The 142,490-nt window shown below is 32.3% G+C and overlaps 16 protein-coding genes, 1 long non-coding RNA gene and 2 other non-coding genes across 43 annotated transcripts in view; 12 read left to right on the forward strand and 7 right to left on the reverse strand.

The window, feature by feature from the left end:
* Positions 1–8,821: 8,821 nt before the first annotated feature.
* On the reverse strand, positions 8,822–13,890 carry LOC547993 (aspartic proteinase). 3 transcript variants are annotated; one of them, XM_003555728.5, is made up of 14 exons: positions 13,678–13,890; positions 12,041–12,410; positions 11,907–11,967; positions 11,722–11,816; positions 11,510–11,622; positions 11,231–11,399; positions 11,103–11,142; positions 10,773–10,837; positions 10,581–10,694; positions 10,401–10,462; positions 9,858–10,011; positions 9,638–9,757; positions 9,239–9,327; positions 8,822–9,083 (listed from the first exon to the last, which is right to left on the reverse strand). In XM_003555728.5, exons 2-14 carry the CDS (start codon positions 12,395–12,397, stop codon positions 8,999–9,001), a joined length of 1,524 nt encoding a protein of 507 aa, XP_003555776.1. In that variant the 5' UTR covers positions 12,398–12,410; positions 13,678–13,890; the 3' UTR covers positions 8,822–8,998. The 3 variants fall into 3 exon arrangements, with proteins under 3 accessions (XP_003555776.1, XP_006605777.1, XP_040869110.1); XM_006605714.4 differs by lacking the exon at positions 13,678–13,890 and adding an exon at positions 13,527–13,624; XM_041013176.1 differs by lacking the exon at positions 13,678–13,890 and adding an exon at positions 13,387–13,404.
* Positions 13,891–15,140: 1,250 nt separating this feature from the next.
* LOC100779200 (pentatricopeptide repeat-containing protein At5g64320, mitochondrial) lies at positions 15,141–21,665 on the forward strand. Of its 5 annotated transcripts, none has more exons than XM_041013178.1 (4): positions 15,145–15,298; positions 16,322–16,372; positions 17,804–18,632; positions 18,768–21,665. In XM_041013178.1, exons 3-4 carry the CDS (start codon positions 18,518–18,520, stop codon positions 20,849–20,851), a joined length of 2,199 nt encoding a protein of 732 aa, XP_040869112.1. In that variant the 5' UTR covers positions 15,145–15,298; positions 16,322–16,372; positions 17,804–18,517; the 3' UTR covers positions 20,852–21,665. The 5 variants fall into 5 exon arrangements, with proteins under 5 accessions (XP_014628435.1, XP_040869112.1, XP_003555175.2 ...); XM_003555127.5 differs by having other exon boundaries at positions 18,582–18,632; positions 18,757–21,665; XM_014772948.3 differs by having other exon boundaries at positions 18,582–21,665.
* Positions 21,666–28,669: 7,004 nt separating this feature from the next.
* On the forward strand, positions 28,670–32,437 carry LOC100305789 (uncharacterized). 4 transcript variants are annotated; one of them, XM_014772209.3, is made up of 4 exons: positions 28,670–28,818; positions 30,360–30,499; positions 30,758–30,917; positions 32,151–32,411. In XM_014772209.3, the coding sequence occupies exons 3-4, from the start codon at positions 30,770–30,772 to the stop codon at positions 32,291–32,293; spliced, it is 291 nt and encodes a 96-aa protein (XP_014627695.1). In that variant the 5' UTR covers positions 28,670–28,818; positions 30,360–30,499; positions 30,758–30,769; the 3' UTR covers positions 32,294–32,411. The 4 variants fall into 4 exon arrangements, with proteins under 4 accessions (XP_014627695.1, XP_006605291.1, XP_006605290.1 ...); XM_006605228.4 differs by lacking the exon at positions 30,360–30,499 and having other exon boundaries at positions 30,712–30,917; XM_006605227.4 differs by lacking the exon at positions 30,360–30,499 and having other exon boundaries at positions 30,762–30,917.
* Positions 29,103–30,006, reverse strand: LOC102664366 (uncharacterized). Its single transcript, XR_420299.4, has 3 exons — positions 29,775–30,006; positions 29,232–29,385; positions 29,103–29,125 (listed from the first exon to the last, which is right to left on the reverse strand). It is a non-coding gene; the product is annotated as an uncharacterized lncRNA (long non-coding RNA).
* Positions 32,438–39,982: 7,545 nt separating the features above from the next.
* On the forward strand, positions 39,983–41,835 carry LOC100796732 (probable L-cysteine desulfhydrase, chloroplastic). Its single transcript, XM_003555729.5, has 2 exons — positions 39,983–40,929; positions 41,009–41,835. Exons 1-2 carry the CDS (start codon positions 40,240–40,242, stop codon positions 41,657–41,659), a joined length of 1,341 nt encoding a protein of 446 aa, XP_003555777.1. The 5' UTR covers positions 39,983–40,239; the 3' UTR covers positions 41,660–41,835.
* Positions 41,836–43,600: 1,765 nt separating this feature from the next.
* LOC100797259 (uncharacterized) lies at positions 43,601–47,386 on the forward strand. Of its 5 annotated transcripts, none has more exons than XM_006605717.4 (4): positions 43,601–43,963; positions 44,383–44,732; positions 44,824–46,770; positions 46,902–47,386. In XM_006605717.4, exons 2-3 carry the CDS (start codon positions 44,386–44,388, stop codon positions 46,751–46,753), a joined length of 2,277 nt encoding a protein of 758 aa, XP_006605780.1. In that variant the 5' UTR covers positions 43,601–43,963; positions 44,383–44,385; the 3' UTR covers positions 46,754–46,770; positions 46,902–47,386. The 5 variants fall into 5 exon arrangements, with proteins under 5 accessions (XP_006605780.1, XP_006605779.1, XP_040869113.1 ...); XM_006605716.4 differs by having other exon boundaries at positions 43,602–44,075; positions 46,897–47,386; XM_041013179.1 differs by having other exon boundaries at positions 43,603–44,075; positions 44,383–44,652; positions 46,897–47,386.
* An 849-nt stretch (positions 47,387–48,235) lies between these two features.
* On the forward strand, positions 48,236–48,823 carry LOC106797684 (uncharacterized). Its single transcript, XM_014772522.1, has 2 exons — positions 48,236–48,259; positions 48,380–48,823. The coding sequence occupies exons 1-2, from the start codon at positions 48,236–48,238 to the stop codon at positions 48,821–48,823; spliced, it is 468 nt and encodes a 155-aa protein (XP_014628008.1).
* A 2,005-nt stretch (positions 48,824–50,828) lies between these two features.
* Positions 50,829–51,719, forward strand: LOC102668360 (uncharacterized). Its single transcript, XM_006606799.1, has one exon. It carries the CDS (start codon positions 50,829–50,831, stop codon positions 51,717–51,719), a length of 891 nt encoding a protein of 296 aa, XP_006606862.1.
* Positions 51,720–53,239: 1,520 nt separating this feature from the next.
* Positions 53,240–53,983, forward strand: LOC102668615 (uncharacterized). The gene has a single exon (XM_006606800.1). It carries the CDS (start codon positions 53,240–53,242, stop codon positions 53,981–53,983), a length of 744 nt encoding a protein of 247 aa, XP_006606863.1.
* Positions 53,984–55,305: 1,322 nt separating this feature from the next.
* On the forward strand, positions 55,306–57,663 carry LOC102664958 (uncharacterized). The gene is made up of 2 exons (XM_006605719.4): positions 55,306–56,135; positions 56,221–57,663. The coding sequence occupies exon 1, from the start codon at positions 55,371–55,373 to the stop codon at positions 56,088–56,090; it is 720 nt and encodes a 239-aa protein (XP_006605782.1). The 5' UTR covers positions 55,306–55,370; the 3' UTR covers positions 56,091–56,135; positions 56,221–57,663.
* A 1,907-nt stretch (positions 57,664–59,570) lies between these two features.
* On the reverse strand, positions 59,571–66,893 carry LOC100780805 (pentatricopeptide repeat-containing protein At1g05600). 5 transcript variants are annotated; one of them, XR_001386758.3, is made up of 3 exons: positions 65,183–66,873; positions 60,254–60,431; positions 59,571–59,932 (listed from the first exon to the last, which is right to left on the reverse strand). XR_001386758.3 is itself a non-coding variant. In XM_006605720.3 (2 exons), the coding sequence occupies exons 1-2, from the start codon at positions 66,794–66,796 to the stop codon at positions 65,907–65,909; spliced, it is 750 nt and encodes a 249-aa protein (XP_006605783.1). In that variant the 5' UTR covers positions 66,797–66,893; the 3' UTR covers positions 65,005–65,906. The 5 variants fall into 5 exon arrangements, 1 of the variants encoding a protein (XP_006605783.1); XR_003266112.2 differs by lacking the exon at positions 59,571–59,932 and having other exon boundaries at positions 60,027–60,431; positions 65,183–66,872; XR_001386759.3 differs by lacking the exons at positions 59,571–59,932; positions 60,254–60,431 and having other exon boundaries at positions 64,938–66,648; positions 66,757–66,843.
* Positions 66,894–78,723: 11,830 nt separating this feature from the next.
* LOC100798343 (putative nuclear envelope-associated protein) lies at positions 78,724–83,565 on the forward strand. Of its 2 annotated transcripts, none has more exons than NM_001362160.1 (6): positions 78,724–78,987; positions 79,570–79,853; positions 80,068–80,175; positions 82,006–82,467; positions 82,570–82,671; positions 83,166–83,565. In NM_001362160.1, exons 2-6 carry the CDS (start codon positions 79,662–79,664, stop codon positions 83,337–83,339), a joined length of 1,038 nt encoding a protein of 345 aa, NP_001349089.1. In that variant the 5' UTR covers positions 78,724–78,987; positions 79,570–79,661; the 3' UTR covers positions 83,340–83,565. The 2 variants fall into 2 exon arrangements, with proteins under 2 accessions (NP_001349089.1, XP_006605785.1); XM_006605722.4 differs by having other exon boundaries at positions 78,750–78,987; positions 79,590–79,853; positions 83,166–83,551.
* A 3,012-nt stretch (positions 83,566–86,577) lies between these two features.
* LOC100781884 (protein transport protein sec31) lies at positions 86,578–90,111 on the reverse strand. The gene is made up of 4 exons (XM_003555128.4): positions 89,512–90,111; positions 87,805–89,190; positions 87,306–87,492; positions 86,578–87,209 (listed from the first exon to the last, which is right to left on the reverse strand). Exons 1-4 carry the CDS (start codon positions 89,573–89,575, stop codon positions 87,020–87,022), a joined length of 1,827 nt encoding a protein of 608 aa, XP_003555176.1. The 5' UTR covers positions 89,576–90,111; the 3' UTR covers positions 86,578–87,019.
* An 8,922-nt stretch (positions 90,112–99,033) lies between these two features.
* Positions 99,034–103,825, forward strand: LOC100305384 (receptor protein kinase). 4 transcript variants are annotated; one of them, XM_014772207.3, is made up of 8 exons: positions 99,034–99,088; positions 99,836–100,552; positions 100,667–100,771; positions 100,978–101,100; positions 101,193–101,363; positions 101,482–101,611; positions 102,886–103,098; positions 103,428–103,814. In XM_014772207.3, exons 2-8 carry the CDS (start codon positions 99,888–99,890, stop codon positions 103,539–103,541), a joined length of 1,521 nt encoding a protein of 506 aa, XP_014627693.1. In that variant the 5' UTR covers positions 99,034–99,088; positions 99,836–99,887; the 3' UTR covers positions 103,542–103,814. The 4 variants fall into 4 exon arrangements, with proteins under 4 accessions (XP_014627693.1, NP_001238381.2, NP_001388285.1 ...); NM_001251452.2 differs by having other exon boundaries at positions 99,040–99,567; positions 103,428–103,825; NM_001401356.1 differs by having other exon boundaries at positions 99,042–99,145; positions 99,869–100,552; positions 103,428–103,825.
* A 2,449-nt stretch (positions 103,826–106,274) lies between these two features.
* Positions 106,275–106,897, reverse strand: LOC100306546 (uncharacterized). The gene has a single exon (NM_001249614.2). The coding sequence runs from the start codon at positions 106,813–106,815 to the stop codon at positions 106,423–106,425; it is 393 nt and encodes a 130-aa protein (NP_001236543.1). The 5' UTR covers positions 106,816–106,897; the 3' UTR covers positions 106,275–106,422.
* A 1,385-nt stretch (positions 106,898–108,282) lies between these two features.
* On the reverse strand, positions 108,283–108,356 carry TRNAI-UAU (transfer RNA isoleucine (anticodon UAU)). Its single transcript has one exon. It is a non-coding gene; the product is annotated as a tRNA-Ile (tRNA).
* A 3,402-nt stretch (positions 108,357–111,758) lies between these two features.
* On the forward strand, positions 111,759–115,978 carry LOC102665806 (protein transport protein Sec24-like At3g07100). Its single transcript, XM_014772589.3, has 3 exons — positions 111,759–111,963; positions 112,060–112,264; positions 115,442–115,978. Exons 2-3 carry the CDS (start codon positions 112,082–112,084, stop codon positions 115,670–115,672), a joined length of 414 nt encoding a protein of 137 aa, XP_014628075.1. The 5' UTR covers positions 111,759–111,963; positions 112,060–112,081; the 3' UTR covers positions 115,673–115,978.
* A 5,138-nt stretch (positions 115,979–121,116) lies between these two features.
* MIR10447 (microRNA MIR10447) lies at positions 121,117–121,422 on the reverse strand. Its single transcript, NR_161750.1, has one exon. It is a non-coding gene; the product is annotated as a microRNA MIR10447 (primary transcript).
* Positions 121,423–138,374: 16,952 nt separating this feature from the next.
* Positions 138,375–142,490, forward strand: part of LOC100798867 (shaggy-related protein kinase alpha) — a 4,386-nt gene continuing 270 nt past the window's right edge. Inside the window, exons 1-13 of one of the 4 annotated variants that reach the window (XM_006605724.4) lie at positions 138,375–138,609; positions 139,199–139,371; positions 139,499–139,591; positions 140,291–140,350; positions 140,453–140,725; positions 140,801–140,875; positions 141,049–141,105; positions 141,229–141,369; positions 141,450–141,500; positions 141,702–141,797; positions 141,918–142,001; positions 142,214–142,316; positions 142,426–142,490. The exon at positions 142,426–142,490 is cut by the window's right edge and continues 270 nt beyond it. In XM_006605724.4, coding sequence (XP_006605787.1) covers positions 139,207–139,371; positions 139,499–139,591; positions 140,291–140,350; positions 140,453–140,725; positions 140,801–140,875; positions 141,049–141,105; positions 141,229–141,369; positions 141,450–141,500; positions 141,702–141,797; positions 141,918–142,001; positions 142,214–142,316; positions 142,426–142,490 — 1,263 coding nt within the window. In that variant the 5' untranslated portion in view covers positions 138,375–138,609; positions 139,199–139,206. Of the gene's footprint in view, positions 138,880–139,198; positions 139,372–139,498; positions 139,592–140,290; positions 140,351–140,452; positions 140,726–140,800; positions 140,876–141,048; positions 141,106–141,228; positions 141,370–141,449; positions 141,501–141,701; positions 141,798–141,917; positions 142,002–142,213; positions 142,317–142,425 lie in introns of all 4 variants that reach the window. The other 3 variants (XM_003555733.5, XM_006605726.4, XM_006605725.4) reach the window with 3 other exon arrangements.

Consider the following 142,490-nt stretch of genomic DNA (forward strand, 5'->3'; position numbering starts at 1 on the left):
AAGTCCTTAGTGGCTACAAACCAGTGGATGCCACTGAAAGGTTGATATTAATACATAATAATATATACTAAATTAACTACCATTACAAGTTTTTACTTGTGGAGTACTTAAACCCAAACCAAGCAGTAACTCGTTTTTAAATAAAGAAAAGAAATTGTTTTTTCTTCTATCACGGCTTGCAAGTTGTCAAGTTTGGGAATCTAGATAAATATCTGGTTTTAAAAATTTGTTAATGGCCATAGTTTGGCATACCAAATTTGCACTCTTAGACACAGACATATTATATTTATATTCTCTTTGAATTAGAACTGCTATTTTAAGTCACTGATTATGCTTCTTTGCTGTAATCACACTTAGGCTTTAAAAGCTATGCAGAACAGAAGAATAACGTGAGTTTTGTGTTTAATACTTAAATCACACGCTTTGCATAATTCTAGAACAACAATAACAAATACTCTCCATAAATGAGCTCAAGGCGGCAGTATTGTTAGTTTGCAAAATAGGTGTCACCAAAATTGAGTTGGATGGAATATATTTTAAGAATGTTAAATTATATATAAAGAGAAAATATATTATACTCTAATTGTTGTGTAAAATCATTTTAAATTATCATTCAATCATAAACTATATGATAGTTTATAGATTTTTATAATAACTATCAAGTCATCTGAACATGAAATTATTTTTATATAATTCTACGTTGTTAAAATGAGAAAAAATTAATCTTTGTACATAAAAGAAAGTTTTTGTGTCCAGTGACACATGTTTCTGATAGAAGCCAATAATGGAAGCAGGAAAGGGATGCAGGATTCGATGAAAGCAGTGAGTGTTACCAACTGAGACCTGAGACACTTTTGTATGATGGATACATCTTGTCATATTCTCTACTCTTTAACCTTCCACCATAGAAAAAAAATAATGAAATTCTATTTCATTTCTACAGAAGTATTCTGTGACTGTCCAAATATATGGAAAAGGAAAATGAATGAGAAACTTTGTAATTTACTCTCTGTGCAATGTTGTACAATTTATTAAATTCTTTGAGTTTAATTTCTAAAAACTATCAGTAATTATTGTAAAAGTAAATAAAATTACTATACATAAAAATAAAAAGTATCTATTCAAACTCTTCACTGGGGTTCGCGTTGACAAAGGAGCATTTGCAACAATAATTGTAGCGAAAGGTTATTTTGAATCGAAGATGAATATAATACCGACCAAAGTAAGGTGGTAAAGTACACTTAATTGTCTAAAAGTTACTTTTAATCCAAACATTTCAAGGCTTCAAGCCAACCAGCTAACAAAAGGAGACTAAGTTGTTGCGGATAAAGGTTGTTTTCAATGTTGTAATTTATTGTTTTCTTTTTGCAATTCACCTATCCGATACATATCCGTTATCAAGACTGTACGGATTTCTTATTTAACCTTCAAATATTCGCATCTTATAATAAACATGTTAAAGATCATCTATTTGTTTTTAAAGTTCCATAAAAGTATTGGCTTTTCCATAGAAATTGAGGTTTTTTTTAACCAAGTAATTAAACAGAAGTGTTTAATATATTGAAGTTAAAATTAAATTGTTAAAATAATATTAATATTTGAACTTTGATCAAAATAATTCTTGATCAAATTTTACTTATTTTACTTATTTGTTGATCGAATTTTAGATCAATTAGAATTTCTTTTGAACAAGAAATTTAAGACCAAAATTATTTTTTATTATTTTGCCAAATTGGAAAACATGGAAAAGTTAAACCTAGCACCAACCTGTAACTTAAACTAATCCCATTCAAAGTCTTATATTACTTTTTTATTGTTGTTTGAATTGAATTGGCTTGAAAGTTTTAAGAGAACTTCAATTTAGGTAGAATTTCGATTGGTATAAACTACAACTAGGAATCAAATCTAACCAAGTTATCTAATAATTATTTAGATCGGGTGAGGATGTATACTTACCTTTAATTTAAATAAAAAAAGTAAATAAAAATATTTGATAGAATCGTAATTTTAATTTGATTATATACATACATAGATAAATAATAGAAATTAAAAAAATAATTATTAATAATAGTAATATAAATATTTTATTTATACGAGAATATCTATTATAATAGATTATATCTATAAAGATATAGTCTATTATATACATTTATTGAATTATCCCAATGATGGATAAACTTTCATTTTCTCACTTTACACATCTCTCCACTTTAGAGAGGCAATGCTGCCCTCATTCAATCCTAAATGGATAAATCTCAATAATTAATTTCGAGAAAGCCCTCAAATTGAACCACAATAGTTACGTGTACTTCTATATTAGACTTTTAGCAATGCTAAATAGTGCAAAATATGTTGGTACGAATATTTGATGAATGAATGATGTGTTAATATTTGAGTGGTTTAAATATAAGTTGAAAAAAAAAACTCAAGATTTTCCAAAAACAATCATGAAGATTTATTAAGTTTTGGTTTTCGTTTTTGCACTAATTCGTACAATATCTAGCTTTATCCTTTCTGTATTAGTGTTTCAAAAATTTTGATCACTAAATTAATCCTTCGTAAAGATTCTTTTGGTTATCACTTTAATCATTTAAAGATTTTATAATTTCTTTTTTTGGCAAAGCAAGATTTTATCATTAAATTAACCATTAAAATAAATTAGTCTCTTAAAGTTTTTTTTCTATTTTGCTAACCACTTTAGTTTTCTATAAGAGCCAATGTGACACTTTATATCTTTAAAAGATTGTAACTCAAAAAAAAATCTTTAAATGATTAATTTAGTGACAATTTTTTCAAAGAACTAACGTAGTGATGTTTCAAATATTTAAAAGACATTCGGTGAGCAAGAGCATTAAAAAAACTGACATAATGAAATATGTAAGTTTAGAGGATTTTATTAAATTGAGGATTTTCTTATTATTTTATTCAATTATAAAAGTAGATATAAATTTAGGCAAACAAATCGCGTTGAATGTTTGCAATCCTTTTATTATTATTTGGCACGTGTCACACATCAACTAAAAGGAGTAATGAAGATGGGAGGGGGTAAAATTAGGGTTTAGACTTTAGATTGTTTTCTATAAAGGATATTTTGGTAATAAAAAAAGAAAGGGGGGTATATTTATTAATTAAGGTGGGTCTAAATATTAAAAGCCAATATCTTATACTCATAAACCAATTAATTCGTATGCTGGTCAATTGGTTGAGTTGGTTTTGGAAAACCAACTTTTCTTTCTTTTTGATTTCAAAAAAGTTATGGGTTGGCATTAGGTTGAGCAACAAGCAAGCCAACCAACCCAATCTTAATATAAATATAAAAGTAGAAATGAGAGTAAATGATTTAAATTTTTTTTCGTTCTTTTTAAAGGATAAATGAGTAATTTACTTAGTTACTTTTTACTCATATTTTTAAGGTTAAAAGTATAATATTAACTTTTTTCTCTTTTCAAGGATAACAAAGTAATTGTATAAGTCTTTTTTTTAACCAAAATTATTTACTGCAAATATTAGCTCACTTATTTATAGATGAATAATATTTTTATGTTATAATTATAATTATTTTTTGGTAAAATATAATATTTCATTTAATTAAATAGTTTTTTATTAAATAAAAACACATTATATATATACAATGTAAAATAATTTTCTCGTTTATTTTTATTAAATAATTAAACTAAATATATATCTAAAACATCATATATATATATATAGAACGTAAAATATAAAATATTTTTTTATTAAACATTATTTATTTATTATTTAACGTATAAAGAAATATTATATATATATATATAACATTATATTTTTATAATATATGTTTTCCATTTATAACTAAATAAATAGTTGTTGTATATTTTTTAAAAGTTATAATTTTTAACTATGTTAATGATATCGTAACTATGCTAATTACCTTTTTAATCGATTATTCATTTTTTGCATTAAAAAATGATTACCCATTTTAACGTTGAATTGAACTATGATAATTACTCATTTTAATTGATAATATATATATATATATATATATATATATATATATATATATATATATAACATTAAATTACTCCTTTAGGTTTATTATTGATTATATTTTAAACTATAATAATTACTAATTACCTGTTAATTGTTAATGTAGCATTTAATTTTAATATTCAAATTACGCTCCAAATCAAATCATGATTATCATATCATAGAATATAATTATGATTCAACTTAATTCTAATATATATATATATATATATAAAAGATAGTGATAATTTTAATTCTTAACGGATTATATCCAATAAAATGAATTTCCATATCTTAATAAATTAATTAATTTGCATAAAAAATATAACTTTAATATTATTACGACCATTTAGTAAAACAAAAAGGTTCATATGTGCATAATATAACTTTAAAATATTGGTTGCACATAAAATACAATCAATTTTCAGATTAAAATATAAGATTATTACATTTGAATATAACTATTTTTCATACAATAATTATTTGAATAAAAACATTATCAAAAAAAGTTATTTGAATTAAAATTAAAATCTCACAAAATAGGCTACGAGATTATAACAATATAACATAATTACATTTATATATATAACCTTTTTAAATATAATAATTGTTTGGATCAACTAAAAAAAATATAACATTATTTTAATTGTTTGTGTAATTAAGGTCTAATTAGTGGATTGTAGTTAATAAAATTTGTGATTTCAATATCTTTTACGATTTTCATAATCAATTTGTATTTAATGTATATAATTTAGAGAAATGAATATTTATTCTTCTATTTAAACTATCTCTAATTAATATTGAACGATCATTTCCTTCCCATATCCATATTTTATTTTATATAAGACTTGGTTAGCTTCATTTATCACTTCCTTCCCATTTATTTTCTTTTCTTTTCTGGTAATGGTAATTATTTTTATTATTATCTATTTTCTATTTGGGAAAATTTTATATTTAAACGTGGATGACATATAAGGTTTGATCATTTTATTTTTTATTTTTATTAGGATGGTTCTGAATGGAGTTTCTAGTAAATGATTCGGATCATTTGCTTCAATTTTAAACTCAAAGCAGGTATTTAATTTTTTTAGTATCAATGGAAATTTTCGTTAAGTAGTACTAATAATGATCAAGAATCAATTATGGAGTGACATAAAATCAACAAATTAAATGAACTAAAATAATTTATACCAATAAAATAACGTATTTAAGTTTTAATAAATATAATACCGTAGAGAAATTAAAAGTATTACCTATTATTATTAATAAGAATTTTTTTTCTTTGACTATAAATAAGAAAATGCATATTACTATTAAATTTTACTGTTTTTTTAATGTCTAGTACTGGATAAATTAGGATTAATAATTAAAATAAAATTAATGCATTGTTAAATTCTAAATTCTAAAAATAGTAATTGAATAGAAATTTGTATCCTCCAATAAATTTTTAGCTATCAATAGTTAAAAATTAATGAGACCTAAGGATAATATTTATGTCAAATTAATAATATTTTAATGAGTCATTATATTGAAATTTGAAATCAAATTTTAAGTTTCCATATTGTAGTTTTTTTTATAGAGTTTCCATATATTATAGCTGATAGCAATTATTTTTGAATAAAAAATTAATTAAATGACCCAATTTGACAGATCTAATAAAAGTTACATTTTTTTCATTTTAAAGTTGGTAGGAATAAATTTAAATTGATAAAAATTTAATGTGATTAGCTGATAAATCAAATCTGTTTCCTTTTTTTACAATTTAATATAAATTTATTTTTGTACTAGAAAAATTTGAAATTTATTGACAAATTGATGATAAGTCTACTTATGTTGTAAATGTTGAAACTTCCTAATGATTAAATTTAAAAAATTCCATCAAAATCAATAACATCAATAATTCTTACAAATTACATAAATGTAGAGGTTTTTAATGGATGATGCATGAGAAAAAGAATTTGTTTCATAAAACAAGCTTAGATTATATTTTTTCATTCTTGAACAATAATAACATTACATGTTATCTTTTATTTTGTATCCATTATTTTTTGTGTTCATTTATAATAATCTTTCACACCCTAAGTGTAAAACTATCTTTTGTACAATTTAATGAAGTTAATATTTCATGCACAAACTACAATGCAACTAGCAAAATTGGAGGTGTAGTTTGACCCTACCAAACTTAATGTCTCTCATATATAATAATTGAGATTTACAATTAACGATAACAACTATTCACATATATGAAAACTTTTAATATAGATTTTTGTCCAATCAAATTAAAATTCCTCATACATAATTAATATATATTTATTTAAATAACAAAAATGAAATTAAATCAACAAAATTAATATTATTTTCTCTATGCAAAATTTGTATCTACAATTATTTTTTAAGAAAATAATTATTTATTTTTATTCATCATCTTCTAACTTAAATAAATTATTTGATATAAAACATAACACATAAAAATGAATAATTCTTTAGACTTAAATATATTGTTGGCATTTAATAGATGCCCGTATTTTATTTTTCGTCCATAATAAATTTAAAATTTCGTTGTTGTCTATAAAATAATATCTAAATCATTTTATTTCATTATTTAAATTGTTATCTAAAAAAATTTAGGGATCAAACACAATATTTTAAATTTATTCAGAGACCAATAATTAAATTTAAATAATTAGGGATCAAAAATAAAATTCAGTCATTTATCATAGACAAACAAATATTTAACCTTTTTTTATAAAAGCAAGTAAACAAATTTCACTTAATATACAAGGATGAACAATTCACCTTAAATCACATTAATATTTAAGTTACTATGTTAAGATTTTAATTTTTTTTGTCATAATTTTAATTTAAATGTATTTTTTATGTTTGTTTCTTATTTTATGAACTTATAAACTATGAAAAAAGATTTATACTTAACTTACCATATTAGATATACAAAATATAACATATGATGATCAACATTTTTATAAATAAAAAAGTAAACAAGTCGGAGGATTTACTTTGAATTCATGGGATAAACATTTTTACTAAAAAAAATTCCAATCAAAATTAAAATTTCTTTTATATAATTAATATATATTTGATTGCATAGAAAAAGTTAAATTAAATCAACATAAACAGTATTATTTTCCCTACGCAAAATTAGTGTTTAAAATTAATTTTTAAGCAAATAATTATTCCATTTTCATTTATTATTTTCTCATTTAAATAAATTATTCATGATTTTCATCTACTGAAATTTTTTTAATTTTATTTGATAAATTGATATATATATATATATATATATATTCTAACATACTAAAATAAAAATTAAATAATATAAACTTTCTTGCTATAGATTTTTGTCCAATTAAAATAAAATTTATGTTTCATACTTAATATATATGTAATTACAATCATCATAATTATTATTTTTCCAAAAAAAATTAGAGTCTAAAATTAATTTTTAAATAAATAATTGTTCATTTATATATTATTTTCTCACTTAAACAAAGTATTCATGCTTTTATTATACTTAGACAAATTTTAATTTCATTTTAGGCATTGATACGTATAAAAATTATATATAAAATATAACACATAATTATGATTTTTTTATTAAAGCACATAATTATGAATTATATATAAAATATAACACATAATTAATTAAAGCAACTAGAATTTTCCACTTAATTCACAAGATGGATAATTTATCTAAAATCAAATTAATATTTAAATTATTATGGTAAAAATATATTTTTTTACTATAATAATTTTAATTTGAATATACTTTTTATGGTTATCTCTTTCCTAATTTAAATAATTTATTAAAATTTTTATTCTACAAACATGGAAAATATGAAAATATATAACAAATAATGATGAATATTTTTTTTATAGAAATATGAAGAGAAAAATATAACAAATCACATTCATTCAATATAAAATTCAAATAAAAGTTTTTAAACATCCTGTATATCCCGTGCAATGCGGTCAAAATCTAGTATCAATGTATGTCATATACTCATAGCCATAGGTTGACATCTATTAATAGGTTCAAGTCTTATTTTGGTCGTCACAAATTGAATTTAGTTTCAAATATTTTATTCGTAGAAATTTTGTTTTAAATGTTATACTAAATTGTATCAATATTTTTCATAATAATGACATTTGTTTTGCTTGTTGAAAGTGATTACATCCTGCTTAGTAATGGGATGGCTTTAAGTGTTTGTTTTTTCTTGACTATAGACATTTGCTCAAGAACTTGTACTCGACACTCAATTTGAGAACCAGCCCATAATCAAGTTGTTTGATAAATGTAAAAATATGATTGTCTGATTTGATTGATAGTCAAAGGTCCATAATATACATGAATTGGTAACGATACAATCGTGATACTAGATTAATAATCAGAAACAAATATTACCTAATAAATACAAATAACTATTTTATAAATACATACATATTCTATCAATAAAAAAATATTTGCAGAAAATTATTATTAATGTCTCAAAACCAGCCATGGTTAAATATTTTTCATAATCAGATGCTTTATGCTTCATGTTCAATGCATGACGAAGACGACGTACCTAAGTTTAATTTGGAAGAGTTGCCTTCGGGTTTATATGTATTTTTGGGCCAAAGTTAACAACTTACGTTATTGAAGATTGGAGAGGCAAAAGAAGAAAAAATCCGGGCAGCATTTTATAATCTTGGCCAGAGAATGAAAATAAAGCAGAAATTTTAGGTCATCCATTTCTATCCACAATGACATGGCATATAACATAAGGGTATAATATATAATCTACTGTTCTGAATGACATTTAATGAAAATGGTCCCTTCAAATGCAAGCACACAATACATCAAGGTGCATAGTTTCACAAGTACATTCACAGGATCTATAATGTAAACCTGTGCCATAGTAGTTACAGAAAGCTTATTTACAATACAATAACGAGCTTATTAAAACATGCCCTATATAATCTCCAACATGTCTTGTTAGGCAGCTTTGGCAAAACCAACTCGGAGATTGCCATAGTCAAAGACGGTGTGATATACCCTCATGAAAACATCCCCAAGAATCCTTCAGGCAGATAGTGACAGCAGAATCAGAAAAATAAATGGAGGCCAAAGCTTAGAACACGAGATATTAATTCATTTCAAGCATGGTTGTTCTGTACTATGCAAGTTTATGCATAATAAATAATATAAATTGATTAACGTTACAAGGGTACATACCAGAGAGGACCCCGTGGAGGAGGAATGTCAAAAGCAATAAACCCACTAAGGCAAACTTCTGCAATGCCTTCTCCAGTTTTCAGAATATACTGAAATCACAAAGCATATTCAGAACCAAAACAAAATTAAAAGCCTAAGAGTTAGCCTTGGGATATAGATAATAGGTAATATCATAATTCGTAGTTGTATATGCCCCCCTCCAACTCAACTATATATCTACATCTTTTGAAAAGTTATTGCTATTAGTTTTTCTTTGAACTAAATTCCATATTCCAACTCAAAAGCCAAGATATTCACTACTTCCTGACCCCAATGTTCTTTTGACGCTCACAGTAAATATATGGAGTATAATCATCCACCAAAACTTCATTTAATTTATTAAAATTTTCAAAACTTAACCTGCTCAGGAGTGAGGGTGAAAGGTTTGTCTCCAACAGTAAACGTGATGTTAGGCAATCCATAAATGCTATTACAGTCTACTACTGACTCTCCATTTGGACTCGGCAAGCTCTCGCACAGCTGCCAATGATCAAGTGAAAAAAAAAATCAGCACAATGTATACTGATATAAATGTAATCCACAACTTGGGTTTCTGGACAGGATGGTTCAGAAGCCCTACCTGATTTACATAGTTGAATACTATCTCCTTGGTCTTCTTTTGTTTTAGTTGATTCTGAATCCAAACCACGAGCATCTGACAGGAAGTGCACAAAGCAGTATCTTTAGTTGACAACTCTCTCTGTTCCTTTTCGGTCACCATCTCAATTCCATTGCTGCACAGCATTAGGATTCAAAGTAAATTTTGGAGTCTGTTTCAGCCAAAATCTGATAGCATTATAAGCAAGAATGGAACCTAAACTCTCCCAATGGCAAAAAAAGAAATTTATAAACCAGTAATTGTAAACTTGATTGGTAGGTAATGGAGGTTGGTTGGTAAAGGAGGTTCTTTGACAACTTTTTTGCAGAAAATCTCTGCATATTGTACACTTGATTATACTTAGAACTTGACTTTAAGCTCACAGCCAGAATTATTAAGCATTCATCCAACATCTTCAAATCATTACTCAATTGAAGTGTACTGAATCAAATATGATAAAAAGGGGATACAAAAATATTGAAATATAAAAATGCTAATTACGATTTTAAAAGAACAAATCCTAACCTCTCTGATTTAGTCCTTTTGAAACATAAGCCAACCTGTGAGCATACATCATCGGGTCGTACCTGCAAATCAAGATCAAACTCATTTAAGGGTGGGGGGGTGAAAACACATGAAGGGAAAGAGCAAAGACTGCAAATTGAGGTGAAGAGAAAACTTCAAGGTTGGGCAAAGAGAACTTACCCCAGATACCAAGAGATCCCATAACAATTCTCCATATTCAGAAACAACTTCCTTACATTCTACACTTAAAACTCCTTCAGCTCCAATAGCATGATTGATTTCAGTTACAACAGTCTGAAAATAAAAGCAGACATAAAAAGTATAAATGAAAAGTTATAAACAATAAATCTTCAGAAAGATGTAAGCACGCACAGTTGGACCAGCAAGCAAAGATGTTCCTGAATCCACAATAGCAGCACAGCCACCCTCACAAACACCTAAAATAACATTGATATATGCCACAATTAGATACATTTCACAATCAAAGATTATGGCTACAAAAAAAAATGCAAAGATACGCTGTGTGCACAGATCACATTTCTTTAAAATATACTGCAGTATGAGAGACAAAAATACACACCAAGTTTGATCCTTATACCATATTCTAAATCCTTTTAACCACTCAATCACTCACTTATTTCCAAATCACACCCCAAAAGACAACTGAAACTATCTTTTAGCATTGAAGAACAATGAAGTTACCCGTTGAGAGACCTCCAATGAAAAAATCTCCCATTTCAATCTGAAAAAGAAAATATTCATGAGATTTTCCACAATAAAATATACATTTCCAGAGAAATCCTGATCAAACTAAGTTTTGTTTTGCTAACCTGCCAGTAACCCTTTTTAGTAACTGGAACATAGATATGTTCTCCTTTGAAGTGTTTAGGATCAACACCTCCAAAAACTAGTTCACCACCATTTTTCACTTTTGGATCACCATTGAGCCAAAAAGAGAACACCTGTTCGCTTACAAGATTTTGCTTCACCATATTGTACCTGTAGTTTATAATGTAGCAGAAATAAAAGGACATAAAAGACTTATCATTTGTCCTTCTGACATGGGAATCAGATGTAAATGAATTAACAAAGGACAGGATGAAACATACCATACTGGCACAGCATTTTCAACTGAGATCTCCTGAAACCCAAGCCCAAGTAATCCATCAAATTTAGCTAACACAAAGGAAAGACTTCCTTCTCGGGTAGCCTCGATGAAATCCTACAGTTGAAAAGGATAATATAATGGTGAATTCTCTAAAGTATTGCTGCAAAACTGTACAGTCTAGATGTGGGGACTGATGTATAAAGAAGCACTCACCTGATTCTTGACAACAACATCACCAACTTTAACATGATCTTTACTGAAAAAACCAGATATTGATCCAGATCCATATCTTATTTTACATGATGTTCCTGATTGACAAGTAAAAAAGTAAATTCAAAAATATTAAAGGGCATCCGCATAGCATCTTATTTTACATGATTATGAGAAGCTGGTAGTACCATTTTTGGTATATGTTTTGGATTTCTTTGACTTGTACCAATGATGGGTATAGCAAGCAATCTGTAAGAGAACATTGGTCAACAGGACTCATTGGTAGGGAAGATTGAATACACAGGAGTTAAGTTGAACTCACAGAAAAATAGCACTTCGATGATGGAACCCAGAGGTTGGAACTACCAGTATCAAATATGACATTAAATTTCTGCGGGGGTGTGCCAATTCCAATCTCTCCATAATATTGTGCATCCAAATAATTCTTCAAAGGTACTATGCCCTCATCGGTTGGTTTGCCAATATACTGATCATTTGCACCCAACACAGGTCTGCCTAATCTTAGATTTTCTCTTACCATTCTAGCTGCTCTGATACTATCAAGATCTAGATCTCTCTTCTTCAAACCAATTCTCAAAAGTCCAAAGGAGAAAGAAGGAAGCAGTGAGCATGTTAAAGCCCACAAGCAAAAGACCAACCACAAATAGTTGTGCCCCATCGTCAAGGAGAATCTGCCATGCAGAGTAATATGATAGTAAGAAGAGTCGGATATAGTCCCAATTTTGCATACAAAGTAGAAACCATGAAACAGAATCATAGATATAGTCCAAAATGAACAGCTAACACACCAAATCCTTATAGCCTAATTCCCACAAGAACAGAATCACAGATAAATTAACATTTAATCAGATAAACCAAAAAGACTATTATAAAAAATACACTCACTGGATATCCAATTATTCTTGTCAAGGTGTTTAACAAACCAAAATATTATTAGCTTGTAGTAATTCTCTTGCCTCCTTGTTAATCTCTTCTAAGAGTAATTTTTTTTTAATAAGAACATTTAAAATTGGAGAAAAGCTCCGTTGGCAACCTTCAGATTTAGGCCATGTTTAGATAAACTTTTCCATAAGCACTTACGGAAGAAAAAACGAAATAATTTTTTCCCATAAGCAAAAACTAGCTTATGCATAAGCTTTTTTTTTTTTTTTGAGGGAAATGCATACCCTAATCTATAGAAACTCTTTCATATTAGCTTTTCAAGAAGTTTATTTTTAACTTATGCATAAGCTAATTTTAGTTTATTTTACTTTTCTTTCTTATTTTTGCTTATGAGAAAGTTTTTCCAGGCCCTTACTTAATCAACGTAAGATCTTCATTTACAAACTTCATAAAAGACGGTATTAATGAGATTAATAGTTAGAAGGCATCCCAAATCACTATAAGTGGAATCTTAAGTGAGCAACACTTGTCTCCTCATCTAACATTCTTATCTCTTTTTAATGTTTATTTTCAGTTGATTTATCTGTTTCTACACTCGTTTAACCCATAATTAATAAAATAATGAACAGCCAAAAAAAGAAACTTTTTTTTTTCATTTAGCAATATCATACAGATTCCCCAAATCCATATTATCCATATGTGGAATATTCGAATAGATGCATCAAAAGAAAAAGAAGAGCTAAAAGTGAGACGAAACATGTTTACACAGATAACTTGAAGACAGATCAAAACCAGTGGAAATCTGAGGATAAGATATCACAGGAGAGAAGTCAACTGGACTGAACTCAACATAATCATCATATCATAAACATAGAAAAAGAGGGAAAAAATAATCAAAATCAAACCTGTACTATAGCAAAACTAGGACAAATCAAATGTAGTGGAAAATTAGAAAAAATCAAGTGGGTTTAACTCACTATGATGATTATATGATTAAATTTTTCAACTTATTTTGTATCTTTTGGCATATGCTATTAAAGATAAGAAAAATCAAACCTTTAGCTGGTGCAGCTAGCAGCGTAGTACTAAAGTCCAAAGCAGAGTTGATGCAAGAACAAGTTACCCACCAAGATAGGAAGGTCGTCTTGGAGCAGCAGATTGGATTCTTCTGAGGCTCATTTGATTTATTAGACACTTTTATATATCTTTTTTTTTTAATAGAGACTTGGTTTGTACACAAATACGTGTACGTACGTAATTGCCATAAAGTATCTGTGATGACATCAACGAGGCCATGCTTTAATGCTTTATCGAATTATCTTATCTTAGTATTTTCTTATCTAAGACTAAGATGTTCTTTCTGTCACTGCAAAAAAAAAAAAAAAAAACACTCGCTTTTCTCGTGCTCGTGCAACATTCTTTAGTTTACCAAGGGCAAAAAAAAAACTAGTATTTAATCAAGGGCAAATATATTAAGTGTCCCGTGACTTGGACGGTTATTAAATTTATACTTTAAATTTTATAGGAATATTTTAATATTATTTTTAATATATTTATTATTTGATTTAAATTTAAATAAATATTTAAATATTTTTATATACATATATTTTAATATTATTATTGGAGTATTGTTTTGGGTAGAATCTATTTCAGTATGATGATGTTTTTTATATTTTTTTGACTTTCTTTTTAAAATTTGATATAATTCATTTTTTTTGTTCAAAAGTTTAATTTGGGTTAATAAAAATTGAGTAAAGTTATTTTAATCATCATCATTCATGGGTGGATTGTTTTAATCATTGGTATAATTTTTTTTAAAAAAAAAATATATATATATATATAAGATAAATTAGATTTTAGCAAAACTTGTGCTGAAACTAAAAATCTCATTTTGCTTTTTAAAAATGAGATAAAATATTTTTTTAATGTAATCTATAAAATACTTTAATACACACACTCACACACACACACATATATATATATATATTATAATGTATATTGATATATACTTTTATGAATTAAATTGTTGTAGAAAATAATTTAAAATATTAAATTTTTATAAAAATTAATTTCAAAATATTAAATTGTTGCTTAATTATTTTTTAAATATTAAATTGCCCCACAAATTTATATATTATTACTTGTCTCACAATTTAACTTAACTTTAAAAATTAGTTTTTTTAAAAGGGAAAACATTTTGATTTGGAATGTAATTAAAGGGTAGTATGCGTAAACTTACTCTCTTACTCAATTTCCACCTAAATGATTTTCATTAATTCTTATTATTAGTATTAGTATCAATAGCTTACCATTTCATATAGTCGAACAAGTTATATATAAATAAAAATTATTAAGTCAATTTTATTTGGGATAAAATTGACAGAAGATAATAAAATCTTTACAAAAATAAAAAGTTTTGTGAATATTTTTTATTTTACTTAAGAGTGACTAATAATAAAAGAAATGATTTTTTTTCTTCTTTTTTCTTAAGATGGACACGTTGAGTTTTTCTTTATACAATGTATTACAAATGTTTAAGATGGGTCACTTGACTCAGGCCCAGGCTCTCTTCAAGCCTCAAGGCACAAGGAAAGGAAGAATAGCAGAAAGGTGTTTCTTCTTTGCAAAGGCGGTGAGGCAGCAACGTTCTCTAGCTCCGGTCTCTTTGTATTTTGAGGTAATTCTTTTACCATTTTGAACTGAAGCTTCAATTCAGCTTCAACTTCTTCCCTTTCATACTTATAATGAGTTTCTTTCTGTTAAACCTCATGTTGCTGCAACCTGAGTGCCAATTCATTCGTTTAGCCCTTATCTAACATGCTCATTTAATTCTGTTTCTGCTTAAAAATCAAAATCTGGTTTTATCTTTAGTCTGATTATTTGATGAGCTTGCTTTTTGTGTGTTTGTTAAAATGACCCAAAGGGACAGGTTGACTCTGACACGACTATGCAGTTAGACTGGGTCGAGAGATAATATATTGGTCACTTCTGTTCCTTGTTAATGAATAATTGGTGTAGAAAACTAGGAATCTTAATGATACAGAGGCTTCTGTTCTGATCATGTTACTTTTGTTATTAGGAAGTCTTGGTTCTTTTCATTTTTCTGCTTTGCTTGGATAGAAGTGTCTATATTGATTAGATAAACTTCTTCATCAGCACTTATAGGAGAATAAAATAAGAAAAAATGAAATAAACTTCTTTTATAAGCTAAAATTAGCGGGGATGGTTATTGGTCCCATTCCATTTGCTATTGGGAAGGGGTTAATCTTTTTTTATTCCATGTCTTTCCCGTGGAATTATGATTCTGCAGAGTAATAATTGCAATTCCATTGTTTAATCATTTTTCACCTCCCCTTCAACGTAACAAAATTGTGGTTCTGTTATATGTATAAAGAAATTGCATTTTTATTGTATTCTTTTATTACCCCAAACATAATAATAGAATCATGATTTTGTTGATAGTTTTTTTTACGCCCACCTTAACACAATAGAATTATAACTCCATTGTAACATTCAAATCCAAAGAAAGAATCGTGATTTTGTTGTAGAGTTACCTACAATGGAATGACGAATCCGTTGAACCAGAAATAGGGGAAGAAACAGTGTGTCCATCCCATTATTATTTATTCTCATTCTATGATTGTTTCTTTCCCCTTTTTCCTTATCTCCTTTCTCTTATTCTCTCTTTTATTTATCACAGAATCGCGATTCGATTCTCACCACGATAGAAGCACAGCCTCAAACTAACCAAGTGAGTCATGCTAGCGTTTTTCACGGCAATATAACCAACACGTTTTTCTGTTTCACCGTTTTTTTTTTTTGAATGCTTATGATTTTGTGGCTGTGTTGCATGCGTTTTGTTGATTGCTGAATCATTTCTTTCTTTGGTGGCTCTCAGTGCGGTGAAATTATTGTTTCTTGATAAATCTTTTGGTATCAGTATTTTCTTAATCTTGTTTAGGTGAACCCTCTTTGTTGTTTGGTAGGTTCCTAGAAGGTTCTGTTCTGTGTCAGAACATGATGTGAGTGAGTGCAGGAGATTCAGTCGCCCAATCAATTAAATGCTTCAATTTTTTTTTTGCATCATTTATGTTTATATGAGAAGTTCAGTGCTTCCATGTTTATATAGCTAATATTCAGCTCCTGGCCGCTGAGTTCACTGTTCTTGTGTTGATTAATGATATCCTCCACTTAATAGTCTTGCTCTCTGCTGACTTGATTATTTTGCAATTTTATTTTTTTGTACTTCAAGGATTCTAGGAAGTCAAGTTGTTAGGTTTTTTGCTACTTCTTATTCTTTAAATTGTTAATATTCTTTACATTGTGCAAGGAGGTCTCGGTGTTCCACTGTTTTCTCTGCTGTGCTTGGTGTAGGTTTATCTTACATGTTAATTTGGATTTTGCAGTATATTAATTGATTCTGTTCCCTATTGCTTGTGGCTACTTTGTGAGTTTGTTCCATATTTTTTTTGTGAATAATGCTTTGAAAAGGAACCGATGTTTGTGAGTGATGCCTGCACTTGTGAACCTTGGTTAGGGCTTGTCAATTATTAAAATATCACTGAATATTTGCCTGAAGTAAAGCTCATCTCATTTGAAGTTTTTATTCTTTCTGAGTTTCTTCATTTTGGAAAACAATAGTATAGTTTTGCTCTTTACTTGCAAGTTAACAAGTTGTTTGCATTTGATTATTTGTTTTGTAAATGAATTCATCAGACCTTGGTTTCAAATCTGTTTTACTTGTTAGTTCATTTAAATTTAGTCATTCGTGGTGAGATTATCATGTTTCTGTTATGGAATTATAAAGAAACTCTCTCTATATATAATGTATTAGTTGTGTAAATTCATTAGTTAATCGTATTATCGTAATTATTGTCAGGCATCAACAACCCAGTGATTGGTTGATTTACTAGTGCATATCAATGCATTATATTCATATTTTATAATAAACCGATTGTTTCATCATAATGTTGTTACTTTTATAAGTATGTTCTGATCAATTCCTAATGTATCTTTCTTTGATAGGAATTTCATTATACTCGTTTTCTCATTTCATTCGTTTAGCCCTTATCTAACATGCTCGTTTAATTCTGTTTCTGCTTAAAAATCAAAATCTGGTTATATATCTAGTCTGATTATTTGATGAGCTTGCTTTTTGTGTGTTTGATAAAATGACCCAAAGGGACAGGTTGACTCTGAGACGACTATGCAGTTAGACTGGGTTGAGAGATAATATATTGGTCACTTCTGTTCCTTGTTAATGAATAATTGGTGTAGAAAACTAGGAATCTTAATGATACAGAGGCTTCTGTTCTGATCATGTTACTTTTGTTATTAGGAAGTCTTGGTTCTTTTCATTTTTCTGCTTTGCTTGGATAGAAGTGTCTATATTGATTAGATAAACTTCTTCATCAGCACTTATAGGAGAATAAAATAAGAAAAAATGAAATAAACTTCTTTTATAAGCTAAAATTAGCGGGGATGGTTATTGGTCCCATTCCATTTGCTATTGGGAAGGGGTTAATCTTTTTTTATTCCATGTCTTTCCCGTGGAATTATGATTCTGCAGAGTAATAATTGCAATTCCATTGTTTAATCATTTTTCACCTCCCCTTCAACATAACAAAATTGTGATTCTGTTGTATGTATAAAGAAATTGCATTTTTATTGTATTCTTTTATTACCCCAAACAAAATAATAGAATCATGATTTTGTTGATAGTTTTTTTTACGCCCACCTTAACACAATAGAATTATAACTCCATTATAACATTTAAATCCAAAGAAAGAATTGTGATTTTGTTGTAGAGTTACCTACAATGGAATGACGAATCCGTTGAACCAGAAATAGGGGAAAGAAACAGTGTGTCCATCCCATTATTATTTATTCTCATTCTATGATTGTTTCTTTCCCCTTTTTCCTTATCTCCTTTCTCTTATTCTCTCTTTTATTTTTCACAGAATCGCGTTTCGATTCTCACCACGAAAGAAGCGCAGCCTCAAACAAACCAAGTGAGAATTCTCCCTTCTATTTGTCTCTCTTCATTAATATCCTTTGACTTTGTTCCATGGCAATAAAGCTTCCATCTTCGGCACACCCTACTCGATTCCTCAGATGGGTTTATCTCTCTTCCAGCTGTATTGCAGATATTTCAGAAACCCCTGGAATTCTTAAGCCCAAGGATTCATCTGAATTCGACCAAAACCTCAACTTTTTGAAAAATAAGCTTGCCCCAGATAACTTAATCCGTGCTCTGGACCGTACAAGCGATTTGAACTCGGCAGTGAGGATATTCAAATGGGCTTCAAGGCAGAAGAGTTTTCACCACACTTCCAACACTTATTTCAGGATAATTTTGAAACTGGGTATGGCCGGGAAAGTTTTGGAAATGAGGGATTTTTGTGAATACATGGTTAAGGATAGGTGCCCGGGTGCTGAAGAAGCTCTTGTGGCATTGGTTCATACATTTGTGGGGCATCATAGGATTAAAGAAGCTATTGCAGTCTTAGTGAATATGAATTTGGGTGGTTATAGGCCCCCAATTGAAGTTTTTAATGTTTTATTGGGTGCTCTTGTGGGAAGAGAGAGTAGAGATTTTCAAAGTGCCTTGTTTGTTTATAAAGAGATGGTGAAGGCATGTGTGTTACCTACAGTTGACACTTTGAATTATTTGTTGGAGGTTTTGTTCGCCACCAATCGGAATGAGTTGGCTTTACATCAATTTAGAAGAATGAACAATAAAGGGTGCGATCCAAATAGTAAGACCTTTGAGATTCTTGTGAAGGGTCTCATTGAAAGTGGTCAAGTGGATGAAGCTGCTACTGTTTTAGAGCAAATGCTCAAACACAAATGTCAACCTGATTTGGGTTTTTATACTTGTATTATACCTCTCTTTTGCAGAGAAAATAAAGTAGAGGAGGCTGTGAAGTTGTTTAAAATGATGAAAGATTCCGATTTTGTACCCGATTCTTTCATTTATGAGGTTCTAGTACGGTGCTTTTGCAACAACTTGCAGTTGGATTCTGCTGTAAGCCTCATAAATGAGATGATAGAAATTGGTATGCCACCAAAACATAATGTTCTTGTAGATATGATGAATTGCTTTTGTGAATTAGGGAAAATTAATGAGGCAATAATGTTTTTAGAAGATACACAAGTTCATGAAACTGCTCCTTTCAATACATTGCTCGAAGGTTGCTGCAATGCTGGTGAGGTTCTGGCAGCAAATGTTCTGCTTGAGACAATGTCTGAGAGAAACATAGCTGATTGCCAATCTTGGAATATTCTCATTAGATGGCTTTGTGAGAATGAAGAGACCAACAAGGCATATATACTTCTTGGCAGAATGATAAAATCATTTGTTATTCTTGACCATGCAACATATTCTGCTCTTGTAGTTGGGAAGTGTAGATTGGGCAAGTATGAAGAAGCAATGGAACTATTTCATCAAATTTATGCCAGATGCTGGGTTTTAGATTTTGCCTCTTATTCTGAACTTGTTGGTGGCCTCAGTGACATCAAGCATTCTCAAGATGCCATTGAAGTGTTTCACTATATGTCAATGAAGAGATGCTCTCTTCATTCCTTGTCCTTCTACAAGTTGATAAAATGTGTATGTGACTCAGGACAGGTCAACCAAGCCATAAGACTATGGCAATTAGCTTATTTTTGTGGTATTTCATGCTGTATTGCGACACACACGACTATCATGCGTGAGCTGTCAAAATCAAGAAGGGCAGAAGATCTGTTAGCATTCCTGTCACAAATGTTGATGGTAGGAAGCAATCTTGATTTGGAAGCATATTGTATACTTTTTCAAAGCATGAGTAAACACAATAAAGTAAAGGAATGTGTTTTATTTTTCAATATGATGGTCCATGAAGGTCTAATACCTGATCCGGACAGACTATTTGATCAACTTTCATTCATAGCCAATCATTCTCAGTTATCTATGATTCCTAGTGCAATTGATAGAATTTCTGATGGTGACATTTTGAATCCAGCAATGTTTGGCTTACTGATAACTGCCTTGCTGAAAGAGGGTAAGGAACATGAGGCTCGTCGATTACTGGATTTGATGTTAGAAAAAGGTTGGCTTCCTGATGCAACCACTCATAATTTATTGATTGGATCTGATGTTAGAGAAAGGAGCCAAGCAATGTTGTTTGATAATTCTGCCTCACTGGATTCTGTAAGCTATATACTTGCAGAAGGCCTTGGAGATGCATGAAACTTCAGCATTCCATAAAAAGAATCTTAATTGCTTAATGTGCCAGCTCCATCACGAGTGCTGCTATCAAGGATTGTTTTTTCAGCACCTAGCCTTGCAGCAATAAAAACAATTGTCTCACTGACAATTCTTTCAAGAGATGCAGATGGGCAGATGTTAGCTTTGTCAGATTTATTTGCCACGCTCTACTTGGTAAGATGTGAAATGACTTGTGATTTGTATATGACTTCACTTAAAAGGATAGATTTACTCCTTTTTACAATGTATACATGACATGCTTTGTCTGTGAAGCTATTTTATTCTTGGTGCAATCATATGATCTCAGATGTGCAAGTTTTTGGCAAATTACCAGCTAGCGCTGACCAGTGTGGCAACTTGAGGATTTTAGATTCTTTTCAGTGACAGTTAATGTTTGCATGCGTGCACATCCACACTCACATTAAAAGCATGATCTTCTAATCTTGTTCCATTGATTTGCGGAAACTAACCTGTCTAATTTATATGTTGCAGATGACTTTTCATTACTCTACATCTATGTTAATTTGACAATGCTACCTATCAACTGATGTTTAAAAGAGTTATTTTTTGTGGTCAGAGCCACTATGGTTCATTGTCTTTTTACTTATTGAGTGTTCTGATGCCCCATGCTATATTTAGCTGAAGGGGATGTTCAGATTGCTGGAAAGCTACTAACTGCTGATTGCTGATTTAATCAAGCTGCCAACTGAATGAGGGGGGTGTTAATCAAATTCAAGGGAATATCTGTACTTGAAGAAAGACTATCTGTACTTAATATAAAATGATTTCATGACGAGCCATTTCTATATTCTGGGCAGGGTCATATTATTTTATTTAATTTTTTGTATACGATAGCAACAATGAGGTATGAATATGTGGAATATTCGAATAGATGCATCAAAAGAAAAAGAGCTAAAAGTGAGACGAAACATGTTTACACAGATAACTTGAAGACAGATCAAAACCAGTGGAAATCTGTGGATAAGATATCACAGGAGAGAAGTCAACTGGACTGAACTCAACATAATCATCATATCATAAACATAGAAAAAGAGGGAAAAAATAATCAAAATCAAACCTGTACTATAGCAAAACTAGGACAAATCAAATGTAGTGGAAAATTAGAAAAAATCAAGTGGGTTTAACTCACTATGATGATTATATGATTAAAGTTTTCAACTTATTTTGTATCTTTTGGCATATGCTATTAAAGATAAGAAAAATCAAACTTTAGCTGGTGCAGCTAGCAGCGTAGTACTAAAGTCCAAAGCAGAGTTGATGCAAGAACAAGTTACCCACCAAGATAGGAAGGTCGTCTTGGAGCAGCAGATTGGATTCTTCTGAGGCTCATTAATTTAATAGACACTTTTATATATCTATTTTTTTAATAGAGACTTGGTTTGTACACAAATACGTGTACGTACGTAATTGCCATAAAGTATCTGTGATGACATCAACGAGGCCTTGCTTTAATGCTTTATCGAATTATCTTACTATTTTCTTATCTAAGACTAAGATGTTCTTTCTGTCACTGCAAAAAAAATAAAAAATTAAATAAAAACTCGCTCGTGCACGTGCAATATTCTTTAGTTTACCGAAGGCAAAAAAAACTAAGTATTTAATCAAGGGCAAATATATTAAGTGTCCCGTGACTTGGACGTAGGGGTGGGAATAGGCTAGGCTGACCTACAGGGGTCTACGACCTGGCCTACATAAAGTCTGGTCTGGTCTGGCTTATTTAATTAAAAGACTAGGGTTAAGTTTTTTTAAAAGCCTATTAAATTAAATAGACAAGACTTATGCTTATTAAAAAAGTCTGATAGGTCGGCCTATATATATATACTTATATTATTTTTTGGATACAATTAATATTATTTTTAAAAAAACTAGCAAATTTCATTCCTATAATTAAATAAAATTTTAATTACAAGGTGTGAATCAGGTGTTCCTTTATATTTCTCATTTTTTTATTAGTTTTCCTATTTGTGTTAACAGTTTTTTTTCTTTTTTCTATTGCTATTAGGTTTCCTTTTTCTTTTATTACGTTCCTGATAAAAATCATATCTTATCATATCCCTATACAAAAATCATATCCTATCATATCCCTATACAAAAATCATATCTTTTTTCTATCAGGTTTTTTTTTTAACTTTCCTATTAAGTTCCTAACCAAACAAAAATTATATCTTATCATATCTTATTACGTTCCTATACAAAAATCATATCCTATCATATCCTATTAAGTTCCTATAGGTTTCCTTTTTTTTTAACTTTTCTATTACATTCCTAACCAAACAAAAATCATATTCTTTTCACTTCAAGCTTTTTAATAGAGGTAATGTTTAGCCTATTATAGAAGGTGTGTTATTTATTTATTTTTTGGTAACTAGGAGTATTAAAGATTTAATGTGAAGAAGACTTTTAAATAGGTTTTTAAATAAGCTACCAGACTAGACTAGGCTTTTAAAAAGGTCAGGCCGAACCAAAATAAAAGTCTTTGATAGGTTATAGGCCAGGCCCAGGCCTCAAATTAATCATAGGCTAGGCTCAAGCCTTTTAAAGTCTGGTCTGGCCTGGCCTATTCTCACCCCTACTTGGACGGTTATTAAATTTATATTTTATAATTTATAGGAATATTTTTTATATTATTTTTAATATATTTATTATTTGATTTAAATTTAAATAAATATTTTTATATTTTTATATACATATATTTTAATATTATTATTGGAGTATTATTTTGGGTAGAATCTATTTAAGTATGATGATGTTTTTTATATTTTTTTGACTTTCTTTTTAAAATTTGATATAATTCATTTTTTGTTCAAAAGTTTAATTTGGGTTAATAGAAATTGAGAAAAATTATTTTAATCATCATCATTCATGGGTGGATTGTTTTAATCATTGGTATAATTTTATATATATATATATATAAAAGATAAATTAGTTTTTAGCAAAACTTGTGCTGAAACTAAATAATGTCAATAAAATCTCATTTTGCTTTTTAAAAATGAGATAAAATACTTTTTAATGTAATCTATAATATACTTTAATATATATATATATATATATATATATATATATATATATATATATATATATATATATATGTATATTCATATATACTTATATCAATTAAATTGTTGTAGAAAATAATTTAAAATATTAAATTGCCCCACAAATTTATATATTATTACTTGTCTCACAATTTAACTTAATATTAATTTTTTTAAAAGGGAAAACATTTTGATTTGGAATGTAATTAAAGGGTAGTATGCGTAAACTTTCTCTCTTACTCAATTTCCAGCTAAATGATTTTCATTAATTCTTATTATTAGTATTAATATCAATAGCTTACCATTTCTTTAGAAAAAACTATCTTAAAATTATTTTAATATGCAAAATCTTCAAACAAATTGCTTTCACATCTTGATTCATTGACATCACCCAATGGGGAGAGCAATATCTAAGGAAAAGAACAATGAAGATAAATTAAAAAAAAAAACACTAATTCTTAGAAATTAAAAATGGTCCATAAGCAATACTCACCAAATGGGGAGGAAGAATATAAATCACTTGGTATGGAGGCAGGTTATTCGATACGTTTCTCTTTATTTGAGGAAGAGGAATAGCATAAAGTTACATTCTGATTATTCCAATATATAATACAGCAGAAGATTTAAATAAAAGGAAACTTTGTCGTTTTAAATAAAAAAGATTTCAATTAATTTCAATAAAAAAAATGTAAGACAAAGACATTCAATTAAAACTGATTTATAAAAAGTCAACAAATACTAATTGATTTAAATTTTAATTCAATTAAAATTGTTTTATGTAACAATCAATTAAAATTGAAGAATGAAAGGATAATTACTTTCTTAAGTGAAAATGAACGATTCTTTTATTTTATAAGGGTAATAGAATAGTGCTAAACAAATGTATTGCACCAGAATGACAAAATTTGATTGTCAATTATAAATGAATATTAATAAAATCTTAAATGCTCTAATTTACAAAGTACATCTTAATTATCATAATTATATATATTTGATTTAAAAATTAATAATAATATTTAATATTTTTGTGAAGGAAATGAATAAAAAGTTGTCACATCACATCATCCCATGAAATTATACATACATATATATATATAGTTATTGGCCTCTACCTAAGTGCAAAATTATCCATCTACTTTAAACTTTAAATTTCACCTTCTTTGTCCCTCTTGCAAATCTAAGCCCTTTTTCAATCCATCCCTTTTGAACTCTTCTTTGCGCCCAAACCTTCACCCCTTCTCCTTCCCAACCAACGCCCAAACCCTTCTCCTTCCCAATCCTAGGTGTTTTTATTTTTTTTCGTTATTTCTAGTTCAATAGATTTGTAATTTCATTGTAGGTAATCGTACAACGGAATCCCAACTCATGCCTAAACCCTTCTCCCTCTCCTTTCCAGTTTGATGTGTTTTCTTCTTGCTTCTTTTGATTCAACGGATTTGTGATTTCATTGTAGGTAACTCTACAACAAAATCACAATTCCGTTTTCTTTTTGTTTGGAAAAAAATAAGTAACAAAATTGTGATTCTGTTGGGATTTATGACACAACCAAATCATAATTTTGTTACCTATTTTCTTTGGGATTTAAATATCACAACGAAATCATGATTCTACTATGTTAAGGTGGGTGTAAAAAAAACTAACAAAATCATTATTTTGTTGTTATGTTTGGGGTAATAAAAAAAATACAATGAAATTGCGATTTCTTTATACATTATATATCGGAATCATAATTTTGTTGTGTTGAGGGGGAGGTGCAAAAATGATTAAAAAACAAAAATGCAATTATTACTCTACAGAATCATAATTCCTTGGGAATGACATTTTGGGAATAAAAAAAAAGATTAACCCCTTGGTATGGCCCAATAGCAAATGGAATGGGAGGAATAATCATCCCTGCTTGGGTCACCCTTTACAGTGTCAAGTATACCAAGGCATCCCCAAGCTTGACATAGCTCACAGAGAGAATGGGTATGGCCTTGCACCATAACACATATTACATATTTCACTTGCCATACTCGAGTCCATGTAGTGTCAGCTGATAGATTGGATGCAATGCCCTTTACCATTGACTGTTTACTAACCTACTATATCCCCTGGGGATTCACGTCTCGTGCAAAGCTTCAATACTATGAAGATACTTGTTTGTATCTCATACTGGAAACGCAACATCCTGTTTTGGAATTCCTGTTGACTCCGGAGGAGTATGATGAGCGAGACAATGTTTGTCAATACAATGTGCATCAAGTACATCTAGTAGAGGCTATAGAGGACCGAGGTGACCATTTGGACATGTCGCCCAAAGAGAATGAGGAGTACTAGAAACTTTTAAGGCAGTTGGAGCCAATGTCTAAAGAGGAAAGTGACAAACATTCCAAGGACGCGTCTTAGTTAATTTAGTATTCCTAGTGTAATAAGTGGTCTACTCTAGTCCTAGTTTTCTTTAATGTTTTTGATGTATTTTGAGAGATATTTTCTCCATGAACATGTATTTTATTATAGTAGGAATGTAAAATGTATTTTGTGTATTATCACACTATTATGGGTTGTATTCGTATATTTATCTTTGACACTACATGTTTTATTTTATTTATGTATGAAAATTGAGTTACTCTACATCTGCATTTATTTTAATTTCATAGAACTATTTAGCATTTTATGAATAACGTGTTTTATTTATGTGTGTGCTTGCGTGTGTGTAAAATAAATAAAATCAAAGTGTCTTCAAGCAATATTTTCGGTCTAAAATTTGAGGTGTTACTAGGAACACCTGTGATCTCTACTTTAGGACAAAAAAAATTAGTAAAAAAATTTATCTTTGTGAATTTAGTGTAATTTTTTAAACTATTTTTTTTAAAAAAAACTATTCATCCATGTGAAGTATTAATACCCATTTGTTAGATTATATTTAAGGAATTATTATGTTGGGACCAAATTTATTATGACTTAAAACTTAAAATTAAAACTAATTTAATGACCTCCAAAATAAAATAAAATTTGTTTTAATTAAAAATATCTTTAAGTAAAATATAATTGTTTGAAATTTTAAATTTGTTCCATGGGCGAAATTCAACATGAGATATATAAAATAGTATAAGATGTAGAAGCAAAATTAGTTAATAAATAAATAAAACAACAATGAGTTTGATTGGACTGCGAAAAAAAGAGATAAAATAACAAAGAATAAAAGAGTTGAGGTTGATTCTACTAAGTCACCTCCTCATTCAAACAAAGATCACTCATCTAGGTCAAAGCTCAATTATTATCAACAACTCACTAAAATACTAAAACCCTGATCCCTCGATGGGAAAAATCTAAGCCTCTTGACCAAACTACTAATCTCTTGACTAATCTTGCTAAGTGAGTTGCTTTAAGAACAAGAGTTAAAAGATGACAAATAAACCTTTTCTATCCTTAGACACAAAACCTTTTAGGTGTTTCTCTCCATATATAAGTTCAAAAGCATTTCCTAACGACAATTTAAATCACAACATCAAGTAAAGGGTGATCAAACCAAAGCAAACATTAATGCATAGAAGAAAACACTTAATAATAAATAATAAACATGGATTAATAATCAAAATGTAAGCATAAGGATAAGTTCAGTTACATCAACCCCAAAAATGGATAAATCTAACTACATAACCATAAGAAGAAAATAAGAAAATAGATGAAAAAGATGATGAAAAATGGTAAGGAAATCATGGAGAGCAAGGGAGAGAGCTTCCCAACCTTCACTTCAACCCTAAACAGCTCCCCCTAACCAAATAGAGTCAAACACACTACACTATTTAATGCTTGTAATTTACAACCTTGGAGCTTAAATAGGATCAAACACACTACATTGTTAATGACTTGCGCATTAAGGCTGGCTTTCTCGTTAAACACACATACAAAAATAACACTTGTCCAAGTGATTTTGCGTTGAGCTTAAGTTATATGCTAAGCCTATATGCAAAATAGAATTGTTGTAAGTGATTGTGCACTGAGTTTGGCGTTCGCGCTGAGTCCAAATACCATGAAAAAGAAATAATGTGTTTAGCATGAAGTGTGTATTGAGCCTGACATATCTGATCCCTACAGCCTCAAAATTTTCCTTTAAAATGGTATTGAATTGGGTCCAACACCATCTATCTTTTTAAACTAAAATTAGATGAAAAATCAAACATTTAGACCATTTTAAAGCTATACTAATTTATTCAAAAATTAATTATAAACAAGACCAAAAAAACTTATATATTAAAATATTAAGATAATTATCTACAAAATGATCATTAAAATAAAGTTTCTAAGACAATTATCAGCTAATTGAAAATTTTTCAACGGATAACAATGACATCATTCAATTCATTTTAATGATTCATATTCCATTAATTAATCCTAATATCATTAAGTGAGACATTTCTTCTATTTGTAAATAATTATAATTTTAATGATCCATGAGATTAAAAAATAATTCAAATTTATTGATTACATTTTAAATTGATTTAAAAAAATTATATTATATGATATTAAATTTATTTAATGTATTATTATGGTATTTTTTATTAATTACCATGATTTTTTATATAATTTACATGTATAATTAGAATTAGAATTTTAATGATGTTTTGATTGATTCAAAATTAGTACAAATTGGCCCTGATCGAAAAATTTCTTAAATTTGTGTTAAATATAAGTGATATTTATTTAAACGTACAGTCCCTAAATAAAATTCAATAAAATGTAATTAAATGATATTAAATAAAATCAACGTAAATTATACAAATGTCGTCCCCCTGTTATAATACTAACCCGGCCTGGGTCACTTGACTCCGGCACAAGGAAAGCTGCTTCTTCTTTGCAAAGGCGGCGAGGCACCAACGCTCTCTAGCTCCGGTCTCTTTGTATTTTGAGGTAATTCTTTTACCATTCTGAACTGAAGCTTCAATTCAGCTTCAGCTTCTTCCCTTTCATGCTTATAACGAGTTTCTTTCTGTTAAACCTCATGTTGCTGCAACCTGAGTGCAATTTATTCGTTTAGCCCTTATCTAACATGCTCCTTTAATTCTGTTTCTGCTTAAAAATCGAAATCTGGTTTTATCTTTAGTCTGATTATTTGATGAGCTTGCTTTTTGTGTGTTTGTTAAAATGACCCAAAGGGACCATTATATTAACTCATAAGATAAAATTAGGTTTTTGGACTAGGCCAGCTCTCGCACAGCTGCCAATGATCAAGTGAAAAAAAAATAAAAAAATAGCACACTTTATACTGATATAAATGTAACCCACAACTTGGGTTTCTGGACAGGATGGTTCAGAAGCCCTACCTGATTTACATAGTTGAATACTATCTCCTTGGTCTTCTTATGTTTTAGTTGATTCTGAATCCAAACCACTAGCATCTGACAGGAAGTGCACAAAGCAGTATCTTTAGTTGACAACTCTCTCTGTTCCTTTTCGGTCACCATCTCAATTCCATTGCTGCACGGCATTAGGATTCAAAGTAAATTTTGGAGTCTGTTTCAGCCAAAATCTGATAGCATTATAAGCAAGAATGGAACCTAAACTCTCCCAATGGCAAAAAAAGAAATTTATAAACCAGTAATTGTAAATTTGATTGGTAGGTAATGGAGGTTGGTTGGTAAAGGAGGTTCTTTGACAACTTTTTTGCAGAAAATCTCTGCATATTGTACACTTGATTATACTTAGAACTTGACTTTAAGCTCACAGCCAGAGTTACTAAGCATCCATCCAACATCTTCAAATCATTACTCAATTGAAGTGTACTGAATCAAATATGATAAAAAGGGGATACAAAAACATTGAAATATAAAAATGCTAATTATGATTTTAAAAGAACAAATCCTAACCTCTCTGATTTAGTCCTTTTGAAACATAAGCCAACCTGTGAGCATACATCATCAGGTTGTGCCTGCAAATCAAGATCAAACTCATTTAACTAGTGTATGCATAAAATTAGTGTATGCATAAGTTAATTTGTAGAAATTCTCTTATATTAGTTTCACCAAAACCTAATTTTAACTTATGAGTTAATTTTAGCTTATAAAAGAAGTTTATTTCATTTTTCCGTTCTATTTTCTTTTCCTTATAGGGCTTATGGAAAATATTATCAAAACAGGGCCTAAATCCTAGTTTTTATTATGAAACAATACCTCCACGGTCTGAAATGTGACTTCTCTGAATTTGACTTTTGAAAGAAATGAGATAAAGCTGTTTAATAGGGACCATTGTTGCATATATTGAGACAATTTTATGTTTTATAAATGCTAATGGGTAGTGTATGTAGCTACCCCACCCTGCTGCAATATGACCTTATAGCTTCTGCTGCTGCATTAGCTCTGTGATAATGAAGCTTGTCTTTGTCAATTTTGATTCTTAAAGTGCATAACATTTTATTAACCTGTCTTGCATATTGTGTGGCTATTTTTATACAGTTTATTACAGAATTAAAAACTAGCATAGGGAAAGTTCTACTAAAAAAATTCGAAGTAGTTTCCACAACATGCAATATAAGCAGCATCAGGAGATATTTTGTTCCTTGCATATACTTGATTCCATCCTACTAGCCAATTAGGTATCAACTTTATTCTGTTCTGCCCTTACAATGATTATTTCTTTTATTCTGTTTGATTTTCATTTTGCATCAACCATTTTTAAGTTTATAATTGCCATCTCTCAATTGCAATCTCAGGCACACTGATACAAAATGACTTTCTGATATGTTTTACTGTTATATTAAAGTTAGAGCCATTCTAGTGAACATCTTTCTTATGCACACTTGAACAGTATGTTGAGGCATTAGCTGTTAACTACCAAGGGATATTTGTGTCAGGTAGATAACACAATGTCGCTGAGGCGTTTCTTAGGCTATTCTGATGGTGAGGTCATGAGGTCTGATGCAAAACCTTGTTCCAGGCTAATGAGGCACACAGCTGCAATCTTTAGTGTTGGTGGAGCATTAGGATTTTGGGTCCTTTGCCGAATGCACTATGGTTTGTTCTACCTTTTGCCCTTGCTTCTCTCTTGTTCTATCTGAACTTTGTGACTGAATTGCTGACAACATTGCTTTCCTGTGCATGGCAATTAAAGTAAATCCAGCATTTCTGGAGCTTTTTATTGACAGTTTTAATGTTTTTCTGAATCTCTAAATCAACTAGTTGAGACCTGAGGAAAAAGGTTGTAAAATAAATATGTATATTCCTGATAGATTAACCTTCAAAACCCCAAGAGAAATTTATCATGTACCTCAGTACCTCACAGCCTCAAAGAAGAAGGTTGGTCTTCTATGCTCCACAATTGTGGTGCTGTGGGGTTGTAACTTACAAAGACTTTAACACTCAAGTCAGTAGTAGGTCAGAGTCAAGAGATGAGTAACAGAGAGATAACATACCTTGAAGCAGCTAAGTTTAGGGTTTAGATAACATCTTTATGTTTATCTTTAGTCACCAATGTGGACAATTCCTTGTTTGGCCATGCCCTAGTCAAAACATATAGATAGTTAGATACTAGAAGAAGCCAAATATATAAAAGAATGGAACTAAATAAAAAACAATTTTTTTTCTTAATTTTACTAAGAATGAAAAACAATGAAATGACTTCTTTTTTTATCCGGAAGATATATCCACATTGCATTAATCAAAATGTCAAATATCGAGTAATTTTTCATTTTTTGTTTTCTATAAAAAAAATATAGGACACTTAAGATCCTAATTAGAAAATGTACAGTAAATATCCTAAAAATAGGCGATCTAATCTGTGATATATATAGGAACTAAGTCAACTAAATCAAATATGTATCGTATCTCCTATGATATTTCTGTAATATGTGATATCTCAACACAACTGTGAGCCAACGTGACTATTGCAGCTTTCTAGTCTAGTCTTTAGTATTATAAAGTCTACTTAATTAGTTCACTTTAACTGAACTAAGTGAGTAGTCAGTACTCTTTTCTTGATATTAGCAGCTTTTTTTTTAGGTGAAAGTGTGAGCAGCTTTTTAAACTAGTCAAGCTTGTTCTTTTTGTTCATTCAGTTATTTCAGTGTAACAGAGTGGCCGGATTAATAAGGAGGGGAGCATGCTTCTTATTTAGAACCAAGCCTCCATACTTGTTTCTTGTGATGGAGTTTCTCTCTTGAAATGATTTTATGAGGTTTTAAACAGTGTAAAAAATTCTCTACTGTAATTCATCCTTATGTATTCTCTCAATCTTTGTTGGTTATGCAGGTCCTCGAATTACAAATCCTAGGAGTCTTCGTTGGGCAGCATGTGGAGCTGTAACTGCGAGCTCAGGCACGGCTTTGCTGGTTCGTTTGTTTAGTCCTGAATGTGAGCCCCAGAATATAGCTGCTTATGACAATAAAAACTAACTGGTGTTGTCACCCCCTTTCTTTTTCCCCTACTGATAACATCATAATATACTTGATGAGGTAGGTTGCAATTATCTCGCATGTGTAAGTTTTATGGTATGGATGACATTTTCTGGCACATCACTAAGGGAAAATTTGGCTAATTAATCCAACTATTCTTAGATGCTATAAAGGGTAAAAAATTATTTTCATTCTCTTATTTCTCCCCTGAAAATTTTCCTCCAACCATTTTTCATTCCAAATTAGTCGTTCAACTTATTTATTTCACATACCGATTATATCAAGGCTACTTTTGTTTAGAGCATCACTGATTAATTTCAACTGTTTCTTATATGGCAATAACGATGTTAACTTCATCTTAAATGGTAATTATCCTTTAACAACATGATCTGGTTCGATTGAGTAGAGAAGTCAACAATCTTTGAGCTTTGAGACAGCAATTTGTCTCTCAACATTGACGGATTAATAGTGATTGGGTGCGGTGAGATAGGAGGGAGACCAAAGGTCTAAAACTGAAAAACAAAAACAAAACAAAAAAAGGGAATAAGAAAAAAGAAGAAAGAACTTTTGTTATGTGTCAAATAATTAGGCAAAGATGAACGAACTCTTCGTTATGTGCCAAATAATTAGGTAGAAAACAAAATCAAAACAACTTTTTTTCACAGGAAATTCGATGGATTCGTATTCTATCATCGCACGTAGCTTTGTATGCAACTTTGAAGCCAAAGCCAAATAGTATAACACGTTATAACAAAAGTTCTTTTTTAAAAAACAAAAATCTGCCAATGTCGAAATATAATTTATATATTATTAAATAAAAATGAATATGACTAAGTGGAAAATGAAATCGACAAGTATAGAAGTTATCATGTAGAGTCCTAACTAATATGGTGTTGTTGGTTTCCATATCACCGTATAAAAGTATATAATTGTTCAACCTCGTTAAAAGAATATATATTGCCTTGTTTTTATTTCAGGAAAGTTTTAGTGTATATATTTTCCAAATATATCTGTTTTTTCTTCGTAAGCTTTTCTATTAATTCCATGATAGATAACATTCTTCCAAGAGGAGCAGATCCTTATGTAACGAGAAAAGGATTTAAGTGAATTTAGTTTTAATAAGGATTTTACTTTTTTATAATTCCTAGATTTTGACAGTGCTTTGCACAGGATTAAAAATAGTTTGAGATTTTTATTTAGATTTTGTATTGTATGTAATGTAATTTGTTATATTTTTATTTTATACTTCCATAAACATAATAATTGAGATATTAATGTGACATGACATTAGGTTAAATGCTCTTTTCTATTAATTAAGTGAAAAAATGTACTTTCTTTTATAAATAAAAAATTCTATGGTTATATTTTATACATAATTTTTATTTTAATATATTGACAATCTATGTATAAAAGAAAATTAAAATTTGTCCGAGTAGAAAAAATCATGAATAATTTATTTAAGTGAGAACATAATAAATAAATAATTATTTGCTTAAAAATCAACTCAGAGACATACCTATTTAGTGTAATTTTTTTTAATTATTTAAAAAAAAAACTATTCATCCATGTGAAGTATTAATACCTATTTGTTATATTATGTTAAAGGAATTATTATGTTGGGACCAAATTTATTATGACTTAAAACTTAAAATTAAAACTAATTTAAAGACCTCCAAAAGAAAATAAAATTTGTTTTAATTAAAAATATCTTTAAGTAAAATATAATTGTTTGAAATTTTAAATTTGTTCCATGGGCCAAATTCAACATGAGATATATAAAATAGTATAAGATGTAGAAGCAAAGTTAGAGTTAATAAATAAATAAAACAATAATAAATTTAATTGGATTGTGAAAATGTAAATAAAAATAGCATAAATAAATAAAAAATTGTTTTTGGCATTTTTACGAACACATAGAGTGCGATAAAAAGATGTAAAATAACAAAGAATAAAAGAGTTGAGGTTGATTCCACTAAGTCACCTCCTAATGCAAACAAAGGTTATTCATCTAGTTCAAAGCTCAATTATTATTAACAACTCACTAAAATACTAAAACCCTGATCACTCAATGGGAAAAATCTAAGCTTCTTGACCAAACTACTAATCCCTTGACTAATCTAATTAAGTGACTTGTTTTAAGAACAAGAGTTAAAAGACGACAAATAAGCCTTCTCTATCCCTAGACACAACACCCTTGAGGTGTTTCTCTCCATTTCTAAGTTCAAAAATATTTCCTAATGACAATTCAAATTACAACATCAAGTAAAGGGTGATCAAACCAAAACAAGCATTAATGCATAGAAGAAAACACTTAATAATGAATAATAAACATGGATTAATAATCAAAATATAAGCATAAGGATAAGTTCAGTTACATCAATCCCCAAAATGGATAAATCTAACTACATAACCACAAGAAGAAAATAAGAAAATAGATGAAAGAGATGATGAAAAATGGTAGGGAAGTCATGGAGAGCAAGGGAGAGAGCTTCCCATCCTTCCCTTGAACCCTAGACAGCTCCCGCTAACCAAATAGAGTCACACACACTACATTGTTAATGCTTGCAATTTACAACCTTAGAGCTTAAATAGGGTCAAACACATTACACTGTTAATGGCTTGCGCACTAAGGCTAGCTTTCGCCTTAAGCACACATACAAAAACAACACTTATCTAAGTGATCTTTGCACTGAGCTTGAGTTGCATGCTAAACCTATATGCAAAATAGAATTGCTATAAGTGATTGTGCAGCGTTTGTGCTGAGCCCAAATACCATGAAGGAGAAATAATGTATTTAGCATGAAGTGCGCATTGAGCCTGACATGTCTGACCCCTTTAGCCTTAAAATGTCCCTTTAAAAAGGCATTGAATTGGGTCCAACACCATCTATCTTTTTTCATTTATTTCTACACTAAAATAAATTAAAATTAAATGAAAAATCAAACATTTAAACTATTTTAAAGCTATATTAATTTATTGAAAAATTATTATAAACAAGATCAAATAAAATTAAATATATTGAAATATTAAAATAATTGTCTACAAAATGGTCATTAAAATAAAGTTTATAAGACAATTATTAGCTAATTGAAAATTTTTCAATGAGTAACAATGACATCATTCAATTCATTTTAATGATTCTTATTCCATTAATTGATCCTAATATCATTAAGTGAGACATTTCTTCAATTTGTAAATAATTACAATTTGAATGATCTATGAGATTAAAAAATTAATAATTAAAAAATAATTAGAATTGATTGATTACATTTTAAATTGATTTTTAAAAAATTATATTATATGATATTAAATTTATTTAATGTATTATTATGGTAATTTTTTATTAGTTATCATGATTTTTTTATAATTTACATGTATAATTAGAATTAGAATTTGAATGATGTTTTGGTTGATTCAAAATTAGTACAAATTGGCCCTGATCGAAAAATTTCTTAAATTTGTGTTAAATATAAGTGATATTCATTTAAACGTATAATCCCTAATTAAAATTCAATAAAATGTAATTAAATGATATTAAATAAACTGCAATAAGAATCGTTACTTATTATAGTCCCTAAATAAAATTCAATATCATTTCAGGAAATCAAAGTAAATTATACAAATGTCGTCTACTATTTACGAAAGGTTGAAGGTCCATAAAATAATTTATAGAAAAATAATCAGAAAATAAAATAAAATCCGTAAATTAAATTTTTTTATAGAAAAATAAAACAAAGGTATACTGTATTTAAATATAAAATAATTTTTCAGTTTTTCGTAAATTTTTTATTTTTACAATTAAGCGTTTTAAAATTTTATATAAAAGTGTTTTTAAATTACAAATTATTATCTACTTAATTACAAACTGGAAATGTAAAATGTAAAGTTCTAAAATTTATATATCATTTTATTTATTTATTTAATTTAATTTATATATCATGATTTGAATAAAAAATATAATATTTTTTAATCAAACAATATAATGTTTTTAAATATAAAATTATAATATAAAAATTAATTCTACAATTACACTTTTATCTTAAAAAGAGTGGGAAAGTAAAATTACTATTTTATCCTCAAAATTATGAATGGGAAAGTATTTTCTTATTAGGATGAAAACTGATGTAAAATTACTCTTTTAACCTTAAAAAAGCGAGAAAATCTAAATTATAAATCAACATGAGATAAAAAGAGGATTTGAATATTTTTATTTAAATTTATTTATTTAAATAAGCATAGACATTTACTAAAAACTTATGATAATTTTTACTTGATTTTTTTTATCATGATTAAATGTTTAAATTTATATATTTGGAAGCAAAACTTTATGAACACATCTAAAATTTTGTGTCAAGGGGTCTCAATAGGTTAGAAAATATAAGTGAATTATTATCAATTTTTTAACATTATCTTTTGATTCTTACAAATAAAAAATAACATCTAAATTTTTATCACATTTTTAGGATGTAATAGAATACTTTGTTGAGTCTCCAAAACTTATGATTATAAAAATGAATGATCACCCAAGTTAAAAAATATATAACCTTTTTATACTGTCAAATTAAAAAAAAAAGTATTTTGATATAAAAATAAATTTAAATACTATTATATAAAAGTTATATACATTAAAAATAAATACAAATATCTAAGAATCTTTTGACATAAAAAATTAATGATTATAAAAAAATCACTCAAATGAATTTACTTTAACATCAATACTCGTGAAACAAATAAATATAAATATAAATTAACACAACATAAATAAAGTATATAATAGTTTAAAAATAATTTTTTTATACTTTCAAATTTTTAAACATGAAGAACATTTTGATATAAAAGAAATTTAAATATCATTAATATGAAAGTTGAATACATCAAATTTAAATATAAATATTTAACAGTCCTTTAACATAAAAAAAATCCAATAATTATTAAAAAAAATCATTCCAATGAATTTGTTTTAGTATGATTACTTGTGTAACGAATGAATATAAATATAGATTAGTGTAATATAAATAGAATATATAATCATTTAAAATATATAATTTTTTATACTTTCAATTTTTAAAAAATAAGTGATGTTTTGATATAAAAATAAATTTAAACATCATTAATATAAAATTTTTATATATTAAATTAAATATAAATATTTAAGCATCTATTGACATAAAAAACCAATGATTATAAAAAAAGAAACACGCAAATTGATTTGTGCTAGTATGAATGCCCGTGCATCAAATTAATATAAATATGGATTAACACAAAATAAATAAAATATATAATAGTTTTAAAATATAGTTTTTTATATTTTTAAATTAAAAAAAATAAAAAATAATTTGATATAAAAGAAATTAAACATTATTAATATAAAGGCTGTATATAATTTTTTATTCACAACATTTTTCTTTTTTGAAGCTAATAAACAATATTCAACCTTTCCAAAGGAAAATATAAACCCAACTTGTATAGGAATACATAACACTAATTCTTTGGGGAGAAAAAAAAAATAGATCTAACAGATACAGATAAAGATAGTTACTTAATTTTAAAAATAATAAAGGTGGCTACTTCATTACCTAAGAATCTTCTTTCTCAATTTAAATATGCATTTACACAAACAAAATAAGTATACTTTTGTGAGATAAATATATGTAAATTCATGTAAGGAAAATTCATCAAGGAGAAAAAAACAATTATGAAATTTTCCACCTAAGAAATCCTCTTTTAACTCAAATATATTTTAATTGGCAAACATATTTTAATAATTTTTCCATCACTGAAAATAATCCAAACGCTCATAATAAATATTATATGCATTAACATTTAAGACACCATCCATTGATAACGTAATCTATTGTTTAATGTGACTATAACTTTAAAGATATTTTGATTGACTATGAGGCTCATAATAAATATTAATTAGCATAAATATTCTTTAATTGATTCAAACTCTTAATTAATATAATTGGCACGATTTTTTTAATAATGTGTAATTCAAAAAATATGTATAATTTTTATAAAATAAAAGTAGTATTTAATTATAAATTATTAATATAAAATAAAGATTGGTCTATTTTTTAATTAATTTTTGAAAGAAAAATAAAACAAAGGTTTGAAAATTTTAAATATAAAACAATTTCTGATTTTTGTAAGAAAAAAATTGCAGTTAAACATTCATTTTTTAAAATATAAAATTATTATATATTTAATCATAAAGCAGAAATTTAAAATACAAAATACAAATTTTACGTATCATGTTTATTTATTTCAATTTATATATGATGTTTTAAATAAAATATAATGCTTTTAATTATAATTATAATTATAACAACTATAATATAAAAAATATTTCTACAATTAAAATTTTATCCTTAAAAAAACGGAAAATTGAATTTAATTTATACTTTTACTTCTACTTTTATATATATAAAGATAAAAATTAGTGTACAAAATTTTATATTGTCAATTAATTAAAATATGACTTTTAAAATAATTATTACAAAATTTAACAATATTTTCATACATGTCAATTTATTGTAATTAAATTTTTTTATTAATATACATAATATAAAAATGAATCAAACCAACTATTTCAAATTTATGGGTTTATATAATATTGACTGGTGATATGTAAACCTGAAACATTGTATTACCCAAAAGAAAAAGTCGTCGTTAACAATTATATGAACATGAATATGATTCCTATTGTTCTGTGTTGTTTCCAAAGGGTTTGACCACATTTTTCAATAACAAGTGGAGGGTTTTGGTTAATTGTATATTTCCAAATGGTCATAAATTAACGAGTCGTGGATTTGAGCGATGTACTTATTCACACGAAACTTCAAAACCTAGTTGAGGCAAATAATCAAATAATAAGCTAAGAGAAAACAAAACCAACAAAACTAAGTTTAGTTTTTTTTTAAAAGTAATATTTCATGTTTGAGCCTTGTGATTGTGGATGAAAAAAAAAAGTTATCAAAGAAGAGTTCATGATCACTAAAGAAAAAAAGAATTATGCACACAGTTAATATATGATAAATTTATTAGTTTTTAAAATAATTTAAATAATAATATATGATTGGATTTATTTTATATTATTAGTGCATATAAATGTTAATCTCTTTGCTAAATATGACCTATTTGATTTTAAGAGAGATCAGTGGTTGAGAAACAACATGTTTATTATTAACCTATTTTTAAAGTAATTTTCTACTTTAACGGTGGTACTACATGTGAGGTCTAAACGCAACTTCAAAACACAAAGCATTGTGTTTTGTAATTCATTTGTTGCTCTCAGATGTGGATCCAGCAAATTATAGTTTTTGCGTCTTTTATTGTTTTTAACAAATTTGACTAAAGGTGGATTTGAAAGGCATGCCCAAACAAGCTATAATACTTCTAATTTATAAGATGATATAAAATAAAGTGGTATGATAATTAACCAAATCCTCACAATTTATAAAATGCCAAACCAACAACCCCCTTACATTAACAAAGCATTAGCCCATGTATTAGAGCACACAGAAACAATAATCATTAGTTGGAAGGAATATTGGCTGGGGAAATAAATAGTTAGAGAAATTAAAACACTTACATCAGCAGTAAATTAATAAAGCAAGCAAGGAAGGATTACCCAGGAGTCAAATCCTATGAATAGTTGTTAGTGGGGTGTGTGACAGAAACCATTGAATTTTGCAAGCATAAAAACGAAAAGATGGCAAATGGATTGCAATGATACCCTGCACCAACTCTACAAATATGAATAATAATAATAAGAAGAAGAAAACAGCAGCATCCATAAAAGGGGTACTTTATGCTGGTTGGTTCTTTCCCCGTTTTTATATTCCTAATTATTTCCCATGTCACTATGTTGTGCAATGAAAGATAATTAATATCACCACACTTTGTCCACATTCTCATTCTCCTCACTCCCATCATCTTTTCCAATGGCCTCCAACGGCGACGCCGTTCATCCCCACCCTTCCAAAAAGATCAAACTCTTCAGCAATTCCATTAACTCAACTAATTCCTCGTTTATCACCCATGCCGAGATCGAATCGGAATTCTCCCACCACCACCCCACGGTGGCGCGCCTCAACAACGGCGCCTTCGGGTGCTGCCCGGCTTCCGTGATCGCCGTGCAGCGCGAGTGGCAGATGAAGAACCTCCGGCAACCGGACCACTTCTACTTCAACGACCTCAAGAAGGGACTCCTTCACTCCCGCACCATCATCAAGAACCTCGTCAACGCCGAACACGTGGACGAGATCTCCCTCGTCGACAACGCCTCCACCGCCACCGCCATCGTCCTCCAGCAAGCCGCCTGGGCCTTCCAGGAAGCAAAATTCCAGAAAGGCGACGTGGTCCTCGTGCTCCACTACGCCTACGGCGCCGTCAAGAAAGCCATCGAGGCCTACGTGGTGCGCGCCGGAGGCACCGTTATCGAAGTCCCCCTCCCCTTCCCCGTCACCTCCAACGACGACGTAGTCAACGAATTCCGAAAAGCCCTTGAGAGGGGCAAGTCCCGAGGCAACAGAATTCGCTTAGCGGTTATCGACCACGTGACTTCCATGCCCAGCGTGGTCATCCCCGTTAAGGACTTGGTTAAAATCTGCAGAGAGGAGGGTGTGGAGCAGGTAATTTCTTCTTTTCAAATGATAATTGTTAATAATGATTAACAGAGAAAATCATCATCTTATAACTTGGATGAAGTAGGTATTCGTGGACGCGGCACACTCGATTGGGTGCACGCGCGTGGACATGCAGGAGATCGGAGCGGACTTCTACACCAGCAACTTGCACAAGTGGTTCTTCTGCCCTCCCTCCGTGGCGTTCCTCTACGCACGTGCCTCCTCTAAGGCACGTGACCTGCACCATCCCGTGGTGTCGCACGAGTACGGGAAGGGGTTGGCCGTGGAGAGCTCGTGGACCGGGAACAGGGACTACAGCGCGCAGCTGGTGGTTCCGGCGGTTATGGAGTTCGTGAAAAGGTTCGAGGGTGGGATTGAAGGGATCAGAAAGAGGAACCATGATTTGGTTGTTGAGATGGGGGAGATGCTGGTGGAGGCTTGGGGGACCCACCTTGGGAGTCCTTCGCATATGAGTGCTAGCATGGTGATGGTGGGTTTGCCTCCTTCTTTGGGTATTGGGAGTGACTCTGATGCTCAAAAGCTTAGGACCCGTTTGAGGGATGAATTTGATGTTGAAGTACCAATTTATTTTCGTGGTGGGGAAGATGGCTCTGTTACTGCGTATGCACGAATTTCTCGTCAGGTTTACAACAAGGTTGAGGACTATTATAAGTTCAGGAATGCGGTTAATCAACTTGTGCAAGATGGGTTTACTTGTGCTCTTCTTTCGGCTTGAAATTGGGGTAGCCTATGCTCTGCTCTTAGTTTTAATTAACTCCTCAATAACATATTCGTCCATTTTATATGTGGGATACTATTTGCAAATGTTGAGTTTGCACTTTGCTGATTGCGCTATTTTGCCCGGTCTGTTGAAAATTTCATTGTCTATATATCCAAGTATTTGAGTGGACATTTGTTGTTTAACATTTTCACTACTCGTTTCTGCAATATTGCACCATCAGTACTGTAGTGGTCTGGTGGTTGCTTCTTTGATATTTTACAACATTGCTGCTGAAGCACAAATAAACACTCATGATATCCATAGGTTTACACTATTTTGGGTGTATAATTGGAAATTTGCAAACCATTCTATCTCATTAGATGCTGTGTGTATCTATTATTTGGAATTAATTCCCTGTTGACACTTCTAACTTTTTCATCAGATACTCTGTTTTGACCTAATTTTTTCAGTCAGTCCTTTTAATATAGTAGATAGTAGATAGTAGATTAAATATGAAACTAATATTTTCTGACTGGCCTATAGATTTTATCTTCTATGCTTTGTGCTTTTTCGGGTTTAGAATAAGTTACATGCTATTAATGGAAACAACAACACTCCACACACGGTTCATTGTTTATAAGGATCTCACAGTTGGCTTTACAAAAAGGGAAGGAGAGAAGGAATAAAAAAATGAGAAAGGAGTACAACCCATTGCCAGAAATCAAACTCACATTTTACCCGCGATAGATTGATAAATCCTGCTTAAGCAATACAGAGACTTTTTTTCCTGGTTACTGGTAGCAACATGTGGCTTTTGACCTTGTGTATTATACCCCACAGCCTGAAACACATTCACTACCTAAAAATAGTGAGCCAGAACCATTGAAGTAAAACCTTTTTATGACAATGCATTACTGAAAAAAGTTTCTTACCAAACAGCACATATCACTACTGCTAATCATATGAAAGAGCAGGAAGTCTGCCTTGCGTTATGAAATATTTAAAAATAAAATAAAATTAAAGGGCTAAGTCCCACGCTCTTGGGTGAGGAATATTGTGAGAATTTGTCAGTAAATTTTGAAAATGTGTTATTTAGAGAAATGTGGTCGTATGTTTTAATTATATTTTTTTTACTTACAACTTTTTTTTACATAGTGTGTTTTTTACTATTCCTCTTATACTATATTCTAAAATATGTTCAATCAAATTTAAAATAGAATAAAATAACATATTTTGGTAAAAATAGGTCCAATTCCCTCTCCATTCACCAAGACATGAAAAACAATTGATTCCACATCCAGGAAATCCATTTGTCAGCAAACCCCATTTTGAGCAGAATACCATACAAATATCTGCTGTCAACCTTGTCATAATCTTTGCTTATGTCAATCTTCAAAGCAAATTCTTCCTCCTTACCTCTCACCTTGTACTTCACATGGTGGATGATTTCAATAGCAACTAGGACATTATCAATAATAGAGTGACCTTCAACAAAAGCAAATAATTTCTTGGAAATACATTTGGGAAGAATAGATTTCAATCTATTAGCCAACACATTGGAGACAATCTTGTACAACGCATTACATAATGAGATAGGCCTCAAATCTTTCAAAGATGAGGAGTTATCAATTTTTGGAGTAAGGACAATGTTTGTACTGTTTAGCTTGGAAGGAAAAAAAAACCTTGCTTCAACCAAGCCACACCATTATGAACAATATCATCACCAAGCAGATCCCAAAATCTCTTGAATAAGTAGGATTGTAACCATATGGGACAGGAGATTTATCAGAATTCATTTGGAAGACAATGGAAATTTAAATTTTCTCTTGTTTTTAAATAAATATATTGATCTAGATTATTTTTTAAGATAAAGAAAGTGACTATTTAATCAATTTCAAATACAGAAATGAACTTTCAAAAAAAAATTATGATAACGGTTTATTGTGTGTTATTCATGTGATTTGGCGGGGTAAAAAAGAAGCTACAAAAGAAAATAAAAAGAGAAAGAGAAGGATGAAAAATCAGAACTGGTAATATAAATAGGCATGGCTTCGTATATTCAAGCCCAGTGTCGTCCAGCCCTAAACGCTTGACACGGTAGCAGCAGGACAAGATGTTGCTTTCAATAAATTGAAACAAATACATATTTTGATTTGTCTTTGTCTTCTGTTTCTATTCACTGGCAAAGGAAAAGCAAATGTGACCGCACTCTCTCCGCCGATGCAAAAACGAACCTAAGAACCGTGCTTCCCGTGCAATCCAATTCATCTTCGTTTGGGGATTAGCAACCCTAATTCACCTTTTCTGATAATCAACCAGGTGTCTTTACATTATTCTTTGTTTGCGTTTCCTCTGATTTTAGGGTTAACCTCTGATTGATGATCATGCCTCTTCTGAATATAAATGGAAACACAGCCAAGTTCTCTATCAGGTTATTTGGTCCCTAAATTTCAATTCTTTTTGGGGGGTCATGGACCATTATCATGAATGCCCCAATGCGTTGTCTATTTGAATTTGCCACTGAATGTCCTAAATAAAATGATTGAAATTTGTGCTATCCTTTCTTTCTAGCAACAGTAAAAAGTCAAAACTTGTTAGTTTGGCTTAGTGTTAAGGGTGTTTCTGAATGTTCTTTATATTTTACTTACCTACTTTTGTTGTTGTTGTTGTAATTATTCCCGGAGCATTCTTTCCATCTGGCATTTTGATGATAAGGATTCCATTGTGCTGTGTTATAGGTCATGGCTGCTATGAAGATAATTGCAATATGTCAGTCGGGAGGTAAGTTTGTGACTGGCAAAGATGGTTGTTTGTCATATAAAGGTGGTGATGCTCATGCTATAGACATTGGTGATCTAATGAAGTTTGATGAGTTCAAGGAAGAAGTGGCAGAAATGTTTAATATTAGAGCTGATAGCATGTCTATCAAGTATTTCCTTCCAGGGAATAAGAAGATTCTCATTACTATTTCTAATGACAAGGATCTACAACGAATGATCAAATTTCATGTGAGTTCTTCTACTGTTGATATCTATATCCTTATTGAAGAGGTAGCTGCCCCTGAGGTGTCAAACATGCCTGCCAGTAGGTAGTTATCTTTGTTTCTGGGCTATAATAACATCTCATTGTTATTTTGTGGAACTTTCTAGAGTTTAATTTTGGAATTCCTGGGCTTTTAGGTCAAGCAGAACAACCTTGTCTGAAACAGTAGCAGTAGCACCGGAGCCACTCAATGCTTTTCACACTGCTGTTGCTGATGGTGTGCTTGATGTCGTTCATGATACCAATCAAATTGATACAAATACGGACATGGACACTCCTCTAGAAGTTCCCCCTGTTCCTCTTCGATCCTCAAATGATGAGAAGTATGCCAAAGGGGCACAGCAGTGGCAGAATACTATAACTGGAGTGGGTCAAAGGTTCAGCAGTGTACATGAATTTCGAGAATCCTTGCGTAAATATGCCATTGCTCATCAATTTGCCTTTAAATATAAGAAAAATGATAGTCATCGTGTAACTGTTAAATGCAAAGCAGAAGGTTGTCCTTGGAGAATTCATGCATCAAGGTTGTCAACTACTCAATTGATATGTATCAAGAAAATGAATTCAACTCATACCTGTGAAGGGGCTTTTGCAACAACTGGGCATCAAGCAACTAGGAGTTGGGTGGCCAGTATTATAAAGGAGAAGTTGAAAGATTTTCCGGATTACAAGCCCAAGGACATTGTCAATGACATCAAACAGGAATATGGAATTCAGCTTAACTATTTTCAGGCATGGCGTGGGAAAGAGATTGCTAAGGAGCAGCTTCAGGGTTCTTATAAAGAGGCATATAGTCAGTTACCTTTCTTCTGTAAAAAATTAATGGAGGCTAACCCTGGAAGTCTTGCGATGTGCACTACTAAGGAAGACTCAAGCTTTGATCGTCTCTTTGTATCACTTCATGCTTTGTTGCTTGGCTTCCAACAAGGTTGTCGACCACTGATTTTCCTTGATAGCATTCCATTGAAATCAAAATACCAAGGAACTTTGTTAGCAGCAACGTCTGCGGATGCCGATGATGGTGTATTTCCTGTTGCCTTTGCCATTGTTGATGATGCTGAATCGGACGATAGCTGGCATTGGTTCTTACTTCAACTAAAGTCGGTACTGTCAACATCTTGTCCCATAACATTTGTGGCAGACAGAGAGAAGGGGCTGAAAACTTCTATTGCTGAAATATTTGAAGGTTCATTTCATGCATACTGCCTGCGATACTTAACTGAGCAACTTTTTAGAGACTTGAAAGGGCAGTTTTCTCACGAGGTAATGCGACTCATGATTGAAGATTTGTATGCTGCTGCTTATGCAACCAAACCAGAAGGCTTTCAAAACTCAATGGAGAGCATTAAAAAGATTTCTGAAGAAGCATACAATTGGATTATTCAAAGTGAGCCCCAGAACTGGGCAAATTCATTTTTTCTGGGTACTAGGTATAATCACATGACATCAAACTTTGGGGAGCTGTTCTATAATTGGGCAGCTGATGCAGATGAATTGCCGATAACACAGATGGTTGATGTAATTAGGGGTAAGATTATGGAGTTAATTATTTCCAGAAAGGCAGTATCTGATCAATGGGAAACTAGGTTGAGTCCAACCATGGAGGAGAAGCTTAAGAAGGAAAGCCAAAAATCTAATTCACTTTCAGTTCTACAATCAACCTGTAGCACCTATGAGGTTTGTGGCGACACAACTGAGGTGGTTGATATTGATAGGTGGGAATGTAGTTGCAAGGCCTGGCAGCTGACTGGTGTGCCATGCTGCCATGCCATTGCTGTCATTAGTGGCATTGACCAGAGTTTTTATGATTATTGCTCCAGATACTGTACAGCTGAGAGCTACAGGCTGACTTACTCGGAGATTGTACATCCAATTTTAGACATGGAAGTGTCTGCTTCAAAAGATTCTCAGCTTGTGGTAACAGTAACACCTCCTCCCACCAAAAGACCACCTGGTCGGCCAGCTATGAAGCGATTTGGATCTCAGGAAGTAGTCAAGCGCCATCTCCATTGCAGTCGATGCAAGGGACTTGGGCATAACAAGTCTACTTGCAAGGAGCAATTATAGTGCTGGGGACACCGTTGGTAAGTGCTTCCTTGAATAAAACAAATTATTTTGCTCTGCAGAATCCTGAATTTTTGCTGTTGAGTCTTAAAAGTGCAATGTTGGGTTGACAATTGACTAATTATTTCCTTTTTCAATTTTATCAGAACAGAGTTTCAGCAAGGATCGGTAGCACAAGGATCTGTACAATGCATCTAACTGCTCTTCTGAAGGGACTGAAAAAAAAAACTAGAATTAATGTAGTTTAGTTGTACGATAAGCATAGTGGTTTCATGGTATTTAGTATTCTTTTGCACATGTTTTGCTAGTTTAAATTCATGCTGCAATCTTGACAAGTTCGATTCCCCCTTGTTTGAAATATCTCCTTAGTCCGGGCAAATGCGATGGATGTGTGTGGCAGACAAATAAAATTAGCGAGGACCTCTCTTGGTTCTAGCTCGTTACAGGCGGATAAATGGTCTGCTTTACTAAATAAATTCTGCTTCCACAATTGCATTAGATTGTAAATACTGAATACATCATCAATAAAGAGTAGATATTGGGATTGGGGGTTTCTCTACTTGGTTGTTTTAAGGTTGAGAAATATTGAATGTAATTTAAACCAGTGCTTAATTTTAATCAATTTGTATTGAAGCATATGCACGGTGTGGGAAATTTATTCTTGGTATTGGATTTTAATCAATTACAGAATTAATTTTAACCAAACTGTATTGAATTAATTATCGAATGTAATTTGAATCAGTACCTAAAAATTCAGAGAAGCACAGAGATATTTTGATCTCTGGTATCACCTTCTCTTGTAAATGGTTATAATGACAACATGACCTTACGCTACCTACCATAACCATCAATTGCAAAGCTAAAGTAGAATTTGTTAAGCCTTGGTCTACAACATTGACAGCAGTCACAGCGTCATACTGAAACTAGTAGTCTTGTACAAACAAAACATGACCAAAATAAAAGCTGAATATGCAAAACCCTTGTATTGGATCTGCACCCTTCAAATTTTGTATCTTCGTTCTATGATCTTCTAACATTACAACGAAATAGATGTGAAGTTTCTTAAATAGACACTACATCTTATTTTCTACTTACATATTTTATTATTTATATTTAATTTGATTTAAAAAGAAAAATAAAAGGCTGCATTGAGCACCTGTAGCCTCTTCATAAGCACGCTGGTTGCATGATGTTAGTAACATATTCTAGGATAATTTTTTAAATATTAATTAAAATTAAAAAATGACGAGTGAGATTCATTAAATAAGAAATAAAACTCATGAAATTTTATGATTTCTAATAAATTAATACAATAATAAAAATTGTGTTAGAAAATGTGTATGGAAATACTCAAAGTTAATTCTTTTTACATTAATACATGCTTTAATGTAAAATTTACGTTTAAAAATTTCAAAATATAGTTGAATTTGCGCCTATATAAATTTTTTGAAGCAAATCTATGTCTATATACTATTGACCACAAACATGAGAGAGAGGGAGAGGGAGAACGTGAGAGAGAGGGACAAAGCGAGAGAGAGTTTCAATGCCTTTGAGCGAAACACAGTGAGGGAACGAAAGAAGGAAGTAGTGTAGTCGGAAGCTGGTGATTCTGAGTGGAAAACGGTGAAGTCAAGGAGGAGGAGTAGATATCTGCGCACACAGACACGTGGTGGGAAAGGACGTTGGCAGCAAAGAACTCGACGGAACTGGAGGGACGATGCAGACATCACCTCGTTCTATTTCACTAGATTCTCAGAGGAGGTAACAAAGGCAGAGCTCTGGAGACATTTTAGCCAGTGGGGGGAACTGAAAGAGATTTTCATCCCCAATCGGAGGAACAGAGAGGGGAAGAGATATGGTTTTGCTCGTTTCAAAGGAGTAGGTGACAGGAGGAGTGTCGAAAAGGAGCTTGATAACAGCTTCATACGGGGGCTCAAGTTACACGTTAACATCCCCAAGTACGGACGTGGTGACATGATGAAGGAACCATTCCGACACAGGCTTGGGGGTGAAAGGGTGGACATGACTGAAAATATACGCCTAGGGGAGGCTCCTCGTAGAGCTACAGTGTAAAAAACAACCAATCGATCATACGCAGAGGTAGCAGCACTGCCGATACAAAGGCCGAATCAGTCGAATAGAGAGAACAACCTTTTTGCCGGAGGCGATACATCATCGACTACGCTGTCGCTGGACATCTCGGAGGAAGACAAGGCTAGATATAAAAACGTTTGGGTAGGCAGATTAAAGAAGCTGGAGGTTTTCGAAAGGCTGGACGAGGAAGTAGCTTGGCATGTAGGCCTAAGCATAACGGCCAAATATCTGGGCGACGACATGGCCCTTCTTCTTGGCTTATCAGATAAGAGAGCAGCAGAGATCATCGGTGAAGAGACAGAACAGTCTTCATCACTGTTCTACTCATTAACGAAATGGAATCCTCAGCTGTGGATGGATACCAGATTGGTATGGCTTCGTTGCTGGGGTATTCCGATTCTCGGGTGGAAGACGGAGTATATTCGTAAAATGGTGGCGACAGTGGGTGATATGGTCGACATCGATGAAGACGTTGAGCACATGCAGAGATTAGATCGGGCTAGGGTCTTGGTGAGGACGTCGTGGCCGCCGTTAGTCCACCATACCACGCGCGTCCTTATTGATGGCGTTAGCTACTGCATCTACATCGTCGAAGAGAACGGTGGTATAGAGCCAAACGAGTGCCGCCATGACAGGAGCTTATGGGCTTCCTCTGAAGAAATCATCTCTGATGTAGACGACGACGACATGGCCACCGTGCGATCGTGGTCGACGACTTTACCTCCGACAACGGCCGTCGGAGAACTGGGTGGAGAAAAGGCCCTTCACCGTCACGACCCACAGCCAGATCCATTAACCACTGGGTTCATCAATGAACCAGTGGGTAAAGACCCCCTCGACAGGTTGATGGTCTCAAAGTCTACCTCGGATACTGTTGAAAGCTTAAAGAGGAAACAATTTGAATGGGGTACAGGAAAGCAGCTACCAGATAATGTAACGTTTAATGAAAAGTCAATGGACTCAGAAGCTTTGGGTGACAGGTTTCATCAAATAATCAAAGCAGGCCCTAGTCCTTTTGATTGTGATTTTGAAAAATCCCTTTATGAGGAAGAAGAAGCCCCCAAGTCTGGTCAACACGTGGAGTTTACCTCCCCCGGTCCACACACCCCTTCTTATGGATATTCAGAAGCCCACAATTATATTGGGCCTTCCACTATTAACACCCCAGAAGCCTAGTTGAACGAAACTCATCAGCAGCACCAGGAGATATCCAAGGGTCTACAGGTGTATACTAGAAAGAAGTGGTACAAAAAGAAAGAAGTCCAACAGGACTCTTTAACAGAGTTAAACTCTGCTCTATTAGAAAAAGAAAAAGAAGCTATCACTGAGAGACAGCGTGAACTACTATATCAAATGGGGTTGACCCATGGGGGAGATCCTCAGCAGTTCTTGGGTCTTATGACAGATTTGGAGCAGAGAGATAATGACATGGCAGCAGAGAAGGGAGTAGACAGATGCACTAATGATAATACTCTCATATAACTGTAGAGGCTTGGGGAGGGGGGTTAAGTGGGCTGCTATTCGCAAGCTCAACTTAAAGTATAAGGTGGACCTTGTTTGCTTACAGGAAACAAAGAAAGAAAGTATTACCAAGCTTGTTTGTCAGAACATTTGGGCAGATTCTAACGTGTCTTGGGATAGTGTCCCAGCCATTCACACTGCTGGAGGATTACTCTGCATGTGGAATAATTTAACCTTTGAGGTAGATAGGAAGGTAAAAGGCACAAATTTTTTAATGTTGGCAGGGAGATGGATTAAGGAAGATATGAATCTGTTCATAGTAAATGTTTATGCACCATGTGACAATGCTGGGAAGAGAGAATTGTGGGATCAACTGAAGCAGTTAAAAGATTCTAACCCTGAGGGTGTCTGGTGCTTTCTTGGGGATTTCAACAGTATTAGAAGCATGGATGAAAGGATAGGCTCCTCTCAAAGGACTGTGGGTGATTATGATACTGCTGGGTTCAATGACTGAATTTCAGACATGGAGCTGCAGGAAATTAAAAGCTATGGCAGTAGATTTACTTGGTGTAGGCCAAATGGATCTGTGAGGAGTAGGCTTGACAGATGCCTGGTATCTGAGCAGTGGTTAATTAAATGGCCTGATTCTTCTCAACAAGTGTTGCATAGGGATTATTCTGATCATTGCCCAATCCTTCTAAAAACAGACATGGTGGACTGGGGCCCTAAGCCTTTTAGGGTGATGGATTGCTGGCTTAAAAATAAACAATACCAAGCTCTGGTCAAGGATGTGTGGTGTGGGGATCAGCAACCTGGATGGGGGAGTATTGTGTTGAAAAACAAATTGAAGAACTTAAAATCCAACATAAAAAAATGGAGTATTGAGTTTGGGGATATTACTAGGCATAAAATACAACATCTGAAACAGCAGCTGCATCAAATTGATATCTCAGCCCAGGACAGAACCTTGGGGGATGATGAAGTGAAGACCATGAAGTCCATTCAGCAGAAATTGTGGGAGGTCTCATTTGCTCATGAATCAATCTTGAGACAAAAATCAAGGATTAGATGGCTCAGGGAAGGTGATAATAACACGACCTTTTTTCATAAATCTATTAACTTCAGAAGACATTACAATGCAATTCAAGGTATGTTCATTGAAGGCACATGGGTTCAGAACCCAAAATTGATTAAGGATCAAGCTGTAAGCTTCTTTACTGCCAGATTCACAGAAGAAAACTATGACAGACCTACCTTGGATGGGGTCCAATTTAATACCATTACTCACACTCAGAGGGAGGAGATGATTGCCCCATTTTCAGATCTTGAACTTAGGGAGGCTGTGTGGAGTTGCAGTGGAGATAAATGCCCTGGGCCGGATGGCTTCAATTTTAACTTCATAAAAGAGTTTTGAGGGTTTTAAAACCAGATTTCAGGAGGTTTGTGGATGAGTTTCATGTCAATGGAAGCTTTCCTAAGGGTAGTAATGCATCCTTCTTGGCTTTAATTCCTAAAATCAATCACCCACAGTCTTTTAATGACTATACGCCCATCTCCCTCATTGGCTGTATGTATAAGATAATAGCTAAATTATTGGCCAATAGGTTAAGAAAATTACTGCCTGGACTCATTGATGAGAGACAAACCGCTTTCATAAAGGATAGACACATCCTTCATGGAACTTTGATTCTCAATGAGGTAATAGAGGAAGCTAAAAGAAGTAAGAAACCAGCTCTGGTGTTTAAGGTGGATTTTGCAAAGGCCTATGACTCTGTTTCATGGACCTTTCTGGATTATATGATGGATAGAATGGGGTTTTGTCCTATATGGAGGAAATGGATCAATGCTTGCAATCAATCAGCTTCTATATCCATTCTCATAAATGGCAGCCCCTCAACTGAATTTGCCCCCACTAGAGGTTTGAGGCAAGGGGACCCCTTAGCCCTTTTCCTTTTTAATATTGTGGCAGAGGGCTTGACTGGCATGATGAGGACAGCTCTAACCAAAGGTCTGTACAGCAGTTACTTAGTGGGAAAACAGAAGGTGCCAGTAAACATTCTGCAATATGCAGATGATACTGTCTTTGTGGGAGAAGCTTCATGGGATAATGTGATTTTGATGAAGGCCATGCTTAGAGGCTTTGAAATGGCATCTGGGTTGAAGATTAATTTTTCCAAGAGCAGTGTGGGGATATTTGGAGCTGATAACAACTGGGTTCTTGCTGCAGCTCATTTTCTCAAGTGCAGGCAGATGGAGATTCCTTTTCAGTTCTTGGGGATTCCTTTAGGAGCTAAGTCATCTAGCTGCTTGGTGTGGGAACCTTTGATTAAAAAATTTGAATCAAAGTTGTCTAAGTGGAATCAGAGAACCCTATCAATGGCAGCGAAGGTCACATTGATAAATTCAGTTTTAACTGCTCTACCAATATTTTTTCTGTCTTTTTTTAGAATTCCTCAAAAAGTAGCTCATAAAGTGAGATCCCTACAAAGAAACTTTCTGTGGGGGGGCTCTCAAGACCTCACCAAAATTGCCTGGGTGAAATGGAAGGATATCTGCCTTCCAAAGGAGTTGGGGGGTCTAGGGATTAAGGATATCTCTAGTTTTAATGCAGCCTTGTTGGGAAGATGGTTATGGGCTTTAGCCTTTAATCAAGATCAGCTGTGGGCTCGAATACTTAACTCAAAATATGGTGGCTGGACAGATCTTAACAATGGCAGTGATAGACCTTGGCACTCTCATTGGTGGAGGGATCTTAGAAAAGTAATTAAGCAACCTGAATTTAGCCCTATTCATCAGCATCTGGTTTGGAAGGTAGGGGATGGAAGCATAGTCAAATTCTGGAAGGATAAATGGCTTGGGGTTGATTCAAAACTTGAGCAGTAGTTTAATCAGCTGTTTCTCATCAGTAAACAGCAGACCAGCTCTATATCCAATATGGGTAACAAGGCTCATGGTCAATGGTGCTGGGATTTAAAATGGAGAAGAAATTTATTTGATCATGAACAAGGTGCAGCTGTGGAGTTTATGGAAGTAATTAGTAATGTACACATTCAACCTCAAATGAAGGACACCTTGAGATGGACAGCTGAACCTTCAGGTTTATACTCAACTAGGTCAGCTTATAGATTGATAACCACTGCTAACAGCAATCTTCCTCAGGCCAATATCTACAAGACAATTTGGAGGCTTAACATCCCTTCAAGAGCTGCGATTTTCTCTTGGAGACTTATCAAAAATAGACTACCCACTAGACATAATCTCCTAAGAAGAAATGTTCCCATTCAGGAGCAGAATTGCCCCTTATGTGGATCTCATCAAGAGGAAGCTGGTCACCTATTTTTTCACTGTAAATTGACTAATGGTCTTTGGTGGGAATCAATGAGGTGGAAGCGAGTGGTTGGACCCCTAGCAGTCTCTCCAGCATCTCATTACACTCAATTCTGTGATGGATTTGGAGCTAGGAAGAATCAAAACAGATGGCACAGATGGTGGATTGCATTAACAAGCTCAATATGGAAGAATAGGAATCTCCTCATATTCCAAGGCAAAAGATTTGAACCGCCAAAAGTTATGGACGATGCATTATTCCTTATGTGGTCATGGCTGAAGTCTAGGGACAAAAACTTCTACACTTCCTTTAACTATTGGTCGTCTAATCTTGGAGAATTTTTTGGCTAAATTAGGTTCTCTTAGTATATGTGGGGGTATATGTTGTTCTAATCCTGTATTGGTGGGTGGGTATTAGATGCATTACATCTATGTAAATCACCAGTAGTACTTCTGGTGCTGTTGTGTTCTAATATGAATAATATATAAATTATCTTTTGCCTTTCAAAAAAAAATCTATGTCTATATATTTATTCTGGTCTTTTATTTTTTTTAATATAATAAAAGGATAATTAAAAATATCAAAATATCTTATCTGTATTGCTATATATATAACCAATAGGAGTAGGATTAGATTAGTTTTCAAAATGAAATATACGGCATTTATATATTGATATTATACTTTAATCATACTTTTTTTATTGTCATCTATTTAAAGTTAGTTAGTTTTCCTTAAAAAAAAAAAAAGTTAGTTCCCTGTTCATTAGCATAGCAGGAAGGAAGGAAGAGGCAGGTAAAAAAACCCAGGGCGAAACGACGGAACGATGGAAAGGAGATAATTTTTTTTCAAAATTACCAAATGGGTTCTTTGGGGGTTATAATTGATGATTGTTTCTCAATTTCATCTTTACTACAAAGGACACATGAGATTCTCACCTCATATGGTTTCCGTAGGAGGTTTTTTTTTAAAAAAAAATTCTTTCTATTTTGATAGTTTGAATAGATTTTATACATTTATAAAAAGTATGAATGATTCGGTTCAAATTTAACAAATTTATAAACCAATTCATCGTATAAATTAATTAAAAAAACTAATAACCAACACATGCCTTCCTAGATCTAAACAATTAGTCAAAACAAAAACAAAAGATTAAAAAGATATATTATAGCAACTGCTGTGAAGCATAAAAGATCAGTAAAATTTAAATTAATATTCAAAAAGGAATAAATTATAGATTATTAGTCATAAATTGTGTTATTATTATTATTTTTTTTTAAAGTAAAAAAAAACTTTATGACTTTCATGTTTAATTTGTTTTCAACACTTAACAGAGTATTTTTTTTTCATTAAAGCCATAAAATTCTTTCCTGATTCAATTTTTTATTAAATTTTTTTTAACACGATTTTTAAGTGGTAAGAGAATATTTTTTTAAGTAGGGATTATTTACTACTTTAAAGTTATAAATAATTTTTTATTTTATTTATTTGACGAATTAATGCATATTTTCTTTTTTAGTTTTATTTAATATTTTTTTATATTATTTTATTTAATATATTATATATATTTTTTTACTATGACTTAAACTACCACTTTTTTTAATATTAATTTAAATTTTATTCTCATTTAATAATTTTAGAAAAGTACCCTCTTTCCATGTGTCGCCAAAGGCCCAATCATCAAAGGAGATCCGGAAGGGATCCTTCATTCTGATCCAAAACCCTAAAACCCTCACTCACATGATGAACCCTCCACCGGCGAAACCCGCTCCTCCGGGAGGAGACACGACCCTGAAGGGAGAATGCGGCAACTGCGGCTGGAAGGAGCGTCGGCTCCTCCACCGGCTCTGGATTCGCGGCATGAACCGCTTGGTGTGTACCTCCTGCGTCCTCCGCCTCCACCCCTCCTTCTTCTGCCCCTCCTGCTTCGACTTCTTCGACCACCCTCTCTCCAACACCTCCTCCGCCTTCGCCCACCGCTTCGTCTCCTGCACCAAGTGCTCCTCCCTCACCCACCTCTCCTGCCTCCCTTCCCCTCCCCCCTCTCCCTTCCTCTGCCCCCCCTGCTCCCAACACAACTTCTCCTTCTTCCCCGATTCCACCGCCCCCTTAGATAAACGCCGCGCCCTCATCCTCCTCTGCGCCTGCAAGCTCGCCGCGGCCTCCGTCGCTAAATCCCTCGCCCTCGCCCGGACCAGAGTCGAACGCACCGTCCGCGAGGCCGCCCTCGCCAGAAAGAGGGCCCGGGACGCTCTCGACCATTGCTCCACCGTGGAGAAGATCAAGCGCCTCGGCCTCCAAGGCACCTTCGATGCTTCTAACTCTAAGTATTTGGGAATGGGAACGATGAATCATAACCATAATAATGTTACTGTTTTGAATGGCTTCGTGGGACCTCAGGGCAAGGTTAAGGCTGATGTCAACAACATTGATGCCAAATTGCCCAATCGAGTAGCGTAGTTCATCTAACATTTTGCTCTGGAAAAACCATTCGGATTTCTCAAGGTTATTTATTTTGTTTTCTTTCTTCCGTCAATGGTGTGCTGGTTTTGTGGCTTACGTTATGAACAACACATTGTTTTGAATGCAGGCAGAGGAAGAGACTGACTGTGTTCTGGACTTGTTATTGCGGTGGGATTTTGAGTAAGAACACATCTCACTAGTTTTTTTTTTTCTCTCAAAGCATACGGTTGATTCGTTTCATTATCCATTCCTTTATTCCCTTGTAAAGCCCCCGTACCATTGTGATTATGCAATTCTATTTCATTTTAAGTGCCCCCGGCTGTAATTAAGTCATGCAAAAATTTTTCCCCATTAGTGAGTATCATTTTTTTTTTTTTAGTCCATTTTCTTTTTAGTTTCTATATTAGGTGACTGATGGTGACAGACTCCTCACATTGACTTTGGATATCTTGGATTCATTAGCTATCAATTTTGGAATTGATTGGATTTGGGAATTCTTTTTCATTGGGGAGATTTTAGTTTAGACTTGGGCCATAGCAAATTTCACGTTTGAGAACTGGTTAGTAGTTTGCTAGAGTTGCTGTTTGCAGCAGAAGAAATTTAAATATATTTTGTATTCAATTTAATGTCAGGTTTATGTTTCTGCTTACCCAGCTATTGTGTTTGCTGGGAGTAGGGCATGCCTTAACAAACTGTTGAAGATCAACAGTTTCTCTCCGTTGGCTCTTGATGTTCCGTTTTAATTCTCATGGTAAAAATTATCGCGTGACCTTGTCGGCCCTTTTCTTTTCTTGATAAGCTTAAATTTTATTGAATTAAGAGTGCTAGTGGATGAAGCATTAGGGATGCTCAGTCAAGCACCAAAAATGGAAGTACAGAACATGGGAAATTCTGCATATTATGAAAACTAAAAGCAAAACACGAAAACATCCACCAAATGCCTTGAGCAAAGTGGCCTTACATCTAGACAAATACCATTTGAAATGGCCAAAACAAAAGATCATATTTCCTTGGCTTATATAGTCCCCTTCCACAAAGTTACTAAGTCCAAATCTAATATGTTATACTTCCCACAGATCATGGCCTCCAGCTGGAGAATACAAAATCAGCACACGGAAAACATGATTTGAGTTTTGTATGGAAAAATCCTGACACGTGCCCTTGTTAGTCTTTCAGGGCAATCTGAAGTTTACGTTCTTTTGAGGCAGCTTAATATGTATGTATGCACTGCATGAATTGGGGATGTCATGCTGTTATTTGTGTTGCTTTCTCTTCAGACTGACTCTTGAATATTTTGTGGAGTGGTGATGGTCACATTGTGCTCATATTCTGCTGCTAGCATCACAGTAGAACAGCCTCTTTTTCTCTATTTTTCTTGTGCAGGTCGCATTTTACTTGGGGTGGAAAGGGAGGTTATTTAAATCTGCTTAGGTTCCTAGATAAATTATTATCACGAGATTCACGAGTATTATGTTCCACAGACAATTTAAGATGCTATTTTGTCTGTCATTTTGGATTGAGTAGACATATTATGTTGTGAATGGTAATGAGCAATACATGAATCCTTCTATGTCTATTGAGTATTGATGGTTGATATCATTGATAAAGAGCGTTCAGCACTTAAGGTGTGGGGAGGTGGAAGCTACTTTAAAAAATACATGGTTTATCTTATTTCAGAAGTTGTAACATTAGAGGAACTCTTCAATTGTACATATTAGTAATTCTTGTATAGTCTTGACTAGGTCCGGCATTATGGAAATCAAATCAGAATACGGTCTTAAATCTATGTATTTACGTAGGATAAACAATCTTCCGAAAATGGAATTGCAAATTCTTTAAACATGCTATATTCCAAGAGGAAACAGTTGCTGATTAAGAAATAATTAAGGGAACATTTGTTTAACGGAATAATATTGTATTATTAAGAATCATGTTTCTAGTAATAGTCTACCAAAAAAAATATTTTTGGAATATTATAATTAGAAATGTTATTTTTTTTAGTCTATTAATGTGTTTGATTATATTTTAATATTTCTAGGAAAATTTTTAATATTAAAAATGAATAAAAAAGAAGTTACATGTGTTAGGATATAACTTTTCATATTTTCATATAAATATCATTTTTTTCATCTCTGCTCGTGGAAATAACAATGTATACTGAAAGACTTTTCCAACAATTAACAATATTTGAAAATAATTTTTTAAAAACTTGTCATAAATATAGATATGTTGCATTTCCATTATTACAATCCCAAAAACAAACTTTTAATTTGTGAAATAAGCGTGCAATAATGGTGGACAAATACCCAAAAACTAAATAAAAAATAATAGGCGAGACAAATACCCAGAAATTTGTAACTTAATAAATTTCATATAACTTTTTGTCTGAATTCTAACAAAAGTAAATATAAAATACTATCCTTATTTTTTGACTTTTCATTATTTCACTTTTTTTCTTTTTCTATATGCGCTTTTCTCTCTAACCCTCTTTCTTCAAATGTTGTACCTTGGTCGTTAGCATGGACACCTTGGCCACTAATAAGGGACGTATGGACTGCTATTTTCCCTTTTTGTTTATTATTTCTTTTTTTTCATTGTTAATTTATTCAAATATTTTCATCGTTATTTTTTTCTTATTGCTATGTTTTTTTTTTCTTTTTGGCCAACTTTAGTGAGGTTGCGTTATGCCGCCTTGCCACCATCGCCATCACTGTGACCCTATGGCAGTCTCATGTCGTCAGGCCCTACGTCCGGTGGTGTCAGGGGTCGCGCCTCCCCTGTGGAGGTGCTTCTTCATTGTTGCACCGTCAAGGTGCTGTTAATATACATATATTATTTTGTCATCTAGAATTTTATAATAAAATTTATATTATTTTGTCATCTAGAATTTTATAGTAAAATTATTTTGTATAATACATAAGCACATCAAATAAGATACAATACAAAATTAATTAGATTGTGCATCGACCATCAAACAACATATAATAAAAAAAAATTATCTTGTGATTCAACTACTTGTCCAGTACTATTTTATTTGTCTTATCTTTCTAGCAAATTAAACACACCCTAAGATTATACATGCAATAAACAAGTGTCAGCATAACAATTTTTTTTGTATGCTATCTCCGAAAATTTATTTAGAAAAAAAATGTTTGAAAAGATTAATATATTTTCTTGAAATATATGTATTTGACTATTTGTAACTCAATAGTTTAACACTCCTCCTGGTCACTTTGTTATTGTTATTGGCCACATAAGGAAATTGGATACGAAATTCATTGGTGAAAGTACAAGGATGAAAATGTTCGTGAAAATGTTCGTGAAAATGTTCGTGAAAATGTTTGATTATTAAAATACATCAAGGATTCGACGAATTAGGAGCATGGAAATTTCTCAAGGTGCCTTCTTTTCAATATGTAACAACTAGCACGACCCTTAACTCACTAGAGCTGGCCTAGTGGTTGGAGATTTGAATAGTTTTTATGAAATCTTAGATTCATACCTCATTGTTGCTATCGCATACAAAAAATTAAATACTCGTCATGAAATCATGTTATATTAAGTACAGATAGTCTTTCTTCAAGTACAGATACTCCCTTGAATTTGATTAACACCACCCTCATTCAGTTGGCAGCTTGATCAAATCAGCAATCATTAGTAGCTTTCCAGCTATCTGAACATCCCCTTCAGCTAAATATAGCATGGGGCATCAGAACACTCAATAAGTAAAAAGACAATGAACCATAGTGGCTCTGACCACGAAAAATAACTCTCTTTTAAACAGCAGTTGATAGGTAGCATTGTCAAATTAACATAGATGTAGAGTAATGAAAAATCATCTGCAACATATAAATTAGACAGGTTAGTTTGTGCAAATCAATGGAACAAGATTAGAAGATCATGCTTTTAATGTCAGTGTGGATGTGCACGCATGCAATCATTAACTGTCATTGAAAAGAATCTCAAATCATCAAGTTGCTGCACTGGTCAGCGCTAGCTGGTAATTTGCCAAAAACTTGTACATCTGAGATCATATGATTGCACCAAGAAGAATAAAATAGCTTCACAGACAAAGCATGTCATGTATACATTGTAAAAAGGAGTAAATCTATCCTTTTAAGTGAAGTCATATCCAAATCACAAGTCATTTCACATCTTACCAAGTAGAGCGTGGCAAATAAATCTGACAAAGCTAACATCTGCCCATCTGCATCTCTTGAAAGAATTGTCAGTGAGACAATTGTTTTTATTGCTGCAAGACTAGGTGCTGAAAAAACAATCCTTGATAGCAGCACTCGTGATGGAGCTGGCACATTAAGTGTTGAATAAAGCATAAAGCTGCATGAGAGAGAGAGATATTGAAATCATACTGCATGTGTTTCGTATATGCAGTAACAGCACGAGGCTTAGAGTAGGAAGATCAAGAATGCATCCCAAAAGCTTATTATTATTCTATGATAGCTGTAGTATATATATGTACACGAAGGAAGCAGTTAGGTAGTTACAACCAATCAACTAATCCTAACAGAATCACCTAACTTTCACATGGTGCTGCTAATATCCCCCCCTCAAGCTGGGAATGGATATTCATCATTCCCAGCTTGTTACAAAGATTCTGAAAAACCGTAGGAGGCAAAGCTTTTGTGAAGATATCTGCAAGCTGCAAGGAAGATGGGACTGGGAGAAGTTTAAGAAAGCCCGAGGTGACTTTTTGACGGACTATATGACAATCTATCTCGATGTGCTTTGTGCGTTCATGGAAGACGGGGTCAGTGGCAATCTGGATTGCAGATTGATTATTGCAATAGATGGTAGCTGGCTTAGTGAAGTTGTGTCGAAAGTCTTGGAGAAGGTAGGTCAGCCACTGCAGTTCGCAGGTGGTCGTAGCCATGGCTCGATATTCGGCTTCGGAAGAACTACGCGAGACTGTTGACTGCTTTTTAGACTGCCAGGAAATAGGGGATGAGCCTAAGTATATGACGAAACAGGTAGTGGATTTTCGTGAGTCTTGGCATCCTGCCCAGTCCGAGTCACTAAAGGCTCGAAGCTGAGGAGTTCCGGTGGCGGAGAGGAAGATGCCTGAGCCCGGCGTTCCTTTGAGATATCGAAGAATCCGGTAAGCTGCTTGCTAATGAACACTTGTGGGGTTGGACATATACTGGCTAAGCTGCTGCACTGCGTACGTGATGTCAGGGCGAGTATTGGTGAGATATATGAGCCTACCAATGAGCCTCCGGTAAGAAGAAGAAGCTTCCGTTGATAATGGTATCCCTGCTGTAGCTTGTAGTTTGGTCGAATAATCCATTGGAGTTACATTCGGTTGACATCCCAGCATTCCCGAATCAGATAGTATGTCCAAAGTGTACTTTCTTTGACACAAATGGATTCCTGAGGAAGAGCGCGCAATCTCCAGACCGAGGAAGTATTTCAAATTTCCAAGATCTTTGATTTTAAAAGCCTGATCGAGGAGCTTGATAACATCTTGTATTTCAGATTCGCTGTTTCCAGTTAAGATAATATCGTCCACATACACCAAGAGGACTGTGGTAATAGAACCAGTGAATCGTAGAAAAAGTGAGTGATCTGAGTGAGACTTCTCAAAACCAAGAGACGTTAGGAGACCCGATAATTTCGTGAACCATTGACGGCTTGCCTGTTTGAGCCCATAAAGTGAACGCTGTAATCGACACACCATTTGTGAGTTTGGAACCAACAATCCAGGTGGAACTTGCATATAAACTTCCTCATCTAGCTCGCCGTGAAGAAAGGCGTTATTAACATCCAACTGTCTTAGGTGCCACTGGTTAAAGGCAGCCATGGCAAGGAGTAGACGAACAGTGGTTAGTTTTGCCACTGGAGAAAACGTGTCAAGATAGTCGAGCCCCTCCATTTGTGTGTAACCCTTTGCTACTAAACGCGCCTTGTATCTTTCTATGGAACCATCCGCTCGATGTTTGATTTTATATACCCATCTGCATCCAATTGTTGTCTTATGAGGAGGTAAAGGAGTGAGTTTCCAGGTGTTGTTTGATTGCAGAGCTTGTAGTTCAGCTTCCATGGCCTTAATCCAACAGTCATACTGAGAGGCTTCGGCATATGAGGAAGGTTCTACTGTGGACGATATTGACATAACAAAGTGTTTGTGTGTGGGTGACAGTCGTGAGTAAGAAAGGACCGAGCTTAGAGGATAGCGAGAACTCGTCGAAGCCTTAGTATCGTGTGAAGAGAGACCATGGTGGTAGTCTTGTAAGTAAGTTGGTGTGTGTTTGGTTCGTGTTGAGCGTCTGGGTTCGTATTTGGTTCGTTGGGGGGGAGCTGATTCATCTGTCGAAGTGGGTTGTAAGGAAGTATGGTTTGTGGTTTCTTGCATCACAGGTTGTGGTTGCTTTTCTATGGTTGGGCCATGGTGACTGACGTTGAAGGATTTTGGGAGAATCGTACAACGTCCTGGGATTCACGATGCTGATTTTGATCTTCCACGGGTTGGCTATCCATCGTCACTACGTTGTTCACAGTAGATCTTCCATTGTAGGGTTTATACCCTGGTGGATATCCATGCTTTCGGTAGCACACATCGACAGTGTGGCCCATCTTACCACAATGGGTACACGATTTTCTTCCACCCGTGCTTTTGTTCCTTGTCTCATGATTCAGAGGCATACCATGCTTCTTGTAACAGATATTTTCAGTGTGTCCAATGCGCCCACAGTAATCGCAGATGGTTTTCGCAACATTAATGGAAACGTCTTTAGGATCAAAGTTAAGGTTAGGAGAGGAATTACCTAACAATTTTCTTTCTTGTTGCGCCACGTATGAGAAGATTTTCGTTATTGCTGGTATGGGATCCATGAGCAACACATGCGATCGAATGTTGGTGTACTGGTCATTCAAGCCACGCAAGAATTGCATAGCTCTATCTTCAAGCTTTCTCTGTGCAATAATGGCGAAGGCTGAGCAAGAACATCTGATATTGCAGGTACAAGCTGGGTCGGGTCTGAAGTTTTCAATTTCATCCCAAATAACGCGTAGTCGAGTGAAATATTCTGTTACGGAGAGAGTTCCTTGCCTTAGTGTGGACGCTTCTTGCTGAAGATCGGAGATTCTCAAGAGGTCTCCCTGCGAGTATCTCGACTTCAAGTCTCTCCAGATGTCTTCAGCTTTGTCCATCCAGAGTATGCTTTGCCTTATGGAAGTGGCAACGGAGTGTACTATCCAAGATAGCACCATGTTATTGCACCGGCGCCAAGCTCCGTACGTCCTGTCGGTTTTCAGTGGTTCCGGCGCACTTCCGTCAACGAATTCTAACTTGTTTTTGGCGCTTAATGCGGTAATCATGGAACGACTCCATGAATGGTAATTGGTAGAATCCAGTACCGGGGAGACTAGTGCAATGGATGGGTTTTCGCTTGGATGAAGGTATAGGTAACTTTCTATATTGTTGAGTGTGGTTTCATTCATGGTGGAAGTGTTTGGTGGAAGAAAAGAATTAGTGAGTGTGCAGCAGAGCTCTCCTCGTTAGAAGAGCTCTGATACCATGTTGAATAAAGCATAAAGTTGCATGAGAGAGAGAGATATTGAAATCATACTACATGTGTTTCGTATATGCAGTAACAGCACGAGGCTTAGAGTAGGAAGATCAAGAATGCATCCCAAAAGCTTATTATTATTCTATGATAGCTGTAGTATATATCTGTACACGAAGGAAGCAGTTAGGTAGTTACAGCCAATCAACTAATCCTAACAGAATCACCTAACTTTCACATGGTGCTGCTAATATTAAGCATTAAGATTCTTTTTATAGAATGCTGAAGTTTCATGCATTTCCAAGGCCTTCTGCAAGTATATTGCTTACAGAATCCAGTGAGGCAGAATTATCAAACAACATTGCTTGGCTCCTTTCTCTAACATCAGATCCAATCAATAAATTATGAGGGGTTGCATCAGGAAGCCAACCTTTTTCTAACATCAAATACAGTAATCGACGAGCCTCATGTTCCTTACATTTAGGGATGGAAATGAGTCGGGCCGCTTGTCAAGGGCCTTTGACTCGGTCTATTTAAGGCTCGACTCAGCTTGATTTGTTTACTATGAAGATCAAGTTTAAGCTTTTTAAAAAGTTTTTTTAGATAAAAAGACCAAAGTCAAATTATAAAAAAAGCTTGTTAAACTTAACAAGTCGGTTTGTTTAAATAATAATAATAATAATAATAATAATAATAACTATTATCTATATCATTTTTATGACATCATGAATGACAGGATGAAATGACATAAAGTGCCTAGAGAGTTCACTTGTATGTGAAAAATTTTCAAAAAGAAAAATACTCAAGTTAAAAGGATAATGCAACGAGATTAATATTTCCAAAGAAAAGAATGTTTTGTAAAGACATTTTCAGACAATTTAAATATTTTTATTTGACTATATTAGTATAAATTATCTCTAATCCATATATTTTTTAATATTATACTCTCTTTTTTCATTTTCTTTTGATATTCTTTATATTTTAACAACTTGAATTCAATATGATTTTGTTTATCAATTATTTTTGGATTTGTACATTACTTATACAAAATTTTATAAGCTTCTTTTTTTAGTTAGTATTTCATTAGGTTTTAGAACAATTAATTAGTGAAAGACGTCTTTAAGCGGACTTTTAAATAGGCTCGTAGGTCAAACCAGACTTTTATGTAAGCCGAGCCGAGCTTTAAAAAAAGCCAATGATAGGTAATGAGTCAAACTCAAGCCTTGCGTATTCAACTCAAGCCGAACTCAAGTTCAGTAAAGCTTGACTTGACTTGGCTCATTTTCATCCCTACTTACACTCTTTCAACAAGGCAGTTATCAGTAAGCCAAACATTGCTGGATTCAAAATGTCACCATCTGAAATTCTATCAATTGCACTAGGAATCATAGATAACTGAGAATGATTGGCTATGAATGACAGTTGAACAAATAGTCTGTCCGGATCAGGTATTAGACCTTCATGGACCATCATATTGAAAAATAAAACACATTCCTTTACTTTATTTTGTTTACTCATGCTTTGAAAAAGTATACACTATGCTTCCAAATCAAGATTGCTTCCTACCATCGACATTTGTGAGAGGAATGCTAACAGATCTTCTGCCCTTCTTGATTTTGACAGCTCATGCATGATAGTCGTGTGTGTAGCAATACAGCATGACATACCACAGAAATAAGCTAATTGCCATAGACATTTTATCAACTTGTAGAAGGACAAGGAATGAAGAGAGCATCTCTTCATTGACATATAGTGAAACACTTCAATGGCATCTTCAGAATGCTTGATGTTACAGACATATAGTGAAACACTTCAATGGCATCTTCAGAATGAGCATCTCTTCACAAAGCCATCTAATGAGAATATTCCAAGATTGGCAATCAGCTATGTTTCTCTCAGACATTGTCTCAAGCAGAACATTTGCTGCCAGAACCTCACTAGCATTGCAGCAACCTTCGAGCAATCTATTGAAAGGAGCAGTTTCATGAACTTGTGTATCTTCTAAAAACATTATTGCCTCATTAATTTTCCCTAATTCACAAAAGCAATTCATCATATCTACAAGAACATTATGTTTTGGTGGCATACCAATTTATATCATCTCATTTATGAGGCTTACAGCAGAATCCAACTGCAAGTGGTTGCAAAAGCACCGTAATAGAACCTCATAAATGAAAGAATCGGGTACAAAATCGGAATCCTTCATCATTTTAAACAACTTCACAGCCTCCTCTACTTTATTTTCTCTGCAAAAGAGAGGTATAATACAAGTATAAAAACCCAAATCAGGTTAACATTTGTGTTTGAGCATTTGCTCTAAAACAGTAGCAGCTTCATCCACTCGACCACTTTCAATGAGACCCTTTACAAGAATCTCAAAGGTCTTACTATTTGAATCGCACCCTTTATTGTTCATTCTTCTAAATTGATGTAAAGCCAACTCATTCCGATTGGTGGCGAACAAAACCTCCAACAAATAATTCAAAATGTCAACTGTAGGTAACACACATGCCTTCACCATCTCTTTATAAACAAACAAGGCACTTTGAAAATCTCTACTCTCTCCTCCCACAAGAGCGCCCAATAAAACATTAAAAACTTCAATTGGGGGCCTATAACCACCCAAATTCATATTCACTAAGACTACAATAGCTTCTTTAATCCTACGATGCCCCACAAATGTATGAACCAATGCCACAAGAGCTTCTTCAGCACCCGGGCACCTATCCTTAACCATGTATTCACAAAAATCCCTCATTTCCAAAACTTTCCCGGCCATACCCAGTTTCAAAATTATCCTGAAATAAGTGTTGGAAGTGTGGTGAAAACTCTTCTGCCTTGAAGCCCATTTGAATATCCTCACTGCCGAGTTCAAATCGCTTGTACGGTCCAGAACCCGGATTAAGTTATCTGGGGCAAGCTTATTTTTCAAAAAGTTGAGGTTTTGGTCGAATTCAGATGAATCCTTGGGCTTAAGAATTCCAGGGGTTTCTGAAATATCTGCAATACAGCTTGAAGAGAGATAAACCCATCTGAGGAATCGAGTAGGGTGTGCCGAAGATGGAAGCTTTATTGCCATGGAACAAAGTCAAAGGATATTAATGAAGAGAGACAAATAGAAGGGAGAATTGAAATCTGACCTGAGTAGTGAGTACTGAGAAGGATGTTGTCGCCGATCATGTATGGAGTAAGTTTCAGAAATCAGAAGAGCGACTTAAATTAGTTTTATCGGGGAGACAGCAAGAGCTCGGCAAAACCAACCTTTTTATCCGAAAATAAAGTCTATACTATTTTGGTAGTTTTGACCTTCTTGGTTGATTAACAGTTAAAAAAAAAATTTAGTTTTCTGAAATAAAAAGATTTAAAAAACTAAGCTAAAATAAATATTAATTTTTAAATCACTGATGTGATATTATAATATTAATTTTTAAATTATTAATATTAATATGAATAGTTGAGCATTTGATTTAATAAAAAATTAGTTAAAAGATGGTTTATATAAATTCGTAGTCCTATCAATATCATAAATTAATAATTTTCTACATTTTACTATTGTTTAAAAGTTTATTCTCATATTTTCTACATTCTCATATAAAGTTGTAGTTCTATCAATATTATAAATTAACTAAAAGATAAATAAATTGTTGCATCAATATTGTTAGTTATTTTAAAAATTAAAACACCAAATAAATTTATTTACAATCTTATTTTTTTTTTATAGTGTACTATTGTTTAAAAGTTTAGTTTTATTTTTTTATATAAACAAAGCACTCTCTTAAAAAATAGGAACTAGGAAGTAAAAAAAAAATACCCAACCAAATCAAAAGAGAATGATATATAAGAAAGTATGTAACAAAAGTTTAGTCTGGCTATCCTCTATCTTGTTTTTCATATCACACATATAACATATACTATCTTCATCTCATACTTGATAATTATTACACAACTCATAATTCAAAAAATTGAATAAAAATTCATATAAAAATATAAATAATCACATGAAATAAATAAGATCATGTCTCTTTCAAAAGATCTAAAAATGTTTGTATAAATACTAAATAGATGTTTTTTAAGTGTAAGAACTAACAGAGAAAATTTGTGTAATTATAGAAATCAAATGAATAATTTTTTCTTTAAATAAACAAAGAGAACATGTGAGCAAATGCCAACTTAATCAAATTGTTTACCAAACATCAAATTCAAATTCATTGATTGAACCAAGTCTAATTTCAAATTAAGCTCAGATAACTCTAAGACAACTTGGTTTCACTCAGCTATGATGGGCCAATGGTATCAACATTCATCCAAGTGCTAAGTGTGAAAGACAAGAAAAAATGAATTAGAAAAGACAAATTGATCGGGTCTTGACGTAACAAATTAACTTTCAAGCAAAACCAAAAAAGGAAAAAAAAACAAGGTTGCACCAAAATATAAAAAATTGATAAGGGGTCTGTCTATCTCCGTTGATTGAGTAAAGTGTGTGAGTTATTATAAATCCCTTGAAAGTGTCTCACAGATAAAAAAAAAATATAAAAAATTGTCAGCATAACATTAAACAATATACATTACAAAGAAACATATATTCAAAAAGAAATGATAGACTATTTATACACAAAGTTACTATCATTAAAAGGAAATACAAAGCAACAGGACCAAAGACCAATTCTAGACTGAATTATCCAAATTCAATTTTTTGCTTCGAGAATAACATTCCAAAAGACTACTCGAAATAAATAATAAACATTAAAAACCACAGCTTATGCTCTATAAGCACCATCAGCACAAGAAATGTAGTAGAATGCTACCTTTGGTTTCACGATCATTGATCATTTCCTAAAACTCCATTGTTCATAGTGAAAATCCCCCAGAAACATGCCTTGTGCATGTGTCAATATAGTAAATCATTAGCTTCAAGGATAAACTTAAAGAGTACAATTTCCTCCTATCCTATGAGCAATTTAAATGTAGTCTTTCCAGTAGTTACTGCAACAGTTTGAAGATATAACCCAATAAACAATAGGCTACACAATAGTTTCTGGATTGCATTCCACATAGTCCCTAAACAATATGATTTAGTAGACCATTTCTCAGGTGATACACAAAAAACACAGCAGATTCACCTAGCTTGCGTGAAGCTCAAGATACTTCTAGCAATGCATAGTCGGCCAATATCCTAGATGCTACTTGGGAGGCTTAAGCCAAAGGATCCAAGGAGTTCAGTTCAATAAGTCAATCTCCAAGCAAAATATGAGTAACAAAATAAGTCGAAGCCAAAGTTTTGTGAGGGCATATTGATTCCAAGATAGATCCACTATGATGTATAACAAACCATTATGGCTGGGAATTTGTAACCTCAGCAACTAGAAGAGACTTTGGGGTTTTGTATGTTTCAAGTTTCATATATTGTCCAAAAGCTAATTTCATTTCCCCCTTAGGCAGAACTGAAGAACCTTACCAATAACCATATTAGTAAGATGTAGCATTTAAGGAATTGATCATACTATAGTTCATTTTTACTACCTACCTTTGAATAGCATTAGAAAAAGAGATTTATTTAGATAATTCCTAATTTCCTGGTCCAAGTGGCTGTTAATATATTCAATAATTGTTTCATTTCCACTGCATGCCTTTTGTAGTATTAGGCATGCTATGACCTCTGAATTAAAATTGACCTCTGTAAGAATGATGTTAAGTGGTTGCCAACCAGATTGTTGATGTACAATCCATTTTCTAATGGTAATTAACATGTTCAAAATCTGTAGGACATCACCTAAAGCATGATTTTTCAAGCACATATTCTTAATCAAAATACCTGCTTCATACCTAGAGAAAAGGCAAATACAGATATATAAGATGAAACAAAAATATTTCAGCAAGTGAAAATAAACTAAATTAGAAGATCCTTACTTGCACTGAGTACCCATTATGGCTAATCTTCCAAAAGGAGTTGTTAAGGACTTTTTAATTTCATTCCATGTCTCTTTTGAGTACTTCTTAGGATTACCACCTATAGGGCTTACACACCTCCAAACCTTATCATTCTTACCAACAAACAACTGCAAAACACCTACATTCCACTTCACCACCATCTGTTGCTCAATAGCATTCTCCAAAGCCTTCTTGACATTTGTGTTATGTTGCTTGGGATCTCTGCATCGAATGCAATCTGTTATATTTTCCTCATTTGGCATGATTTTTCAGTTTTTAGTGTGTTCAAGGCAAGTAAAACAACCCCTATAAGACCTTGGACGTATTCAAAAGGTCTAGGGCATCCTGGAGATCCCCATATACCATTGCAAGAAGGTTATTATTACCCATAGTTGTTAATGATGTTGGTTGGTATTATGTACCATGTGGATGACCATTATACAATTGTTGAGTTATGTACCATATATCCATTTTGCAAAATTCCCCATATTTAGACTCCATAATTTGTACCCACATATTACTGGTTTGATGAAAAATTCTCCACCTCTATTTTGCAAGTAAGAAGTCATTAAAAAAGATATATCTTTCACTCCAAGTCCCCCACATTCTTTAGAACAACATATCTTTCTCCAACTCACCCAATCAACTTTTTTTTTTTATTTCCTTCCTCACTTCCCCAAAGAAAATCTCTTTATTTCTTGACAATCTTCCTCACAATCCCACTCGGCATCTTATAAGATAAGAAGAAAAGTGAAAAGGATGACAATACTGAGTTTATCAAACATACCCTCCTTGCAAGTGATAGAACTTTGAGCTTCCACTTTACTAGTCTCTTATCAATCTTCATCAATATTGGTGCCCAAGTTTCCTCCCGCCTTGGATTGGCTCCAGTTGAAACCCCCAGATAAACAAACGGCAGAGCCATCAACTTGCAATTTAAATGCTAGCAAAATCCTCACAAGTGTTTCTCTCAAGACCTAATGCTCCAAAGGAACTTTTACAAAAGTTCACTTTAAGCCCCGAAACCAACTCATAACATCTCAACATACTTTTGATAGTTAGCACATTGTTATATGTAGCACTCCAAAGAAAACAATATATCATCAACATATTGTAAAAGATTTATCTCAATACCATCCCTACCAACAAGGAATCCTTGAAACAAATCTTTTGCAAAAGCCTCTTTCATCATGTCACACAAGCCCTCCGCTACAATGGTGAAAAGAAATGGTGCCAATGGATCTCCTTGTCTCAAAACTCTCTGTGGAGAAAATTCATCTATAGGACTTCCATTAACTAAGATTGAGATGTGTGTTTTAGTCAAACATTGTTTGATCCACCCTATCCATTTCACACCCAACCCTAATCTTCGCAACATGTAAAACAGGAAATCCCATGATATCGAATCATATGCTTTCTCATAGTTAACTTTGAACACCAAACACTTCTTCTTTCTTCTTCTAGCTTCATCCACTGGCTCGTTTTCCACCAGTACACTATGGAATAAGTTTCTCCCCTCTAGGAAAACACTTTGCCTTTTATCAATCACCTTTGTCAAGGCACCTTTGATTCTTCTAGCTAGAAGTTTAGCAAGAATCTTATACATGCAATCGACTAGAGATATCGGTCTATAATCCCCAAGATTTTGTGGATCATCAATCTTGGGAATCAAAGCAATAAAAGAAGAGTTGCAGCCTTTAGGAAGAACACCATTCATGTGGAATTCATGTATAAATTTAATGATGTCTCCTTTCAAAGTGTTCCTGAAAGCTGTGATGAATTTGAAATAGAAACCATTTGGCCCAGGACTTTTGGAGCTTTCACAATCCCATGCCACTTCTTTAATTTCCTCCTCCTCAAATCTAGCCTCCAACTTTTTCTTCTCTTCAAGTGATATTTGAGATAAATTGACCCTATCTATATAAAGTCTATTTCTTTCCTTCTCCCCAAATCTTTCTAAAAAGAAATTTCTTATCTCCAGCTTGACTTTGCTAGGGTCCTCCCCCCATATTCCATCAATAATTAGTCCTTTAAATGCATTCTTCCTCCTTTTCCAATTGATTATTGAATGGAAATATTTAGTGTTACAATCACTTTCCAATAACTATTTGGATCTAGCTTTTTGCCTGAGAAGAGATTCGTTCCTTTTAATCACCTTCCAAAAGGATTCTTGCAACTCAATTCTCTTGGATATTTTCTCCTTTGTTAGACTCTGGCTATCCTCTTTTTCATATAATTCATTGAGATATTTTATAATCTCCTGGTGCATTTTGTGTATGTTGCCAAACTACGATGCATTCCACTCTTCAAGCATCCTTTCATACCCTTTAGTTTCTCTTTTAGAACATATGCCCTTCATCCATGATAATTCATCTATTGCCAACATTTTTCCACATAAGGACCATAGGTCTTATCTAGAAACCAATAATTTAGTAATTTAGGACCCTAAAAGGTTTAGGGCCCCAGCCCATCTTTGATTCCTTCAGTAGTATTGGGCAATGGTCAGAGATACTTGTTTCCAAAATAAATTGAGTGCTTTAAGGCCACCCATCAATACCTATTGGATACAAGAAATCTGTGAAGTTTGATCTTTGTTCTACCATTTGGCTCAAACCAAGTAAAGCTCATCCCCACTATAGGTACATTCACCAACTCTATTGTGTCAGTGTGTTAATTGAGGCTACAGTTTCCTTTCCGAGTCTACAACCTTTTTTACCTCTGTGAATTTGAAGGTCTTCCTTGCGTGAAATCTCCTCAAAGCCTTCGAGAAACACATTGGACCCTTGCGTGAAATCTTCCTTGCTGCACTTTCCTCAAAACCAGGTTTGTTTACTATTTTTGTGTGGTGTTATAATAGAAAAATAGATTACAACTTGTCTGCTTCTTTTTTTTTTTTTTTTTTTTGCAGTTCAGATCTAGATTCATCTAATATGGCTTCTTATTATGTAGGTAGTAATGCAGGGATCATGTTTTTATACATTAGAAGGGATATGTCTTACAATTATATGCATATTCTGTAAATGACCAAGGTACTTTTTGTAGCAATTAATGAATTTTATTTCTCCAGATTAAAAAAAGATAACTATAAGATCTATTTTTTTAGCATTTGACTCCTCTAAAGTAACTTCCACTCTTATTAAAAAAAATAACTTCCACTCTTATTTTCTACCACATTGTCTCAAATAATCTAAGTTTCCTTTTTGGGAAAAGAAATTTTTTTTTTTTTTTTGTAAATTGAAGTTATGAAAACTAGTTGAAAAAGAGGCACTTTATGCCTTTATCTTTATTTTTAAAAAAGAAAAAGTAGTTAAGGATCTGTGTCACTAATAAGTGTGAAAAAAGTAATTAAGGACGATGTAATTGCTTCTTATGAATGTGGTGTTATAAATTATTTTGTGTCATTTTGGGGTGTGACTGTTTTGTGTCACTTTGGGATCAAGTTGGATATAGATGTGTGACTGTTTTGTGTCATTTTGGGGTGATTTTTTTCTCTTATGAATATGTTGTTATAAATTATTCTAACTCTATTTTTATTTAATTGTTTCTAAAGAAATGGTAGATCAAGAAAGTGCACACGAAGAAACAACTCATGATCATGGGTATACTCCTTTATATTCTCCTCCTACTATCACTCTTTCACCTTCTACTGCTTATGCTCCTTCAAAAACACCAAATGAATCCATAGCAGCACCTGAAGCAGAAGAAACAATCGATAATTTGGAAGGGACAACAAAAATAGGAACAAATAGGCTTAAAAGTGAGATTTGGAAGCATTTTAAAAAGATCAAAGCTAATGGAGAAGACAAGGCCCAATGCAATTATTGTTTCAAATTTTTGGGAGGAAAATCAAAGAATGGAACAAAGCACCTATAAGGGCATAAAAATATTTGTATTCAATACAAGATTGTCATGAGAGGGAATAAAGGACAAACATAACTCGTGCCTAAGGTGGTCCAAGGAAAGCAAGAGTTGGGTACAAGAACTTATGATGCAGATAATGCAAGGAAAGAGCTTGTAAAGGCAATTATTATGCATGAGTATCCATTTTCAATTGTGGGTCATGTTGGTTTTAAGAGATATTTAGCAGCTTTACAACTTGTCTTTCAAGTTCCTTGTAGAAACATAATCAAAAGAGAAACCTACATGATTTATCAAGAAGATAGACCAACAACTTTGAAGTTGTTAGATAGCCTTCATGGAAGAGTTGCCATCACATCAGACATGTGGGCTGCGAGTAATAAAAAAAGGGGTATATGGATGTCACTGCTCATTATATAGATAGCTCTTGGACCTTAAAAAGTCAAATTTTGAGGTACGTTAAAATTATTGAACTATTAATATATTATTTGGACTATTTTGTATAATTAAATGATTGTTATTGTTCATTATTTAGATATCTCTTGTATGATTAAATGATTGGATCTTATTATTTTAGGTTCATTTATGTTCTCGCTCCTCACTCAAGTGAAAAACTTTTGTAATGTGTTAGTTGAGTGTTTGATGGATTGGAACATTGATACAAAGTTGTCCATTCTCACTCTGGATAATTGTAGCACAAATGACAAAATGATTGACAAAATTAAAGATAAGTTGCACTTAGGAAGTTTACTAAGGGATGAGATTTTACTTCACATGCGTTGTTGTGCACACATATTAAACTTGATTGTAAAATATGGGTTGGAAGTTGTGAAAGATGGGATAGAGAAGATTAGGGATAGTGTAGCATTTTGGACAACCACACCAAAAAGGAAGGAAAAATTTGAGGAGACAACAAAACAATTGAGGATCCCATGCACTAAGAGTTTAGTTTTAGATTGTCTAACTAGGTGAAACTCAACTTATAAAAATTATTGAAATTGCTATATCATATGAAGTTGTGTTTACATGGTTGAAGCAACGGGAGTCCCATTATACTTCTTTGTCAAGTTCTTTACAGTGGCAATTTGCTAAGGATGTCCGTGGGAGGTTGAAAGTGTTTAATATTGTAATTGAAATATTTTCTGCTACTAAACAACCAACAACTAACATATACTTTTGAAAGATCTGTGAGATCAAGTTGGCAATCAATCAGTGGGTTACTTCTCTTAATGAACTAATTCATAAAATGGCAAAAAAGATGTTAACCAAATTTGATAAATATTAGGATGTGATTCATAATATAATAGGAGTTGCTACTATTTTGGATCCCTGGTATAAAAGGAGTTTCTTCAATATTATTATGATAAATTGTATGAACATGACTCTTTTGATCAAATTAGGAAGATTAGACTGTAGTGTTATGACTTGGTTTTTGATTATCAAGTGAAGATGAATAATGACTCTTTTGGTAGCTCTCCAATATCTAAAGGTGATAATGTTGAAGGTGATGAATTATGTGAGTTTGATAAATATATTTCAAGGAAAAAAAGGCAAGAAGTTCTCATGTTAAAACAGAGTTGGATCATTATTTAGAAGAGAATGTTTTGCCAAGAAGTACTAACTTTGATATTTTGTGGTGATGGAGGTTGAATGGTGTCAAGTATCCAATACTTCAAGCTATTGCAAGGGATATATTAGTTATTCTTGTATCAAGTGTAGCTTCTGAATCTGCTTTTAGTATCGGTGGTCAAATTTTAAGTACTCATCATAGTTGACTTCATTGGACTACTTTAGAGACATTGATTGTACGAGAAATTGGTTATTGAGTGTTGAAATTGATGGTAATGTCTTGAATACTTGATTTAACTATCCTATTAAATGGCTATTTATTTCTAATTTAATAATTAATTATTTACATTATGTTATATTTAATATAGGTTCTTTGAAATCTAAAATTCTTGAACAAAGTAGTACTTTGGTGAATGAGATAGCTTCATATGATGAAGGTTTATGCTATATAACAATGTAAATTTTTAAATGATCAATTTCTTCTTTATCATAAAATTTTGGTTTATGGTCTATGCAGGTGATACATCAACTTATGCAAGTAGAATGATGGGAAATGGCCTTACTACCCACTTGGAGGAATGGAGACTACATCCAATGTTTGAAGAATTAGGAGTAGTTAGTTTTATTTTGAATGAAGACTACATCTATTTTATGACTTTTTGATTGGTTGATTTTATGTTATTGTTGTTGCTACTGTTGGATTTTATGCTACTATTGTTATCTATTTTATGACTTTGTGATTGGTTGATTTTATGCCATTATTGTTATAAATTTTGTGCTACTGTTGGATTGGATTTTATGTTGCCATGCATAGTCTAAAAATATGGTGGGGTTGCTATTCAAAATTGTATTTTTCATTCTATGAAAATTTACATTTTTTACAAGATTTTATAAGCATGTCGGGGGCGGGGCGGGGATGGGGTAAAATCACAGCCCCGTCAGGTTTTGGGGGTGGGGGGACAAAAACCAGCCCTGACCCGCCCTGTTACCATGCCTACTTGTCCTCCTTCATGTTTCTTTGCATCTTGGTTCACCATCACCTGCTTCTGTTGTATGTTGTTGCTTCATAGTTTGGAATGTGTCAATGAGGACCATCATGTTGGTATACATCTCCATCGAATCGTTTCATCGCTTTCTCTTCACCTTTTATGTACATGCGTATGTTGACTCACATCTTCATGGACCCTATGCAGGTGATATCACGTTGTTTTTTTGGGAGCCAAACATTTTGTACATCCTTGAATCTTACAACCTATATCTATGCCCATATTTATCTTTTCTATTGGCCACAAAAACATCCCACACCTTCCCCCACTTTTCAAAAATTGGCCATAGGTTCATACATTGTACATTGTCCGGGAATAGGGAAAAGAAAAGGTAGAGATGTGTCCATTTTTGTTTCCTTCATATCTCCTGTTGTGGTTTCCTCTAGCACTCCTCCCTCTCATTCTTACTCTTTGTTAGGAAAGAGTGATACTTGTTTTTAGGATAATATCTAGTGTGTGTGTTAATTCACACTTTAACATCAATAATATGTTGTTAGTCAAATTTAATTACTCATGTTAAATAATTTTATCTCAATTTGTGAGAATTCTATTTGCACAAAATGAGTTTATTTCCTATCATAATGTGTAAACAAATGTTGGATTTTTGGCTTGAGTTGCACACACCCATTTCCAATGATCTATACATGTCGAGGGCCTTAACAATATTTTGAACATAAGTTAAATTTTACTTATAAGCATGTTAGAGAAAATTATAATAATCTTTTATTAAATTACACATAATTTAATTTTTTTTAATTTTCCTACACTAATCTTTATTTAAGTTTGAAAACATTACATTAACATCCCTTATATGTTTGGAAATATTACATTGACACTCCCTCAAATCTTATACTAACATCCCATACAAAAAATGTGAGAATAATAGTTAAAAAAGTGGGAGGTATTCATGTAATTATATAAAATTTAAGGGAATGTTAATGTATTTTACACAAAAAAATTATTTTATTTTTTTCTTATTTTCATTTATGGAAAGATTTAAATATACTCTAAATGCAAGGATTCTGGATTGGATTAGATAAATGGAACTAGACTAAGTTGCACTCACAAATCATAATCAGAGGCTAAAATTAAGGGTGTTCATGGCCCGATTTGATTGGATTTTTCATTGAAATGTCACTTGTACAAAACTTAAAAAACACATGTGGTTTAATTTGGTTTTCATTTAAAATAAAATTCGAACCAAACTAAACCAATATTTTGGAGTTTGGTTTGATTCGATTTTTATGATTTTTACCAAAATATCATTTCATTGAAATTTATATAGTTTCTTTTCATATTTTAAATAAAATTACATTAAAAAATTGTTAATAACAATTTATAAAATTTATTAATATGTTAAACCTTTTATAATAAAAATCTACAAAATTTCATTTATTTTAAACCAAACATATTTTTAAAATATTGTATGAAAAATAAATATACATTATATAAGTTTTATATACATAATATTATAAAATATTATGAAACTTAAATAATACACATATAAAATACATAACAATAAAGTAATATAAATTTTAGTATAAATATTGTGATTTGGTTTGGATTGATTTTAAAAATAAATATAAATTATAAGTCGAATCAAACTAATAGATCTCAGAAAAAAATCATCCAAACAAATAAAAAAATTTGATTTGGTTCATTTTTTATTTTTTAAATAATTTTCAATTTTTGTTTTAAATTAATTTAGATTTAAACCTCGTTAATTAAAATTATGATTTTCAAAATTCAAATTCAAAATCGTAAAATCCAGTTTGATACTACTTTCGTTCAGCGGGCATTCACGTACAAATGTATCCACGTGCTTCAAAACAATACGCCCAGGCCAAAATTTGTATTTGCCGCGCTCATCCTTTCGGGTCAACACAATCCCAGCTGTAGCTTTGGAATTTGTCATCACACCAAACCCCAGCCTCGGAAACTCCCAACCTAATTGCATGCACTTCCTAGTTCCTACACAAAAATACATAAAAAAAAGAAAATATAGGTCTCCACATTTATTGTATTACGACGTTATATATTCTATTAAATATTAAATAATTAATATTTTAATATATGTTAATAATTAATAATTTAAATATTTTAAACATTAATTTTTAAAATATTAGTTACTAATATTTATAACAATATCTAATACAATAATTAATAATATTTATTCCATATAAATATACCAAATATTCCTCTCTAATAAGGTATTTGGTTCACAAAATTTATTGATAAACAATATCAATAAAATATTATTTTAAGGCAAATATTAATCATAAAGACACCTGTTAACAAAATAAAATGATTTTTTATTAAAATACTTTAAAGTATAAAAATTATAGTCTCTTTTTTTTAAATAACTCATATATTTTATTAAAATAGGTAAATAGTTTTTATTTTTGTTAATAGTTAATATATTTAAGTTAAAATTGAATTGTTTGAATAGTCTTAACCAAAATACTTTTCAGAATTTATTTATTTTTCACTTGAAATTCGGATTAATCTAGGTTACTTTTTTCTGATAAATCGAAATATTAAGATAAGAAAATATATTTATTTTGTAAAATTCATCAAATAACCTGAATTTTGCCTTTTTAATTAATGATTTTAGTTTTTGCTTAATAAAATACTATTCACTACCAATAAAAAAACTTTAAAACATGTTGGCCACCTTTCCCAAATTCATTTTGTTTATTTGAAGTAAAAGAACCTCCGAATCCGAACCAAACCTGGTTCATGCGTAAGACACAGACATGTCGCGTAAACTCAGCCAACTATTACTCGCAGATGAGACAAGAAACAATTAAAAAAAAATCATTAAAATACAAAACCAGTGAAGTTGCGACATGACTCTTTGATTCCCATCATTTCACCTTCTCAATCTGTTTCTCTGCTCTACTATTTCGTCCCAAATCAGAACCAGATAGTGTTTCTGCACAACCAGACAGAGATTCAACGCCGAAACTGGTATCTTTGCTAGCCCCGTAACTCTGTTTCTTTCTTCATTGAATTAGTTTGCTACATCTCTCTTTATGGTGAGAGTTGCTGTTTAATTGATGAATTTGGGGTTTTGTTCGAATTGTTGTGAAAGCTTCTTAGCAGTAGCAGCAGACACAACAATTAATTTCGATCACGCGTCTCCCATGACCCTATTTATTATTATTGAAATTATTTTTCATTCGACAGTGACAGATAGACCCTCATGGCGGGTCACTGCTTCCTCTCTCTCCTCTCAATTATGGAGGGATTGGATTGGATGCATAGCCTGGTGCAACCAGTGCCAGAAAAAAAAACAACAAATTCGTCGAAATTTCATTGGAATCAAATTTTCGAGCCTTACTTTGAATTTGAATCTAGTAACCTTTTCGTGAAAAGAAGAACCAGTAGTACCTTCTAAGCTACTACTTTATTGTTTATTTGCTTAATTCGTTTATTTTTTGTTTCTTGCTTGGGTATAATTATAATTCTAATTGAATTAAATGCTCAACTACCGTGTTCACACGGAGGAATGAAGTTTTAATTAATTGCTTTCATTTCTTGACCATGAAGTGCTTATCCCTGGTCCATAGGATCTGATTTGCTGCATAAGAGGGTAGTACACGTTTCATTGCTTCAATAGAGTTGAAAAATCTGGAGTTTCCATGTCTGAGAAACCATCTTCATCGTTGACATCTATAGCTGCTCGAGAAGCTGATCCCGTGTTACAGGATTTGAATGAAAAGAAGCAGAGCTTTAGGCGCAACGTGGTGTCGTTAGCGGTGGAGTTGAAGGAGCTACGTAGTCGCCTAGCTTCGCAGGAGCAATCGTATGCCAAGGAAACTCTAACAAGACAGGTACGAGATTTCTTGTTTTTGTTTTTTGGGTTGTTTTATGTGTCTTTTTGTTCCAATACAACCCATTTTTGTTTTTTTTTTGTTCTTTCTCTTTTTGGCCAGGCTAGAAAAGTTACAACTTTGATGTCAATCATTTCTACTTTTTGGTGGAGTCAGGGAAAAATCATTGAGTTTTTTGGTTTAGCAATTTTTTTTTATCGATTTTCTTTCACAGGAAGCAGAGACAAATGCCAAGAACATGGAATTGCAAATTGGAAGATTGCAGAAGAACTTGGAAGAAAAAAATGAGCAGCTTCAGGCTTCAACCTCGTCTGCTGAGAAGGTTTTACTCTTTCACTTGGGTTTACCTTTCCTTATTACTATTTACTATTATTTCATAGGACATCTCTTGATCTATTTTAGTGGTGTGGTTAGGATTATTAACTTTTGTTTATTTTCTTTAAATCACTATTACACAATTGGCTAATTGTAGTCTTTTGCTTGCCTTTTTGGCTGAATTGGTGTTGATTTTGCTAGCTTTTCTATTTTTCTCATTAAACAAATATTACACATCGATGCTCATCTTTTAGGATATTTTTTTTACTAGTTGTCTTCTTTCGTTTTAGTGGATCCCACTGAACTTTGAAGTAAAGAGTGACTGGGTGTGGGTGCTCTGATCTATTACTATTATAACCCCTTTCTAACTTGGATTGTTCTCAAATGTTTTCCATGCCACATTTTTCTGTAGTAACTGTTGGTTTGTTAACTAAAATTAACTCTGACGTAGGGATTAGTCCATCATGTTGGAAAATCGCTGATATAAATAATTTTATCAGTTTTGTCTTTTACCGTCAATCGGTTGATTTTAAGTAAGCAAAAGCATAAATAAATTAACTAATGCATACTAAGAACATTTTCTATGGCAGTAACAAACAGACTTTTATTTAATGGGTGGATAATTTTTTCCTCCCTTTGGTGATATATTAGAAAGAGAAATGAATGCATCTAGCTCCATATTGTAACTACAATACTCTGCATAAATAAAGCTAGTATACTAGAATATGGAATGAAAATTATGTAAATAAAGCCAAGAGGCTACTGTGCATATTTGTGTCGAGACTTTGAGCATTACGCATAATTACTTCTCTAACTAGAAATGGCAACAATTTTATGGTCAACATTTGGCATAAATGCTTTTGTATCATGAATTCCTGTTTTAGATACGCATTTCATCTTATTGAAACACAAGTAATAGTACAAATTATTATTGAAGTAATAAATTTTGGATATACAATTAAACATTTAACTTTTAGATAGATGGTACTCTTGGAAGAAAGAGTATACAACAATCCAGGTGAAGATTTCTTAGATTTGAATAGTTTTCAAAACGGTGTCATTACTCATAAGTAAAGGAAAAATTGACAAATCATTCGTAGGTAAACTGAAGCACTACATATTGATAATGCCCGAGCCTCGGGCATTACCTAATGAATTACAGAACATTGTACACGAAAAAAGAAGAAGAAATACAGACCATTAAAGTGCTAAGTATTAAGTGACTTGAGCATTGTAAGCTCAATTTTTTTATTGGTATCGTACCCCCTTAGATTTTAATAGTTAGTTATATATCTTGAAGTATGTATCATGTTTCTAATTGGTTAAATTAGTTTATTAGCAATCTAATTTATGTTTTAGGTTCGATTTGGTTATCTAATTTTTTTGGGATTTAATTTAATCTTTTAATTTTAAAATTGATTTAATCTGATCTTGTTGTCTAAATTGAGTCAATGGTATTAGAAAACCGTACTTTGTGGTTGCTTAAAATCATTTAGTGATAGTTTTAAACTGCCACACAAACCGCATGACCAAATTGAATTGATTTTAAAAATTAGAAGATCAAATTGAACAAAAAAAAATAGAGGATTAAATTGAACCAATTTTAAAAATCAGAGGACCAAATTGAACCCGGAAAAAAAATAAAAGACCAAATTGAATGTTAAAAAAATTATAGGAAAAAAAACTAATTTAACCTTCTAACTGTTTTGCTATCTTGTATTATGTTGCTTTGTAAAATATACTCTAAAATTCACTAAATTCTGAGTCATTGTTTATCTCTCGCAAGTAGTAGCCTGAGTATGGTTTACTCACAACATATATTGTAATCTTGATACAGTATCTGAAGGAGTTAGATGAACTTAGAACTCAACTTGTAGCAACCAGAGCAACTGCTGATGCAAGTGCTGCATCAGCTCAATCAGCGCAGCTCCAATGTTTAGAACTTGTAAAAGAATTAGACGAGAAAAATGGTTCACTAAGAGAGCATGAGGACCGTGTCCTAAGGCTAGGGGAGCAACTAGACAATTTACAGAAGGATCTTCAGGCAAGGGAATCTTCACAAAAGCAATTGAAAGATGAAGTTTTGAGAATTGAGCATGATATTATGGAGGCTTTTGCAAAAGCTGGAGAGAACAAGAATTGTGAACTGCGGAAGATATTGGATGAGGTTTCTCCTAAAAATTTTGAGAAGATGAATAAGCTTCTGGGTGTTAAGGATGAAGAAATAGCAAAACTTAAGGATGAAATTAAGATCATGTCTGCTCAGTGGAAGCTCAAGACCAAGGGATTAGAGTCACAGGTAAAGTTGTCTTGGTTTGCAGGTGTAATACTCATTCATTTATTTAGTGCTTTCATGTCTTTTCTTGAGGCGATTGGCTCATGTATTTGCTTTAAATCACAGTTGGAGAAACAGCGGCGTGCTGATCAAGAGCTGAAAAAGAAAGTGTTGAAGTTAGAATTCTGTCTGCAGGAAGCTCGTTCTCAGACACGAAAACTGCAGAGGGTAAACTTAGCTATGTGTTTTGGTTCAACTTGTTGAAGAAATAATTGCTTATTTTTATTTATTTCCTGAGAAAACTTTTTATTTTTTTTAAGAAAATGAGATTATTTTCCTACAAAAAGCAATTCCCAGATTTGCACTTCTGGTTCAAAAGTTTTTGTTCTATACAATGAATTGACCTCTTTTAGCTCTTCTTTTTGAATTTTGAATTGAATTATTTGATCAATTGCTTTGATTATTTTATTTTGGGCTACATTGCATTGAACTATGAAAATGTGAAACATGATAGCAAAGGAGATTTGATTTTTTTTATCTGCTACTGGACCATTATTCACGACTTTTCAGGGATGCCTAGATTTTTTGTCATAATGGCATCCTGTGATTTACTTTCATGATGTAACCCACCTTGCTTAGGCAACTTAGTTTTTAGTTTATATCGTTACTTTTCCTAATGTCCTGATCCAATCACATGTTTCATCGTATGGGTATGTGAACAGATGGGTGAACGACGGGACAAAGCTATCAAAGAACTGAGAGATCAATTAGCTGCAAAGCAACAAAGAGAAGTTGGATATGGAGATAGGCAAAATCAGAATTTCTGGGACACTTCTGGATTCAAAATCGTGGTCTCTATGTCCATGTTGATCTTGGTGGTATTTTCAAGGCGATGAAACCATTCCTTTATCCAAAACAATTCTTGTATATAGAAGTATACCTATATACCTTCAAATTCTAGGAGTCTAGACAAGTTGTAGAAGCCATTTTGTGCTGTAGAAATGCAGTTGTATTTGTAGATAAACTAGATTTAGCTTGTGCAATATGTACTCGTAGCATCAGGATCGGAAGGCATTTTTGCGGTGATCTATAAAATTACATTGCAGTAGTTGCGTTTATACATTTTGTGTGTTTGGTTGCATGGGAGAGAAAAGAATAGAAAAAAAATTTGAAAGTAGAAAAAAAGAGGTGAGACCTATACTATTTTTTGAAAAAAAAATTCATGAATGATATTTCCTTCTCCACAGCCAAACACACTTATGGCCACATCATTACCCTTTGTTGGGCCAGTTGAGGTTAGTTTCATGCATTTCTCCGCAAGAAAAGTGATATGATAGCTCTTTAACGTGACCATAGGTACCATGTTGATGCTGGTTAGAATCGTTGTGGACCTCGTTCACACCCATTTTTCTATTGAAAATCATTGAAAAATAGTCATTTAATAATATTAGCTTAAACCAATTTTAATGTTAGATCTTCAGCAAAAATCTTAAACTCAAAATTGGATCTTGTGTGGATCTTGTAATAAAGGGGAGGGAGAGATATCTGGAGTGAAGAATCAGTTTTTGTACAAGAACCCTCAAGATCTTTGGATCCAAATCAATCTCTATTTTCCAAATTCAATCTCAGTCATTTTTTTTCTTCAAATGGATCCAAATTAATTTGATTAATAAAGTTATATAAATTGTTTACAAAATTACGATATGTTTCCTTCGACTTAAAATTTATAAAATTGTCCTTATTTTTTTATTTCTTAATATTTATAATTTTTTTCATGTTTTATTAAATTTAATTACTTAATTAATTATATTTAATTTAATAAATATTCAAATAAAATATTTAAAAGTTGAATCCATAGGACCTACAAAAAGTTATCTTAAATCCTAAAATAAAATTTATTACTAAAAGAAAAAATGAAAAAAAATCTTAAAAGATTTTCAATCTTATGTGATGATGTGAAATTCATCAAAAAATAATCTAAAATTTTAATTTAGAATCCATCCCTAAAGTAGTTGTTCTTATCATTTGCCCTGTTGGCAAATGTCTTATGTCTACTCTGGTTTGGATATTGTAACAGCGGCTCACATGCGCATGTTTAAAAGTCAATGCGTTCAGCGGATTTGCCTTATTGTCGTTATAGCTTTCTCATTATTTTCTTTGTTGACTGATTGAGCTCTAACGTTAGAATCAACATCTAATGTTTCATGCAGTGTTATGAAAACTGATCTCATCATCAATTGAAGTATTGGGTCAGAGGTTATAGGTGAATTACTTATTAATCTAATTGACTCGATATATATATGATAAATTCATATTTTTATACACCAAAATTAAATATATTGTCGTGATCAAACTATAAATATTATAAATCATTTATTAACATAAATTATTTTGTAGGTATTATCATTAAATAATCAAGAAAACTTTTATATTTTTTAAGACTAAATATAAAAGTTATCGGATGATCATAAATAAGTCAAGTAAAAATACATAAAACACATAAATATTACATTATATTATGATCAATATGATAATAATTAGTTATTATATATTATCAAGATAAAAAAATAATATTATAGGAGCATATTATATGTCATTCAATAATTAATTATTAACAATTTAATATGTTGTAGGAAATACATTGGATGTTATTCTAAGGTTTCATCAAACCCGAGTAAAAAGAAAATTCTCAACTGGATTAAATTGGGCCAACTCGGTCCATGCGGCCGGGTCGCTTGCGTTTTCAGTCTTGCACCTTAATCGGACACCGAATCCCAATCTAACCAGTTGGATTGGGTTAGTTTTATTAACTATGCTTCCATGATAATAACATGCTCTTACATGTCTTTGACTTATGATGAATGCTAGGAGCATATTCTTTAATACACATTTTCAAACATAGTTTGTTTAACCTTTAACATTTATTGAAAATTTGATAATTAGGAGAGAATTACTTAAATTTGATGTGAGACTAACGAAAGTTTGTCATTTTCAATAAATTTTAATTAGTAAGCAAGATTGTTTAGAAGAGTGTTAGATAATTTATTTCTAACATTTTTCTTGATGTATATAATCGTTAGCTTCTAACTTGTTGAGAATGGAATAATTACATTTGAATGTGAAAGTTACAACCATTAGTTTTTGAAAATTACATTCAAAGTATGGAACCAAACATGTTATTAGGTAACCAAATTGGTTAGCTTAATTTTTTAATTTTATTTATTTATTATCATGTTATTGATATGAAATATTTATTGATTTTTTAGTTGATTAATATCGGTTTTGTTTTGTTACTATTACTAATAGTAGTATCGGATGTTGAGTTTAGTGAAAGAAATAAACCAAGCTTTGAATTCTTATGGTAATAAATGTTTATATTAGATTCTCATTGAGCTTCAAATAATTGTCTTAAAAGAAAAATAACTATGGAAGAAAAAAAGTATAACCAATTTTGGAGTATACCAGTAAATAAAATATAAAAAATAAGAGATAGAAATAATTATTTAAAATATCACTTACAATATTTTTTTTTTCTTTTTCTATTGGTTAAAATATATTTGTGATCTCTAATAAATATTTTAATTTTGCGTTTATTTCTTAATAATTTTTTTTTGCATTTAATTTCTAATATTTAAAATTTTTTATTTAAATCCTTACCTTCGGTTAACTAATGAAATTACAAACTAATAAAATATCACATCATTAATTAAGTAATGACATAATAGGTTAACTAATGTCATGTCGTGAGTCGTCATTTAACTTAGGATAGAGACCTAAAATAAAAATTTTCAAATAAATCAAACACAATTTTTTTTATTAAAAAACAAATACAAAATTAGAATATTTATTAGAAATAAAAAAATATTTTTTTCTTTTTCATTTTACGTTGGAATAATGAAACTATTTCACGTAGTTCCTCTCCTCATTATCAAAAAAAGAGTCACACTTTTTTACTATTAGGGCATTACTGAATTAGAGATAAAATAACAATCTTGATTGGTCTCGCAGGGATAATCCACACTCAGTCAAAATATCAGCAACATGATTAACTTTTTAGTGTGTACACACACAAAATGCATCATAATTAGATAGCCCATCTATCTAAACCTTGGTAGTGTCTCATAAATCACACTCTTCATAAAATTTGAAATGGGAGTATGGGACTATTTTGATGAATAACAATCCCCCCATTTACGAAGATCAATTTCCAGAACAACTCTGACCAATTTACATGAACTACAAACTCCATACAATGAAAGGAACTAATACTAGTTTTCAAAAATTATGTACATGATCAATATTAATCATAGTAGGTTGTACAACCTACATACCATAAGCAGCAATCATTTCCCTCACCTTCACCTCAACTGAATTTTAGCTCATCCATGATCATTTTGGCTGCTCATAATCACTTAAGTACCTTTGTTCCGTTCTTACTCTAATAACTTTCTGCTCCTACAGACCTACGCACTGCATCTAATGTAATGCTACATATCATTACAACTCCAACGTATAGCTAGAGGTACTATTGAGCATCTCATTCTATGTTCTTCATGGAAATCTTGGTTTCTGAACTCTATGGGTGCATACTGAGTCTCGTAGTGACAAATGATACCATCAGAATAGTGAAGCCAACAAAAGGTCTCAAACTCACAGAACGCGAGGCCGAAGTGGTATTTACAACAGGAGGGCTATCAGAAGCAAAACCTGGCATTATACCTGACGCTGGATTGCTTGAATTTAACACTGAAGGTGGGGCACCATACCTTCAAAAAGGCAGAGTTATATAGGACCATGATTAGTATGCTTATTTGTGCATTAGAATTATTGAAACCATGAAAAACTTGCTGTCTCTCACTTACCCGAAAGGGCCTGTTCCTGAAGATGAAGATGTTGGTGGTGCTGTTGGAATAGATGGTGCAGGTGTTAATGGACTTGGTGGTGGTAGTGTTGTTGGACTTGATTGCGTAGGTGGTGTTGGGGGTGATGATGACTTTGGCGTTGTTGTTGTTGTTGATGATGATGATGGGAAGATGCACGAACCCGTGCCTATTCACAATTCAGAACAACCAGTTAAAAATGGGCACTAGTTTAGATTAAAATAAAACTTAATTTAAAACTTACTGAATAAGTACTTATTATTTAAGCACTTATATATATATATCTTGTTTCTACAATTCAAGTGAAAAATTGTTTAAACTATTTTCATATAAATTGTAAGAAGTTATCCTTGAGAGCAACTATCCTAGCATAAGTGTTTATGCCATAAGATATGTCGAAATAAGTTGTAATCAAGCTCTTTGAAATAGATCCTAGACTAATTAAAAAACAGGGGGGTTGTTAGAGATATTAAGATCTTACTTGGATTTGTGTTAACTAAGGTGGCAGTCCCTCCAAAGTCACAGCTTGTTGGAGCTGGATTCTTCTGGTAGTAGCTGTTGAAGGCAACAGAAGCATGGCTCTGCAAAGTAACTGGACTGTAACAATTTCCACCCTGCTGAATTTGAGAACAATCTGCACCACCCATTCCACAAGCATAGTCCAAAGCTGATTGAAGAGAAGCTTCAGGGGCTCCTTGCTTTGCAACACACCAACTCTGCCCCTGAATGGCAGGAGCATTAGTGTTTGCAGGAGGTGGTTGCGGTTGCGGGTTTACGACGGGAACATTTCCTGATGGAGGTGGATAAGATGTCACAGGGATGGTTACTGGCGGTGGTGTTGCTACAGGAGTTGTTGTAGCTGGATTGCTCACAGGTACTGGTGAATTGGCTGGATTTGTGGGAGGTATAGGCACTGGTGTGGTGGAAGGAACTGTCACAGGCATTGCAGCAGGATTGGAAGGGGAAATTGTGACAGGATTAGTAGCAGGAACTGTTATGATGGTTGGTGTATCTGGTGGTGTGATGATCGGTGTGGATGATGCTGGATTTGTGGGGAAAACTGTGTTTGTTGGGTTGGTTGTGTCATCTAGACTTCTCCTTTTGAGCTTTTTGCTAGCAAAATCTTCTGTTCTGTGCACCTCTATGTATAATGCTGCTATTCTTTTTCTAATATGAGTTTTGGATTCTAGATATTTGGACACTCTCTCACTAAATTGAGCTAATTCCATTGAAGGGAAGATAACTGTGCTTTTTATTGCCAGAACAATGGGAACATCCTTGCAAGGAAGAATGGAAGCAGCAAGAGTGGCTCGTTTGATGATAGCATGAACAAAGTGATCCCCGATGCTGAATTCTCCATCAATGTAGTCTTCTACCATGACAAAGGATTTCATTTCCTTTATAACTGAAAGAATCCTACGAATATTGTTTTCATGTGATGCATTCAACTTTTCTAAGAATGAAAGTGGAAATGCTACTGAGACTTTTACCTCCCTCCCTAAGTGAAGCTCTCTAAGAACTGAACTAATTGATATCAAAGCATGTAAGAACAAAGGCATCTCATTTTGTGCTAAGCCCTCACTGCCACAGCTAGCAATGATGCTCTTGATGTTTGAATTTTGGAGAATGTTAAGTAGATGAGCTTTTAGTTCAGAAGGTTTTGAAGTAATGAAATTTTCAACTTGACTTTTGTTCAAGTAAACATCTGTTGGCACTTTGGAGTAGCTGAGAGTGCTCAAAATCCTATGATCTGTGACGAAAATTCGAATCTGAGACGGGGGAACGTTGCTTTGCTGGAGGAATGATATGGTTCTAGCAGATGTTGAAGTGTGTCCTCTCTCACGGTAGGAAAAACCCTCCACAGATCCTGCAGAGAGTGAAACAAGAGAAACACAATACCATGAGCAAGTCTAAAATTTGTTTTTCACTTGAATTTTTGAGCTGCCATTCACTGATTTTTCTACAACAACAAAGTAGGGTAGTCCAAAAACTAAAGACAAAAAACTCAACATAATTGAATGAATTCAATCACTGCTAAACTCAGCAAGTGTTGGTAGTTTCAGAAACCAATAAGCAAACAAAGAAAAAAACTGTTTAGTTTTTGGAATTATGCCAAGAATTTTCACCAGAATAAATATGATTAATTACTGTTCTAGGATATTATATATCAGTGTCGGCAACTACTCACCAGAACAGGAGATAGTGAGAGAGGAGAGGAGGAACAAGAGGCACAGAGAAGCTTCCTTGGCCATTATCAGAGAGTGTAAATGCAAAGTAGAAGAATGACACAGTTGGAGTTTCAGTGTGATTCATGCAGCAGCATGTGCTTTAAAGACATGTGAATGGCATAGAACATGAATAAAAGCCCACAGAGGCGGGGGAGTGTTGAAGATAAAGGTGATGAGTGAGAAGGGGAGAAAAAAAGTGTCAAAAAAGAAGGACGACCAAGTTGTTATGATAAAAAAGAAAAGATATCATATTGGATTGGACGATGTTACTTTGTCACGAAGGATTGAGTTGGAATTGTTTTGGTCTGATAACTAACAGTGTGGAAAAGATATCATATCAGCATGCTTTTTATTGCTTCTCTATCTTTCTTTACCAAAATCCTTACATAGTTACATGAATGTGCATGACCAATACTGGGACATCACCTCCTTTAGTTTAGACTACGCACATGTGATTGATTTTGTGTTGGTATGGTATTCCTTGGCTAAGGGCTTGTGCTTTTGGATTCCATCACTGGCCATTGCCCACAAACCATGTGTGCGGGGCAGTGATTATTATATTCTGCTTTGGAAAACTAGGCAAGAAAACCATGCAAGAAAATGAAAGAGTATTCAACTTTGTAACGAAACAAAATTCACATTTTTTTTGAGGAATTAATTTTGGACAACTTTTTATAAATTAAGAAAGTGATATTTTGAGGGTAACAAGAAAAAAAGGGGACAAAAGGGGTAGAAAAGAAAATGGTTTTGCTTTAATTCGGATGAGATCAGCGGTAATGTGGATTACTCTGAGCTTTTGTGTGCCTATTAAAGTTGGTGGACGATATTTTTACCAAAATTAGTCTTTTTCGGGTAGCAAAAACCATTTCGGATAGATAGTACAAGATGAAATTGTGAAGAATTTATTCAGCTGAGTAGGACCAAAAAAGTTTATTTTGGTTATTGGCTTTGGATATTTCTTTTTCACATAAAGTTTATGCTCTGTACTAGCCATATGCAACCGTTGTTGAATTTTTACAATATTTAAACAACATGGGTGGGACAACCCATGTGGCATAGTCTTAATCTTAATCTGCCTTCTCTCCTTTTAAGTTTCAAACTTAATCAAAAGCATTGTCTGACTAGGTCTCCAGCCAAAAGCAGAGCAGATTAGAGAGAGAAATAGAGTGGTTGCACACTCACCGTTGATAAGGCTGATGCATTATATACGCAAAAAGCGTCCCTTCTAAATCTCCAAACCTAAGAAAAATGGAAGAATACAAATGCTTGGTGACCTTTGAGCATTATTTGGGAATGTATATTCAATATTTATTTTAATATGTTATTGGTATAAAATATTTAATTGTTTTGTTGATGATTAATTTTTATTGTAAATTTAATTGGTCACTTTTTGTGACATCTCTTTTCTTAATTACGTTTTTTTTTATTCACAAAATTTTATTTAAGAGGTTCAAATTCAATTTTACTTAAACTAATATCATGATATTGGTATGTATTTTTAATTTAATGTGTAATTGTTATATTTGAATAAGTTAAATTGGTTTTGATGATTGTTGGATAATTTTTTTGTTTGCTATGTAAAATAATTAAGAAAGCTTATGTGGGCGTGGGAGAGCATTTTTTGTCCTTCATGAATTAAGACGGTTGAGAAGTGAGAAGCTGCCTCCGGGGTGAAAGTAAGGTAAAGAAACAAAGAGTGGTGCTTTCTGTTTCTGTAGATAATGCAATAAAAAGTGTTGTCTGCTATTTACATGATTCCGGAATCAAGGGAGATCGGGATGAGTTGTAAGTATACAAACGTCACCACACTGAAATTAACATATCATGCACCTAATGAGATTTTTCCTTTGCTATAGTATGAGTAGTGGGAGAGAGGAGGTTATCTAATTTTAATGCCACAAACATTCAAAAGGATTTCCAAATTCCAATGGTACTTATAATGGTCTACACTTATCAGAATAATTAATATTTCCTCCCTCTCATAATAATCATGCTGTAAGAAGAAAAAAATAATTTTAAAATAATTGTTATTTTAACTTTTTAATGTAATATTATTTTTTTTCATTTATATCTCTTATAATATTAATGATATGGACAACAAAAGCTAAAATGAATTAATGATGATAAGATTAATTATGTAAAATTATTATTCTCTTTCCTTTATTTATTAGTTTTTTTTTATATATGTAAAATAACCTTATAGGATAATTCTAGTAGGATGAAGAGAGTAACTTTATTATAAGTATTGTTCAATGTCATCAATGCTCTAAGGAGATAAAAATGAGAAAGGTAACTTTGCATGGTAAACTATTTAACATTATCTAGGAATGTGAATAGAATAAGACAATTCTTTTAAAGGTGAATAAAAACTCTAATATATTTTTTTATAGTAATTTCTTGCAATCCATTCTTTTTTCTTAATCTTTCTTTATCACATCACATATTTTATCTAATACCTTTTCCTCTCTTCTTATCAATGTCCTAATTGTAGAAGAGATTATAAGAAGAAAAAAAGACATCAACAAAAACAAAAATTCTCTTAAAAAAATGTAATACAAGTAATCTTTATAGCTTATGGATGGAGGAGGGATAAGAGGTAAGGGTTCTGGTTTTTTAGGAAAACAGGTTGCAACCCTACCCATGATTGTGTGTGTGTGTGTGTGTCAAATTCCTATGCACAAATATTATGTTTCAACCAATAAGTCGTTGATCTAAGTGAAACTAGATTCGGTCCCCTTAAGTAAAGTTTTAGGTTCAAACCTCATAGATGAAAAAAAAATAGGGTTAGGAGGGAAGTCTAAACTAAAAGTGAACAATTAGATTTCCAAATGAAGATTAGTCATCAAAAAAAATTGTTGAATAATCTGCATCAATATCATAGTAACAAAAATATTATGTTCTAGTAATTCTCACGACTGACTACCTAGACAACGACACCAATACAAGGAGTGAAACTTCTTGTACCTCCATGTTTTTCCTCTTGTACCTCATTGCATTACGAAAAGCTCAATCCATAATGTAATTTTACATCATAGATAGATTTTTTCGTAATGTAATGAGGTGCAAGAAGTAAAATATGGAGGTGTGGAGAGCAGCAATCCAATACAAGTTAATGCTAAAGCACTTTCTATATAAATGGGCCAAAGATCTCAACCTGAAGAGTGGGTCTTAAATTGTTAGCCCATATTATTAATAGATTCAGCTTTTATTTTAGGAGATAGATAGAGCAAACTATCCACTTAGAGTACAATTGAGGGTGTAAATATTAGGAAGATTTATATTAATGAATTATGAACAATTATATAAGTGAACTTGACACAAAATCTTAACTCAAAATCTTAAAGCTTAGGTTTATGGGTTTTGTCTTCACTTATATAGTGTTTAACCTTCTCATTTTTATATGATATGAAACTTCACCTTACACTTATACTTCAAATTTTGATAATGATTGATACATTGACATCCTGATTGCTATGCTAAGTTTTAGTTTTTCCAAGATGATTGGTATAAACTATAAAGAGGATGAGGGAGTATTTCCTAACATTTTTTTATTATTAGTTAAAACTTATTAAAAAAAGTAAATATAAATTTTATCTCTTTAAAATTTCTAAATTCAATTTTTTAAATGATTTTTATCTAGCTTTAATCCTTCTAATTTTAAAATGAATCACTTTTGATCCTCAAGCTAAAATTTAAAACCCCTTACAAAATATTATCTAACTTTGAGGAATTAATCCATTCGTAAAAAAAAAAACTTTGAGGAATTAAGAGAAAACATTTTTTGATTTTGAGATACTAAAACAATTATTTTTTTATCAATTTATTAAATAACCAATATTTTAAAATGAATCACTTTTGATCCTCAACCTAAAATTTAAAATCCCTTATTAAACACTATCTAACTTTTGAGGAATTAATCCATTTGTAAAAAAAAAATTGAGGAATTCAGATAAAATATTTTTTGATTTTGAGATACTAAAACAATTATTTTTTTAATCAATTTCTTAAATAGTCAATATTCTTTATTCAATCAATTTTTATCTCAAAAAATATTTTAAATAAAATAATCATATATATTATAACTCTCATACTTTTTCGACTAAGATCAACAAGTACTTAGTGACGGATTAAAGACCCTAAGTCAGTGGATACAAATTATAAAAAATAAAATAAATAGATTCAATTATATAAATATAAATAAAATAAAATATAAAATATAAGATTTTAGTTATAAATTTAATGAATTTTAAAAAATAAAGAAGAGTAAGTAGACATCCTCACACTAATATAGGTCCGTTACTGCAAGTGTTGAATGCGGGTGGCGGGTTTATCCCGGCACATGACAATCGACATCGATGCATCATTGATTATTTATTGACGTAATTATGACCCATTGATCCCCTACCATATCTAGGTCATTTGTATAATGCTGCTTTAACCCCAAAACATTTGCTTAATATAAAGCAAATAAATCTGGTTTTGTTTTTTTATAGAATATTTTTGCAATTTTTTCGTTTCTGATTTTGGAATGAATTTGCTTAGTCTGGTCTAATTTTGCCATAAAACTGCCAAAATAGGGTGATATCATATCAATCCAACCCATGTAGTTTTCTAAGTGGAAATATTTAGACCATTTAAGTCGCGTCGTTTTGACGTAGAGGACTCGAGATATGATTATTCACACGATAAAGTGTAGAATTAATACAGGTCAATTAACATAAAAATTAAATATAAATAATTGAGCAGTTTGCATTAGTTATCGACGACGATACCAGGAAAGCGATGCGCAACTAAAGTTCGAAAGCAAAAGGCATTTAGGATCTCCTTAATTCATATGATATAATATACATGATTTTTGCTCGTGATTAATTGATTTCAAAATTTGCATGAGACTGGCCATTGTATTAAAATCTGTTAGGGTTTCTTCTTCAATATAATTTTTAAAGTACTATCTAGGTTACACAACATGCTTCTTTATATTAATTATCTAGGTTATTGGCCATTATATTTTTTCATAATTTTGTTTATATTAAATAGTTGAAGTTTAAATATACTAAGAGGATGTTGTTTTTAAACGTGCATATAGGGAAGGTTTCATTAAAAGAAAAAAAAGAAGAAAATTTAGTTCAATTTCAATGTTTTCTATAACTAAAAAAACTGAATACGTATTTATTGATTGGAAATATCTTTGATTTAACCTAAAAAAGATAATTTACAGTTTTTTTTATTCTTTGATAGATTTTTGTATGTGTTTAACAATGATAATAAAATTTGAATCAAAAGTTTTATGTAGACTATCCAAACATTTAATTTATAGATATTTTTTTTCTTTTAACCTTCCTATTTATTAGAGAAAGAAATCCTAATTAATTTAGAATTCGATCAGAAAATAAGTAAAGTTTAGATAAAAATTATTTTTATATATTATCCAAATAATTTAACCTTATTTTCAACGTGTTAATTACTTTGTGTCCAAATGACTTGATTGAAAGATGTATTTTATTGAATTCATGTTTCAATTTTCTTGCTAAGTTGCACGGTTGTTTCTAGTTATCCCCCCTCCCCAAAATGTACAATTTCACTTGTCAATCATTTTTTGAAAATAATATATATAAATATAAAATAACTTTTAGCTTTATCTAGTTTATTTATATGATTATTTGATTAACTATTTTCATTGTGTAACTTTTATTTTTTCATTCAAATCGAACACAAAACATAAGAGTGTTATTCTCATTCAATCCAATCATCGATTTTTCAATATCATAATAAACACGTAAATATAAATAGATTAAATATCTCATATTGATTTATTTCCCGGTGATCACACATAAAGTGTTTTAATTCATTTAGACTTGCATAATACTTTTTTTATGCAGGAATAATACATGGTTTGCACCAATACATCAAAGACAAGGACTATTGATGATTGTTATTTAACTAACATGAATTAATTTATTTGCAAAATATTTTGAAATAATCATTTAACTTAAAAGCACTGCTTGGATATGCAATTTGCTAAATATTCGAAGAACAAGATTTATAGTTTCTTATTGTTTTATTCGACTCAAATATATTTTCAGTAAAAAAAATACATGTGATATAAATAAAAAAGCAGTGTCATATATTTTAATTAATTAAAAGTAGTACCGTCCCCTCGTGTTGAATAGAATTTATGGGGATCTAATAACTTCAAATCACTAAGGTTCACGAAATCGATTGAATAAACCCTAGAGGATAGGCCTCACAATCTTTATAATGGCCATTTCATCACCATAACAAGGTATGCATTTGAAAACAATGGATGTGTACTCACGTCCAAAAATGTGGGTCCAGAGAACATTATATATGGAACTGATATGAGATGTTGGAGATGAGATCGACCAATAATTCCAAATTGCCAGCAAGCACTTCTTTTTCTTATGTATCTCATTTACGAGAACACCATATAAATTATACTTTTCCTTCATTTTCTACTTATTTCCTTTTGTTGAAAATGACTGTAGCTCTTGGTTTGTCAAATATTGCATTGTTAGGGAAGTGCTATTATCATACAGTGTTTTTTATACTCTTTTTCACGTAATTTTCGCTCCAAAGGCAACTAATTATTAAAAGTTGGGCATTGAATTAAAAAGAATGGCATAATCATGAGAATGACTTGTGAAAGAGACGAGCTTTGAGGGAAAGGATAGGTTGTGGCCTGTGTGAGTGGCCAACTAATTTACGCAAGGAAGTATTGAATTCTTTACTATCCTTTTGTAACTAATATGGATCGATATTGATATTGATTATCCTTAACAAATGTAGTACTAATTTCATATTTTATGGAACTGAAACAATGTCTCAACAAATTTCAGAAGGATTTGGCGAGGATGGGTTAAGTACATGATTCTCACGTTTTGTTCTTATTTCTCCATCTCAACAATTTCGATATTGAAATATAAAAAATGTGTAAAACATTCTTAGTTTCTTACATTATCATTTAATAAAAAATCATGGTTTCAATTACTTTAATATAATTATTTTAAAATTTAACAAACTTATCATATATGTTAGGTTGTAATTGAATGATTATATAAAACTCTTTACATGAGTATATAACCTTTTTTCTCTAAGAATAACATGATATATGTCTTTATTTTTTATCTTTTTTATATTTGTATTTTAAAAATATATTTCAAAATAAAAATATTTATTATTTATTTCTATTGTCTGAAAACATTTCTCTTTCCATAAAAACCAACAGGCTAGACCTAATAATATATATATATATATATATATATATATATATATATATATATATATATATATTAAACTGTAATTTTTTAAAATAGTCAAATAAATAAGAATGGTTCTTACAAGAAAAATAATAATTATTTTAACAGCACATGTGATTGTAACTAGTAAATGATCGTGGGTTACGCATCTGAAAATCTTTGGTTTCGGAGTGTTACCGCGCGCCCAATTATTACTCCATGATCATCAGTAGTTCTGCTGTTCCAACCAATATTAATTAGCATTAAATTAACGTATTAATTACTGATAAAAAAATAAATTATTAATTAGTACTTAATTAAAAAGGGAGAAAAGAAATAAGTAGAATTACTAATGGAAGAAATTGAAAGAAAAAAAAAGATTAAGTCTGATGACTTTAGTTAATATAGTAATAAGTTAAAAATAACTTATGGTAATTACTAAACTTTTTTCAACTTAATATAATTTGTCAAAGTAAATTGTTCTGAACTTATTTCAATAAATTTTTAGTCAAATTTATGATTTAATTTATTATGTAAATTTTTTTTGTTAAATAAATGAATATTCAATTAGGTTATATAGCAAAGTGCACTTTAAGTTCATATTTAAACAGGCATGGCAACGTGTGAATATTGGTGGGTAAAACTTGTGGCACGACCAAAGTTTTGAATGGGGGTAATCAAGATTCAGTTCCATAACTTTTCTACCGCTTAAGAAAAAATAATTACGGTCTTCATAAAAACGACCATAATGACATGTACTCATTTCTGTTTTATAAACTAACGCGTACAATTATTACATATACTTTTTTAGGAAACAATTATTACAAACTTAACAACTATGAATAAACCATATCACTAATTTTTGTAATGAGTTTAAGGTTTATACATATACTTGTAAAAAAATTATATTTATAAGTTATAATTTTAATTATTTTAAAAGTCAACAAACTTATTATATATATGAATTGTGATTGGATGAATGTATAATGTTTCTTACACCATCAATGTATAATTATTTTTTCTCCATTTTAATTATTTATTTTAAGTTTCTAAAGAGATAGATGTTAAAATTAAATTATTTTTTATCCTATATAAGTCTAACATTTTTTTCTTAAACTTAATATTGTTATTGGTGTTTCTATAAATCAATAGATTTAAACCTTTAAATATACAATATTGAGATTGAGATGTTATAATAAAAATGTGATTAATAATAATTATAATTAAATAACTTCAACTCATTTTGATCTGAGTTATTTAATATTTTAAATGAATAATGTCATTTACATCAACAATATAAATTTTGATTAAAATAATATAAAAATATGTAATGTTTATTTAGATAATGTAATAATAACCATTATCATCCAAGGTAGGCCTAATAACGAAGAATTTGGATAATTTATAGTTTATATTGGTCTTAATTCAAATTTTGTTGTTTTCATCCCATGTTAAAATAAGGCAAATGTTAATGAATTTGTTATGGATACTGCCCTCAATAAACTTTTATTATTATTAAAGTTGTATTGGAAATCATAAAAAAAAAGTGTATTGTTATATTTTGTCATAAAACTTTCCATTTTAATTTCTAGGAAACTGGCTAACACGTTTTTTAATAGTCCCTTGTATCTTTGTTATAAGAATAAAATATGCTTTATCTTCATTTATTAAGAAAATTAATTAATTTAAATTATATCATTTTTAAATAAAAATTTTGCTAACCCTCTTAAGACATTGATTAAAGAACTAAAAAAATATTTATTTTCAAAATAAAAAAAATGTAAATAAAAATCATAAACAACATAATTTTGTGTATTCCTATAAAAAATTTTATTCTTTTAATTTCTTAACCAATATTCTAAGTATACGAGTTAACATTTACCTTCAATTAAAAAATAAATATTTTTCTTAAATTATTATTCATTGAAACTTATATCAAACATAAAAAGTCATTAATCTTATTATATAAAGAGTATTTTAGATAATATTATTAAATAAGAGATAAATAATTAAGATTTATTTATATTTAAGAAAAAAATAAAAAACTTTTGTTTTTTTTTTTTTTATATTGGAGGCGAGAAAGAGTATAGTATTACGCTGCTTATTGCTGTATTCATATTTCACAGTAAATGGTCATTATTATATGTCAGTTTATTTTAAATTAAAAATGTCCATAAATGTCATTTAAGAATATATAATATAAATGACAATAAAAATGTTTAAACAGTTTTCGAAGAGAGTGATGAGTAGGAGAGCATCTGTTACGCAGGAGAGTTGAAAGGTGAGGGATGTAAATAAACAGCTAAGCTAACTAGCAAGTCAAATGAAAGTATGAAGGGTGAAATCACTTTCTGATATTTCTTAGTAATGTTCATAATCCATTCCATGAGGACTCACTTTACAGATACATCACAATCACAATCACAATTGCATGCTTCTCTTCTCTTTTACTGCACTGGAAATTTCCAATTGGATGTATGCGTATTCCTATTGCCTTGTAAAACATCTAATTCTATTCCCTTCCACCCACACTCTTAACTCCACCCTTTCTTCTTATCATCCCCACCCAACTTACATTTACGCTCACATTTCCTAAACCCACTAAGGATTTTCAGCTTTCATCTATTTTTGACAACTGGGTTCTTTGTCTTCCATGTTCTTTCGGTTGCCTTCAGTCAAAGATCTGGCCTTTTTTAAGATGTGGGGATCTGGGATTTTTGCTGTGTTGTTGTTGTTGTGAATCTCGCTTTACATAGATAGGTAATTCTATGAAATCTGTGCCTTTGTTTTTAGGGTTCCTTTCATGTTCTTCTCTTTTTACTTCGTTTTCTATGTGTTGTGGATGCTTGTGTGCTGAAATGCTCATACTTTATGGTGTGTTGAATATTCTATTTTCCTTTTGCTTCATAGTCTACTTATAACAGACTGTCTTCTGATGCTTGTTCATATTTCATAGTGTCGATTACACAATGAATAGTTGGACAATTTGAATGTTAATGTGATTTTTCTTTTTTGGGTTGTAATGCAGCTTATCTCTTTTTCTATTACATATATATGGTAGGCAACAAGGGTTCTGAGAGATGGGTGCTGATCTTAAAGCTGAATTGTCTGGGAAAACTTTTGTTTTTGGTCTTAAGGTTTGGCAAATAATTGGAATTGCGGTTGGATTGTTTATTGTTGTCATCCTCTGTGTGCTCCCATTTTGCCTTACTTCAAGGAAGAAAACTAGAAGAGCCAGGAACAGAATTCCTGCTAGTCATATTCCTCCTGTCTCAAAGGAAATCACGGAAGTGCGGGTTGAGCAAGTGCCCGCAAATGGATTTGTTCCTCGTGAAGGAATACTTCTTACCATTCATGATAAGTCCAGTGACAAAGAATCAGACAAGGTTATGCTTCATTTAGGTGTTGGGAAGAAGAAGCATGGGGACAGTGGTAGTCATCACTCGGATTCATTTCATTACTTGGATGGAGGTGGGTCACAATCAGGGGAAGAAATTAGCTCTGGCATGGTTGGAATGTACATGTCCTCTTCTTCACACCCTATAACAGCTCCTTCACCGCTCTCTGGCCTTCCAGAATTCTCTCACTTGGGTTGGGGTCACTGGTTTACACTGAGGGATCTTGAACTTGCTACGAACCGTTTTTCAAAAGAAAATGTAATTGGTGAGGGTGGGTATGGAGTTGTTTACCGGGGACAGTTGATCAACGGGACTCCAGTGGCAGTTAAAAAGATACTCAATAACATGTGAGTTCCAGTACAATGTCTCAGGCTTTGAGTTTACACTAATTATTGTTTTTTGTTTCTCTTACTTCTGCTAAACTTTGACTAGTTTTTATTTCCACCCCTCCTTTTCTGCAGTGGTCAAGCTGAGAAAGAATTTAGAGTGGAAGTTGAAGCTATTGGTCATGTCCGACATAAAAACTTGGTTCGACTTTTGGGGTACTGCATTGAGGGGACTCACAGGTACCCACTTGTCAACAACTTTATTAGAGGATTTGAATTATAATTGCCTGAATCATGAAAATCATAAAAAATACCTTTATGAGTTGCATATTCATGAACCTCAGAACCTCTACTATCTGGTGGTGAGGTCAGTGTCAAGTTCAACAGACAACAGTTTAAGTATGTTGTCTTAATTATATTTTCTCCCATGTGGGGTATATTTTCAGGATGCTAGTCTACGAGTATGTCAATAATGGAAACTTAGAGCAATGGCTTCATGGAGCAATGCGACATCATGGATATCTTACCTGGGAAGCACGTATTAAAATTCTCCTTGGCACAGCTAAGGGGTGAGTTGCTTTGTCTATGCTCCTTCATGCTTTTGTAGTCCTCATTCTTAGGGTTATCTTAGTGCTAATTTGAAGCAATATACTTATTTTAGGCTTGCATATTTGCATGAAGCAATTGAGCCAAAGGTGGTACACCGAGATATCAAGTCCAGCAACATATTAATTGATGACGACTTTAATGCCAAGGTTTCTGATTTTGGCCTGGCCAAGCTTCTTGGTTCTGGGAAGAGTCATGTTGCAACACGAGTTATGGGAACCTTTGGGTCTGTATTTTTGTGCTCTTCCCTATGGAGCTATGTCCTTTTTCTGCCCTCAATGGAGGAGCTTTGATGAGTTCAATCCCTATATTTATTCTTTTCTCGTGCTCCATAAAATTGACAGATATGTGGCTCCTGAATATGCAAATACTGGTCTTCTAAATGAAAAAAGTGATGTTTATAGCTTTGGTGTTGTGCTATTGGAAGCAATTACTGGAAGAGATCCAGTTGACTATGGACGTCCAGCACAGGAAGTGAGTAAACTTACTTATATGTTGGAAGAAAATCCATTTTGAAGTATGTGTTCTTGTTAACAATTCATTAAATGAACCGAATAATCATAAAGCATTAGCTTTTGAGTTCGACTTATTCAACCAAAAGAACAATTTATATGTTTGTCTTGAACATTGGTTGTTATTTCAAGTTTTGCAACACATGATTCTTTTTTTTAGGCCTATTATCTCAACATATGTTTTTAGACATGTAGCATTACTACCTTAGTGAAAAATGTTAGCAACCTACTCTTTTACCCATTTTTTAACAATTCCTTTATTATTGGACAAATTCTCATATGCACCTCACCCAATAATAGATTGTCGAAGCGTATATTGCTAGCATTTTTCCTACCTATAGCCAACTTAAGGATAAATTGTTCCAATTCCTAAATGCTTCCAGTTAGACACATTTAAAATGGACATGTGCCGGATCGTATCCATTTTGGCTGTGCAATATATGAAATCCAGATTGGCAGTGCAATAGTTATTTGTGAATGCTAAACCTCAGTTTTTAGGAATTAAGTAGGTCCCTAGAATTTCAAAATTGTTGATGGATCTGTATTTTCTGTAATATCAAAATCCTTTTCAGTACAGTCCCTAAATCTAGTTTATTGTTAGATCACTATATGGACCCAATAGAAAAAGTTTTTGAAACAATCATAACCATTTCATAGTTTTTAAACGACAAGGATCCTCAAGAAGTACAGGATCATACAAATTAGTTTAACCTTCTTTCTGTCAGTTGTTCTCATTACTTGTTTATCACTTGGAACTTGCGATCTTCGACCTAACTTTTGTAATATTGATAAATCAGTTTATATTTCTTATTCATTCTTCTTTCTGTTCACATTTCTAGCATCAATAGTTCAATACAATCACGGTAGCTGCTGTAGCATAGATTACAATTATGATGCAGAATTTAGATGACTTCTTTATTTAGGGCTTCCATTTGGGAAATAGAGATTTAAACTTAGTTAGGGGTTGCAACAATGCTAGCCAGGGATTTATCGTTTGTTTGATGGGTATCCTATCCCAGTTTATTTCTTGTTAGTTGTTACCTTATTTTCAGTGATTAGTTTATGCTGAGGGCAGTGGATATCCCTCTTGAGGATCTTGTGCTTGATTTTTACAACAAAAAGTTTCAGATGTTCTATGTGTTCTTCTTGTTATGAGTTGCTTATTCCTACATCACAGTTTCTTATGACAACTGATAATTTTTGACTGACATTTACAATGAACGACAATGCCCTCAGGTTAATATGGTTGATTGGCTGAAGACGATGGTTGGAAACAGGAGATCAGAAGAAGTGGTGGACCCAAACATTGAGGTGAAGCCATCTACCAGAGCTTTGAAACGGGTGCTCTTAACTGCTTTGAGATGTGTAGATCCAGATTCCGAGAAAAGACCCAAGATGGGCCAAGTTGTACGTATGCTTGAGTCAGAGGAGTACCCTTTAGCAAGAGAGGTTTGTTATACTTTGTCACCATTAACATGATCTTTTTTTTCAAAGCTTTGTTTTCTTTAGTTGCTTATCAAAAGCCATTTATCTTAGTTGAGCTGGTTGGACCTAGCTAAGGATGTTGATCAATGATGTCTGAGCTCATTTCTTTGATCCATTTTCAGAGCATCTTTTCTAAAAAATTATTGGTCTGTCTGTTCTTGGTTGGCCAGCATCAACCTTTTAGTTTCTTACTAGATCACAAATGGATACATATTCCCATACTTAAGAGACGATTAGTTTTACTAGATGATTTTGAACTGGCATTTGATTTGTTTCATTGTCTGGATGTTCAGGATCGTAGGCACCGAAGAAATCGTGGGGTTAACTCAGAAATTGAATCACATAAGGATAATTCTGACACAGATGGCAGTGACATTCAGGGCTCTAGATCAGAAAGCGGAAGGTAACAGCAGGCATGACCAAGAGAATGTATTCTTTTTTAGGATCAGTGGGGTGTATAAAGTGAGTGATTTTTTTTTTATAATATTCTTATGTTGTTAGATTCTTGGATTTGCCTACCCAAGATGGGCATGGCAGAGGCTCAGCAGGGGATAATATTTTATTTTATTTTTGTTTCTTTTCCTTTCTTTTGTGGTAGAAGGATAGGTATTTCTAGAAGGATATATATTGTTTGTGTATGAAGGTGGATGTTATTTATAAGAACCAAAATATTTGGGGTATGTACAGAATCTAATAGCTTTTCTAGATTTATTTGATAAATCTGTTGGCCTAGTCATCTAGTCACTGGGGAAAAGTAAAATAATCAGTTTATGATCGTGCCTTAAGACTTTTTATGCTTAGATCATTCCGTTTCACACTATTGTGTTTCATTCCTTTTACAACAATAGTTAAAAAATTCCCGATCCTTCATTCTTTCAGTCCCTTTGAGTATTATATTATGAGTACACATCATTGAATTTCAACCATGGTGCATGGTACTGTTATATAAACAATTAAGTCAGTGCAACATATATGTGTGTGTAATTTTGCCCTTGTATTCAGTTAATGGTTATCTGCCTTAATGACGTCTAAACCAATAAAATGAAGGTCCAATTAGTTAATGAGGGACTCAAGATTCCCTAAGACTCTCAGCAATTGAGAGGAAACACAATGGATGACGATCATTATGGATATATTCTCAAACATCAACTTCCAATAGTATTGATGCTGCTATGCAGCTAGTCCTTTGTATGTTCATACACTTAACTCGACATATACATGTTTTATTTATTTAGAAATATAAAAAAAACAAAGGCAAAATCATATCACGGATCTTAGGTATGAAAGCATCCAAAATCGAACAGAGTTTCTTGGCAATCAAATTTTCATGGCACTATTCCCACTTTAGAGGTTTCACCACCTCCCCTGTGAAGTCAGGGTCATCTCTTCCAAAGTGACCATTTGCATGGGCTCCGGTTAAGTCGCAACCTCTACACAACTTTGTCCTCTGCCTCTTGAAATGGGGCAAGAACACCAGCACCGCCACCCACCACCAACGCCACCGTTGTCCCTCCCACCCTCCCAATCATACCTATAAACCAAACCTTCACTCCCGGCCCCACCACATCGGATCTAGAACCGCCCGCAATCGATTTTTCCTCCCCCTCAAACCATCACCATCACACAAAACTGAGCATGACGATGACTCCATCCAAAAGCCGTGGAACCTTTACCCCTGAAAACACACGCTGCTCCCCAAGGTCATCCTCAAGATCGACACCAAACCTTCTTCGCACACCACTACAATGCCAGCAACAACAACGACAAAGAATTCCACGATGATGATGACAACCCTACACCGAAGTCACTCCGGCTCCATGGACACGAAGTGCATGGAAAAGAAGGAAAAAAGGAAATTTTGGATGGCTCTCTCACATGAAGAGATCGAAGAATACATCTTCTTGTTTTTTGATTTTGAATTTTTTGACAAGTAAACTAGTCCTACTCGTGGATTATTTCAGGGATTGCTACTCCATGAGAGATTCTTGATTACTTCCATTGATTGCTCAGATGAATAAGAATATTTACGGTGGTTGGTGTACTTATACATTGTGAATATGATTGCTTATTTCGTGGGATGTGTTTTTTTGGTTTTGTGATGGCTAAATTGGTGGGATGTAGTTAATGCTAGTTAGTGGGTGCTTGTTCAATATTCTTGAACAATTAATGCCATTATGATGCGCAACCATTGATCTATGTAACCAGAGAAGACAATTTGTTGGAACAATTACATTGTATATGGGTTGGCACCCCTGGTGCTCTTTTATAATATTATAATTTTAGCTAATAAAAAAAACTGATTTGTTTATGATTGATTCTTACAAAGGTGAAGAGAATTTAGGAAGGTCTTGGAAATTGGAGGTACAAAGGCATGAAATTTTGTAAAGAAAGAAAGGAAATGGTGGTTGGTGATACTTGGTGAGAAGGGGAGACGTGGTAGTAGGGAGAGAAGAGAGATGATGTTAAGGTGTGGAGGATACACTATAATATCATGAAATGATACCAATCTAGAGGTTATTATTTTTTGTGCACCACACACAAGAAAATTTACCATAACCTACGCCTAAAATGAAATACGAGTTAACAAATTTTACACTGGATGTGAAACACATGACCCTATAATTCTTTTTGAACTATAAGTAATCCAGCTACGTGAAATTGTACTTTCTTTAATCCAATAAAGTTTTGCTAGTTTAGGCTACCATGGAGAAGTAAATTTTCTTGTGTATGATGCACACAAAAAATAACCTTTAAATTCCATGGTATTATGGTACATCCTCCACATCTTACTATCATCTTTCTTCTTCTCCCCAACTATCACCAACAATGAAATGACATTTGTTCAGAAGCTATTAATTTTTTCCGTTTCCTATAGTTTGTAGCTGAATTGTTAACATTTCCTATTATGTATAATTGATGTAAATTAAAATTATTGTTATGTATTTTTTCTTCATTTTTAATTTATTGCAAAGTATTTTCTTAGTTTTTAATTTATTGTGGAATCAAAATTAATGCAATGAAAGTATGTGATAGTTAACACAATTTATTGTAATGTCGCTTTCCTTGCTAGCTATGATACAAAACAAAAATTAAAAAAATTGTTGTCAAGATTATGCAACTAGAAGGATAAAGGTATTATCTCTGGTGCAAACCAAAAAAAAAAAATCATCATAACTATAATATAAATAAACTGTAGCATCAACGATAGAAGCTAACACTCTATTACAGTAGTGGCCAGTAAGATCGAAGAGCAGTGACCAACAAATAGAAATAAAGACACGTACGAAATCATATCACACCCAGCCATGAACCCAGAAGAACAAAACCTAATAGACGCATACACATAAATATAAATATAATTATAAAAGGCAAATTAAAGCTTAAACAAATTCTAGGGTACTTTAGCATTAAGTAATAATATAGGTCTTCTACCAAAGCCATTTCCTTATGCATGTGTTGGTACTGGTAGTGACCCACCAGCACCGGGAATAGTGGGCAAAGAAGGAGTACCGGTGCAACCACCAGGGAAAGTGCAAAACCCAGATGGGCCAAAGCCCACGCCGGTGAAGCTGAAGCCTGGGCTTGGGCTTGGAAATATCCCACCAAGGCCTCCACCTGATCCAAGGAAGGTCTGGGGCTGATCCACATTCTCTTCCTCAAGTAATCGTCCCCCTTCAGCATTTGATGCAAGCACCAACACCACCATGCTCAACATCACCAACACCTTAGCTACTCTCTCCATTTTTGTATTTTGAGTATGGATGATGAGAATGGTGATATCTCTTTCCCTTTTATAGTGCCAATCCTTTTGGCCTTCGCTTTTAATGCTCACCGTTTCTACGTAAACGTTTAACAATTAAATTTGCATGTTGTTGTTGTCTGTCAACTTAAAAAGAAAAATATTTTTTTGACAGAAAAAGAAAAAATATTAAACTTATACTTTCCCGACAAAGTATTTTTTTTCTACAACATTGTTATTTTTATATATTTCTATCACATTAACTATTTATTTTACACTTTTATTTTCATTTTATCTCTCTTATTTTTTCATAGAAAACTGTTCAAATACATTAATAAATACAAGAAAATGTTTTCTATGATTCCTTTTTAGTTTCTTTTGACTGGAGTATCTTTTTTAATTTAAGAATATAAAGAAAATACTATTTAGACCTTAATTTTATGTTAGTGTAAAACTTTTACACCACAGTTATAAAAATCAATAAACTTGTTAGGATAACATGTGATCAGATTGTAGTTCATTCTTTTTATTCAATAGAAAGTTCATGACAAATTTGAAAGTCATTTTACTAATAAAGTAATAATTAATTTAAGGATATTGGTTAAAGAAATAATAAGTAGAATTTTTTTATCAAAAATTATAATAAAAACGTGCTTCTAATATTAAATTCTATGCTCTTAATAAAAAAACAAATTCATTTTCAATTCTTTATTAGCTACCCTAGCAAAACCAATTTGAAATTAAATGCAGATTTTTTGTTGGAACATCTACTAATCTGCACTAGGCCGTCCTGCCTTCTTGGTGAAGCACAACAGACATAGTAAAGTAAATTTTAAGATCATTTATTATGATAGTTGGGAATTAATGAATTTGCCCAACTAACCAAAGTTGGGGTTCAAACAAGGGTCAGGGTCCTTAAAAAAACTCTGGACAATGACAAATGCCTTAATTACATTGCCAAGTTCTTGTACGGAGTCTTCTTTTTCTTCTTTTTTTGCTGAATGGACTTGTACGGAGTCTTACCAACTAGTACATCTACCCGACTCAGAGTCCAATAGATTTCCATAACAAAGGTTGCAGAGAGCAGTAACTACTAGCATTTGTCACTTATGGTAATTGACACCCTGTTAATTTGTTTAGTCCAAAAACATTGTGAATTTGTACCACTTTATTATGTCTGTATCACATGGATGCAAGTATTACAGTAATTTTAATGTCTTTTATGACCCTTGTCATGTTTTTTGTACAATAGTCGAGTACTAAAGTAGAGGAAGAGAAGAGGCCTTTGGTTCATATTGATGAGTATGCAAATGCAACCAACCACTGCATGTGAGAGACTTCATCGCGAAAAATGTTCCACGCATGTTCTATGAGTTTTATGTATCTGTAAATTTAAAGGTAAAAATTAATGGTCCCGGCGGGGCTCGAACCCGCGACCTTCGGCTCATAAGACCAACGCTCTAACCAACTGAGCTACGGGACCATATACCAATAATTTCTAAATTATAATATTTATTGTTTTAGAATGTTTTAGTAAATTTTTGCCTTTTTCGAAAGCTGTATCGTACATAAAGAGATACGTATGATTATCCCACAAACTTTCGTTCTTTTACATAAAAGTAATGATATTTATAAATTTCACTCTCTTATAATTTATTTTCATCCTATTTTTTCTCTCTATCTTTTCCATCATATTTATTACCTTTTTTTTTCTCTATCTCTCTTAAATCTCCACCCCAAAATAATTTATTTTGTCAATATTGAACACTCTCATATTCGAATAATCAAATTTGATACTTTGATTATTTAGCCTTTAGTCTTCCCAATTATATTTTAAACTCAAGATTAAGTAATTCCAGGAAATGAAGATCTTTATGTGAATGATATTTTAAAGATAATGATCATTAGCAAAGGTCTTCATTTTCTTAACTAAGTTATTTAGCGTCTAGCCTCATCTAGTGAGTATATTGTCAATTCTAACTATGAGTGTCTGTTGAACTTGAAGGTCCAAAATAAAGGCAATGATCATTAGCAAAGGTTGCGAACTAAAAAAGTTTGTCATATTATTTGATTAATTAGTTTGTCATAAAATTTTTCTTTATAAATCTTATTAGATACAATTAGCCTTTATCTAGTTAATTCTATTATTTCCACTTGATTATATGCAGAAGAGAGTGTCATTTTTATTAAGAAACCACTCCAAGTCTAACAATGAGTCTCTATTCAATTTTACTTGAATCCTATTTTTTCAGTTTGGATAACTATAGCTAGATATGTAAGTTTACGTACTCATGGCCAACTTTGTACTTTTTATTATTTCATCCTTTGGTGTGTGGATGTTTTAGAATATTGAAGTGTTGTCTAATAAAAGTCTTGGAATAAGCAGTGTTTTGATAAACAATGTAATAAGTAAACTGACTTGGTATGCATTTTTTTTATGTTTCTATTAAACATTATATTACTCTATTTGTTATTACTCGGGGTCTTTTGCTTGGTGGGGTATATAAACTCAATATTGATGACAATTTTCTTTTGAAATTTTAATCCTTTGATATATAGGACAACATGTGTCAAACAAAATAAACAGTTTTCCATTTTATAATCTAAAATAGGTATTTTGTGTCAATCAATCTAACATGATAAAGCATATCAGGGTAACATATTCTTCTACAGGACAAATAAAAAACATGAGATGTCATTTAGGATGATGTTTCCTATATTCCTATGTGGTAAAAATAACTTATTTTGATAAATCCTTTATTGACCAATCCATGATGATAATTAATTTTAGTTTTAAACCAATTTTAGTTAAGAAAAAGTCTTAAAAGATGGAAAACTCAGCTCTAGGCTTATAGTATGATTGGAATAGAGTTTTGTAAAGGCTTATTTTGTTTTCATGAATGTTTTACTTCTATGTAGGAAAGAATAATTTATTTTTTTATTTTATAAAAAAGCATAATTTTATAAAGACAAAAGGTAGCCAACGTACTTAAGATATTTGTTAAAAAGTTAAAAGGAGAAATATTTTCGTTGGAAAGTATAAAAGTGTGTTATCCATAACTATTTTAGGCTTTCCTATAATTTCCCATAAATATTTTCTTCCTTTGGTCTCTTAACCAATGCTAATATATTGAGTCTTATGGTGTCAATCAAGATTGGTAACCTGTATGCTTAATGAAGATCTTCTATAATGAAAGTTGTTTGTTTGCCTTGACTGTAACTTGCACATGTAATTGGTTTAATATTTCTTAAGATGCTAATATATTGAGCCTTCTGTACATTTCCTAGTGAATATTGTGCACAATTAGATGCCACTGGCAGAAGAGTTGATTTGAATCAACGACCTGAGGTTACAAAGGGTACTGTAGAATATGTTGCCCCAACAGATTATATGGTGCGGCCTCCTATGCTTCCAGTATATTTCTTCCTCATTGATGTTTCCATAACTGCAGTTAGAAGTGTAATGGTTGAGGTAAGCACTTCACTTCTAGCTCTTTAATCTTTAGTAGGTTTTGTTATGTAATGATCGATGATTCCATTATTTTAAGTGGCAATTGTTTGGTTCATATGAAATCTAGCTTATGCACAACTGAAGCTTGAAAGCAGTGTATAATTTGTACTCCATTTCTTAACCAGCTAATGGGGTTTTCAGGTCTAATTTAAGAAAATAATTATACTAATGCAATATTTGTTTGTATTTTAGCATGAATTGAATAGTTGGAGCCCAGCTAGTCAGGTGCATGTGATCAATTTTGTTTGACCAGCCTGAAGAAAAGATTGGGCTATAATGTATATTGTCTTAGATTAGTTTATTTAGAGTTTTAGACAATCAAGGGATCTGCTCACCAAAATCTTGTTATTTTAGATTTGCACTAAACTTTTGATATTTCGAACCCGTTTGTTCTGCTTTTTTCGCTGAAAAAATAAGTTTTATTTTGAAAAAAAAAATCACTCTTAAGATTGTTTAGTGTTTGTTCAAGTTTTTGAAAAAGAAAATCTATAAAATGATTAATGGTTGTTTTGAAAAGTTCTTTTCAGTAGCTTCTAAAAAAACTGTAATTATAATTACCTTTCAAAATAAAAGTGTTTTTATAATTGTAACCAAACAAAAGAAATTGCTGCTTTTCATAAAATCTCTAAATAACAAATCATTTTTAAAAAGCTTAAACAAATAGGCATTATATCTTGTAGATTATCTTAAGCAATATTTTAAAGTTGGGCTGAACTTACTGTTTCGACCATGAACCTGTAAAAATCGGCCTTTATGTTGAATTGGTAATAAAGCATCCAGCTATTAAAAACTGGATCAGTCTAGCAAAGTAGCAAACTGTTTGAGCTGAAATGGGTTTCGTATAAATGGCCAGTCTATACTTTGTCAGCCTGCAAGCACTGAGAACAACAACTACTGTATACCTGCAAATCAGTCCTTGCTTCCAAATGCCGCCATTACAGACCCACATGCACAACAGAAGAAGGAAAGAAGAGGTGGAATTAGACCATTGGGAGAAAGCACACGTAGGAAGGGAGGAAAGAGAAAGAAGAGATTTATTTTGTACTTTATGAGCTTGTTTGGGTTATTTGTGTAGAATTACTTGAATGGAATGTATTTTAAAGAATTAGTTTTTGGAAGAATAAGTTTTACTTTTGATAATATTTGCTAAAAGCAATTTTGATAGGTTGAGTTTTGCTTGAATATTGTTGAGTAAAATTACCCTTTTATTGTAAATACACACTCATTTTGTTTTATCTGTGTAACTGTTTTTAGAATGTTTATAATTTGTTATGGACAAAATTGTCAAATTATACCAATAATGTCCAAAAAGGCATTTTCCCAGAAGTAACAAAATGTATGGCTTAGCTCTTGAACAAATGTTTTTATGGCCAATTCTGGTTTATAGAATGTATTTTACAATTCAGAGTTATTCTGGAGGTGTCATCCAAATTCACACTATTGATGATGGTTTATGTTGTTCTTATTGCAGGTTGTGGCCCAAACAATCAACTCATGCTTAGATGAGCTGCCTGGCATTCCACGAACACAAATTGGGTTTGCAACTTTTGACAGCACAATACATTTTTATAACATGAAGGTTTGTAGTATTATTATATTACCATTGTTAATATATGTCCATATTTGCCTTAATTGGTATACTTTATGCTAATTATTGTATGTTACACTTTTCCAGTCATCCTTGACTCAACCCACAGATGTTGGTGGTCTCAGATCTGGATGACATATTTGTTCCCCTGCCAGATTATCTCCTTGTGAACTTATCAGAATCAAGAAGTGTGGTGGAAACCTTTCTTGATAGTCTGCCATCCATGTTCCAGGACAAAGTGAATCTGGAATCTGCTTTCGGTCCTGCTCTCAAGGCTGCCTTTATGATTATGGTATGCTAGTTCCTTTTTACCTACTACTTTGAATTGAATTGTATTATTATTATTATTATTATAAGTTTTTTTCCGGTCATGACTCATACGTAGTAGTGAGCTTTTTTACACCAAATGCATTGGATGAGATTTCTATTATTGAAACAAAACAACAGTATGGTTTAAAAGATTAGTTTCCATGCTAAATTGCAAGTATATATGTGTGTGTATGTATGTATGTATATTTCCTGGGATCATGGTAGAAAAATCTTAACCCAATTCTAGAAAATCCATCAAGCATGACACTTATTATTGGAATATCTTATTTAAATTTTAATATTCAAGACCTTGTTCAATTGCAAGGATTTTTGCTAGGCACTCTAAACAACCAGAACGTCATTGAATAAGTCTGATATATCATAATGAAGCAAGTTACATGCACAGAAATGGAATCTGTTGGTTTTGTGGAGGAAATTATAAAAAACAGAGGAGAGAAGAGAGACAATACGTATGCAGAGGAAATAGAATTATTCTATTCTAATTCAAATTGTTCTCGACAGCGATACAATAAATAGCAAAAGATAAACTAATTAGATAACAAGATATTAGTAAAACAAAATATTAAAACTAACTTGCTCCTTAAAGATAAGAACCACTTATTGACTAGGCTAATCCATTAAAACTGTCTTACTCCTAAAATATAGGAAATCAACTTATTTACTAAATCCTATTTTAAAACTGAAAAATAAAATATTATGCAGTTACAAAAGTATATCTTCAACACTCCTCCTTGCTTTTGGAACTGCAAACTCCAATTCTTTGAGTTCAAGTTTGTTGATAGGTAGTGACTTTGTAAACATGTCAGCCAGTTGATCTTTAGACTTGCAGTAAATTAAGTTTACTTCTCCACTTTGTTGTATCTTTATCAAATAATAAACCTTGATGTTGAAATGTTTAGTCTTCCCATGACACACAGGATTGTTTGCAACAGCAATGGCTACTTGATTGTCAACAAAAATTCCAGTTTTGTTTTTTTTGAGAAAATAGAATGTTTGGCCTTGTTGTAGTGAGATACATTGGACATCCAATCAAACTCCCATAATATCCTTCATCAATGTTATCAACGCCTTCTTCTTTGCTAAACTTCTCCTTTTGATTCATTGGTGTGCTAACAGACTTGCATTCCTCCATTTGAAACTTCTTCAAATTTTCTTTTGCATATTTCCTTTTTTTCATGTTTAGCATTCTTTCAAGATGGCAATGATCAAGTTTCTTGTGCCAGAGTTTCGTGGGTGTGACTTGAGTGAAATAGGTTGTATGCTCCTCCTCTGCTGGATCAAATGAAAAGCTTTTACCTTTCATTTTAACCCTTAGAACTTCCCAGCCAAAAATGTCATAGATAAAGCAATGTTGATGTTCAAAGGACACTTTAAATCCCTTTTTAATCAATTGACCTACACTTAGCAAGTTTTGGTCAATGTTAGGTACATAAAGAACATCTGATATTAATTTGATACATGAACATGTTGAAATTGCAACAGTTCCTTTTCCTTTTACTGGAATATAGCCACCATTCCCAATTCTGACCTTTGAGACATTAGTTGGCTTCAAATTCTTGAATAAAGTCTTATCATATGTCATGTGGTTCATACAACCACTATCAATCAACCAACTTTCACTTGATTCACTACTCAAGAAGCATGTGGCCACAAATAGTTGGTCCTCCTCTTCTTGATTAGCAATCTGAGCTCCCTCATCATGGTGATTTTTGTTGGGGCAGATCACCGCTTCATGCCCTATCTGGTTGCACTTGATACATTTTGCATCTGGTCTCCTCCAACATCTGAAAGGTGCATGACCTTTTTTTCCACAATGTTGAGAAGGTGGATAATTTTTCTTTTTATCCTTACCTTTGTTTTGGTTGTTTGCACTATTTTCGCTGCTTGCTGGTTGGTTCTTCTTGAAAAAATCCTTTTTGCTTTCATCAACTTCATGATGTTTGGCAGGCAAAGCACCTTCAACAACACGATCTTGCCTCATCAACCTTCGCTGCTCTTGAGCTTGCAGGGCATGTAGCACTTCTGCCAATGTGATTTTTGACAGATCCTTTGTTGTTCTCCAATGAAGCTATAGATGCTTCATATCTCTCCGGCACTGTTACCAAAATTTTCTCTACAATTCTTGAATCAGCAAAATTACTTCCCAACAACTTTATCTTGTTGGCAATACCCAACAATTTGTTTGAGTATTCTTTGATTGTTTCTGACTCTTCCATCCTTTGAAGCTCAAATTCCCTCCTTAAATTCAGCACTTGCATGCTTCGTATTCTATCATCTCCAGCGTATTCCTCTTTCAGATAATCCCAAATTGCTTTGGGTGATTTAAGAGTCATGATTATGATGAATATCATTTGTGAAATACCAGTGAACAAACATGATCTCGCCTTTGCCTTCTTCATCTATCTTTCCTTGTGATTTTTAATTTGGGCCATGGTAGGATTTTCAGGCAGCGGATATATTTCATAATCCTCTTCGACAACATCCCACAAATCCAAAGACTCCATGTAGGATTGCATTTTCATTTCCCAAAGATCATAATTCTCTCCATCAAAGATTGGAAGAGTTATGTAGGTAAAACTTGCTTCACCTTCCATGGTACAGGTCCTGTTTCTGTGGTTTATGTTCAGGCCAATGACTTGAGAAACATTGATAGGAGGTTACCTTTTGACTGGGGAGAGCTTGGATTCTAGGGGCCTTTAGATGTATGATGATGGCTTCCAATTGTTGAATTATATATAATTGTTATATTGACCTTGCTTGGAAAATTTAGGGAAATTGATAACATCAAGTATTTAAACAAATTGTTGATATTTTCTTGCATTTCAGCTGAAAAGTATATTGTATATTACCCTTAAGATATATCAGTGGAGTATTCAATTGATATATTTAGTATGCATTTCTCTGTGTTGCAGCTTCATGATAAAAAAAATGAATTCAATGATGGATTTTGTGTGCAATTTGTCCCTTAATAAGTTTATTCGATAAGATGAGATTGGTTTCGACTTGCTCCAGTGTGGATAGATATCTTAATCTATTAAATAACTTGGTAGATTTGTGATGTATTCCTCCTCTGATTGTCTTGTTGAATAACATTTGATATCCATCTTGAATTATGTATATGCTTTGTTTCCATAAGCAGGTTACTCTTAAAGATAATGATAATGAAATGTCAAGGAGGCTGAAGAAGGTACTTGAGAAATTCAGAAGTACTGACTGTGCATATTACCAATTGTGCCACCTTGTGAGGCAAGGCGAACACCCCAAAGAAGGATTCTTTCTTCTTTCAAACTTGTTTGAGGACCAGATGGGTGCTAATATTGGGTATGCTGATTGGATGCTACAGATTTCCCGACAAGTGCAGCAAGCATAACTTAGAGGTACAGATTGTAGTCTTTTATTAGGAAGTTTCAATTAATTTTGTTGGTTTACATGCTGGCAATCAATAGACACCATCTTTTTTACCTGATGAATATCTTTTATCCTATGGTAATTGTCCCTATTATATGAGTGCCACTACAGTGTCCAGTCGTAATCAATATTAGATATGGACTCTGAAGCAGTTTACATCCTTTGAATGAAATTTGGATCACCTAAAACTCTTCAAAATGAAAGCAAATTCTTGAGAAATACAGACAATCGAGGACCCTTTGATGTTTTAGATAGGCGAAACATTATGTAGACTAGTAAGAAAGTATTTTAGCGTTTGTAAGGAAGGTTTATCAAAGTGAGAACCTGAGAGGTGAGAAGAGATTAATCTCAAAGTATCCAATCTTACATAAATGTTTTAGATAGGGAACCTGAGGGTTGTCCCTGTGAACAACAAATCGTGGGTGTTTATCACCACAAAGCGAGGACTAACAGAAATGTGATCCCAAGATCAAAACTGACTCTGATACCATATTAGATTTCATTTTAAAATCAATTGGCATTAAGTAAAGTTGTCCAACAAATATATAAGCTATAAGCTGCACTCCAAGGACGACTGAAATAGCAGATGTGAGACTTGACAATTTCTCAATAATTTGAACATACTCATATGTCTACTTTATGTAGGGATTCCCCTTTTGATAGGGTTTTTTTTTGTCATCCTTGTTACCTTTCTCGTAACTGAAGGACCGTTTCGTTTCTACATTAGAAATAAATTGAGTTTATGCTTGCGGATGCATAGCAAGCGTGGATGCTTGACTTGGCTAATTGGTCGTTAGAAGGATGCATCATGGGACACTGTAAGTTCATGGCAAATTTCCCCAAATGGGGTTCTTTTACAAACAATTTCCCCATTTGGGGCTGTTTTGAAAGATTTTCCATAAGGGTGTTGTTTTGAACGTACCCTGCATGGAAATTTCATGCAAAACGCCAGCATGACTGGCGCATCCCCTCCGTATGCGACACGTGGCAGTGTCGCTTCTGCCACTGACGACACCAGTGGTATCGCCACCTGCACTGGCGCTTTGGCCATGCAGAGTGAAGTCGCTGGTCAACTTGGCGCCACCAGCCTAGGGTCAGCTTTTTCCGTGCTATGTCAGCTTTCAGCTTTTTCAGAGGGCAGCTTTTGTACCATAGAAAACGCCAGTAGTGTTGGCGATTTAGGATAAGTAGAAAACGCCACTCCCTTTGGCGTTTTAGGGTGTTTAAATACACCTCCCATTTCAGCATTTGTTTAGCGCTTCAGAATACCTCTGCAACTTCTTTTCCTTTGGCATCTTTGGCAATCAAAATTCTGTGGTATGAAATTTTTTTTTAAAGTAACTTTTATATTTCATAGACTTTCCATAGACATGTTAGTGTGTGTTTAAATTTCTAAAATAAAAGAAAAATTATGTAATAATGTTTATTTGAAGAAAATTTTATCAATGAAAATAAAATATTTTGAATATGAAATTTGTAGTATTTTTTTAATTAGATTAGGTTGGTGTTGATGATTTATTAGTGTGTTAATAATTGATGAACGTTTGAACTTTCATTTAAAAAAATTTGTAGATCATATTTATTTGAAGTAAGTATTTTGAGTACGAAATTTATTTTAATATGAAGTTGTAGTATTTTTTACTTAGATTAGGTTCATTTGTCGGTGTGTTAAAAATTTATAAGCATTCAAGTTGAAAGTGTTATTTGATGATGCTTTGTTGTTTCTCGTATCATATTTATTTTAATATATTTGTAGTAATTTTGTAATTGTCTATTTTCATTTTGAATTTATTATTGTTAAGCTTAATTATTTATACTACTAACTTCATTCATGAATTATTTTATTTTGTCTTTAAAATTACTATCTTGAAATTGTTCATTTTTTTAAGTGTGTCCCATGAAATTAATTTGAAGTTAATTAAATTTTTTTAAAAGAAAAATTGAATGTGAAGTTCCAATAAAGGGACCTTTTGTGATTACATTTTATTAGTTTGGATTTAAAGTTTTACAAAATCGTTCGTGTTATTTAAGTGTGTGTTGATGTGAAATTTATTTAAACTTAATAATTTTGATTACATATTGATTAGTTTAAAAGTACTATATTGAAATCGTAATTTTTTTTAAAAGTGTCTTAATGTGAAATTGATTTGAAGTTAAATTTTATTTTAAAATAAAGTTTTATTTTGAAGTTCCAGTAATGACTTTTTGTGATACCTATTTTATAATTTATTTGACGTATTAAAATATTGTTTTTGTAGGTACACGATGAATTCGGTTATAACAGTGTTGTATTTCAATGGAAGGGTATATGAAGACAATGATGGTGTCGAAAGTACTTTGTTGAGCGTGGCCGCCAAGCCCAGAGACAGTTAAATGAAGGACAAGTATATTGTTCAAAGCTTGTTAAAGAACTTAGAAAAAATCAAGAACAAGCTTGTTCGCACATCGTTCGCGTGTATGACATCCACTCCACAAGGTTTGAAGTAGAGGAGACCTTCAATCCTATTACGCAACGTGGCGGACAAAAGTGGGCAGTTAACTTGAATGGTCATTATTGTCAATGCGGAAGGTATTCTGTGCTTCACTATCCATGTTCACATATCATTGCAGCTTGTGGTTACGTGAGCCTGAACTACTACCAATATATAGATGTTGTTTATACAAATGAGCACATCTTAAAAGCTTACTCCGCACAATGGTGGTCTCTTGGGAATGAAGCGGCTATTCCTCCTTCTAATGACACATGGACACTTATCCCTGACCCAACTACAATTCGTGCGAAAGGTCGGCCAAAATCAACAAGGATAAGGAATGATATGGATTGGGTCGAACCATCTGAGCATTGACAAAAATGCAGTAGATGTGGAGCCGAAGGGCATAACAGGCGTCGATGTCCAATGCAATCTGAGCGTGGGAGTTGTTCAAATCATTGATTTATGTATGTTAGTCGAGTGACTTGTATTTGTTTAAGTTCTCTTGAATGTATTGAATTTCTGGGGTTGAATCAATTTGTTAGTTAAAAACATTACTTATTTTGGTTTGTGTACATTAGCTATTTGTGGGGTTCCATGAATTCATTAGTTAAAAACATAACCATAAAACCTACTCATAACCCCTAATCCAAAACCCTAGGCCTTAAACCCCTAAGCCCTTACCCTAACCCTAATCCTAAGCCAAACCACGTAACAGTTAACCCCAAGCCCTAAGCCACATACCTAAACCCTAATCCCTAATCCTAATCCTAACACTAACCCCTAATCCCTAAACCCCTAAGCTTTAACCCTAAACCCCTTAGCCCTAACCCTAACCCCAAGCCCTAGGCCACACTTACCCAAAAACCTAACCCCTAATCCAAAAGCTATCCATTAAACCCATCAACCATAACCCTAACCCTCCCCCAAATACCTAACTCTAACCCCAAGCCCTAGGCCACACTAACCCTAAAACCTAACCCTAACCCCTAATCCAAAACCTATCCCTTAAACCCCTAAGCTCTAACTCTAACCCTAACCCAAACACCTAAACCCTAACCCCAAGCCCTAGGAAACATCCCTAATCCATAAAAGCTAACCATAAAACCTAACCCTAAAACCTTACCCTAATCCATAAAACATCACCCTAACCCTAAAACCTATCCCTAATCCATAAAACCTAACCCTATTTCATAAAACCTAATCCTAAAACATAACCCTAATCCATAAACCTATCCATAAAACCTAACCCTACCCCTAAAACATAACCCCAACCCCTAATCCAAACCCCTAAGCTCTAACCCTAACCCTAACCCCAAGCCCTAGGCCACACTAACCCTTATCCATAAAACCTAACCATCAAACATAACCCTAAAACCTTACCCTAATCCATAAAACCTCACCCTAAACCATAAAACCTAACCCTAAAACCTATCCCTAATCCATAAAACCTAACCCCAACCCCTAATCCAAACCTAAGCACTAACCATAACCCTAAAACCTTACCGTTACCCCTAATCCAAAACTCTAAGCCTTAAACCCCTAAGCCCTAACCCTAAGCCTAGCCCAAACCCCTAAACACTAACCCCAAGCCCTAAGCCACATCCCTAATCCCTAAATCGTAACCCCTAAGCCTAATCTCTAATCCCTAATCCCTAAACCCCTAACCGTAAAGGAGAACATATCGCGTTGGTGTTCGGCTTTAGTTACTGAAACTACTTATTTTTCGTTTGTCTGCTTTAGTTTTATTTGTAAACTTAGTTTATTATTATAGTTTGATGTGCCACATAAACTCTATACATTAGTAAGGCATAATAAATGAGATGTGATAGATTAATTGTTAAAATCAAATGTCTTACAAACAACAACAAAATTACATAGATACATCAAAATCAGTCATTATGGTGTCCGTGATGTCGTGAGGATGTGCCACATGGTCGATCCCATCTTCGCGCTTGACGATCAGGATTTCTTCTGCCACCGCGTTGTCTATCCCGCTTCTGCTTGCTCAGCCTCTACAAAAAACTCCTGACGCAAATCAACACCTAATAAGTCGCCCATATCAGGTATTGCTCCGGGTACATTCCATTGCGGAGCAAATGGGGCGTTAGGTGTTGCCATGGGGGCATCGTGCTGCTGTGAAGGAGTCATAGTGGGCCATGAAAAATGAGGTTGTGTTTTCGCAACACCACCAAACGAATGTGAGGTCTCAAAAGTATCAGTATGATGACCTGCAAAAGGATACTGATACATCTGTGAAGGATATTCGGAAAATGTTGCTGGCGTGTAATACATTCCATGACCACGCTCTATCATTTGTTGGGAATATTGTTCCGCTTCAACAGGATCCCTTCGTCTGCCTATGCCCCGAGTTTCAACACTTAACTGAAGAATGTGAAACTCTTGTGCTGGGAATTCACGCTCTGATGTTGGACCATGTGACACTGGCTCAGTGATTCTCTCTTGCTCTTCAGATATAATCGCTAACTTATCCACGTAAGGCACGAGATCATCAACTGTCCATGTGTTCCTCCCTTGTGGTGACACCATATATTGTAAAGTCTCCACAACTTCACCCTGCAATTATTAGCGTCAAGAAATTAATGCTCATGCTTAAGAAATTAATTAGAAGTTAAACATTGAAAAACAGATAAATATCAATGCAGCTGTGTTTGCATTGTTTGGGTCGACAAACATCTTTATTTTACGCCTATACCACACCATGTAGTCCGAGTTAAAACCCAGTAGGCCCTCCTGTCGAGGATAAACGTCGACCCTAAACTCAGCTGCATTGTTCCACTGACTAATGATTGGGGCCAACAGGTGGAACCAATTCTCATCTTGTTTACCTTTGAGCGTTATGCCATGGAGATTCTGCGGTTGCGAAGGAAACCCGGGAATAGGTTGTTGCAATCCAAATTGTCGTAAAACTCTATCAGGTTGGTGTCACTCAACAACATGGAAACAAATCAGTGGCACCACCGCAAACCAGACTACACTTCCAACCACACAAATTGGAGGCAACGCTGCCATCACAATTGTTGTGTATGGTTCCCAGACAAACTGCATATAACAACACACTTGTCAATTTTCAATCAAACATAACATATTAAAATTTCATTTAACCATTACATTACGATGTTCTTACCTCATGTTGTTTCATTAGATCCAATTTGCGACGGAAAACTCTAAGATCATCATTGCCAATATGTTGATTTCCACGTCGCAGCCACCTACAATAAAAATGAACTCATCATTGTCAACACGTTCCACCATTAAATATTTTTAATTCAAATCTAATTTTTTAAATGACAAACCTGTGTCCGAGTGGTTTACTTTCTATGACGGGAGGCGTCCTCTTTGGAGCTAAAGCCGTACATCGTTTCCATGCCCACATTTGGATTAAGATGCACATATCTCTGATTGATTTAACTTTGTAATCGGCGGCGCTGCACATCTCTCTATATAAATACGCAAGCACGGCAGGTCCCCACGCATACGTGCTGCATTGTTCAAAGTCACGTAAAAATTGTAGGTACCTTAAAGAAACTCTGCTACTACTTTTGTTAACAAAGAGGACACCTCTTATGAATTGAAGGATCCACGCATGGGTAAACCTTTGTAATTGTTCAACGTTACCCTCATCAATATTTATGTGAGAAAAATGGTGAGCCAGCCAACTTAATTTGACAACACTTCCTTCAAGTTCGCCTTCATGTGGTCTGACTCCTAATAATTCTTCACATAAGTCGGCCCAATCAAGATTTGTTGAACCAATTAGTGGTGCCCCGTCAGTACGAAGACATAATAAAACTGACACATCTTAGAGAGTAATGGTAGCCTCTCCGCATCTCAGGTGAAACGTGTGGGTTTCGGGCCTCCATCTTTCAATGAACACACTAATTAAGGCCGCATTTATCTTTAGGTATTCCATCTTAATTATCCAATAAAACCCACATTGTCGAAGCAGAGGAACAATTTCCTCTGTTATTTGTTCTTCACCTTGATACGTCGGCATTGCTCGTCTGATGTGTAGTTTTCTGTCTGCTTCCCCATTTCAAACATGTTCTGAAACATGCTTGGGTTGCATCCACAAAACGTTACCCTCAATTGGACCAGACCTCGTTTGTATACTTGATACACATGACGATGAAGATGCCATTGATCCTGCACAATAAAATATAATACAATAAAATGAATAATAAAAATTACACATACTCTCCAAATTTCAAATAAATAACAAATAATATTTTTCATATTTCAAATTTTAAATATTTCGACAACAAAATATATTACACAATCAATGAAATTTAAATATATTCTACAAATAAATTAAATCACATCCAAACACAACTTTACATAAATAACAAATTATGTTTTTAATTTTAATAACAAAATATATTATACAAATAACTTAATTCATATATATTCTACAAATAAATTAAAATACATACAAATATAAATTTTAATATATAACATAATTTTTATATTTGCGGCTAAAAATTAAAACAATATATATATATATATATATATATATATATACAAAATTAATAACTTAAAATACTTACGAGTAAAATAATTTAGCATACAAAATTAATTATTTCAAATACGTTAAACTATTCTAATTTTAACATATTATATGAAACTCATAATAACTACAACTTACGTAATATAAAAAATTTAATTGTTATCTAATTTAAAATTTAAAATTTATAGACAAAAGTTTCAACCAAACCCTACATAATCCCGACAGAAGTAGGGCCAGAAGGAAAGCTCAAAAGCCCTAGTTAGGCCGAAGAAGTCTTAAACTGGCAGACAGATAATGTCAGAGCTCAAAATCATCTCTTGAAAAAGATAGATGAGAAGATTGACAAGATATGTACCCAAGTGAGCACAAATAACGAGAAGCTACAGTATCTGTCTGATAGGATGAAAAAGCAATAAAGAATCTACAAGATTAAATATCTCTTCCCTAGAGTCAACTGAATCTCCTACAAGAATGGGAGAAACTCAAAACAATGACCCTCATAACTTTAAAGATTCCCAAGACCCATATTCCCAGTTTTCGATTCGACAAAAGCAAAAAGCCTCAGAGGAAACTGATGAAACTGAAACAGAATCTGAGAGATCTTCGTCAGAAACTGAAAGATCTTACTCTGATGAAGAAGAAGTGACTGGATACATGGACATCTCAAATATATTGATGATGCGCTCCACAGAAGAACCATTCTATGATTCACCTGTAGAAGAAGAACCAGTGATTTCTAAGAGTTCATCTTCCAAGCCAAATGCAGGACCCTGGTTTACCCTTGATGATACTACTCCAAGGGAGTGGAGGAAAAAACTCATCGAGATGGGAGCATGGCTGGACACAACATTCATGAAAGATGTCGATCCTTACAAAGTGATTAAAGAATTTTGTTGTCAAATGATGGGAACACTGAAGGAATGGTACCACAATCTAGGAGCTGTGCGTCAAAATCAGTTCCATGAACTAGGATCTACCGCAGCTGTTCTAGGAACTCTCCATCAATAATTTATCGGAGAAGGAAAAATCATTGAAAGAAAGATGAGGCAAGAATTCTTTGAGATGAGGTGTTGTTCTTTAAAAATAAAAGATTTAGACAGACACTTCCAAAGGATGAACCAGAGATTTTATCTACTCAATGGTCTTAATGATCCAAGCTTGAAGAATACATATGTGGCATCATTACCAGAAGAGATACAACCAGAGTTAAACAAGATGGTAGCAGCCGCCCAAATGGATTTTTCGACCATGTCTATGGGGCAAATCCACCAACCAATTTACTCTGGAGGTCGTTGACAAATTATGCAGGCAACACCAGTATTTCTCTGACATCATGAACAGAAAAGCCAAATATACCAGAGCTTGCAGAAAACCTTACTTGGAGATCAAATGCAGAGAGAAAGCTTGTCACTGCTCACCGAAGAAAAAGAAAGCTATACAAACCCAAACAAAGGAGAAAAAAAGGCCATTAAAGTTTTCAGGAGAAGCCAAAGGAGAGGAAAATCCAGAGGACAAAGATGTTTCATATGCAACCAGACAGGACATTTTGCAAAAAATTGTCCAAAAAAGTCACAAAAAGCCATCAGACTAATCTCTCATCTCCAAATCGGTGAATATGAAGATATAGAATCTTTGTATTCTGAACAGAGCGAGCCAGATGAAGAGACCGAATTTGCCTTGAACCAGACAGATTCTTCTGATGAAGAATCCTCAACACCTCCAATTCCCATCTTCTCCATACAAGAAGAACAATCGATCAAGCCTGCAATTCCTCAACCATGCGTTGAAATTCAGGTGTTGGCAAAGAAGTTTGAAAAACCAATTAAAGTTATTGCCTTTATTGATACTGGAGCTCAAAGGACGATGATGGATCCAGATATCCTTCCACAAGAATGTTGGAAAAATGAAGTGGCCTACTTTGTAGCAGCCGATGGAAAGGTTTTCAGAACTGACCTAGTAACACATGCTCCTATAGGTATCAAGTTTTTCCCGGATTGAATCATCTGGACCAAGGTGATTGGAAGCAAATTGCCTGATAGAGATCTACTCATAGGAATGGATGTGTATACTGCTGCCAACAGACTCCAAATACATTCTACTGAGATCAAGTTCAAAAGAGAATTCAAGCCTTTCTCAGAAACTACCAGGCTCTTCTCTTTAGCAGAAGCCCCTCTAGAAGTTGGAGAATTTAAACAAAAAATTTCTTCCCTGTGTGCAGACAGTCATGAAGAATTCAATCATCCATATCCTTTATGGAAAAATGAAGAATACTTTGTTGACTTGCCATTTAAGCTAAATGAAGATATCAATCCAACAAAAGCAACTCATCCAGGGATGACACCATCAGATCTTCAAGCAGCCAGAAAAGAATGCCATGATCTGCTAAGGCAAGGATTGATTGAGCCAACTCAGTCAAACTGGGCATGCCAAGCTTTCTATGTAGAAAAAAGGGCTGAAAAATTAAGGGGAAAGAAAAGGTTAGTCATTGACTATAAGCCTCTCAATCATTTTCTTAAAGATGATAAGTTCCCTATCCCAAAGGCTTCATCTCTCCCCACCTTGATAAGAGAATCAAACTTATTTTCAAAGTTTGATTTAAAATCAGGTTTTTGGCAACTTGGCCTAAAACCAGAAGATCGATACAAAACAGCATTCTGTATCCCAAATGCTCAATATCAATGGACAGTCTTACCTTTTGGTTTAAAAGTAGCTCCTTCTCTCTTCCAGAAAGCCATGACCAAAATCTTTGAACCCATTCTGGAAAACACTCTTGTCTACATAGATGACATTCTCCTTTTTTCAAAAGATATTGCCTCTCATAAAAAATTGTTGAACCAATTCTTTGAAATAGCAGATCAACATGGGATCATGCTTTCAGAAAGAAAGATCCAGCTTGCCCAATCCCAGATTGATTTCTTAGGGATGCATTTTTCCCAGGGTACCTACCAGCCTCAGCCTCACATAGCTCAAGAGCTATTAAACTTTCCTGATGAAAATCTCACGGTTAAACAAATCCAACAATTCTTAGGAATTGTAAATTATATCCGAGATTTTATCCCCAGAGCAGCCCAATATACCAGTTCTTTATCCAGACTTTTGAAGAAAAACTCTTCTCCATGGTCAGAAGAACAGACAATAGCTATCAAAGAACTCAAAAAGATTGCTCAAAATCCCCCAGCATTGAAGATCCCTGGAACAGGCCAGAGGATATTACAAACTGATGCAAGTGATCATTATTGGGGAGCTATCATGATAGAACAAGAAGGAGAGAAGAATTATTATTGCGGCCATGCCAGTGGACAATTCAAGGAAGCAGAAAAGCACTATCACACCACATTCAAAGAAGCCTTGGCGGTAAAAAATGGAATCAAAAAATTTGATTTTCATTTGAGGGGACATCAATTTCAGGTTCATATGGGTAATTCATCATTTCCAAAAATCTTGGAGTTCAAAAACAAGATGCCACCAGATCCTCAAATCTTAAGGCTCAAGGATTGGTTCTCTAGATATGATTTTTGTGTGAAACACATCAAAGGGAAGAATAATTTGATTCCTGATTTTCTCTCCCGACCAACCTACAAAACTGTTAAGGTAATAACCTCCACTCACTCATTCCCACTGATATTCATGGCAAAACCATTATCAGAGACAGCCAAGACTGTTAAGATGTTCCCTCCAGGATTAGTCACCCATACTCCTGCACAAATCCTTGAATATGCTAAGTCCCATTATTTCCATTTTCTACATGAAACCATGAGATTCAAGCATACCCCAGCACAAATATTTAACCCTGAAATACCCTTTGGAGGTATATTTGAATTGTTCTGTGATGTTGGGTGGGATCTGTGTGAACCAACCATCTGGGCCATCTGGTGTAACACAGTGCAGTATTCAATTCCCATCGCCATAAAACCTTTGATGACATACAACATGTTGACAGATCCATACAAAGATGAATATCTTTTATGGACAATGTTAGAATGGTTTTCCCCTTTGGCATGGTGGCGCATGAAGTTGAAGCAAATTCTAGATATTGAAAGACAAAGAGGAATTTCAGAAGATCACCTAGAGAATTTAGTTTCTATTGTAATCATTCATCGTCCTTATTTCATGGAACGAGGACAACTCTGGTCTAGAAATGAAGCTCAAGTCTGGGGAACTTTTGAAGCATATCCCTTGGAAGAAAGTTATCGTCATCAGCTAGCAAGGCATCTCTGTGAGATCAATAATTACTTATACAAAACTGTAGATCCAAATCTGCCAACTTCATCTCAAAGGCCAAAAGAAAGTTATCCTATTGATAGGATAATACCCCAGAATACTGATGATGGACAAATTAGAACAGAGTTTTATGTTCCAGAACCAGTGTTTCAAAAGATAGAAGATTTAGCTAATGATTATTCTTCATTAAACAGAGATTGGGAAGACTATAATGCTCAATTAATGGAAGACTTACTGCACAAGAAGAAATACCGTTATCATCACCCGGTATATGGAAGTCTTAATAGATTAGAGGTGCAAAATTACAACTTGTCATTATCCACCAGATCCGACTACAGGTCAAACTAATGACGGATGGAAAACAGCTGTACAGAGGTGTGTTGGAAAACAGCTGTATAGAGGTGTGCTGTAGAGAGAGTAATCTTCAGGATAAGGATAATCCTTATCTTATCCTAGTTGTGTGCCACGTGTCAGTAGTTTAAAGGTTGCCTTATCTTGTGACTATGCAACCTTATCTTATCTGTAATAAAGTAGATTCTATGTTGTAATAATCTTATCTTTTCACGGATAAGATTTTGGGTGTTAGTTTCGAATCCTCTCCTATATAAAGAGGATGAGTCTGTATGTTAAGACACACTGAATCCAATAATACTCTCTTCTTACTAAAATGTCTTTCTTCTAAAAGTTCTCTCTTCTTTGAAACTCTGATTCATATAATGGTTATCATTTGAAACTCTCAACAGCTAGTATGCTCTACACTCGCCTCTTAGGAGGATCTTGTGTATCAGAACGCCGAATATTGATATCAATTGGTGGGTTATCTCTTTAGTTTATAGATATCTTGCATCAAAGTTATCCTAGACTGCTTAATGCCTTGGGTATGGCTCAACAGCATATTGGATATACCGAGATAATGGATATCTGTAATTCTTCAAAGAGACAATCCATTCGCTTAAAACTATTCCTAATTTTTCATATAAAATATTTAAACTAAATGTAACGTAGCATATAAAAAATTTAAACTAAACCTAATCTAAAATTAGTAAGTTACGGAACCTAAAACTATTTTTAATCTACTATATAAATTTTTTTAATTAAACCTAATCTACCATATAAAAATTAAAACTATTTCTAATTTATCATATTAAATATTTAAACTAAATGTAATGTACCATATAAAAAATTTAAACTAATTCTAATCTAAAATTAATAACTTATGGAACCTAAAACTATTTTTAATGTATTATATAAAAAAATTTAACTAAACCTAATCTACCATATAAAAATTAAAACTATTTCAAATTTATCATATCAAATATTTAAACTAAATGTAATATAGCATATACAAAATTTAAACTAAACCTAATCTAAAATTAATAAGTTATGAAACGTCAAACTATTCTTAATCTACTATATAATTTTTTTTAACTAAACCTAACTTACCATATAAAAATTTAAAGTATTCCTAATCTATCATATAAAATTAATAACTTACATTTCCTAAAACTAAAACTATTCCTAATCTACCATATAAAAAATTTAAACTAATTCTAATCTACTATATAAAATTAAGAACTCAAACTAATAATATTAACAAATGAAACTAATAATATTAACAAATCAACTAAATCTAATGTTTCTTATAACACAAATAATAACATACTAAAACTAAACCTAATATTATTTAAAACTAAATCTATAAATAAATGTACTGTATAAAACTATAATTATCAAATTTAATTTAATTTATCATTTTTAACTAAAACTAACTTAAGATAAAAAAAAACTAATAACATATATTACTAATTATCATCAGAATACAAATAAAATAAAAAAATAATTAAACAAACTTACTGAAAAAATTACAAATGAAGCAAAGTTTGTTCAAACACAAACACCAGCAACAACCCTTCTTCGTTTTTGCTCAAGCACAGCACCAGCAAAAGCTTCTCTTTTCTGTGGTTTTTTTTTCGCTTGAATGGTCCGGGGGAGGGGGATTTAAGCACCTCAAGCAACGCAAATCGCTGCTGGTGCTGGCACTTTTGCCCAACCAAATCGCCATTGAACCTAGCGACATCTTGCAACCTCTGCGCGTTGCAGACTGCAACCCTCGGAAATGGCCTCTGCTGGCCTGCACCCTCGGAACTCCCCTACCCTCAACTCGCCAGTTTGACTGGCGAGTCCAACCTCCTGCAACGCGCTAACAGCATTGATGACACTAGTGTCAGGTGTCACGTCGTCACGAAACGCACCAATGCCTCCTGCGACTTGCATGTGTTCCACGTAAAAAAAGGACACCATGTAGGAATTACTTTATAAACATACTCATTTCGGGAATATGTTTCTAAAAGTAACCCCATACAAAAAATTTGCCTAAGTTCATCCTTAAATGTATCAATTAGGTGAAACAAGAGATGCTACGAACGTACTTTCTATCACACTTTTTTGTATCTTAGTTATTAGATTCAAAGTGCTTTCCTTTCCTGTCCTCTAAATAGAAAACAAAACTTTTTTTAGATAGGTTGCAATTTTCTGTGGTATATTTTCATTTTTTATACGGTTTTTTTTTTTGGACGGGGACACTGAAAGAGATGGTGTGTCAAAATGCTAATTCTTGAATTTTGTTTGGTGATACTTATTCCAAATCATGACTACCTTGTCTGCAAGCTTCTCTTGATTTTGCGCGATTTAGTTAGTTTTAATCTCTTATCTTTTTCGTTTAAAGATTAAATATTTCATTAAAAATATTAAAAAAAACATAATAATTAAAATAAGTAGTACAATATTAAAGGAGAAATTTTATTAAAGTAAATGGTGTAATATTAAAGAAAGAAATAAATGAAGAAAATTATTAAAGCATTGAGATAAAAATTAAAAAAAATATTAAATTGTAATTTATAAGTTCAAACGATACTAAAGTAATGTGTTTTTTTGGTGAACAAAGGATTGAAAAGACAAATTACAAAGCATGGGCTAAGTCATGGCCCAAGGGAGCTAAAGTAATGTTTTGAGAAAAGCTTATAAATTAATGAGAGAAATTTAATTAGTAAATGTTTTTAAAATAACTTGTACGGGAAATGACAGTACATGCACTATCACTAATTATTAATGCATTACGAATCCAAGAGTTTGTTGATATGGGACTTTATTTTTATTGGATGTTGCTTAAAAATAAAACTTTTGCATGTTGAATTTCTCAACTTCAAAATCGGATAAAGCGAGCATTTGGAAAAAAAAAATCATATTTAACGATCATAATTCTTGGAAATCATAAATCCTAAGATTCATCTTTTCTAGGAATTGTTTGGTTAGTTATTAAAAATCTTTAAATAAGTTTTTTAGGAATCAAATAGTTATACATATTTTTATCGATTATTTTAATTATTTATCACATTATAATGTAATAAAAATAATATGATATTTTTACTATAATAAAAAAAATTAAATTTGAGAAAGTAAGATTCTCACTTTTTTTATGAGAAAGTTTTTGTGAGAAACTCATTAAAAAATATTCTAGGAAAATATTCTTTCTTATGAATGTTATTTTTTTAAAATGCATATCAAACATGGGAAATTAAGGAAGCGTTTAGTAGGAGATAAGTTTTTTAATGCCCATGAATCATGAATTTTGTGAATCAAGTTTCTTTGGAACGAGTAAAATCTATTTGATTGACCACCGAAAAAATTAAACTCAAGGAAAGTAAGATTCTCACCTCTCCCATGAGAAATTTTTCATAAGAAACTTGTTAAAAAAACATTTTTGAAAAATATTGTTTCCCAGGCATCTTATTTTTTTTCAAACGAATACCAAAATGGGAAATTAAGATTCTCAACCAAAATTCTCAGGAAACTCAAAATTTTCCCCCTACCAAACACCTCGTAAGCTTCCCATAAAACTAAAAAGTTATCTCCTACTAAACATCCTCTAAAATCTAAATGGCAAGGATAATTGATATAATTAATACAGTCATTAAAGTTAAATATTATAAATAGAAGATAGATGATTAAAAAAGAGAAAGAGTGAAAATAAAGTTGAATATTTGATTGTTTAGATTAAGAGTAGAAATAAGATGAGTTGTTTAGTTTGAATGAAAAGAAAGGAGAGAATTTAATAAATGAAGAAAAATTTCTATTACAACCTTGGATGCACATTTATGCCAAAATTTAATTTAACCCATTAAAATTTTTAATATAATAAATTATTGATCACCTTATAAGATTTGTAAATTGAATTATAAAAATTATAAGATTGATTTGGTGCTTGATAACGAGGGTTGAAGAATTAAAAGAATAAAGAAAAATAAAGTTATGGGTTCAAATCCTGATCTTCTAACCAAAAAACTAACAACTAATATTTACTTATAAAAAAATAAAAATTATGTAAATTGAATAATTGATGATGTAGTAATAGTAGTGCCTATAAATTAGTTTCGTTTGTAGCAATTTAATCAATTTTTCTAAAGTGCTTATTTCTGGTGCAAATCTAGATTTGGGTCAATCTCCATTTCTGAGAAACATCTAAACTCTTTTGTAAAATAAAATTTATGAATCATTAAATTTATCTTAAAATTCGTACACTATATTTTAAACGAACATCCAAATCTACCTTAAATCGAAAATCTAGTAGCAATTGCGTTTGAATTCCAGTAGTAAGTACAACCTATGACTCTTTGTCTCTTTCTCTGTGTCACGTGAAGAAAACCAAAAACTAAGGGTAGAAAAGACTTTTTATGAGTTCCCCTCAATTCAAAATTATTTCTCACATGTATCAACTGTACCAAACAAGCCGCACTCAATTCCATTTGCACCAAATCTATTTATGTCGTCACAAACAAACGGAGCCTAAGTAATGATTTTTATTTTTTACATAGTAAATAATGGTTAGTTGTATGAATAAAGTTATTTGTGCTGCTAGTCATCTATAATGATTTGGCATTACAGACTTACCTATAATGGGAATGCTACTCACTTATTTGTGCGGCTAGTCATCTACACTTTCTTTTTCATCCTCTGGATATTGCCAAAGTACTTGCTCTAGGCTTGCTTAATCAATATTACGACAGATTGTTGATGGCTAATCAGACAATCCTACTATACTATGGTAATAATATATGCTTTTAACACAATGTTTGGAAATCCAGAACTGACCATGTGCCAGTGATGGACTAGAAAGAACATTTGGAGCATTTCTAAAGTTTCCACTTAATTCATGCAGGTTGATAGGCAATTAGGCAAATAAGTCAGCTCATTTATTAGCTTCTTTGTCTTTTGATAAATGTTGGACAAACGACTTAAAGAGAGTACCTAATGGCTTTTGACTCTTTGTATGTTTTGGTTCTTTTGATGTATTCTCTTTTGAAAATAATATTGTTTGAAGCCCTGTTGAATATTAAATGTGGTAGCACTTCTCTTGGATATTCAAACCTTGTATTTGATTTCTCATTAATTTTATTCTACCGTTTTATATTTAATTAACACATAAAATAATGCATTACTGAATATTTTCTTATATATGTCATATAGTGTGTAAAATTAATTTGTTATTTCTAAATACTACATTTGATCCGTTTGTTAAGCATTTTTTAATGTTACGATACATCAATTCAAATATATAGTTAATAGTATTGTTTTTATTAAATTTATTAAATTTATTAAATGATTTTTAATATACCCTTTTCCCATCTTATTTTTCCTTTTTTCTTTTCATTTTCATCGTAAATGTGTTAAAAAAAATAAAGATAACAATTTTTTTATAAGATATCGACATTTAAAAAAAGGAGAGACAGGAGTCACTTATATAGAGCTGGCGCTGAATTCTTGCAAGGGGAATTGCATTCAGTTTTGTGGAAAGTTTAGCTAAGTCCATTAATTATGTATATGACTATAACATGATCAGCAAAATTAATTGTTGACTGTAAACAGAATGAACTTTACTATATAAAAAAATAGATTATTTGACTATAACCGGCCAATAAGTGGTCATGATTCAGACATGCCGCAGCAGCACCGCCCCTATTATTTAGAATTTGGACCTAGAACAACTACACAGCACTAGCCTACTTCACTTTTATTTTCCTAACTATTTATATAAGAGTAGGATTATGTACCCAAAAAATAAATCTTTTTACAAGTTTTCTTAATATTTTATGAAGAAAATTGTTAGCTAACCGAGGTTGGAAGGATGGCAATAATAAGAATGCTAGCTTCAGCTTTGTCATGGGTGACAGTTGCTTATAGAAATTTCAGGATTCAAGCCATTCAGTTTTTCTTGGGTGACATTCAAGTCAATTATTAGAGATAAAAATTAGTTTAGTTGGTTACACTTTAGTTAAAGATTAGTTTAGTTGGTTGGTTACACTTAGTTATTAGTTTAATTTGTTACAATTTAATTTAGTTAGTTACAAATTAGTTATAAGTTTAATTACATAAGACTCAATGTATTCATGTAAAAATTGATTTGTTCATTTTAAGCATTATGCAAAGTAATAGGTTTCTCTTTTCTCTTCTTTCTATCTCTCTGCCTTAAACTTTTTCATGGTATGAAAGCAAACAAAAATACATCTTTTTTTTTCTCTCTCTCACACACACACCTTCCCCATTGCTAATAATTCTTACCATTCATTTTCTGGCCGCCATGCTTTCTCATCTTCTCAGCCACATGCCAATTCTAGGGTTTCAACTTCTCGGAGCTTTTGCACCACATCCTTCGACAGGGACTCCATCGAGTACGACGTCGTCATCGTCGATACCGGTCCCACCGGCTTATCGGCGACGATACAACTCAAGCAAATGTGCTGCCAAAGAAACCTCGATTTGTTCGTCTGTGTCCTCGAGAAAAGGCATGATCTGGCTACCCTCTCATGTTTTGGACGAGGCATATGACTCCAAGATACATATCCAAAATCAGATTCTAAAGTGAGTACCCTTCCTCAACAATATTGACTAGTTGAAATTTGATAACAATAGCTTTCTCATCTAGTAAGGATGTGTTCTTAGAATTGATAGTTCTTGACTCCAAATGAAGTTTGTGTAAGTTTCTCTATGTGTAGCACTGCCCAATTTATGCCTACAAGGTGTTTGATTAAATGCTTCTGAAAATTTTGAAAATTTTGGCTTATTGTTTCAGTCTTTTAGGCTTATTTTGATGATTTTAGTTTCTATCATGTGTGGTGGTTAAGCATTGTTCATTTGTTAGCTTCTGTCATGAGTGGTTAAGCCTTGGTTATTGTTGGTTCACAAAGTGTTTGTAAAAAGTCCTCAAAGAAGACAGATTTTGTGATTCTTCTATTTTGTTGATGTAAGTTTCTGCCCGTGATGATTAAGCATTGTTTAAGTTTTTGCCATGAATGGTTAAACATTGAATTGTTGTTTTGCTTTTGCTCTTGATGGTTAATACTTGTTGCTTCTACCAAGTGATTAAACTTTGAGGTATAATTTCTGCTTAGTGGTAAAGCTTTGATAATTTCATAGATTAATAATGATTTTAGCTTCTGCCAAATGGTCTTATTGTTGATTTCGCTTGATAGTTAAGCTTTGATGTTTGCTTTGGACTCTTGGAAGAAGATTGAGAAAGCTGAAGTTGGTCGAAGATTTCTAGAAATTTTTGTTTTGGTCAATGCATTTTCGACATATTTAACTATATTCTAAGTTTTCAAATTTTATTTTCATTTCCTTTTATATTGATGTATTGTCTTCTCCAACACCTTCGAGCTTGCGAGGGTATTATAAAAATTAGTTTAATTGGTTACAAGTAAGTTATTAGTTTAGATTGTTATAAATTAGTTTAGTTAGTTACAAATTAATTACAAGTTTAACTATATAAGACTTAATGTATTCATGTAAAAATTGATTTGTTCACTTTGAGCATTATCTAAAGTAATACTCAGTTTCTGTTCTCTGTTCTTTCTATCTCTCTGCCTTGAGCTTTTTCACCAATAACTAATATATAAGAATAAAACATATCCAATTTAAGAAAAATGAACCAAGTCACTTGTAAATGCAGTTTGGTTAGAAGTGAATTGCTTTTAAAAAAAATTGTTCAATTTAAATTTAGGTCATATATGAAACAAATATTAAATAAAATAAAAAAAATAAAAATCTTAAAAAGTTTTAAAATATTTAATTTATTCTTTACCTAATAAATGTTTTCTATACGGTCTTTACCTAATAAATATGAGAATTAATAGAAAATTTTAAAATTATTCAATCATCAAATAATCCATAATCCGTTCTAATATTTCTTAAAGAAAGGCCCACGTGATTGCATAGAAGAGTAATAAAAGTTTTGTGCTGTTCTCTTGTATTATAGTCCTGTTTTAATTACAAAAGAATTTTAAAAATATAGCTACACACGAAAACAAATGAGCAATCCTATATGGTACGCAAATTTTGACGAATTTAAATTGGATGTGTCTTTATTAGTCTGTTAAACACTAAATAGATGTACGCGCATGTTTGGTTTAACTTTTTTTAATTAAGTTTTTAATCTTTTAATTTTTTTCAAAATGTAAAATTTTAGTCCCTTAAAAATGTTTTTTTTATAACTTTTAATTTTTTATTATTTTTTTGTCAGTATTTTTAGTTCTTCTAAGATTTTTCTTCTTCTCATTTTTAGTCTTTTATTTATTTATTTTTATTACTCAAAATTAGTCTTAAATATAAAATAAATGAAGGATTAAAAATAAAAAATAGAAACTAATTTTGAACAATAAAAATAAATAAAAGACTAAAAATAAGTAGTAATATTTAGAGAAGAAAAAAATATTAACCAAAAATTAATAAAGAATTAAAAATTTTAAAAGGACTAAAAATTAAAATTTATAAAAATTGAGAGACAAAAATTTTAATTAACTTTTTTTAAGAGATGTTTGGTTTAACTTCACTTTATATCAAAATCAATTTACATTTTTTATATAGAAGGTAAAATAATATAGAGTTGCTTCCAATTTTGCATAGTGTTACTGTGATTCAGATTTTGGATACGTTATTGTCATTCCAAACCCTATTAAGAGAATGAAAAACATCGGAAAGTTGATGGAAAAACGCTAAACACCTTTTTGGTAGTGTTTTTGGGATTTTTATTTTTTTCCATACCATCTGATGTTATCCCAAACAAATATGTTTCTGTGTGACAACTTAACTAAATATTGTAAATCCATAAAAAAGCATAAATATTTACTTTTATATTATATATTTAAGTATTCAATTTCGAGTTATAAATGTCTTTATATTATTTTTTAATTTTTTCAATAAATTGTGCAACTTTTTTTTCTTACATATCTCATTTTATTTTATATTTTAGTATTATTATTATTATAAACTGTATTACTCAATTATATAGTTAATATTAATTTGAATTATTTTATGTTAACACACCATACTCGATCATGCTTTCCACGTAATTTTTATCAAACGCTTTTTATTTATTAATTTATTAAACAATATCTTTAAAACACTTGTTAGCATAATTTTCATTTTAAAAGCCTTGTGTCTTTGTTTTATTTTACCTAATAAAACAAAATAATTATTTTTAACAATAATAATATTTCGTATTATATTTTTTTTAAGATGCACTATTTTATTATTGTTTAATAATAATAAATTTTTGTCTCTAATAATATACTTTTTTTAATTTTGATTATATAAATTTTTTTAATTATTTGTACAGTATAAAAACCATAACAGTGATATAAGAAAACCCCAAACAGTGCAAGGTAAATTTTGTGTGTGTGTGATATCATTTGTTAACTTAATTTTATTGAGATCTCATACAATAACTCTTTAATAATAAAAAGAAAAACCCACAGAAACAAGTATATTAAAAATAATATAAAATATTTATGGTACTTATGAATTAAAATGAACTTAATATTTATAAAAAAAATGAACTTAATCTTGTCTATTTTTTTTTAATTTGACTCACTTTGTCTATCATTGACCCAATTACTAAAGAAAATCAAACTGTTTTTTTTATTATTATCAATTTTTAAAACGGATTTATATCTAACACTTGAATATAAATTTGTTGATTAAGTTAGATGAATTTCTTAATAAAAAAAATAAGTTATTGAATAAGTACTTAGCACATAAGAATTTTTGTAGGAGTTGTGTTTATAGCTAAAAAAGAAACAAGGTTAAATTACTTTCATTTAAACTCCAAGTTGTTTCCATAAACTATTATATATTTGAATGTTTATTCTTGACTAAAAGTGCTTTTAGGAATTTTTATTGAACCAAAGTGTTTTAAAAGTTATTTTTTAATGAGGATATTTTTAGAAGTTATTCTCAATTACAATAAGTTAAAAAAAAGTTACATATTTTATTTTAATTGTTATCAATGTAAAAATATTATACTAATAATTGTTAAAAAATAATTTTCGCTTAAATATAATTTTGGTTCTTTTATTTTTCAAAATTTTTAATTTTGATCCTCTATTTTAAAATAAAGACATTTAGTCTTTATATTTTTTTTTAAAATGTGTTATTTTAGTTCCTTATTTTAAAATAGAGACATTGAGTCTCCCTTTTTTTAAAAAAATAAAATTTACAATTTTGGTCATTCCTTCAAATTTGGAAGCATTTATTGTTCATAGATTAATATTAAACAAATTATCTAATATCACAATACTAAATTTAGATCATATCAAATTAATTTTTTTATCGTTAAACACTTTTTAAATTTGATGAAATGAGTAAAATGGTAGATTTTAAAAAATTGAAGAAAATAGATGTTTTTATTTTAAAATAAAAACACTAAAATTATAGAATTTAAAAATTAAGAGGATTGAATGTCTCTCTTTTAAACTAAAGAAAAATTACATATTTTTAAAAATAGGAACACAAAAATTACATCCAATAATTTTTTTATATGTATTTTACACAAAATAAATTTATGAACATATTTTCTAACATATTTTTTTAATACACTTCATCCTATTGGTTAAAGTTTATTGAAAATTATAAAATTTATAAATTTTGCATTTTATTTAATATTTTTTTCTTCTTAATTTTGTAGTTTTTAATAAATTATAATTAATAAAAAATTTATGTTTTATGAAGTGTAATAAAGGGTGGAGTGCTAGTATTTTTTTTGAAAGTCAGGTAATTGTACATAAGAATAATTTAATAACATTTAGTAACAATGTTAAGAATTTACTCATTTTTATACGCATACCTATGTGAAATTATTGAGCACACCGTTTTCTTTTAGCTGTAACATGCTAAACTCGAGAACAAAAGAAAAATGTAGTAAATTATTAAGCTGTTGTCTATTCATTTGTTAGCCGTTGTAATTTTTCACGTGTCATTGTAAATAAATATATTTTGGGGAACGATAAAAAAAAAAAGACAAAGAAGAAAAAAAAAACGCCCACGAAAGAAGGCGCCAAAGAGGCACATGCCGCTGTGGCCAATTAATAGTTGTTACCATTTCAATACGGTGAGTTTTGAACTTTGAAGTTTGAACGGTCAAAAGCGAAGGAAAAAACCAGGTTACACTAGCTAGATTTTTTTAATTTTCCGAAAATACACAATTATTATTGAAGAAAATAAAGAAAGAAAGAAATAAATAGAGATAGAATGGTTTGGTTTTCTTCTTTGACTGTCAGCAGCGCATTATAGCACACCACACAAAAAAGCAAAACAGAGAGAACAACTGTTACTCACACACGCCATGGGTATGTATGTCATCATCATCGATCCATCGATCTAACTCTCTCTTTCTCTTCCTTCTAACCGCTGTTTCCGCATCTCGCTTCCTTCCCAAACTGTAGATTCGTTTTTTTCTCTCTCTATTTCTTCCTTTTATTTTTATGCCTTCTCTCTCTTCAGTTTTGTTTCTCCAATGTGACTGGTGTTGTTTTGTGTTTTTCGTGTGCGTCGTTCGTTAATTTTGTTTTGTGTATTCGGATCGAGATTTTTCGCGTTCGGTTGCGGGGATCTTCGGTTTAGGTTTGTTTAGGGATTTTGTTTTCTGTTTCTGTTGCTGATGAGTTTTTCGTTGGATTTGTGGTGTTCTGTGAGATTGGCGGACTTTTTATTTTTATTTTTATATTCCTTCAATTTTTTCTTTTTTGGAAAAAATGAATATTTATTTATGGACGGAATGGATTTGCTTTTTTCTGTCTCTTAAATTCTTGTTTAAACGGTGGTGCGACTTTCCTATTTAGTTCTGTTTTTATGAAGCCTGTTCACTGCAATTTTGCTTCTGAAAAAAAAGGATATATATATATATATATATTAATTATGGTGGAATTGTTCATTCTGGCAGGTAAATGAATGGTTTTTGAGCAACAGCAGTTAAAAGAGAAAAGGGATTCAGCGAAGATGACATCGGTTGGTGTGGCACCAACTTCGGGTTTGAGAGAAGCCAGTGGGCATGGAGCAGCAGCTGCGGATAGATTGCCAGAGGAGATGAACGATATGAAAATTAGGGATGATAGAGTATGTAATTTGTAAACCCGCTCTTTTAAATTTTTCATTTTTTCCATGTTAGTTTTATTTTCTCTGTGTCTGTGTGGTTGGTTATAAATTTCAGGCTCAGTTACTTACAGTTTTCTTCATTTTGTAGGAAATGGAAGCCACAGTTGTTGATGGCAACGGAACGGAGACAGGACATATCATTGTGACTACCATTGGGGGTAGAAATGGTCAGCCCAAGCAGGTATACCTTCCCTCCTTTTTTTCTAATATCAATCTTATATACACTCATTTATGCAGTTTGAAATGATTAACTCTTGCACTGTCTCATTTACTGTGCTTACCTTGGAAGGCTGTAAACAATCAATGCTACAGCTTCATATTGTTATTTGTGTGCAAATGTTTCCCACCACTCCTATAGCTGCCGTGATTTTGAATATTGACATTTGAAGTCAATAACAGAAAAAGAAAATCCTCAATTTGGTTGTTATATCAGATCGCAGCTTGCTGACTATAATCTTTTTACGGTGATGTGCATAACTTCTTGCTGTGTGCAATGTGTTTTTGTCTTGTCTTGTGATTGGCAATTCTCCTCACCGATTGGCTACTGATTGATGAATCTTGTGATCTTATTGGATAGGGTGAGAATGTTGTAATGTGGTTTTCGTCGTATCGTAACTGTGCCAAATCTTTTTACGGCGACTCACATAACTCCTTGCTGTGTGCAACTTGTTTTTGTTGTGTCTTGTGATTGGCGATTATCCTCTCCAATTGGTTTCTGATTGATGAATCGTGTGATATTATTAGATAGGGTGATAATGTCGCAATGTGGTTTTTGTCATATTCTACATATTCTCGTTAACCGTCTATTTTAGTTCTTGTGGTTTTTTTTATTATATATGTTTATTGCTTTAAAATAATTTTTATCTATGTTAATTTTCAGACTATAAGCTACATGGCAGAGCGTGTTGTAGGGCATGGATCATTTGGAGTTGTCTTCCAGGTAAAATTATGTATCCAGTTGACTAAATGAGATGCATTTCTTTAGCCTTTTCAACACAAGTGACATAATTATTGCCAATTCTGAGGTTGGGTGTGATTGTAGGCTAAGTGCTTGGAAACCGGTGAAACTGTGGCTATCAAAAAGGTTCTTCAAGATAAGAGGTACAAGAACCGGGAGCTGCAAACAATGCGCCTTCTTGACCACCCAAATGTTGTCGCTTTGAAGCACTGTTTCTTTTCAACCACTGAAAAGGATGAACTATACCTCAATTTGGTACTTGAATATGTTCCTGAAACAGTTAATCGTGTGATCAAACATTACAACAAGTTAAACCAAAGGATGCCGCTGATATATGTGAAACTCTATACATACCAGGTATGACTGTTGCCCTTCCTGTCTTAAGCTTTCATAATTGTTCTGGCTGTAACAATTATTTTTGATATATTTCAGATCTTTAGGGCGTTATCTTATATTCATCGTTGTATTGGAGTCTGCCATCGGGATATCAAGCCTCAAAATCTATTGGTATAGACTTTTTATTTTTATTTTTGCATAACATCATTGATAATTTATTCTGGTTCTCGTGTTACGTAGTTATGGTTGTGTTTAGGGTGGCTAAAAGATGGGAAATAATTAATTCAAACTCTGGTGACAGGACTGTTGGATGGAAAATACTAACTGAATTTTTTTCTGTGCAGGTCAATCCACACACTCACCAGGTTAAATTATGTGACTTTGGAAGTGCAAAGGTTTTGGTACGTTATATATGTTGGCATTTCTGCCCCTTCCTCCTTAAATCATTCCTCTTCATTCAACCTCTTGTTTTCCTGGGTTAGATTGTAGTTTTATTTTTCCTTGTTTGGTCTGACCTTTGACAGGTAAAAGGCGAACCAAATATATCATACATATGTTCTAGATACTATAGAGCACCTGAGCTCATATTTGGCGCAACTGAATATACTTCAGCCATTGACATCTGGTCTGTTGGATGTGTTTTAGCTGAGCTGCTGCTTGGACAGGTTGGTGGCTGTTGATGTGATCTGTTTCTTTTTTTTTTTGTTTAGTATATTTAATTAAAAATTGTATTTTCTTTTTACAGCCTCTGTTCCCTGGTGAGAGTGGAGTTGATCAACTTGTTGAGATCATCAAGGTAATCTTTGTGATTTTTAACTTATGATGTTATATCTTTCATATTTTCAAGTGTTTTTAAACTCTTGATCTCATATTTTGCTTTAGCCTTTTAATATTGAATTGGCCTATTTGATGACTTGATCAATTATATAGGTGGCCTTGTTTACTTGTTCAGTATTATAACATGTAAATGATCATTTGTTGTTTGTTGTGCTGACAGGTTCTGGGCACTCCAACAAGGGAAGAGATTAAGTGCATGAACCCTAATTATACAGAATTTAAATTCCCACAGATTAAAGCACATCCATGGCACAAGGTTTCACAAATAAATTTAATAGCATGTCACACTTTATTGTTAAGCTCATCATATTAATGTATTTCAAAATCCTTATTGAACACACTATACTAACATATTTGCTGATTTTTCTTCTACTAGATCTTCCATAAGCGCATGCCTCCAGAGGCTGTTGATTTGGTATCAAGACTACTACAATACTCCCCTAACTTGCGGTGCACAGCTGTGAGTATCTATCTGACGACTTATCAATCTTTTAGTATCCCACCTTAGGAAAAAGATAAAAATAGTGCTTAATAATAGTGTTTCCCTCTGTCAGATGATGGTTTTGCAAGTTTGTGTTTGTCAATTTTATGTTTGCTAGTCTTAGTATTCTATATCTGTTTCTCAACTTTCGATAATATGTGTAATTTGTGATTTTGCTTTATGTGGTGCAGTTTGATGCCTTGACGCATCCTTTCTTCGACGAGCTTCGTGATCCAAATACTCGCTTGCCAAATGGCCGATTCCTTCCACCACTATTTAATTTCAAATCCCATGGTATGTTGATTTTGGAAGATAGGCTATCGTGTCCGTGACTCTGGTCTTTTTTTGTTTTCATTAATAATTTTCTGGCTGACTTTTTGTATGTTATTGGTGCGTGTACCAGAACTGAAAGGAGTCCCATCTGAGATTTTGGTGAAATTGGTTCCAGAGCATGCAAGGAAGCAATGC

Source organism: Glycine max, chromosome 20, assembly GCF_000004515.6.
Source record: "Glycine max cultivar Williams 82 chromosome 20, Glycine_max_v4.0, whole genome shotgun sequence".
NCBI lineage: Eukaryota > Viridiplantae > Streptophyta > Magnoliopsida > Fabales > Fabaceae > Glycine > Glycine max.

Bases quoted from the DNA above. Each gene is read 5' to 3' on its own strand.
- LOC100779200 (XM_041013178.1), top strand. From the start codon at position 18,518: ATGATTGTTTCTTTCCCCTTTTTCCTTATCTCCTTTCTCTTATTCTCT. The intron at 18,633-18,767 runs GTGAGAATTCTC...GCTGTATTGCAG, and splicing joins CGCAGCCTCAAACAAACCAA to ATATTTCAGAAACCCCTGGA.
- LOC100797259 (XM_006605717.4), top strand. From the start codon at position 44,386: ATGGCTGCTATGAAGATAATTGCAATATGTCAGTCGGGAGGTAAGTTT. The intron at 44,733-44,823 runs GTAGTTATCTTT...CTGGGCTTTTAG, and splicing joins TCAAACATGCCTGCCAGTAG to GTCAAGCAGAACAACCTTGT.
- LOC102664958 (XM_006605719.4), top strand. From the start codon at position 55,371: ATGATGAACCCTCCACCGGCGAAACCCGCTCCTCCGGGAGGAGACACG.
- LOC102668615 (XM_006606800.1), top strand. From the start codon at position 53,240: ATGGGTAACAAGGCTCATGGTCAATGGTGCTGGGATTTAAAATGGAGA.
- LOC100780805 (XM_006605720.3), bottom strand. From the start codon at position 66,796: ATGATCGGCGACAACATCCTTCTCAGTACTCACTACTCAG. The intron at 66,617-66,756 runs GTCAGATTTCAA...GCTGTATTGCAG, and splicing joins TCTCAGTACTCACTACTCAG to ATATTTCAGAAACCCCTGGA.
- LOC100306546 (NM_001249614.2), bottom strand. From the start codon at position 106,815: ATGCTGAAGGGGGACGATTACTTGAGGAAGAGAATGTGGATCAGCCCC.
- LOC100305384 (XM_014772207.3), top strand. From the start codon at position 99,888: ATGGGTGCTGATCTTAAAGCTGAATTGTCTGGGAAAACTTTTGTTTTT. The intron at 100,553-100,666 runs GTGAGTTCCAGT...CCTTTTCTGCAG, and splicing joins AAAAAGATACTCAATAACAT to TGGTCAAGCTGAGAAAGAAT. The intron at 100,772-100,977 runs GTACCCACTTGT...GTATATTTTCAG, and splicing joins TGCATTGAGGGGACTCACAG to GATGCTAGTCTACGAGTATG.
- LOC102668360 (XM_006606799.1), top strand. From the start codon at position 50,829: ATGGAGCTGCAGGAAATTAAAAGCTATGGCAGTAGATTTACTTGGTGT.
- LOC100796732 (XM_003555729.5), top strand. From the start codon at position 40,240: ATGGCCTCCAACGGCGACGCCGTTCATCCCCACCCTTCCAAAAAGATC. The intron at 40,930-41,008 runs GTAATTTCTTCT...TGGATGAAGTAG, and splicing joins GAGAGGAGGGTGTGGAGCAG to GTATTCGTGGACGCGGCACA.
- LOC100798343 (NM_001362160.1), top strand. From the start codon at position 79,662: ATGTCTGAGAAACCATCTTCATCGTTGACATCTATAGCTGCTCGAGAA. The intron at 79,854-80,067 runs GTACGAGATTTC...TTTCTTTCACAG, and splicing joins AGGAAACTCTAACAAGACAG to GAAGCAGAGACAAATGCCAA. The intron at 82,468-82,569 runs GTAAAGTTGTCT...TTTAAATCACAG, and splicing joins CCAAGGGATTAGAGTCACAG to TTGGAGAAACAGCGGCGTGC.
- LOC100781884 (XM_003555128.4), bottom strand. From the start codon at position 89,575: ATGGCCAAGGAAGCTTCTCTGTGCCTCTTGTTCCTCCTCTCCTCTCTC. The intron at 87,493-87,804 runs GTAAGATCTTAA...AATTGTGAATAG, and splicing joins CTTAGTTAACACAAATCCAA to GCACGGGTTCGTGCATCTTC. The intron at 87,210-87,305 runs GTAAGTGAGAGA...GCCTTTTTGAAG, and splicing joins TCAGGAACAGGCCCTTTCGG to GTATGGTGCCCCACCTTCAG.
- LOC106797684 (XM_014772522.1), top strand. From the start codon at position 48,236: ATGAGAGAGAGGGAGAGGGAGAAC. The intron at 48,260-48,379 runs GTGAGAGAGAGG...AAAACGGTGAAG, and splicing joins GAGAGAGGGAGAGGGAGAAC to TCAAGGAGGAGGAGTAGATA.
- LOC102665806 (XM_014772589.3), top strand. From the start codon at position 112,082: ATGTTGGTGGTCTCAGATCTGGATGACATATTTGTTCCCCTGCCAGAT. The intron at 112,265-115,441 runs GTATGCTAGTTC...TTCCATAAGCAG, and splicing joins AGGCTGCCTTTATGATTATG to GTTACTCTTAAAGATAATGA.
- LOC100305789 (XM_014772209.3), top strand. From the start codon at position 30,770: ATGTCGCTGAGGCGTTTCTTAGGCTATTCTGATGGTGAGGTCATGAGG. The intron at 30,918-32,150 runs GTTTGTTCTACC...TTGGTTATGCAG, and splicing joins CCTTTGCCGAATGCACTATG to GTCCTCGAATTACAAATCCT.
- LOC547993 (XM_003555728.5), bottom strand. From the start codon at position 12,397: ATGGGGCACAACTATTTGTGGTTGGTCTTTTGCTTGTGGGCTTTAACA. The intron at 9,758-9,857 runs GTAGGGCTTCTG...GATCATTGGCAG, and splicing joins TATTCAACTATGTAAATCAG to CTGTGCGAGAGCTTGCCGAG. The intron at 9,328-9,637 runs GTTAAGTTTTGA...TTGTGATTTCAG, and splicing joins TCACCCTCACTCCTGAGCAG to TATATTCTGAAAACTGGAGA.